The sequence below is a fragment of the Venturia canescens genome, chromosome 11, assembly GCF_019457755.1.
Source record: "Venturia canescens isolate UGA chromosome 11, ASM1945775v1, whole genome shotgun sequence".
Lineage (NCBI taxonomy): Eukaryota > Metazoa > Arthropoda > Insecta > Hymenoptera > Ichneumonidae > Venturia > Venturia canescens.
The window spans coordinates 9,369,721-9,491,616 of NC_057431.1; the positions used below are offsets into that span (position 1 = coordinate 9,369,721).

Here is a 121,896-nt window from a genome sequence, read left to right on the forward strand (position 1 = left end):
AGATTGATGAATTTTTAATATAACGACAGCAGTTGAAATACTTTCGTAGTAAAACCGTCAAGCAAATGTGACAACAACCATTTTCTATTTATATGCGTATGCATATCTGTACTTTAAACCAGCTTGCTCGTGGTGTTGTCAAACCTTCCACTACTTATGTCGTTATTACTCTTTAACCTCAAATAAATGTTTTTCTTTTTCCATTCCCAAGTAATTTTCACCAGTAACAAGGCTTTCTCAAGACATCATTGATATCTAAAAACAAAAAAAATTTTCCTATTCTTGTTTTTGACTCTCCAAAGTTGGGAGGATCCTATTTCATTAAATGCAAATCGTCGCACAAGAAGTGTGCCTGCCATAAGAGCCTATGTATAACCCTTAAAAAATGTGATTTTTGTTAATTCTTTTCTCGACAACTAGAAAGTAAATCCTATAATAATTCTAGGAATAGATGCACGCTGTATATTTTTAGCATATTTCCAAATTTCAACTCTTAAAATTGGAATTAGATTTCTATTAGATTCGCGTGATCTCCCTTAAGGTATTCCTTCCGCATGAGCGTATTTTTTGGTGACGCAAATTGGGGCACTCGAAATTTGGACTGGTTCCTAATCTCTGAGAACTCGCGGTTTTATGGGAAAAGTTTCTGCTTCTGCCATTTTTCCAACTTCTATCGTTAAGGAGGGTGGATCACGAAATCAAAATAATCAGGATTTGATCAAATTTGGTGATAACATTCTTTGGCATCAAGTATACAAATACTATTTTTTTCAAATTTTTTTACCACATGGTTATTGAATAATTGAGCGTTAAATCGAACTTCTTATGCACGAGATGTATAACTGTATATATGAAAACTCTGTGCTTGTCCACGTGAACTTTAGTGTTCGATTACTCGAGAGCTATGGGTAGAAAAATTTTTTAAAATTTATATTTTTTTATATCCTTTTAAAGAATACATTTACCAAATTTTATTAAATTCTTATCATTTTGAAATTTTAAATATATTTAACATGCTTTAATGTATTTAACACCCTCCTTAATATCTCTTTTAAGGATTCGGTAACCCTTTATTTTTATCGTCGCTATGGATTCCTTACATTTTTTTCCATCTGTGAGAGAGTTTGTATCAGAAATTTATAATTATTTAGTATATGAATTATTGAATAGAAATTTGCTGATGATAGAATCTCCATAAGCTCCCATATAAATTTTACGATTTTTCGAGTTTTCATTAATTATTAAACGTTTGATAAGCCGACCTGAAATTTCGCCAATCTATTTGCATGCACTTTTATACTTTGCTGTTATTGAAAATCAGTTATTTATAGAATATTCGGGTTCGTGGATGCAATACCTTAAAAATTCGTGGATTTTTTTATCATTTTGAAACTCTTTGAAAATATAAATATGGGAAAAAATTAAAAAAAAAAATAAAAAAAAGAAAACATGAAACCTGGTAAATTTTGCGAAGAGTCCGAGCGATATTTGGATAATGGTAAAGGAAAATAAGTTGAGAGGTAAAAATGATGGAGTGGAGTGGATACACGATGTCTATTGGGTTGGAATCGTTGGTTGTAGTGTCCATCTGGCTTTGTGGAAGCATTCTCGCTGACGAGGGTAAATACATGGCTCCTCGATCGTTTGTAGCGGCGAGCGAGGAGCCTTCCTGTTACAGCAGCTCCGATCGTTTCAGGGCTATTTGATTTGTCCGGAAACTAGTTACACGACACACGAGCAAATATGCGTTTCAACCCCGAACTGTCCAAAGTTCAAGCTCGCGGTGTACACATATATTTGGAAACTAAGTAAACGGGCGTTTCGGTATTTTAAATTGGTTGGGAGAGTGCCGAGACTGGAAATAAAATCGCTGGGCTTTTGGTTCGAGTTTGGACAAATTTTTCCTCGAATTTGTCCCAATTTTCGAGACCTTTTAGCCTCAATTTGTTTTATGCATCCGAACGTGCGTTCGGGATAGAAAAAAAATAGAAAAAAATATAGAAAAATTCATCGCGGAAGCTTCGACTAGGCACACTGCGATTTACAACGATCCTCGCGAACCTTTCGACTCCCGATTTTTTTGACGATTTTCCATTCACTTTGCTGATAGAATAACAGCCACGAAAATCAGTGAAAGTACTCCTCGAACCAAATCGACGGAAACCCCATCAATTTTTCATTAATTCCATTCCCATGGAACAAAAAAAGTAAATCAATTTACTCGTCGAAAGAAACCTGCGGAAAATTCCTATCGGATCGCGATCTTCACCGAGCTTTCAATGCTACAGCTAAAGCTCACGGAAAAATAAACTGATCGGTCCATCGATAAATATTTTCACTTTATTTTTATTCGCTTCGTTCCATTTTAACCACGAAAGGAAATTTCGATGCTGCAATATTTCCTAACGCGAAATTTTTTTATTTTTTTTTTTTTTATTTTTTTTTTAATTCTCCGTGCATTATTTTTCTTCGTTAGACCCAAAATATTTCGTGTTTTAGAACTCGACTCTCCATAAATATTCGGTTTTGTATCGTATCGGTTTACTATCCACATGATTGCGTGTCGAGGCTTGCAACATTTGTCGAGTCGCCCTCGCACTCGTAACGCTATCGAACTCGTGTTTTACCATGCATTTGTTTCTCTGTTTGTTCTCTTCTGCTTTCCCTTGTTCGCTTCTTTCGCTTCACGTTTCTACGGTCAATCATTCGCCCCTTCACACTGCCCATTATGGTGCACTCGCTCCCGTCTGCACGTGTGTATTCGACGCTTTTCTTTCGTGGTAAACCTCCTTTATGCGGGGAAAATTCGTCAACTTCTGTGAACGTCTTCGAAGCACTTTCGTTGCAAGTTTTTCGGTCGATGGAAATTAATATTTTTCATTATTTTTGTAGTACATTTTTTCAAATGAATTTACGAAAATGTGTGCAAGTGGAAATGAAAAAATGAACATTTTAGGGGACTCGAAACCTCGTTTTAGGGGAGTTTTTTTCAGCTGTTCCAGAACAAATTTGAACAGTCCGGCTTGAGTTTTTGTTCAATAATTCGGAATGAAAATTCAACCGGAAATTGAATTATTCAATAAAAATCTCGTGAAAACGGAATCGAATGTTTGTTCAAAAGCTTTATTGAGCTTATTGGAGGATTGATTTCAAAATTTGGGCTCGAGCTTTTCTCTAGAGGTTTTAAAATCGCGTGCAAATTGTCGGAGCTTTTTCATAATGTCTTTTTGAGCTTTTTCGGTGATGAATTCATAAAAATTTGAAGTTTTACTCAGATGTTTCAAAAATTGGGCGTGCGATTGCGATCTATTTAACTTGACACTTCGTGAAGACACTTTTGAGCTTTTTTGAGGGACAAATTTCAAAAATTCGGTTCGCATTTTCCTTCGGAAAGTTTGTTCGATCGCCCCCACTTTTGTCAACTTTTCTTTAAAAGCTTCTCCCAAATAGTTAACCGGCGTACGATCGACGTTGCAGTTTTACACGTGCAGCGCGTCGTTGATTGGGAACTGATAATTAATTTAGCGAGCAGGCAACGTGGCCACCGGCATTTTTACTTGTCTCAGAAGCTTGATGAACGACGCGACCGAGAAAGCCTGACAACAATTTTCATGGGGTCGAATTTTCCCTTGTTTCTTAAGGCGCCGAATATCGAAACCGGATTTCCCTTAAGGAGGATTTCCTTACGGGGAGCAAGCGATCGGACCAAAATATTTTGACTCGTCGACAAGGAAAATCGTGTGGGAGCCGGGAAAATTGAGGGAGAATTCGAGGTCACCGATTTGAGGAGAAATCCTGAAAAGATGTAGAATAAATCGTCGCGATAAAGAACCAAAAAATCCTGAGCGAGTTTCGCCATTTGCTGATCGAATTCCCGACCAATTTCGACGTCCGATTTGCTGGAAAAGCTCAAAAAGTATTCTCGCTGGAGACCTACCTGAAAATCCATTCGGAGTAATCACAAGCGAAGTTGAGAAATCGGCGTCGTCGAAGCCGCCAAATTTTCCTTTCACAATTTGAAGAAATGATTTTCCTCTGCAGCCCCGACCTCGACTGATCGCATTTTCAAAACAATCAAACAACTCAACGAAAATCACTAAGCACCAAAATTCGTTGGTTCGTAAAATGAGGAAAAAATCGTCGCCATTTCATCCCCCGCGATATTCAAACGTCCCAAAAGTTGACGGAATGTGAAAAAAAACCTCGTGCTTCCGACGTGCTAATCAGGAGCACCACGGACGCCGACCGGGAACCGCGTATCTCCGAGATACGTTCGTGGGCGTCGCGGCCCTAACTGCAGCGGCGTCGCGGCGCACCCGCCCTTATAGAGAGCATCGTGTTGCGCTCCCGCTATCATTTCTCTCTTCCCTCGCTCTCTTTCCCTCCGAGTTTCGCGTCACCCCTCTTTGGCCAACTTTCAACCCCACCGCGAACTCGAGTGGAGCATGCGTCGCTTATATTCTTCCCGATATCTGTGTATTTTCGATTCTCCACCTAGAGTCACATTCTTCGAGTCGAAACGTTCAAATTAGCGCCAAAATTCGACGAAGTTTTCAAAAAACTGGATTCATCGATTCTCCATTAATTGGTGAACAAATTTCTCTATTTTTCAAGCCAAAAACGAACTTGACATTTGAGTGAACTTGATAATGAAATAAAAATTTCAATTTTTAAATAAAATTTTATATTCAGATTTGAATGAAATTTAAATTGGAATTAGAAAAAAAGTTAAAATTATCATTCAAATTCAAATTCAAATGGGAATTATCAGAGTAAATAAAAAGTTGGAATTAGAATTTAAACTGATAAGAATAATTGGAATTCCAATGAGCAATGAAACAGAATTTGAAATAAAAACTCAAGTTGCAATCATCGTCGGATTTACAACTAAATCAACATTTTTTTTTTTTATTTTGAAAGTGAACTTGAAAAGAAAAATAAAAATTTGATTTTTGAAATAAATTTAACAATAAGATAAAAAATTTAATTAAAAAAAAAGAATTTCAATTCACATTTGAAAGAAATTAAAATTGGAATTAGAAATAAAGTTGAAATCAGAATCAAAATTCAAATTCAAATTGGAATGAAAAAAAAATTAAAATCCGGTGAAGGAATTTTATTTGTCAACTGTGAGAAAGCATCAAGAAATTTTTGGAAGTAAACTTTTTATAAGGAATTTTATAATTATAATAAATCCACGAAATTCTATATCGAAATCCACATTCTGAATATTTTTTCTCGATTCTTTTGTTCTTAGTTAGTATTTTGCCTGAATTTTTATTATTATTTTTCATTTTTGAAGAAAAATCAGAATTTTTTTTTAAATTTGCATTCAACAATCTCATGGTTACGATAATTTGATTAAGTTTTAGCAGCAAAGAATAATTTCGTCTGACGATGAAAAGTAAATGAAATAATCTTTCATGGAGATGAGATATTCATAGAAAAATGTACAAATCGAGTGTCACGGGTTCATTCGGAAAATTAAAGTTCGAAAGCGAACCTCGAGTGGAGGAGTCTCATAGTAATTTTTTAATCCAATCTCCTTGCCGTCGATTATAAATTATAAAGGTTGTTGGATTATGAAAGTTTTAGAACGTGTGCTGTCAAACGGTTAGAAAAGAGGTGAAAATACACGTGGAAGAAATTATGTGTCGCGTCAAATTTATAATGGAAATTTCATCAACGTCACTCTTTCATTTTCAATTATTTTCTTCCAGCATTGGTATTTGAAACGGATGGCAAACTCGCTCGACTGTGCCTCCCGAAAACAGAGTTTTTCGGATCGCTCTCACGGCTGAAGTATTGAAGATAACGAAATATTGATAAGGACCATTTTTGTTAGAAATTAAACGCTCTACAAAAATGGTCTATTGCACTTTTCTCCTATTTTCGATCGTTCTCACAGTACACGCAATAAAAGTTATCAATTGCATTTTTCACATCAGCAATCAGGATTTCAACAAAAAATAATTTAAAAAAATAGCGAAATTGCTTGTTTTCTCACAGACTTTGAATTTTCCTAATACAAAGTCAAAAATGGACTTTACTTACCTGCACGATTTTTCGGGGGTTTCAAAATCCCGAAACTGTGGAAGAGAGGACACGGGAGAAAGTAAATTCGGCACAAGTCGTAAGAAATATTTCGTTTAATCGATAACAAACGGGGCTCTTGCGAGCCCCGAAGGCTCCAAACCATACCCGCCATATACACAGTTGGAGTAAAAAAAATTTTCCTCATACCAAAAAAGCAGAGACAAAAAACGTCCCAATTCCGATTGTCACTGAAAGCTGCGCGATTTTCTTTTTTTCTCTCTATATTCTCAATTCACATTTTCTTAGATTTTTACTTTTAAATGACACGCACATTCGTTCGAAAACATTTTTGACGAAGCGCCACTAAAAAAGCACCTTTCCAAATTCAATCAAAAACAATTGTGGATGTAAAATGTCCAAATGGAAAAAAAAATCGAAAACTCAAACAAGCAGTTTGAACTATTTTGCGCGAAGTTTTATCAAATAAATTGCAATCACCGGTTCGTGAAAATTGTATTTTTTTGCCCAGTATAAAAGTGGATGGCATTTTTTTTTTTTTTTTTCATTAAAAACTTAAAAAGTTATTTTTTATTTTTTTTTTTTCATTCGTTTTCTGTCAAATTTTTTGTCAACATTTCAAAAACTTTTTTCCCATATCCGATGGATTTATGTGTGAACCGATTAATCGTGAAAAAATGTTTGTGCTCAACAGTTGGAAGATTTTTTGTCGCTCGACAGTTGCAGCGGAAGTTACCACTTTCGATTGTTTCCTTGGATCGAATATGTTTTCTCTCCTCAATGATGATTTAAGGAGGGTGAATCACAACGATACAATTTTGCCATGCTAAACCATGTTAAAAATATTAAGAATTTCAAAATGATGAGAATTTAATAAAATTTGGTAAATGTATTATTTAAAAATGTATAAGACAATAGAAATTTTTTTAGATTTTTCTACCACCTAGCTCTCGAGTAATCGAACACTAAAGTTCACGTGGACAAGCACAGAGTTTTCATATATACAGTTATACATCTCGTGCATAAGAAGTTCGATTTAAAGCTCAATTATTCGATAACCATGTGGTAAAAAATTTTGAGAAAAATAGTATTTGTACACTTGATGCCAAATAATGTTATCACCAAATTTGATCAAATTCTGATTATTTTGATTTCGTGATCCACCCTCCTTAGAAGAAGAAATATGAAAATTCGCTAATTTGAGAGTACAAAAAATCCTTGTGGGTTTTCAAGTCGTTGATTGATGGATTCTCGAAAAATTGCTTCCTAATTTCCGGTTTCCATGGTGATCGCTCAAAAAGCCCTCGATCCTGGGGCTGTTCGCGTTATATTATGGAATAATCCTCGAGCAGAGCCTCACCGAAATGAGTGACCACGTAGTCGTGGTAGTAGACCATTATACAAAGGGGTTGACCGATAATCAAACTGGACCATACGACGATGTTACCCCAGCGCGAGCCAAAGTTTCGTTCTACCACTTTGCTGACCATTGATAGTGGAATCTGTCGATAAGATTGAAGCGGAAATGATCGTTCGAGGTTATAAATGAACGATTTATTCGAGTGAATTTATCATCACGAATGATGAGAAAAAAATATTTATTGCCACTAAAAATGGAGAAGGGAAAGAATCAGGTTGAAATTTCGTGCGGAGAATGAATTCGATTTTCCAAATAATCGATGTCAGTTGAGGATGAAAACAATGAGAAATTTTCAATATATTCACCGGAAAGAGCTCATCCGCGTCGTTTTATTCGTGGGGAAATAAAACTAGCCAATCTCGTTGCCTTGACTTGATGAAAAATAAAAAAAAAAAAAAAATGAAATCCTTTTTTTTTTTTAATTCGTCTCACCTGACCCATCATGCCGAGGAACGCCCAAACCTTGAATGTCTTCAGCGGTACACTGACAAGATACTCGTGGAAAAATGCGCTGATGAAAAATACCGTGACGCTCGCTGTATTTTTACCGTAGCCCATTTCAACTATCGGGATGTAAAGATGTCTGCGGTTTTGACGAAGAGCAAAAAAAAAACACAATTTCAACATTACAAATTCTTGACGACAAAAGAAAAACAATTTCGAAACGAATCTTTTACGAAAAAAGTACAAAAAAAAAAAAACCAAAAATATGAAAGAAACTGAAAAAAGTGCCCCGAAAAAAAAAAGTAAAATAAAAACATTTTCGTCCTTCCGTCACAGGCAAAAAAGTATTTACGATTTTCCACTCTTTCGTTTAATGATTAAATTATGTATTCATAGCGATATATACAGATATTTGACAAAAAAAAAACAATTTCGAAACGAACCTTTTACTCGAAAAGTACGAGAAAAACCGAAAATAGAGAAGTAATTGAAGAGAGTGTAAAAAAAAAACGAAAAAAGTAAAAAAAAATCACTTTTGTCTTTCCTTCGTGGGCAAAAAAGTATTCACGATTTTCCAGTCTTCGATTTAATGATTCAATAATTTATTCATAACGATATATACGAATATTTGTCGTCTTACAGCGTCATTAAGGACGAGGGATGAGGAATAAACAGGCTCAAGTATAGCAATACGATGCGTATCTCCATTTTTCCATTAGAAAAAGTTGAAAGGGTGCCCATAACACTCGCTAACGCCCCTGCATATACATACGTATATCATCAAGCCATGTAGAGGCAGGGAAGGAACAGAGTGAGGAGGGGGGGGGGGGGGGGAATGAAAAAAAGAGAGAAAGTGTCGTCTGGCTCTCGCACCTCGTTTGCATCTCTGCATTTTCTCGTCCCTTTCCCTTTTTCTCTATTTCCATACGTATATAATAATAGGCGTCTCTATATTTGTGTTTGCGTATGTAAAAAAAAAGAATAATTTAAAAAAAAGTATAAATATATAGATATATTTTTTTCTATCTCTCGTTATCCGTTTTCATTTTCATCCTGGGCGGTGAGTCGTCACTTTCACAGCAACATGGCTCGATGCCAGTTGCAAGGGCCACGGGGCTCTTCCGCTTCCGGGCTAGAGAGGATTTTGGCGGAGGACGAAAAAGAGGGAGGGCGGGCGGAGGGGGGGGGGGGGGGGAAGAGTGATAAAGAGCCGGTCTCGTGAAACGTACTGAAAATGAGGAAAAGTGTTGGCAAAATGCATGCAAAGGCGATAGGGAGAGAAAAATGTGCATGGTACAATGATTGGCAAATTGACAGTCTTTCGGCCATTCGGTAAGTCGAATAGCCTCGGAAAGCACGAGAATTGAGGGAATAACAGCGCTGTGCTCTGTCTGCCAATGACTCAACCAAAATTTCAAGCGAAGGCCACTTTTAGTATTACAGAAGGAAACACAGTTATAACGCAGTGTCGAAAGGCTAGAAAGACAGCTTGATAAAACGAGAGCTCGAACGAGAAACGTTTAAGAGCCTCCGTTCTCACACGTACACTCGCGATAAGCATTATCACCGTGATTATTAGTTCAGTCAGCAATTCTTACTCCACCCCCTTAAACCGAAGTACCCATCCAGTAACTCGGTTTGAGCTAATTGATATGGGATTAATTTAATGAACGCTGCCAACTCAATGGAAATAAGCTGTTATTAATTCGTCACTGAATTGTCCAGGAATCTGCAACGATCTCATTCGTTCTAAGCTTTTTTAAACAGTAGAATGCACAGTTTTTCGAAAGGCGGTTTGAAAATCATTGCAATCGTTAGATCACGAAATTCAGTACAAAATAGTCCCCCGACATTTTCCGATCCGATCAACCGTTCGGGAGATATTGAAGATTTAAGAAACTGACCAATTCGACGACTTCGGCGGGGCGGAGCCTCCCCCGCTCCACGCTACATTTCAACAGAGCCAAGGATTGGTTCTCACCAGATCCTTGATATCTCGAGAACGGTGAATAAGAGAGGAAAACGCTCAAGGACTTTTCGCTTTGGAATTTCGAGGTCCATATATCGAAATCTTTGTAAAAGTACGCGAGTCAAAATTAAGGGGGTAAACCGCAAAAAATTTGAGACTTGCGTCAAACTTCTTAACACGTTTGCTCGTTTCGCTGATTTTTCTCAAAATTAACGTTCACAGAAGCGCAGAATGAAGAATGAAGAGATTCCGAGGTCTTGCAATTTATTGAAGTGTCCAAAAAAGTATTAGAAAAAGCGTGTAGCAGGGAAACCGGGGTTGAGAGTTCGTCGGTATTCTAAGGAAGCGAGGGTTGCAACGAAGGCCACGATCCCCTCAAACACATTATTCGGAGGGTAACTTTTCGTTGGATTTTGCTTTTTTTTTTTGCGTGGGTTTTCAGCTCACGCTTTGGCGCACCCATTCATGGTTACACGAGCTAAAAGGATGGTGGCAACATAGTCCCGTTGTAAGCGCCGTGCTGCTGGTGCTCTCGAGGCTTGATGGCGAGAGTCTCGTGAAAAATGTAATTAAATCCCCTTAAAGCGGGCACACGCTAACGAAGTTTGGATGGCGCGAGAACGTTAAAGTGGTGGTACTCGTAGGGAATTGGTAAGAAAGAGATTACGGAATGAGGAGCAAGAAGGGGGGGGGGGGGGGGGAGCTCGAAAAGAGAACGATTTCAAGGACCGTAGGAGGAGAAAAAAACGCACAGAGTCAAAAGACAAGAAAAGGAGGGCGGCAAGCAGGAGAAAAATACGATGACGTTGACCCTTCAATATGTCAAAATCCAACGAACGAATTTGAATGAAAAACCAAAAATAAATATTTTAGAATATATTTAAAATTTTTTTTTTTTTTTTTTTAATTATGACAAAAGCTAAAAATGGAAGGGGGACCGAAAAAAAGAGAGCTGAAAGGGTTTTTTGACTTCGATCAAAGGCTTTCATGAATCAAAACGTGTCGGCAGTGAAATCCGGAGCTTTTGCTTCTGCAGCATGCTCGTTTTCTTCTCTTTCGATGCACCATGTCTTGTCTGGCAATGACGAGAGACGAGGAAGAGGAGAAAAGGATGAGAAAAAAGTTTGAATGCAAGGCGAGGAGGCATTGAGGGAAAGACTTTTCTGCAGGATCCTCTTTGCTTGTTCATTCTCTTCGTTTCTGCTTCCATCTCAGAAGATTTTTTCTTTCTCGTTTCTATTTTGTCACGCGGCCGGGCCCGCGTAAAAGAGTCTTTCGGTTTGCAACAATTGCACGCGTATATACGACGAGGCTAAATACCAGCGGAGAGGAGGCGAGAAAAATATATAGAACACGTGAGCTAGTTGGGGGAGGAAAAAGGAGACGAAAAATGGCGATTTTCTCACTTAAAATGAGGGAATTAAGAAAGCTCTTTCCCACGAGGTATAATTCCTTTGAAAAAAACGGAGCAAAAAAACACGCGTCAACCACCAAATGAAGGAATAAAAGGAATAAGAATTTCGAATGAGGTTTTTCTTGGTCTGTGTGCGTGTGAACGAAATAAAAAAAAAAACAGTATTTTTCTTCTGAAAGGAACGACGAAATGGTGAAAAATACACCGATGGATTGCACGTCAGTGTGCACTAATATTTATACCTGTGTGTACATACAGAATACGGTGGAAAGAAATTGAAGGAAACATATTTTCTCGAGTGAAAGGAAACGCCAGTAACGAATTCTTGCAGTTTCCGAAACGTTCGAGAAATTGAATTTGTTGCTGGTGGAGCAGGGAACGGGGGTGGGGAGAAGAAAAATAAACAATTGGAACAAAAAGTGGCAAAAGCCTAGAAATATCTGTCTGACGCGACTATTAATATGAACAAATCATTTTTAGAATTGAGTTATTAAGGAGTCTACCCCAAATAAAATTTTCAAAAAAAAAACTATTTTTTTTATTGCATTTTTCGAAAATATACATATTTGAAAGTATCATATTAAAATTTTATAAAGATCTGAGCAGTCCAAATGTACTTTTGAGCGACGTTTACTTGGTTGTCCGAGCGCGCTGATACGCACCGTTTTAAACGCGTTTTTCTCAAAATTACGTTTTTCAACGGCTCGTTGATAAAATCTCCGAAACTATTCGACCGATCCTTGCCAAAATTTTACAGCATATTCTTTATGATTACAGCTATAGCGCGTATCATACAAATTTTGAAAATATGAGCGGAACTATTTCTTTTTTTGCAAAAAACGATGAAAAAAACGTGCGTTTTCGTAATTTTTGGAAAAACGGCCGCCATTTTGGAATTTTTGAAAAAATCGTATGATATGCGCTACAGCCATTTACCTATTGAATCTAAAACCACTTTTTTTTCTCCGATCATCCATTCCAGGGATTTTATCAACAGCGCACACCCATATTTTTATTGGACTTGTCTTCTCCCCGATTTTTTTGTACGAAAATTGAGTAAAATGAAAATAAATAAAACAAAATTGTGTATTTTAAGAGCGTATTTTTTAGGCCCAACACTTTTTATATCCACATTTATAATTTATACCGGTGAACAAAAATTCGTGAAAAGAGCCTTTTTTTGTCAGTCTAATTAGAGTAAACCCCTTAAGCGAAATGTTAGTGAGAACGATGTCAAATGAAAATGGATAGAATGAAAAAATGTTTTTCGTTTTTTGTTACCTGACAGCCCATCGATGTACGGGAGTGTTCCACGTGCGCCAAAACGTGTCAATGTTATTTGCGTTCCACCAGTCTTGGTAGAAATTCCGATCAGCAAAGTGCAAAAGTTCACCCATGAGATTAAAGTACGAATGGAAAGTGAGGTAGAAGAAACAGAGCCACATCAGGTGATTGGGAATCTAAGAAAGATCGAAGTAAACAGAAGAAATGTTAGAACGAGAAGTGAGGAGTGGGGGAGAATGAAAAATGCTGCTTTTCGGGATAAAAATGAAACTGGGGAGGAGCAATTGCAGAGTCAATTAATTTGCATCGGTTGTAGGCAAAGCAGAAGATTTCCGGGGTAGTCTGGTGTCCGTTTCTCGAAGTAATTATTACAAAAGGGAAGAAGGGGATGAAGTGTCTTTCCGAGGGTGGGTAAACGTAATTTTAAGGGTGTTTTAGGAAAGGGAGATTTTTCTTTGAGCTTTAACTCCGAGAATACGCTGTAGAATAGTGGAATAAAAAAAACAAAAAGAGAGAGCGAGAGAGATACAGGTAGCGAAAAGGGGTGGGGGAGGGTAGGGGGTGAGAGGATGAGAGAGGAAAACAAGCGAAGAAAGGGAAAGCGCAGGGAAGTGAAGCGAGACTTCCGTTTTGTAAAGGAGAAGAGAAAGGGGAGCGAAACATCCGGTGCGGAAAGAACTCGTTGGGGGCAGGGGCTTGGGGCTGGATACAAGGGGATGAGGATGAGTTCGCTCGAGTGAGGTCGAAAAAAAAACGAAGGGGAAGTGAGATGGAGAATGAGCGAGAATTGTGGACCAAAATAAAGATGGAAAAGAGAGAGAAAGAAACAGCGTATCACCGGACCGTGAAAAGAAGAAAGGGTAGTTACCACTAGGATGAGAGAATAAGGGAGAAAAGGGAGAGAGAACAAACTCTGTCTCCTCTTGCTCTTACGTCAAGAATTTGGAAGTTATTTCGTTTCAGTTTGCTCGTCCGGCCAACGGATGCCTTTCACCTTCTCTCTTTGCGCTTCCTCGCCTTTTCGTACCTTTCCCCACTGATCTCTTTTCCTTTCTCTCTCTCTTTCTCTATTTGTTACTTCGGAGCTGACGTTCGTACAATTCTGGACGACGAAAACGATAGAGAAAGCATAGCATTCTCATCCTTTAGAACGGACTTCTCATGCCGTCACTTTCCTTTGCTACTACCCCCTTAACCCCACCCCATGCCTCTTGCTACGTGCTCCCTGCAAAGGACTTAATAATGTTGCAAACACAAAGGTTGTGGTCAAGTCTCTACGCCTCAAGGCATTTTCTTCTCGTTGCATTGCATTCTACGAATTCGAAGCAAACCTACTTTTCAAAGGTTTTTACTTCGGTCTGCGCCTATATGTACCTTTTCTCATACTCTTTTCCTTCTCGAACCCTCCTGACTCGCTCCCCTGAATTACTGAACCGGTCGCTTATTGATCTTCAGCAATTCACAATCGACAACAAGCCTGAGAACTCCATGTGAACGTCAACAATGCCAATAAACTGTCGATAACGTGAGCAAACCCCTTAATATCACTCTGGAATCACTCGAGACACGTAGATCTCAAGATTCTGAGGAAATAAGTCCTTCTCCATTTTTCTCCACGATCTCCGGTTCCCGAGATATTCACAAATTAGTCGATAGCCAATCGCGTATCTCGATAATAATGGGCGGAGCTTCCCCACTCCTTTTTCAACTAGCCACGCTATTGGCAGTCACTGATTCATCGATATCTCACGAGGCGTGCGTCGTAGAGAAAAACGGCTGAGAACTTTTCGCTCCGAAATCGCACGGACTATTCACCTCGAGAATCTCAGCTCCGTATTTCCTTTCCTTTCGCATTTACGACCGTGTTTTTACACCCCCGAAGGAACAATTTCAAGCAATCGGACTCGTCACACGACAACCGCAAGTTCTCGAGTACTCCGAGGCGAAATTCAACTTGGATAAAATTTATCAGTGTCGTGCCGTTACCGAGAAAACAATGGAATGGGAAGAAAAAGACGCAGGAAGCTCTGCTGACAATTTTCTCAAAACGCGTTTACCACACACGACAAAAAATGAGAATCCCTCGTAAAAGACTTTCCACCGTGACTCGGATTCTCTTGTTTCACGTACTGCTTTTCGTCGCGACGAGATAAAAACGAGAATTTCGATGACCAGCTCCAAGCTGATATTTTGAAACTTCTCACCCGATTGATAATTTGATCTGAAAGTTTAAAAACAAGTCTAGACCCAGGATTAGACGAGTCTGGTGATTGCACCAATTTCACTAAATTTCTATCTCTCACAAAACCGTTAATCAAACAGTCCATCTATTATTTTTCAATCTCACGTGAACATTCAAATTCGTGAAATATCTCGAATCTCCCGTTGGCATATTCTTCTCGTGAATATACACCGAGCATGTCTCTCGTCCGTCTGCGTGCTGATAATGCAATATTCATAAATCCAATATGGCTCATCTGTTCGGATTATTGATCGAATTGGACGGGCCACTATAAATCGACAGCTAAACTCTCTTGGAGAAGAAGGTAGAAGAGCGTCATTTAGTATGGAAAGGAAATCGATATCAAGTTCTTTTGAATCTGAGTGTCAAGTTTTTCCCTCACTGCAGAAACACGGACATGTTCGACGTGGACCGGGACACGCGTGCTGTATTAATCTGAAGCCATACGGTCCGCCTGACGCACATTTTGAGTTTATTCTCAAAAAATGAGTTTTAAGACGTCAGAATAATGCTTATTAAGGTCTTAGATAAGTTTTAAATTTTCGAAAAATCGATTTTTTTTACAGATTATTATTCTCTATTGTTTTAAGCATATTTCTGTGAAAGTCGATTGTAAATATTTCCTATAGATCGAAAGTTATTATAAAAAAAAAAGTCGTTTTTCTTAAAACTGCATTTTCTGACAAGGTCGCATGATAAATCATACAGTTTTTAATATTTTTTAATGCTTTTTTTTCAAACATTCGAAATAGTTTTCTCTGTAGTCTGTCGAGTCGGATTTTTTATATCGTGATTAAAAAATTTTATAAATGTAATTAAAGTGTGACATTTATGATAAAAAACGCACATTTTTTTTAAACTCCCGTAAATTGTTGAATTTTTCGAATTTCAAAAATCCGGCTTGACAGACTAGCTACAACTTTATTTTACAAGAATTTTTTCACCTTTTGCAGATCTATCAACACTTCAAGAAGAAATTATGCAGACCGTGGAGTAACTTTTTTTTCGTAGTGCTTCGAGAACGGTGATTTTTTATGTTGTAATTTTTGAAAAAAAAATGAAATAAATTTTTTTACAAACTTTAAATACTAATAAACAATATGTAAAAAATATTTTTATTAATTTCCATTGCTATCTCTTCTAAAAACAGTTTTTCTTTTAGCGCCTTTTAAGCACTGCAGGACACAGGTAAGGCGTTAAGGGTTTAAAAAAATTCGAGTTCGACAGCTCGCCTTTTTCCACAATTTCATGAAAATAAAAACGTTCGTTTATGATTGCAATTCCAGGCTTTTTCTCTCGCGCTATTCGATTGCCAAGAAAACATTTGTCCTCGCGGCGAGGTAGAATTCGAATGAGAAAATTCGATTCTCCGAACGACTCTGCGAGAGCTCATCAGAACTCTCTTTGCACCGTAAAGGAGAAAACTTTTGCTTTTTCCCCGAGAGTGAGAGAGAGAGAGAGAGAGGGGGGAAAAAATCTCATAATTCACGGAGCAAGAGAAAAGTTGGCGATAGAAAGAAAATAACTGCGTGGGTCCGAGCGAGTTGGCGTTTCACGCTGTAGGAAAAATTCAAAGTTCCGCGAGGGATCAGAATTGATTACGCGTTCAAGCGGCCCTTCTACGACGAGATTTCTCACTCCGTAAATTACATTATTTTCGAAATAAAAAAAATGTCAGTAAATAAAAATCATGGTAATAAAAATAATTTACGTACCAAATGCCCAAGCTCGACCGGGGGGGGGGGGGGGGGGGGGAGAGAAGAGAGAAAAAAACTTGTAAACGAAACGAGAGAAAACTTACAGCGAGTTTGAGGAGACGTTCCAAGGCCTTTGCGACGTCCATATTCTGAAACACAAACACACACCGACACCGTTGAAATTTATTAATTCGCAGAGTAAACGCATGTTTCATGGGGTTGGAGAAACAAAGATGTCTTTAAGGGGGTCGCGAAGAGACGCAGGTGCAAAAAAATTAGTCGTCGGAGAGGCAGATTTGAGGGAGTCGGAGAAGCAAGACGCTCAAGTTTCTTCGCGTGGTGGTGCGAGGTTGCCGGTGCGCGCGCCGCCTGGCGGTGGCGTCCCTGAACCAGTGGACTCGTCGCCCACGAGGGATGGCCGCGTACGAGTAAGTGAGAAAGCGAGAGAATTTCTGTGTTCCGAGAAGCTTTGCCAACGAGACCGGCAGATATAAACGAAACTTTGTAATTGGGCAAAATGTACTTTTGAATTCAACGCCGGGGGTAATTTGTGAGAGGGGCGGCGGGGGGGGGGGATCGAGGATGAAAAATGTACTTCAGCGTGGAAAATGAGGACACGGAGATGCGAAAAAAAAGGTTTTTGTTTTCTTTCGAGACGTCGCGCGATGGTTCAGGTTGAAAAAATAATAGAAAAAACGGAGGGCGGAGGGGGGGAGTGGAGAAAACGGTGGTGGGAAAATGGCGGGTTACAGTTAGCACGAAATACAAAGGCATCAGCCGCGTGGGAAAATACACGCGGTGCGTTTCGCGGAAAGGAATCGCGAGAGGATTAAACGTACTGGAGAGGAAAAAAAAACAACGGAAGGGATAGAAGCGAGGAAAAAAGATGGAAAAAGCTCGTTCTATGATGCTCGTGCATCAAGAAAGGGAAACCAACAAGAGAATGCTCTAAAAGAAAAAGTCAGAGAGCCGAATTTAGCCTGTTTTTTTTCCCCCATACGCCTGTTAACCTTCGATCTCGAGAGTGCATCGCTTTCTTTTTTTTACCCCCCCCCCCCCTCCCTCCCGCCCCGCGCCGCAATCGCCGGTATTCTCATAAGACTTTTATCTCCTGGGTTCGATGTGCTGATTCGCTAGACGATTGCTCCTTCAAAAGCAGATTTTTGTGGGAATCGAGAAAAAGACTTGTTTCGTAGGAAAGCTCTTTCGATCGAATTTTCCTTTCAAATATTATTGTACAAATTTTCTCAGGCTGTTGGTAAAACTACGTGGAGAAAATGCATTCTCGGAATCCAATGAAATCGGACGAGAGAATGACGTAAAATTTAGCTCAAAACAAATGAATATAATTCGAGGATTAAGGTAGTTTATGTGGGAACGATTTTCTTAAGAAAGTCTTGAAATTTACTCAGAGTTTAAATGGGTAGCTGACACACATATCAAACTTTAAAGGGCTCGTTTTATTGGTTATTGAGATAAACGTGTTTAAAAATGAAGGGACTATGCGTAAAAAATCGTTCATCTTTTCATACGACGAATGAACGCTTCTTACGAAGTTTATGAAAAACGTAAACAGTAACAATGAAGTACATAATAAAGGTCTGGGAAAAAATTCGAGACCATTGTCTTACAAGTGATAAAGATAATAAGCTACCTTAAAGATTGAACGAAATTGGTAATGAGCACTCGTGTAACCTCACATTTGCTTATTTCAGCATTTTGTTTCTTCTTGTTTGGGCCCATTCCTGTCATAATCTTCTGTCTTTTTAATAATACTTTTTTATTTATTTCTTGTTGTGTCTTCCCTTTGCGCTCTCCAATGCGATTTTTTACATAAAAAACTATAGTATTTTCGCCAGGGACGAATGAAATTTGGGATTCAGTCAGTGATGGATCCCCGTTTAATTAGTGGCTTGTTATTTCATTCGCCAAAAGATAAGTTGAAAAAATTTATTTACAATTTCGAATGAATAACTCTGACATTAATTTAAAGTGATAATATTTTGAAAAATCTACGCATTTTAAACACCCATAAAATACGATCCTACTAATAATAAAAATAATAATAAAAATTGTTTAGGAACGTTCCGAGAAATAAAATCAAATTATTTTGAAAAATTATTTGCTCACGATCGTGTTTGAAAAATAAACGAGTAATAGGTACAAAAAACGATGCGTGGATTACAATATTGTATAACGATATTGAATTGAATTTAATTTCAAATGCAAAGAGGTAAAAACGAACGAGGGAAAAAAAATATTTAAAAAAACGTTGCCTAATCCGAGGATTCTCTTTTTGATATGCTCTGTCAACATGCTTTGTCCCCAGTGTTGAAAAAAACGCCCCCAGGCGTACGCTGACGAAGGACAGCCGAGGGAATAAAGGGAGGAGGATGAAAAGAGAGAAGAATTTCATCGAAAACAAGAATTGTATTGTCGTGTTACACGAAAAGAGGGGAAAAAATGGGGGGGGGGGGGGGTGATTCGAGTCCGAGTATGTGACACGATAATCCAAGCCTGTGACCTTTTCATTCTTACATGCGGAATTCACAATGCTCCATATTTTTGTATTCCTTTATCCTTCGAGCTTTTCCCTGAAATTTTTTCTTCATCCCCAGCGAGCTTTCCAGCGCTATTTGTTTCTTGTTCGATGTGCTTTTTATGGCTCGTCGTCGGAATACAATAAAATATTTAAAGGAGCAATGCAAATGAGACCAGAATATGAGGGATTTCTGGTACGTGAGTTTTCAGGTGTTTTCTACGAGCTTAAAGAATCAACGAATGCGAAAGCACCCTTAACATTTCAGCTTGCGGATGTTCCAAGTCCCTGTAAACTTGCTGGTTAATAACAAAGTCACTTTTTCAAACTCTTGCCCAGCACTTCTATCTCGTATTTTCTTCATTTTATCTTCAGTTACAGAAAAATAATAATGAAGGAGAAATTTTTTTTTATCGTACACTCGGAGGAAAAAACACTCTCATGCGAAACTCCCGCGAGGCTGTTTTTACTTTCTACTCTTACTTACAAATGTACTTTTTACAGGAACAGTCAGCGAACGAGCACGAGAGAAAAATGAAAAGAAAACTCAGGATATAGTTGAAAAACATTTCAAGAGTTCGTATCAAGTCCAGATGCGCCTGGGACACGAAATAGAAAAGGATGCATGCATGTTAAACGTGCGCTTCGCTCCTCCGATTTTATCATCTAACTTGGGCTACCATGGAGCTTGTATTTTTTGTCAAAAATTCGAAATATTTTTATCATTCAAATAAATTTCAAAAGAGCTGGAGAATGCTTGAAAAAATGGTAAAAAACAAGATTTTTGAAATTTTTGAATTGAAATTTGAAAAACCGTGAGCAATGCTCCCCTGTCTTATGGAGCTTTAAGGTAGTTCATGAACGAAACGATTTTCTTAAGAAAATCTTGAAATTCACTCAGAGCTTAAATGGGTAGTCGACCGATACGCATATCAAATTTTAAAGGGTTCGTCTTATTGGTTATTCACATAAACGTGCTTAAATATGCGTAAGAAATCGTTTACCTTTCCATATAATAAATAAACGCTTATTATGAAGTTTACGAAAAAGTACACAATAACAATGAAGTATGTAATGAAGGTTTGGGAAAAAATTCGAGACCATTTTCTTACTAGCAATAAAGATAATAAGCTACCTTAAAAATTGAACGAAATTTATAATGAGCACTCGTGTAATCTCGCATTTGCTTATTTCGGCATTTTGTTTCTTCTTGGCTTGGCCCATTCCCTGTCATAGTCTTCTGTTTTTTTAATAACACTTTTTTCTTTATCCATTTCTTGTTGTGTTTTCCCTTTGCACTCTCCAATGCGATTTTTTACATAAAAAACTATAGTATTTTTGCGAGGGACGAATGAAATTTGGGGTTCAGTTGGAACTGTGGCATTAATGTTAAGTGATTATATGTTTAATTAGGATGTAAAAATCGATCCAGTTTAGACACCCTTGAAATACGATCCTACGGGCATGATCTACCTTAAAGAAAAACAAATAATCGAGACACCTTCGCAAATCCAGTATTTCGGCCCATGTGTTTGTCGAGGTTACTTTTTTGCCCTTGCCCGAAATATCAACGTCAGAGGTCGTCAAAGTTTCTGTAGCTAATAGCCAAGAGGGATTTGGACATAGGGCTTAGGGATACGAATAAAATCGAGTAACCGTAGCACAAACTTTCTTTTTTTATTATTTTTTTTTCTTCTCTTATATACGTCTCCGGGCTATACTTGAATTTGGCTTTTGACCCTTTCGCCTTCGGCTCTCTGACGTTTTACCCAGAATTACGAGATTACGAGAGAGAGTCTAGACCCAAAAAGCATCGTGTTTAGAGGGTGTCCTCGGTGTGGGTGTTGAGGTCGTGGGCTCGAACGGGGGATGAAATTTCGAGTGGAAAAGTCCTTAGGCGTTTTGCAATACGACCAATTCCTGACGAGTTATGTGCGAGCTAATTTCGTCCAATGAGAGGCTCGCGAAGCGTGGCGTCTTTTTCCCCCACTCCGAGGCCCACTGACGCTGAGCCACTGCGAATTTGATTGGTGCCAAACTTCAACTTGGAACGACTCTTAAACGGTTGGTCGGACAAAAAAATTTCTAAGGACGCATCGACTCGAAATTTTATTGTCTGTCCAAGTCCGTTGTAAAAAATGATTTTTTTAAGGTTGCACAGGTAAGCCGAGTGATTTGAAGTGACGAGGGGAATCCTTTTTCGGCGAAACGGTGACGAATCGATCGGGTCTCTGGCGCGGTTGTGTCAATAGTGGTTAGCCTTCGAGGCAAGAGCCTTTTGAGCCCACAAAGGGTTGATAATAATAAGTCACTGCTGTGAAAGACGATGTATATATGCTCGAGGGCATTTTCGTCACTTAGTGTACAGGGTGTCCCAACAGTAATGTGAAACCTTCGAATACTGAACTCGAGCATATTTCCCAATTCATATTATTTTCCTATTGACATTTGGAGGATTTTTTTTATTCTCAGAAATTTTAATACGACGTAACCTGACTTGGAAGCTTTTAGTGTATCATTCGAAAGAGCCTGGTACCAGGAATTTGTGAAAAAAGCTTTCGTGGCGAGTAGCAAAGATAAATAAAATTAAAAGGCACTCGGAAAGCCTGCGGGGATAGGAGAGGTGAAAGGGCTTCGAGAATTTCAGGCTTGACTTGACGAGGAGAAAACGAGGTAGAGGTATATAAAAAAACAGGAAGAAAAAAACTAAAAATACGAGAAAATAAAACGAGAGAAGATTTCAGCTTGAGATAGTTCGCACAGGGCCATCGAGTGCACGACTTCTTGTCAAGTCAGCTCGCAATGCTTTTTTTATTTAGTGATTATAAAAGGTATGCCACTTTGCTTAAACCCTTTTTTTCACTTCCACGTGTTTTATCGACAAACTGTAAAATTGTTCTCCCAACTTGACGAAAGTTTGAGAATAGAATTTTTGCAATATTCGTTGAAGTTGATTATTGCACGTTCTCTAATTTCATGTGCATCCTTGAAATAAGAAATATTCGTGAGAAAAAGTGAACGACGTTGTCAGAGGGTGGAGGAAAAATCCATTACGTGGATCCAAAGCGTTATTGTCGTTTTTTTTCTTCACATTACGTCATTAAGGATGTAAAGTAAAAATGTAATATCGTGGATGCACTCGTACTTTGAAGTCACTGTTACATCGGATGCAATGAGAACGACGAAGGTTCGCAAGCTTTAAAAAACGAATTTGTATTTTTTTTTTAATTTTTTCTTTTTCGAGGCTGTTACAAAGGACTGGTCAATGTAATAACAGAGAAAATTGACGAAGAGTCTCTGTCGGGGACAAGAGATGAGTCATCAAGAGCTATGAGTCTCGGCAACCGTGTCGGTCGGTTCGGTTTTTTTCACTGGATTCTTTTTTCGGTTTTTTTGAATTCGTTTCTTCTTTTTTTTTCTAAATGTGAAACAACTGATGGGCATGGGCCATGAAAGAGGGTCAATAAAAGGAAAAAAGAGGGAAGCTGTTACACGAGAGAAAGATCGAAACGCTCGCGGGGCAACCGAGTGAAATAAAATGAAGAGGAGAGTACAGAAAAAAAAGACGAGTAGAGGCGATGATAATAAATCGATAAAGTCGTAGCTTTTTCTCTCCTCTTTTCACCTCATGAGATCGTGAGCTTTTCCTCTTGGCTTGCTTTACTTTTTCTTTAATTTTTTCGCTTCGCTTCGTTTTCTACTCGGCCTGGTTTTTTTTTCAACGTTTGCGTTGGAAAAAATCTGGAAATACGAAAAACGAATATGGGAGGAATTCTCATTTTTTTCATGAGTCATGAGCACACGTCCGGCAGTGACGAAGGATTATCGGCTACCAATGGGAAATCGATACTATATTTCATCAATTTTTCAACATGAGAAGAAATCCCTGCGATTTTTTTTCATCCCAACAGTCGAAGGATTATATATAAACATGGGGAAATCGTCGACATAAATTTCAACGAGCCTCATAACCGGTGGACCACTGAATGAAAGAAAGCTTCGAATTTTTTTTGGGTTTTTGAGGTCTGTGGGGGGTTGCTGGAGGTTTTGAGGTTCATTGAACCTTCCTTAAACGGTTTTGAGGTCCATTGACGGTTTCAGGGCCCTCCTTAAAGTTCTATCGGGAATTTTGAGCTTGGAAAGAGTCGCGTGAGCTTATTGAAGTTTACCCTTAGAAGTTGCTACAGTTTTTTGGGGTTCATCGAAGCTTTTTATGATTGCCGGAGAGTTTTTCGAGCTCATTGAAAATCAACGGGTTTTAAGGGGATTTTTCGGTTTCCATTAGAGATTTTGGAAGGTTTGGAACGTTCGTCGAGTTTTTTGGGTGCGATGGAGAGTTGTGAGATTCCGTCGGCTCGTCGGAGGGCGCACCACGCTCCTTAAGGTACGTTCCACCCTCCCTTGGGCTCGCGAACTCTTAAGGGGGTTTTCTCCCCGTTTCCACCGATTTTTTCACCTTCGACAAGCACTTTTTGCATGACTTCGTAAGAAACTGTCTTTAAAGTATGGAAATTGCTGGGAAAAATGGGCTTTGCGAGGAAAGAGAAAGTGCAACAAGCCCGAAAGTCTGCTCGGGCAGGAGGACGAGGGCGGAAAGTTTCTCGTGTCAACCTGCTGTACCCTGCGCGATAAGCCAACGCTCCCTCCAGATTATTCACTTCCTTCCTCTCCGCGCAATCCCCCTCGGAATCCTGCTTCGCTGGCTCTCCCTCCTTTATAATCTGCAGTCTATATTCGGATTTGGGATCTTTCCGCATGGCTCGATCGGCCGATTAGCACGTTTCACGTGTACCCTGTGCATCGGGAAGTCAGTTACTTCGAATCGCTGATGGTTTCGCGAGAAGCCATTCGAGTGCGAAGGGGCCAAATAGCAAGAGAGAGAGAGAAAACGAAACTGCACTGAACTTTGGAGCTGTCAGCGCCAAAACACGCCGACGTTTTGACGCTAATCGAATCGAAAAAGGACACTGCAAGCTTTCCCCAACACTCCAACATTCGATAGTCAAATATCGTTTTAAACCTTGTTCGACGACCTTCGGGGCTCTCCACACAAACTGATAAGGAGCCTTCCACTTCTCTGACTTGCCCACTCACAAAATTCTAGTTTTCAACACCTCTCGAAAATATTCAAATTCCATGTTACGGAGGCTGAACATCGCGAAAGCTGACCTCGGTTTCCACATCCAAATTTTGGCCCCCGAGATCAGTTTCGAGTGGAGAAAATATCGATAAATTCTCAGAGGAAAATTTCACTTTTCCCAAAACATTGCAGCAGTCGAATCGCGTATTTTTGCCATTTAAGGTAGCTCCTGTACTGCAAGTTCAACGTACCGATTAAACTTATTGTTTAATCAAAGAATCGTCTCTATTTTTTAACCGATTATATTACACCAAGTCTCATTTTGTCCTTCAACTAATTCTCTATGAATTCACCACGTAGATTCTTTTCCAAATTCAAACCTTCAGAAATTATTAATGAAAAAGTTTTTTCGCCCAATGAACAATTAGCTGCAACAATGAAACGATCAAGTTAAAAAAACAATTACATGGTGAATTCGTAGAGGACCAGTTGAGCAACAAAATCAGACTTGTTGCAATGAAATCGATGAAAAAACGCAGATAATTTTTTGAAAAATATCACACTGAGAGAAAAAATTATTGAATTTTAGAACATGTATTTACTTATTAAATCAAAGTATTGTTTCGATTATTTATTTGTTGAAACAAGCGAATCACTACTGATTTGAAAACATATTTTCATGGATCTATTACTTCATTATATTAAACTCTGATTTAATAGTATCAATTATATGCATGATAGATTTGATTGAATTTTTATTGATTGGATTAATTACATTTATCGCATAAAAACATTAGATTATTTGAATCTACAAAATGACTTCAATACGAAATTGCTTTTTTCGAACAAATTATTTTCTTGCAATAAATTCATCATTATTTTTTTTCTAAAAATATTTTTATTAAAATAGATTTGATTGAATTTTTTTTGCTTGGATTAATTACATTTATCGCATCAAAAATATAAGATTATTTGAATTTACAAAACGACTTCAATACGAAATTGCTTTTTTCGAACAAATTATTTTCTTGCAATAAATTCATCATTATTTTGTTTCTAAAAATATTTTTATTAAAATAGATTTGATTGAATTTTTTTTGCTTGGATTAATTACATTTATCGCATCAAAAACATGAGATTATTTGAATCTACAAAACGACTTCAATACGAAATTGCTTTTTTCGAACAAATTATTTTCTTGCAATAAATTCATCATTATTTTGTTTCTAAAAATATTTTTATTAAAATGAGTAATCTAATTGTTACTATTAAATAAGAGTTTAATATAATGAAGTGATAGATCCGTGAAAATATGTTTTCAAATTAACAGTGATTGTCATGGTTCAACAAATGAATAATCGAAATAATACTTTTCGCAACTTATACAATTCTTTTTCAGTTTATATCTAACAATGTCGTGGTAGTCCAGTGGATAGCGTGCGTACTTAAAAAGATGTCGGTAGGCAGGTAGGTAGGTAGATCGGTATCGAATCCCCATGCAGGTAGGAATTTTTCTTCGATTAAAATGGTTTCAGAGATGTACCATAAACTGTGATGACCATCACGGGCAGTGAAAAATAATTTTGCAATTGATAACATAATATAGTTAAAATACGTAAACAATATAATATAGTTAAAATCATGGTTTGTAAAAAGAATAAGTGCTTCCTTCAAAAACATGCATGTTTTGAATCATAAAATGTGTTATTTATTCAAACTACATATTACATATAATTGATAAAAAATTGTTAGATTGAAGCAACTACTGTGACTGAAAGAAAAATTTATGAAATTGACTGAAATAAATTAACCAAGTAATTATATGAGGAAACTAATCTAATATGTTTTGGTGAATAATGAAATAAATGATTTTTTCGCTTCAAAACTACATTTTATTGGTTCTAGTAATATTTTCTCTCAGTGCAGTGAAAACGTGTCATCGTAGAGATTTGTATTTATCAGTCGACGCTTCTGCAAAACTATAGTTTTTCATATTTTAACCTATTTTACATATTTTCATGAATTCGAGTCCCGAGTAGCCTCCAGCGACTCCAGCTCGATTTCTCATCTCCAAAAATCCCTTCGTAACTCGAGTGGCAAGTCGAAAACTATAAATTTTCCCCCTTCCTCATGAGAGTTGACAAAAGAGTGAAAAATATTTCGACAAATGCTTCGGACTCGTGGATAATTAAAGTCACTTATTTATTTATATCGAAATAAAATATGGAAGGCAATAGCTGCGAGGGAACGTAGAGTGATGCGCACGAAGCTCCCGTCCCCAACTTTTGCTATTCACGATTAACCTCACTCCGGAAACTATAACCCACCGCTTTCCCCTTTCGTCCCTCCGCAGCGACTTGCTCCTTTCGTTGTGAAGCTCACGTAACGACGCTGCTAGCCGAGGAGAGAATTCGATTGCGTACCCATTTACCACCCCAGTCTCGCGACCCTTTTGCGTCTCCATTTACCCCAAGCATAGCCAACCCCCCACGTCGTGCTTTAGTTCTCGACCCTCGTACCATTCCAGTTATTTCCCTCCATGCACTATTCACCCGGAGCTCCAACTACACTCGTATAAACCACAAGCTCCTAAACGCTTCTCCCTCGGTCTTCCCTGCGCTCGAGGCTGGGCCTCCTTAATTACGTACAATCGACATCTCGAGTGTTACAAAAATGACTTGAGTTCATTGACTTCGAGCTTTTTCAGGCCAATTTCCACATTTTTCAATTTAACAACGCACTTTTTCAGGCCTATTTCGAGTTTCTCAGGTTCGTTCGCAGCTTTTCACGTGATTTTCGGAGCTTTCGAACGGATGCGAGCCTTGCCGGATTAATTTCGAGTTTTGGTCAATTTTGAGCTTTCGGATGATTTTCGAGCTTTTTCGAATGAATTTCAAAATTTTCGGGATAACTTGAGTCAGTTTCACGTCAATATTGAGCTTTCGAGCTTTTTCGAGTTGTATCGAGAATTTTGGGTGAGTTTCAACCTCTTTAAGGTCGTTGATTGAGGAACTATCAGAAATTATATTTCGCGAGATTTCACGAGGATACGCTTACACTGAAAGGAATGAGCGAGTTCTTCACGGACGGGATCATCCACTGTTGAATGAGCGACATCACCACTTGGCAGCCGATGAAAACCTCGATAATACGTTTCATGAGGAACCTGCAATACGGAAAACAAATTTCAATCAATGTTGTTTCATCGATAGAGAATGAGAAATGATTTTTTCAGAGGAACAGAGAGGAACCTTCGAACATGAAACCAAGTTTCAGAAGCCAGAGATCCTCAAAAATGTTCACGAAAAAAATGAGAAAATGTGGCAAAGCAAATAAGTCGTAAAGGCCAAAAATTCTTATTTTCATTATTTCTTGCTTTCAACATTAATAAAAATGCTGCAAATTAAAATTTGCAAATTGCTTCCTCTTGATGGCCAAGATGCACGATGCTTAAAGCTTACTCTATGAGGTGCTACATTTTTCATTCTGGCTTCATTCTTCATCTTGACCATCTTGGGGAAGCAATTTGCAAATTTTAATTTGCGACACTTTTTTTGTATACAAGGAAATAATGTATTTTCTCTACCTTCTTTTACGAACTTTAATTTATCTCTTTGTTTAAATTCATTAAAAAAAACTAAATGACGAGCCACAGAAAAAACAGTTTGCAACTTTCAATTTTCATCGTTTTTCTGTTTACATTGAAATTAAATAATTTAGACAACTTTGCTGAAAAGTATAGAGCAAGTTCAGACTTATAAACAATATTTTACAAAATTTCCAAAAATTCAAGCGGTTAGACGATTTTTTGGAAAACTCATATTTTCGTAAAATTTAAAATGTCATAAAATTTAAACCGCTCAACCGATATTCCCCAAATTCAATACCAACCTTCCTATTATGATAGTCTATTTGTAAAAAAAAAAATTATTAATAAATCTTGAAATTTTCGAAGGTTAGAGCGTAGACACCCGTTTTATGAAAATTTTAAAAAGTCGTCAGATTCGTAATTTGTTAGAAATTCTGACAAAATTATCAGAGAATGAAGAGCTTGTATAGATTAACATCTGTGCAAAACGGCAGCCCTGTGTCTCAAACCGTTTCCGAGTTATAAGCGTTTTAATTTTGCAGTGCCATAACACACGCACGCACACATCCGGACATTTTTTCTAGATATGATTTTCCGATGTTTTGGAACATTTTGAGCACATTGACATTGAAAACTGGAAAAAAAATTACCATCTTCACAAAGCTTCCTTGATGAGGAAGCAAAAAATCAGAAAATCCACAACTTCCTCGATATATCCAAATAAAAAATTTTTCATCCATCAAAAGGATCAAAAAGCTCCGAGAATATTCCCCCCCCCCCCCCCAATTTTTGACTAATCCACCAAATTTATTGTTTTCTCGAACCTTTCCCAAGAACTTTAGATTCTGTCAGTATTCTCGGACATTTTTAATAAAAATAAGACAGAAAAACTGTTTTTTCCCCCACCATTTTTGTTCGCTGCCCCAAAAACATTGTTTATCCCCCCAAATGTTGTTCCTGCCACAACAACGATGGTAAATCTACACGAAAAGAAGAACATTTTCAGAAAAGCAGGAGGGTCGGGGGGCTTGAAGTGGAACATATGAGAAGGCTGAGCTCGTGAAGATTTAACGATAAAATGGGAGGTTTCGGCTCGGGATGAGGATGAAGAAGAGGACAAAAGTGGTTCGAGCCACTTTCGTTTTGATTCTCGTGTAGTTCCCTGGGCTGGCTGGAGCTCCTGTTTTGTTTTAGTTGTTCCTCCCCCGTCTCGGTCCCTCTTTTCTCTTCCCGCGGTTGTACATCCCCGTCCGCCTCTCCAAGGTAAAGACAGTAAGCGCGCAGTTTCTTCCTGATTTCCTAGAGACGGAGTTTGTGTCTGAAGGAGGGTTTAGAATTGCGGCTCTTGGAGGGGGGCGGAAAGGAGCCGGGGCGAGACTGCTCCGAAGCCAGCGGAAGTGCGGGCCTGAGGAAAACGGAAGCGCAACGGGAATACATCACTCCGGAGCTTCCTCTGATCTCCAAGCAGGGCCGGGGAAACCGAGAGACTCGGAGGGGGAGAAACTCAGGGGAGGAACACATTTTCGCCTCCGCGCGCTCCTCCACCTACTCGTCACGGATTACCAACATAAGACGACCAACAATGGCCTTGCACTCGAATCTAATTCACCGAGTACCAACCCTCTGTACGCTCTCGCCTCTCCTAAGGCACTACACGTATTCAGACACCGAAACGATCGTTAGGAAACGGCTAAAAGCGTAAAACCTTTTATCAAACCTTCGACTACGATCTTAGATACGAATTTCTGTAAAGAGCGTCAAGCATTTTTCTGGTTCCTGCTCCCATTGGAGACTTCTCGTTCGAATTCTTTCTTTCTTTTTTAATGGAAGTTTGGAATGTTTTTTTTTTTTCAAAATTTTGTTTCCTTATAGATGGAATTTTTTTTTTCTAGTTTTCAATGTCAATGTGCTGAAAATGTCGAAAAACGTCAAAAAATCATATCTAGAAAAAATGTCCGAATGTGTGCGTGCGTGTGCGTGTGCGTGTGTGTGTGTGTGTGTGTGTGTGTGTGTGTGTGTGTGTGTGTGTGTGTGTGTGTGTGCGTGCGTGTGTGTGTGTGTTATGGGACTGCAAAATTCAAACGCTTATAACTCGAAAACGATTTGAGATTCAGGGCTACCGTTTTGCATAGATGGTAATCTGAACAAGCTCTTCATTCTCTGATAATTTTGTCAGAATTTGTGAAAAATACGAATCCTATGACGTTTTGAAATTTTTAAAAAATGGGTGTCGACGCTCTAACTTGCAGAAATTTTAAGATTTATTATTAATTTTTTTGTTTATAAACAGATTATCATAATAAGAAGGTTGGCATTGAATTTGGGAAATATCGGTTGAGCGGTTTAAATTTTATGATTTTTTGAATTTTACGAAAATATGAGTTTTTCGAAAAATCCGGTTTAATTTTTGGAAATTAATTTTTAACTTATTTGTCCACTTTTTTAAAAGTGGACAATTAAATTGAAATTTTATTTAAAAAAAAATTAAAAGTTACAAATTGCTTTCTCAAGCTTTTAGAACAATGCTTAAAGCTTCCTCTATGAGGAAGCCAAAATGAGAAATACTATAGCACCTCATAGAGTAAGCTTTGAGCATCGTGCATTCTGAGCACCGTGCATCTCGACCATCTTGAGGAAGCAATTTGCAAATTTCGATTTCCAGCATTTTTTTAAGTTGTACTATTGGGTTGGAGAAAAATAAGGGATTCAAAATTCTTATTTCCGATCGACTGTTCAGCAGATTACGTGTTTAATCGAATATTCCTTTTTTGAATTCGTATTTACTCGAAAATATATATTTCGATAGTTTTCATTTCGCATGCAATTCAAACAGACCATACGAATGTCAAAAGTTCATATTTTCGAATTCAAAATAGAGAGCAGTTGTTTTATAGACAGACCAGAACATAGAGTAGCAAAAAATCGAAAGTGAATTTTTCGAGCCTATGAAACTTGGATCTGCAAAATAGCGATGACTCGAAAAAGCGAAATTCAAAATGGCGATATTCGAATTTGGGGATCTCCAGTCTGAGTAAGTGAGTGAGACGCGTGTATTTTGAGCATTCATTTATTTTGATTGCTCGACTTTCTAACGTTTCGCCATTTTGACCGTTTTTGGTGTTTCAGTATTTCAACCTCAGTAATATTCAAAGCTCTAGTCGAATCGATCTGTCTCCATATTACCATTGGAAGTCTATAAACTGGAGATTTTAGCCGTTCAAAATTTTAGTCATTCTAACATTTTATCCTCACCCAAAATTTCAATTTTTTGGTGACAGTGATTTTATCAATTTTATTAATCATTCAGTGGAATTGATGGAATAAAAATTTTTTAAGAAAAATTCTAAGTCGTTGATGAAAGAAAGGTGAAGGACGAAATACGATTTCTTTTTGGTTTTTCACTCTTGAAAATTTGAATTTTATGAAATTTATTTTAGTGATAACGAAATTGGTTAATTTATGGATAGAAGAACGAGTGTAGTGTTGGAATTTTTTAACGGAATTTCGGATAATAATTTTATTGATTTTATTATCTGTGAGATGAAATTTGTAAAATTTTTTCAAAATATTACAATTTCTGTCGACAGGAAACAAAAATAATTTGGCCCAAGCCATTTTTCCAATGATTCTAAAATGTTTAATAATTTTTTCAACCACATTTATTATGAGTGAAATGAAACTGATAAAATTTGAATTTTTTGTTAAATAAAAAATTTCCATTGCCAAAAACCAACAAGAATTAGAACCACGAAGTTAAAAATCCAAAGGAATTAAGAAATGTGTAAAAAAAACGTTAATTTCAGTGCGAATTTCGCGTTCGTCCTTTGAGGTCAATTGAGGACCGTTCCGAGGTTTAATAATCCTCGAAAACGAATGGGAAAATCGGACGAGTTGCGAGTAAGATAAATAAGCGTTTGAGAATAAGCAGAGAAAACAGGTGTGCAGCCGGAGGGTTGAAGCAGCGCATGGACGACACGGATTTGGAGTCGCGTCGGGGTTGAACGGGCGAGATTGTAATCAAAGTCCGCAGGAGTGAACGGCGTCGATGCGGGTGAGCGCGGCGCGTTGTTGTTGCGAGGATCGTTGCTCACTGGGTTTCGTGTCGATTGCAAGAGTTTAAAACCAAAATTGTGGTACGTTCACTCTTTGAGGGAATTTAGAAAAAAAATTGTACGATTTTTATAGAAGCATGAATAAAAATTACGGTGGCAATGAAATTTCGAAAAATTTACAAAAAAGTCATTCTCGATGGAGTCTTCTGATGTAAGAAGCGCAGAAACGTTCACGAGGTTTCGAAATCGATGGAAAAAATTAAATGAAACTTTTTGTCAGGATTGATTAATGATTTTTCATGAAAAAAACGAAGACAAAAGCATGAGAAAAGCACTCCAAAACAACGCTGCTCCAAACAGCCTTACTCTCAAATTTGCAAAATCAATACAATGCAATAAGTCTCCACTTTCGTCATTAATAATCGGTGTTACCCACCTAGGCGTGTTGAAGGGTAGAGACACGTTATTCATGCATGAAATAAAAGTCGTTAGAGTGGAAATGTTGTCGAGTAGATTTAGAGGAGTCGAGTTATGTTGCAGCAAGTCAAAAATTCTACTCAGTAAATGTATTCAACACCAGTTCTATAAATACATGTTTAAGGAGGGTGGATGACGAAATCAAAATAATCAGAATTTGATCAAATTTGGTAATAACATTCTGTGGTATCTTGTGTACAAATACAATTTGTTTCAAATTTTTTTACCACATGGTTATCGCATAATTGAGCCTTGAATCGAAGTTCTTATGCACGAGATGTATAACTGTATTCATGTAAACTCTATGCTTATACAAGTGTACTTTAGCGTTCAATTTCTCGAGAGCTATGTGGTAGAAAAATGTAAAAAAATTTATATTGTCTTATATATTTTTAAAGAATGCATTTACCAAATTTTATGAAATCCTTATCATTTTAACGTAGTTCGATAGCTAAGTGCCGCATAAAAAATAAGGTGCAGCCCCCTTTCTGTGTGAACATTATTCGTTGTGAAACATGTCCCAAAAATCCTTCAAAATATCGTTAATTATTAGTAAAAAAATATATGCTTACGATATTTTACTAAAATTTCATAATTGCTCGTGATTTTGGAATTTTTACATTTTTTTCTTTTGCGTACGCTCCTGCTAGAATACATCTTCGTGCCGTATGCACATATTGAAATTGTCCCACTCAGATTCTCATACGATTTTTATTACAATAATTTTTTTCTCAAAAACTAGACGGTAGATCATGTTTTTTTTTTTTTTAATTTTTTCTTCAGAAGATACTCTAGCACTGTGTTTTTTAAAATCAAAATCGTCAGAACCGTTTTCGAGTTAATTCGGTTCACATTTTTTGTTTAGAACTTTAACTAGCAATATCTGAAAAACTAAACGGTAGAACTACTTTTTTTTTTTAATCGATTCGTTGGATTTTTCTGCGCGACATATATTTTTTTTTAAATTTTCGTCAGAAATCGGGTTTTGTTATTGAACAACATTAAATTCTTAATATTTTTAACATGGCTTAGCATGGCAACATTGTATCGTCGCGATCCATCCTCCTTAAGGTAGTTCAGCCGTTCGATAAAGTACGCGTGAAGGTTCACTTTTTTTGTGGTAAATGATAGTTTAAGGTCCCCAAATAAGCACAGCTTCGGGTCCTCTTACGGGGCAAAATTTGGAATTATTTCATTTACAATTTTGAGTTTTTAATACGGTATCCTATGGGAGAACTCACAATAATATTAAGTGTGAAAAAATTGTACGGTGTTGGAGCTTCGGAAAAGTTTATATCGTGAAGAAAATTTAATACAGATTTCGTTCGTTTAAAAAAGAAACATTACCTTACGGGACGAGAAAGAAAACATGAAAAAACTTCAGTTTTTGACGCGTCGAAAACGGGTCATTACGTTGGACTGCTGATTGAACTTCCGATAAATTATTATTTTTGAGACTGACTGACATGCTTTCATTCGTCTGGTAGCTTCGTTTTTTTTCATTAATTGACCGTTTATTTTGCACAATAAAAATGTTCTCTAGGTTATGTGTATTTCAAGTGTCACCGGTATCGACTCAATTATTAATTAGTCAAGTTGAAGTTGAATTTGATCTTTTGTGATATTTTTCAAGCATTTCATTGCATTCTTATGATAAAAATATTCTCAATTTAAGTATTTATTAATTTTATTAATTATTTAGACTTGAATTTAATCAACATGAAGTAGTTGCAAACTTGACCAGTCGTGGAACTGCCGAACTACTTTAAGGTATTCCTTTCGCAAGAGCGTATTTTTTTGGTGGCGCAAATTGGGGCACTCGAAATTTGGATTGGTTCCTAATCTCTGAGAAGTCACGGTTTTATGGAAAAAGCTTCTGCTTCTGCCATTTTTCCAACTTCTATTGTTAATATTTCCTTTAAGGATTCGGTAACCCTTTATTTTTATCGTCGCTGTGGATTTCTTACATTTATTCCCAACTGTGAGACAGTTTGTATCAGGAATTTATAATGATTTAGTTTATGAATTATTGAATATAAATTTTACGATTTTTCATATTTTAATTCTTTATTAAATGTTCGGTAACCTGATCTGAAATTTGGCCAATCTATTCGCACGCACTTTTACTTTACTGTTATTTAAAATCAGTTATTTGTAGAATATTCGGGTTCGTGAGAGGAATACCTTAAAGAGTAGAATTGTTATCGAGTAGAGCTATGATGAGTATCACAATGTGGGAATGTGGGAACGGAACATGAAAGAGAAGACGTATTCGAAATGCGATATATTCGCATTGTAAAAAGCAATCATAAAAAGAACAATTTTTTTTTTTTTTAAATAATTGAAAGTAAAGAAAAATAAAATATCAAAAGAAGTGACAGTTTTATTCGTCAATCTCCTCCTTAATAACTGCGGTTTTACGTTGAGAACGTCTACCCTCCTCAACCCGTAGACACCACACTCCCTTTTTGGTCACACACTCACCACAATGTTGCAAATTTGCACTTTGACTTTTCAAAGCTTTTTATTTCATCCGTGAACGTATGGAATGAATCTTGCAACGAGACTTTTTAGGGGTAACAATTTCTTAGTAATCGATTACAATAACTAAAAAAATTGAAAAATCGAGTTTTATGATTTTATGATTCTAGGCACTTGAAATTTTCGTGGGTGCAAATTTGCACCAGTGTCGTGTCTACGAGATTAAAGACGATGGATTATTCGTGAGTAGACGTAGAGTTGTTATGAATTTCGGAGTTAAGATTTAAGAAGCAGAGTTGTATTCGAGTAGAGGCGTAAACAGGGTAGTTATTATTCTGCCGCAGAGAAAAAACATTTTTTACCTTTTTCGAATCCTCTCAGTGCGAGGAAAATTGAGCTCGTAGCAGAGCGTTGGGGCGAGAATGAAGTAGTAAAGATCCCCGAGTCTGAGATTGTCCGGATATTGGACCAAGCTGCTGATCGTACCCTCTTTATCGTGGTGTTGCTCGTCATCGTAGTTCTCCCCGTTTTTGTGTTGGACGTTTGATGCTGTTAACAGATCCATTTGTATACTATGAGTTTCTCGTTGATGAGATAAATTATGAGAAATGATATTTGAATGGGTTTGCTGGGGTGGAAGTAGCAGGCTTGGCAGCAGCTTTCGTTCGAAGAATTTTTATTTCGTAATTCGATGATAGGGTCGAACGAGCTCTGTGTAAATACTTGGGGCTTGTACGAAAAGCAGGATTTTTGTCACGTGTAAATAAACGTTGAAGGGTTGAATTTTAAAGTCGAGGCTTGTGACTTTAGAGCTGAAATATAGAGGGAGTCTCGAATCTACCGCCTTAAAGTACACACACGAATACACGTAGAAAAAAGGGCGAGAGAGAGAGAGAAAGCAAGAGGGGTGAGTGGAATCTGGAGGGAGTTTGAGGGAAAGAGAGAAAAGGGGCAGTGATGGCGGGTGGGCGGGGGGGAGGGGGGGGGGTGGAAAGAGAAGAGGGTTTAGGGAGGATGTGATCGGTAGAGAAAACGGAAAGTGCGAGAACACCGAGATCTACACTCGGATATCTTGCTCTCCTCGTAGGTCTGATAAAGCTTGTGCCTGGAAAGCTTTCCAGCGCCAAGGGTTACTGATAGAATTCCTTCAATTATCCAAATCCGATAGATAATCCAATCTGGAATTCAAATAAGCCCTGGCTTCGTGTGCCGGCTGTGCCTCACGCGAATCTCTCCTGCTTTCCCGCACTGTCTCATCTCGTGCTCCATCTCACATTCTCCATTTCTATTTTATCCTTGTCCCCGAGCTTGTTCGCTATCTTGCCCTGCGATTTTCCTTTTCCTTGCTTGCCATTCGAAGGCCTCTCGATATACACACGTTTCGATCGGATCGTCGGGCGCGATCTCGATCCTGATTCAAGTTCCGCTCGAACTAAGTTTCACCCTCCATCGCTGCGTGCTTAAATACACACATTCACGTTCGTTTCCGTTCGCGGATACAGCTCTGTGCAAAAGTTATGGTGGGAAAAGGCAGAGGATGCGAAACCGAGGAGAAAAGTCCTTGGAATTATTCCTCTGCGATGCATCGTTCCGGAGATATTCAATGATCGGTGACGAGCCAATGAGGATACTGCGATAAGGCGCGGGGGCGTGGCCCACGAAGGGCAGGGCATTGGTCGCCGCTTAATTGTTGAATATTCTATGAACGGTTCGTCCTAGACGAAAATAACTAAGGACTTTTTTATTCAGAAACTCTAGATTTATCCACCTGCCAAACCCGCGATCCCACTTTTACCAAGTCTGTGGATTTTTGGCCTGTTTTTATCGTTTTTCAGCTCCGTCTAAAAGTTAGGGTGGGAAGAGGTAGAAGATGCGAAACCGAGGAGAAAAGTCCTCGGAATTATTCCTCTGTGATGCACCGTTCCGGAGATACTCAATGATTAGTTACGAGCCAATGAGAATACTGCGATAAGGCGTGGAGGCGTGGCCCGCGAAGCGCAGGACATTGGTCGCCGCTTAATTGTTGAATATCTCACGAACGGTTCGTCCTAGGCGGAAGTGACTGAGGACTTTTTTGTTCAGAAACTTCAGATTTATCTACCTGCCGGACTCACTTTTGCCAAGTCTGTGGATTCTTGGCCTGTTTTTATCGTTTTTCGAGCTTGCAAAAGGGGAGGGAAGAATCGCGAGAATAGTGGGGTTGAACAACCGGATACACGGTATACTTTCGAAATAAGGACGTTTGAACGACATTGGGAAAGGCCACGAATATGTACGACGCCTCCCGACCTCTTTTCCCACCGTCTAATCGTCTCTTCACCCCTCCCCATCCCATGTCTACATTCAGCAAAATGCCAAAGTCCTTATCCTCGAGCTTTATAGACGGGTCGCTTCTCTTTTACCGCTCGTATCCCGTAACGAGTGCAAAGAATTTCACAAAATGAAATTCCACGTGTTTTATTTATCACGCATTTGCTCGTTGTCTCTTCGCTCGCTCCTCGACACTTGTACGTTCGATATCGTTGTGCAATTGCTTTAAGGGCTTTCCACCGAAGCGCGGTGAGCAGCTCTTGTTGCTCCGTGACGTTCCTACGGCCGAGAACTGACCTACTTGTAACTTTAAGGTGGTGGAAATGAATGAAATGTCAGATTGCAGCTGAATTATTGTTAAGCTCTCAAAGGACTGTTTGATATTATCAAAATTAGGCCATTCCTTGTCGGTTAATAAATAACTAGACGGAGATTTCGAAAGACTTCCTATTCTGGGGGATGAAAAAGAAGGTGTTTTTACAGCTGAAGGATTCCTTAGGACCTCGATAATCAGATTGGAAGACGATACTCCCCGAGGCTGACTTCAGTACGCGTGCATGACATCGTGATTATTTTCATTCGACGACATGAACCAAAGGTCATTGGAGCGTCAAGCGAATCTTTGCCAACTATTTTATGGACGAGATTACAAGAGCGAAGAGAAGAGCCGGAGAACGAAAGGAAGCTCTGCGAGTCTGTCGTGGAATAACGAGAAAAAAAAACGAGCTTTCGGAGAGTAATGTTTAAATCAGCATAGATTGAACGAGGAAAAGTTAATCGCATTACGATAAGGAAAGAGGAAGTCGATGTCGTTCGAGAAACGGATAAAAAATGTATGCGAAGCGCGCGCGCTCGCGGGCTCACCGAAAGGGAAGAACGCTCGGAAGTGGTTCGCATTGTTGATGAGCCACTTTATTGCCTTTTCCCAATGGCGTTGTTAACGTTCACCGGAAAACTAGAGACACCGATAGCGAAATAAAGCCCCGAGAAGGAGACAGGGAGCTTCACGCTATTTGACATCCATACAAACCTCCCAGACACCAGGACATCACTTTTTTTATCTTTTCCTACCAGAGAACAATTGTTGAATGCTGTGAACAACGTTACAGGTTCTCTCAAAAGTAAGGAAGCTCCTTCCATGATAGCAACGTTTGATTTTAGTGCACAAACCACTTTTTTTTGTCTTCAGTATTTTAATTTTTTTGATCGATACAAAAAAATATTTTTTGCATTTTCAATTTAACAGAGTCTTGGCGAATTTAAGGCGCCTTTTTATTGAAAAATTTAAATAAAATCAAAAATTCATTCATGGCCTTACATACGTCCAAAATTTTCAGAAAATCGATTTTTTTTTGTTTACTGATTATTAGTCTGTATAGTTTTAGGCGTATTTCTGTGAAAGTCGATCATAAAAATTCCCTATATATCGAAAGTTATTATAGAAAATGTAACTGCCCAACGAAAGGGGCTGAAGCACACTTCACTGAGTGAGAGAAAAAATTATTGAATTTTAGAACATGTATTTATTTATTAAATCAAAGTATTGTTTCGATTATTTATTTGTTGTACCAAGACAATCACTGTTGATTTGAAAACATATTTTCATGGATCTATTACTTCATTATATTAAACTCTTATTTAATAGTATCAATTAGATGGATGATAAATTTGATTGAATTTTTATTGATTGGATTAATTACATTTATCGCATCAAAAACATTAGATTATTTGAATCTACAAAATGACTTCAATACGAAATTGCTTTTTTCGAAAAAATTATTTTCTTGCAATGAATTCATCATTATTTTATTTCTAAAAATATTTCTATTAAAATAATTAATCTAATTGTTACTATTAAATAAGAGTTTAAAATAATGAATAAAATAAAATTTTTAATTTGCCATTCAATTTCTGTTTTAATTGTATTTATAGTTTATTTTTAGTGAAGTTTATTACTATTTTCGTAAGTTCAGTCGATCCATCGATCAAATAAACTTATTCTTGCATGCATTTTGTTTTCGTAAGCACGATTTTTTCGAGTTATCGTTAACTGACCGAAACTGGGTGTTCAATCATAACTTGTACGAGGATGAACTCATTAACCGAAACGTACAAGAGAAGAATAATTTTTTAAACGCTTTCATACGAGTTGGGAATAGAAATTCAATTAACGAACTGTAAAAAACTAGATAAAAAAAAGTACTTTCGAAAATAAATAAATGGAAGAAGTAGATTGAAAGAGACGTGTGAGAGGCCAAAGGAGGAGGATCAAATAATTGTAGCATCATCAACGTAGATTTTCATGGAAAATCGATCATAAAATCCTGAAAATATATCCCCCCCCCCCCCCTCGCCGACCTTCATTGATACACTTTTTCACATTTTTCCACATTATACTTTGGAAATCTCCTTCAATGGTTTGTTAAATAATGTTGAATCATAAAAAACAAGAATTTAAGGTACTCCTCGTAAAAATTTGAGGTCGCATTTCGCAAAAAGTCATCAAATAATGGGGCTTCGATTAAAATTCATGTGGCCAAAGTTTTTATCGTGTTATTGGAAATGAATTCTGATAATAAAAATGATGTAAACAGGAAGCAATGAGATTAAAAAGTAGAAAAGGAAAAAAACCTCGTCCAATTATTTTCCATTAGCGATCTTTTCCCGGATTGTATTGAATTTCTTAATGACCGATTAACGATGAGATTTCAATTGCAACGAAGTTCAGGCTCTGAAATAACTTTTATTATTTTTCTCTTGAAACGGTGAGGAGAATTGGAGAAAGTTAAAACTGATAGCGACGAGTTGGCCGGCTGTGGTAGGATCTGGGATCCGGATCGTCGCTTCGTGGGTTAATTCGAACTCGTGTGTGATAATTTTGTATGCAATACCGAAGGAAATGAACGGAAATAGTGAGTGCAGTATTATCTTGATGAAAATAATGGAAATCTTGGCCTTTAAGGGCTGGAAGAATCGAAACGTCACAAGATTCACAAAATTTAATTCGTTCAGGGGTTCTTACAGGGGGGATACTCGATCGTGAAACAGTCGGAGGAAAAGGCTCGTAGCAGGAGTTAGGAGAGTGAAATTAGGCCAGTTTCGATAGTACGCAGCGAGTTGGGACTCGCGCGCAGCGACGAAGGTAACAATTCTCGTGTTTCTTGTGTGCTGCTAGTTGCGGCGGAGCCGAAGAATTGGCGCACTTTGTCGAGTCGTACAGAAGAATTTAGAGACTCTCGGGAATTGCTGCGATGAAAATTGCCGACGGTCGTTTCCGAAGAAAGCTCGAGGCCGTGTTGCGGCTGAGTTAATTTGTGAGATTTTCTCTCTTCGTTTCTCGAGGCTCTTACACACGGGACAGCCAATGGAACGAGAACTTTGCGCGCTTCTCCTACGTTTTTTTCTTTCTTAAACTCTGGCTTTTTGTCCTCTACGAGTTACACAGAAACGTGGACACATTAACACACTCACCGGGGAACAGGAGCGAGAAGCGTCGTAGCTCAGGAGAACCGCAGCCACACAATGCTTATTCTCTTTTCTCTTCCCTTTTTTTATCTTCTCGTTTCGTTCATTTGCAGCACTTCCAAGAACCTTCTCCATTGGAAATATATGAAGCCAACTGGGAAAAGAGAGGCCAGAGGCTAAGCACCTCCGGCACACACACACACACACACACACGCTTGCCACCTCCCGTTCTCGACACCTCGATCTCTCGCTTTTACGAAAGATGAAATTACTCAGGGTCGTCAGCCTCTACGAGCAGCCCTCGGGGGTGTCATTGAAAAAAGGAAAAATTATGTTTTGCTCGTGCACACGCAGACATAACCTTGCCAGGGAACGATAGAGCGAGGGGCTGATGTGTTAAAAGGGTGAATCAACTGAGAGATTTGCCTCCGTCGCTAGAGTCGCGAATTTTTTCTTTGCCTGGTGCGAAATATTTGAGAATTTCAACTGTGGGCTTCGGGAGCTTCGAGATTATGGAATTATGAAGAGAAAAGTCCTTTGGCATTTTTTCGTAGGACCAACTGGTGAGGAAATACCGATGAATTCGTTGCAGCCAATGCGCGGAGTGCAGGGCGGAGCCTACACTGACCCGCCCACTTCGTATCAACGCAGCGGATTGGTCTTCGCTGTATACTCGAATATTTTCCGGACGGTGCGTCGGAGAGAAAAATTTCTAAGGACTTTTGTCTTCGGAATCGACTCATCTAGCCGGATGCGAGTAGAGATCGATCGAATTTCGTGTCCTTTCACGGATTTTTGAGCGAATAGCAAAAAAAATGTATAAAATACGATTTCTAAGGGCTTCTGGGCACAGCCTGGGCACATGGAAAAATCAGCTCGGTCTCTTTCTATCTACCTGTTTGCTCGTGCACTCGAGTCCATCCGAAGCATTCAGCAAACGTTCCTAGAGGAACGAAACAAACACTCGTAAAAAAGCTGCTTCGAAGAGGTCACAGTGTCGCCGGGGCTTTGATTTTTTGCACTCTTCACGCTTCAGGCGAAAAAACGAAAACGTTGAAGCGAGCATTTTGATCCGAAAGCTGTTGGTAGTGAGAGAAATACGTTTTATGAGAAAACTCATCAATTATTAAGCCTACGAAATTATTCATTTGACCCAGTTTAAAGTCCCAGAAAAAAGTGGCATTTCGTAAGGGCTTTTCGAGAGCTCTGTCCCGGCGACTTACATCCTCCAATTCTCTCTCCCCCAGGGGTTCGCTTCTTAACAGCACGCAACGCAAGCAAAAGCACGTTAAGTCCATGATAAAACGGAAGCGTACTTGCACACTATACACGTTGAGAATAGGGCGCTGCCGTAACCGCGAGGTAAGTAGAAATGGCCTGTCGGCTTTTAGAACGAAACAGGGGAATAAAGGGAACAAGGAACTGGCTGATGGTGCAATGTACAATACAATCCGCCTCCTTCTCCTCGTCCTCGTCCTCCCCGCCCCTCCCCTCCCACCGCACCCCGGTATGAGTTAGAGCGGTACCGAATGAATGTGTGTAGATCTACGAGACGTTTTCAGAAGCTCATCGGACAGTAGAACGACGTCGAGGCACGCGACGTCAACCTAAAAACGAGACGCGAAGATGAAGGATGAGGTAAGAAAACCCAGCAGGAATGAGCCAAGGAAATATCGCTGGAGTCTTATGACCCTCCGAGCCTGTTTGCATTGGAACTTCCGTAAATTTATATTCACTCATTCTATAGGTTTTTGCAAAAAAAGTCAAAAACTGAAAATTGTGCATCGATGAAATGAAAATATTGATATTTTTTGTTTTTTTTTTGTTTTTTTCTTTAAATTCATTCTTTTTCGGGAATCATTCAGTATCGAAAAATCGTTTGTCAAAAATTTTATCGATATCCTAAGAATCGAAAAGATTGCACGAGCCAAGTGAGATTTTTTGAGCTCCTCATTTTAGCTTGTGTCTTGAAACAGCCTGTACGGGGGTATGAATAATCTTGTTCCTTTTGACTGCCAGTTGTGGGATCGAAACACGAGGCAGACGTTTCGTGCCTCGTGGAATCGTCGTACCGGAATATATTGCGATTGCAGATGTTAAGTGAGTTTCAAACGAAAAGCAATAAAAACACAAAAAAAAAGGATAAACAGCAACAAATAAGACTTTGACGAGCAGCGGCGGATAAAGCGAGGGACAGAAGCAGTACGAGGAAGACGTAAAAAGCCAAACACGAGTCCAGGAAGGCATTAATTATGGACGACGAAATTGAAAAACTTGCGTGTCCCTCGGTTGGGTATCCGAAAATTGTTGGACGTTGGAAATTTCGTAAACCGAAGTTTCAAAGTGAAGCTTTTATAGAAATAATGAGTTTATCGATAATGGCATTAACCAGGTTTCTGCTTCTGATGTAACCCACGTCGATGGGTTCGATCGGAATGACAAAGTGACACGAGATCGCAGCGCTATTTTCCAATATTTTTTTGTGTGTCCACTGCTCCGTGTCAATTAATCGAATGAGTCGCACGGTTCATCGGGGATTACTACAAGAAATAAATCACATTGCTGTAAATACAGAACAAACGAAATTGTCAGGAAGCTAATATTGGATAAGGTACCAGGGCAAAAGGTAATCGGACGCAAGGGTAACAACTGGTCCACCTGCGGAAGGAGACGGTGCACGAGATCGACCAGGAGTTTATTGGGAAAAGGCCGATCGTAATTTGACTTTGCAAGGCAGCTTGAATAATCGATAACGAAACCTGGTGTACCGTCGACGGAAATAGAGCTGGGGCAGAACGGGAGCTTAAATTGGGTGGAAATTATTCCCCCGACCATGCTCTGGGTTCTTCTTCGTGCATGTTCTCTCTCTCTCTCGCTCTCATCTTTTTATATTTATATATGGAAAGATCCACCATGCATCGACGTTGGATGTGCCGGTTGATAATGCACGTTTTTCTAAATATCGAGTCGAAACTACGCGGGATCGCTGGGTCTTGAAATTATAAAGATAAAAGTCTTCGAGTGTTCTGCTCTCCGATGCATTGTTCCCAAGATATTGAATAATTCAAGCCCAGCCAATCCGAGCGCCGGAATAGGGACGCGCTGCGTCCCCCACTCCGCGCTCGCTCCGGATCGCCGCTGATAGGCCTACAGAATTTTATGATCCACTCGTTCCGACCCGAATGTATTCTGAATTTTTTTCAATGAGAACCAAACGATAACAATTACGACTATTTGAAGATGATCGATCCTGTTATATTCCTTTGACGGACCTAAACGCTCTACAAATAATTGATTTTCATTTACGACTGCATAAAAGTACATGCGAATGGACTAGAAAAATTCAAAGCCACCTTTCCGAACGTTTATTATAGAATATCAATTCTGCATAACGTAATATTTCCAGACTAAAAAAATGTCGTCCATCAAATAAACAATGAACGGAAATATTGTGAACTTTTTCTGATTTTGTTGAAAATACTTTAGCATTTGGCATTTTTTTAAATTATAGTAAAATTCATCATTTTTTAATACAAACAGATTTTGACTGAAGAAAAAAATCTTTTTCTGAGCATAACTGGTGAAAAAATGTGAATAATTAGTAAAAATGAAAGACCTTAAGGGAGTAAGAGACGTATTTTCATTTGCTGAAGTGTTTTTCAGGTTCATGCAAAAGGATACACTCAAATTAGGAATATTTACGTTCGTTTGTACTTACATAAAAGATTATTGTACGACATCGATTGCCTTCGCATTCGGCCCTGGGATGTTGAGCTTCTTTTGTTGGCGATGCGGCACCACATGTTCACCTGCACGTACGACCACAGCTTCAGAAAAAGAATGGCGTAGAGCATGCATACGTACATCGCACCAACTGCAACGTATGAAGCGAGAGAGTACGTGAGTCGATATAGCCTTAAGATAAATATACATATGCAGGGTGTTTCACTGGTAAAAATTGGAAGGACGAAGGGATAACTTGTTTGAGAATTCAGCAGTGAAACATCGGCATAAATCTACGGGACACCCGCTATATATTTCACATGCAGTACCATACCACGTAAATATGCACCCTACGTACACACATGTGTACATATTTATTGGCTTCGGGGAAAGACTTGCTGGGCGACAAAAGCTCGAGCCATGCGTCATGCAAATTGTTACTTGGAAAGTTCCACGAACGAGTCTCCTGCACTGGTACCCATGAAAAAAAGCAATACGTTTTATTTTTCAAGTTTAAAATGAAGTCCACGTGCGAAAAGAGTATGTTGGCTGCGTGACGAATCAAGAAATCTAATTTGTATGTGATCCGAATGACAGGAAAGGAGTAATCATGAAAAGTTCGTAAATTCATGCTTCCAACCCCTTAAATTCTCAGAATGCGAACTTCAAGCTTGAAGCACATGTGGGCCATTGAATTCTGAAGGGAAAAGTCCTTTTGCACTTTTTTCTACGAAGCACTGCTTCGGAGGTATTGAGTAATTAGTAGCAGCCAATCAAGCGAAGGCGAACGCTTAGCTCGGAGTGGGGGAGTCGCATCGGATTGGCTGTTACTGATTGTCTGATATCTCGAAAACGCTCAACCTGAAGAAAAAATGGAAGAGAACTTTTTTCATCAGATTTGTATGGTCTGTCAATATTTCCTGGTTCGGAGCGTGACATTCGCAACTTCCGTGTACACGGGTGCTTATAAATGCAGCAAACGCAGCGATTACGTCGAGTACTTCGGAGTGAAAAAACAGCGTCGAAAAAGAGCCGCTTGAGAGTGCTTTATTCATACAAATAGTCGCGAAACTATATGGTGTCATGTTCATGGATTCGTGTGACCACGGAAATGTGGTCTAATTGCGCAATGTCGTGCGACGACGCAAAAGCAAATGCAACAAGGCAAAGCCAACTTGGACAAATCTATCCCGAAGCTGCTCTCTCTCTCTCTCTCTCTCTCTCTCTCTCTTGGAATTGTGAATGTGTCAGGTTTTATCTCGAGCAATCGGCGAAAAACAAAGTAGGATTACAGAGACTCGTGCAAACCTCTGATGTTTTTATCCACTTGTGGCACAAGTCACGACCCCGAGATATTACAAATAGCTGGCATTTTCCAAGTTAAAATCACCACCGACCTTTTGAAAGCGTGCTCAACTTTCATGTCGTACAAATTTACAAAACGTTCGAGCATTTACTTGCAATTATTAAGTAGCGTTGAAATAAAAAATTTACGAATGTTTCTCCAAATTTATCTTTTCATACGTTCATTTATATCGCAGGCAGTCCTTCTAATTTCTTTATGCAATTTGAGGTGAGGACCGACATACGGTCAAACTGTCGGATAATGTTATTCCTGTAGCCTGACATTTATTTCACAGTTTTTTCGAGCCCTCTTTCCAGCTTCGTAAGAAACCTCTATTTGCTTTTACGCTTTTTTTATCAACAAAACAGAGAAGCGAGTGAATACAGTCTGCGTCAGAATTCGTCCAAAATCGTGACGGATCCGTGGATCATGAATTTTGAAAAAATTCATTTTTGAACCCTTCTCTAGCGCCCAGAGCCTCGAAAATGTTCGCTAATCGGTAGCAACCAATCCGCAACGAGTTGAGGGGCGTGGCCAAGTTTCCCCACCCAGCACCCCTTCTCCACACTCCACCGGATTGGTCCTCGCTGGTCAATCGATATCTCGTCAACGGTGGGTCGTGGAATAAAATTTCTACTGACTTTTGTCTTCAGAATTGAACGATCTATAGACTGAGAAAGGCTCCGATGACTTTTGAGACTTTCTGTATACTATTGTATCATCCTGTACCGGATCGCACTCTTTTTCCACGATATCAGACTGCGACGATCGCAAACTATATTACGCTGTGGGGTGGCAGGCAGAAGGGTGGATGACAATGCTCTTCATACCTGGAACATCAATTTCAACGCTCTCCCGAGCAGATTTTCTTTTCTTACTTCCATCTGCTCACTACTCGACGAAGGCCCCTCCCTCTTCGGTTTCTCTTCTCTCACAACATTGATGGATTTTTCGATCGAGATATCGCTCAAGAAAATTGAAAACAGTATAAATTCTATGGGACACTTTATATTCTTTGAAAAAAAATGCTCATCGTTGATGTAGGTTTACGCTTTTTATTGATTATTATTTTTCTATTTTCAATGTTTACTCTCAAAACTCGAGACTTTCAGATTCTACTTTACCAGCCTATAATCCTCGTTGGTTTTATGATAAAAAAATAATATCCACCACAGCCAGGAAAGCTTGAAGCTCGAATAAAAATATATTTGAGAATTAATTTATCATTTAAAACCCCACCACAGACGTACGCTCGTGACTGACAGTAAGGTAATTCCTAATTCATGAAACCACAAACGGCGCAAATATGAGAATATAAATTTATTTCCTTATTTTATTGCATTCGAACCTTCGTTAGTTACATTCATATCCGACTGATGCATGTCAACTAACCTGTCTCAATTACGACCCCGTATTTCTGAGAACCGAATTAATTTGAAATGCGATTTATTTTCGACCGGGCTCATAAGCGAGGAAAAATAATAAACATTCGGTTCGAATGGAGGTACTGAAAGTACTTCGAATAGCGAGAATATCCATGAAACAATTTCCAAATTCTTGCAGTCGAAGAATAATTATAATTTCGAAGGAATAGTCAGAAGATATAATTAGAAAATAAGTGGATTCGGATTTCGAGGTTATACATTTTCAGTCGTTTGAATTTCAAGGTATTTTATCCCAGCTTTGTACAAACATCAGGAATCCGGATAATTTTGATAATTCTACGATTAAAGATGAAGAGATTCCAAAAACATGGAGCGCTAATTCGCGTGGAGTGGGCGTGACGACGATCCAACAAAACGTTCCCAAAGAGGGTGGCTCTAGAGACTAGAATCTCGCTTTGGTCGCGTGCTCGACACTGTGTCACGTGACAGTTGAATGGTTTGCTAGCCTTAAGCGGTTCCGAGTTCCACTGGACTCTTGCCTAAGCTCTAACAGCCTCCGTCATAGAAATCTCGAGTACGATGCACGGAAAACGGATGTTGCACGTTGGGGATTCGGTTAGTCTCTAAATCAAGTTTTTCAACCACAAGAATTAAGGTAGTCATGCCCGAAGGATCGTATTTTACGGGTGTCTAAATTGGATCGATTTTTACTCCCTGATTAAACATACAATCACTTTAAATTAATGTCAGAGTTATTAATTCGCAATTGTGAATAATTTTGAACTGAACCCCAAATTTTATTCGTTCCTGGCCAAAATACTATAGTTTTTCGTGTAAAAAATCACATTGGAGAGCGCAAAGGGAAACACAACAAGAAATGGATAAAGAAAAAATTATTAATAAAAAAAACAGAAGACTATGACAGGAATGGGCCAAACCATGAAGAAACAAAATGCCGAAATGAACAAACGTGTATTGTTCATTGTTATTGTGTACTTTTTCGTGAAATTCGTAAGAAGCGTTTATTTGTTATATGGAAAGGTAACCACGTTTGTCTCAATAACGAATAAGACGAGCCCTTTAAAATTTGGTATGCGTGTCAGTCGACTGCCTGTTTAAACTCTGTATAAATTTCAAGACTTTCTTAAGAAAATCGTTTCGTGCGTGAACTACCTTAAGGAGAATGCGAAAAAAATATTTTTTTCCATTGTAACAGTGTTATTTCAAGCAGATTTCAATAAATGATGGTATTAAATAAATTTTTTTCAAATTCATTTCGCGATGTTTCATTTTTATAAAATTTATTCCGATAGAAAGTTGGAAAAACTGAAATCATTTATTGTTGTTGGGTATTATGACAATTTCCGAAGGTTACATCTGCGGCGAGTGATAAGAAAATATGAGAGAGAAAAGGCATCGCGTGAACAGACAGAGCGAGCCCTGATGTAATGCTTGTTTCATTATTATTCCGGGAAGTGAAGAGCACAACGCCGTTCAAATGGCCCTCTTAACCGGCGTGATCCAATGCTGCCATTTATTTCGAGTCTCCTTGCAAAACAGCGATAAAAGTATAATGCCCTAGTGGAAAGAAGCGGCTTTGTGTACAGGCCGAGCCAAAAGTTGTCTTTTAGATTCGGCAGTTAGTTTAGGCGTGTAATTCTGAAGAGAAAAGTCCTATGCCATTTATTTTTCTGATTTACCGTTCTCGAGATATGAAAGAATAAGGGATGAGCCAATCCGGCACGGCGGGAACAGGATGCCGCGGAGTGGGAGAGTCGCAGCGGATTGGCTGTCGTCAGTTTGTTGATATCTTTTGAACGGTGCGTCGTAGACGAAAACGGTTGAGGACTTTTCTTCTCAGAATTGTCCATTCTATTCGTTGAAAAGCTTTACTGATGAGTTTTTTCAGATTTTTTGTAATTCTTGAGACAAACAACGCATGATATGAAAATTCGTCAAAGAGTGGAGACAAAAGGCTTCAATGTCCGTGCAGTGGGGGAGGGAAATACAAATATAAAGAGCGATACTTCGTAGGGAAAGCAAAGAATGGTAAAACACGTATGAACAGCCTCCGTAAATAATACTTCCGTGAGGAATTCAAGCCCTTGCTTCCTCATAGTGGGACAATTCAACAGCAAAGTTTTTCACGAGGGTAGTGAGTTTTCGGGGCAATCCTGGCACCGTTTCCAGCTGGCACTGTGGTGTAATCACCGCGGATCCCCGTTATAACCGCGCTCCTTCCTCGTAAGCCATGCCATCGAGATTGTACATAAAACCCGGATTTCGCAACGGCGATTCTTCCGACTTTTCGTGTCCCCGTTTTTTGGCAGGAGACGACACACACATCATTCGTACGGATGATTCTCCGCGTCGAGAAACTCTTTTCCTCCTCCATTCGAACGTGGTTTTACGTTGTACTGGCCAGCAAATAAGAGGGAAAGACTCCATAAAGACGTCGAGGGTGGAAACCCCAGACAAGGATTATAATTCTTGTGGGATCTTTTCGGTGTCTCTTCAAGTGAAAGCTTTTTCCACACCGAGATCATTGAACCCCTCCTCGAGGTTACAATTTAAAATAATTCTGACCCCAGCATCGTCGAGATGTTCACTTTGTAATTAAAAAAAAAAAAAAAAAAAAAAATCTCAATTGAGTAAAATAAGTTTTTGTGGGAAATCATCGATTTTTTATGGTTTTCTCGAGAGTCAGACCCGCTTGAAGCTTTCAATGTTTCAATCGTGAATCTACGAATCGATTTTACAGAATCGTCAAGTAGTAGAAAGTTGTCAAGGAGCTAGAGGGAGTGTGGAGGAAGGAAGCGTCAAAAGCGGGGCCTCCGAAGGGATGAATACTTTCGGAGCTCATGGTTGCTCCTGGTGGGGAACCCGGGGACCTCATCCAGGTAGTGGGTTTCGGGGGCGTCTACGTCTTAACCGGCGAATTGGCGCTGCATCCTGAATTCATTGGATGTTAGAGGGTGGAGGCTTTGTGGCAGGCACGTGTGGCACGATCTCGGCGTCGGCTCTCCGCTGTAACTTAATCCCCTTGTCTAAGAACGTGGAGAGCCGCGCAAATTGTTTGCCGAGGTTTCTGAATGTTAAATCAGATTCTCCGGGTCAGCGGTAACAGTGGGAGATATTTGAGGCATCCCTGGAAGCGAATTCGCACTTGAGGGAATGGACGGATTTCGAGGGGTCGTTGTGGGGTGTGACATGTCCGGGTCGTTAGGATCGGGGTGAGCCGTGCACGCACCGAGTCTTTTATTCAATCGATTGATCCGATTAAAAGGAAACCTCGTTCGAAAGACTCTCGTCTACGTGCTGTTTCTGAGCTGTCTATCATCCACGAAGATTTATCAAACTCTGCAGCTGAAACCAGTTTCGTCTTCCTTCCTCGCAAGCTCGTAGACTTGGACAAAAAGAGAGTTGGACTCGGTCTACCTGCACGTCAACGCATCGCCTGGCATGACTCGCATGCAAATAAGCTCAGGTATAGTAATAAGTCACATTTACATACGTGTGTCACGACACAACTGGCCTCCAGGAGATCCTAACCGAGAGAGAAATCTCGTCGCATGCCCGGAGCACATAAAAGGAATGTCTGGTATAAACTAAGCCCGTGGAAACTTGATAAAAGGTGGAAAGATGAAAATGCGAGTGGAGAGAGACACAAGTCTCTTTTCCGCTGTCATGAAGCCGTTTATTCGGCTCTGGAGTTTATGCTCCTCCATATCCAGGAGTTTGTTTGCTGCCTGAATTTTTAATTGTGGTGTAGCTTTTGCATGGACTATTCGAATGACCTTCAACTTTCTTGACAACTTGAAGCCTCGAAAAATGCACTTTTGAACCCCCACCACGTGTTGCACTCTCACTCAGATTTCCCTTTGTTCTGGATTCGACGTTTGAGCTTGGAACAATGACTTCCAGCATCACGGTTACATCAATCTGGTGTAAAATCGTCTTGTAGACCGGAAGCGATGATTTTTGTGTCATCGGGACTGTCCCCGATGCACTTTTATACCCGATGCTGCACTCATGGCTTCGCGACACTTGACCTATTTCGTAAGAAGCAATTTTGTCGAGCTAATTTGTACGGAATTGTTTGGACAAAAGAACGAAAAGGAAGATCGCAGATGAAGATCGTACGTGTATTAGCTGACGAAGCCATTGGTCGCGCAAGAGCTAACGTAGAGTGTCTCGTTGAAGAGCCAGAGGAAGGTAGTACGTGGAGGAGGTGTGCTAGCTGGAACGAGCTAGTTAGCCTAACGGGCCTGGCGAGGCTCCAGACTCTTGGAGCTTGCCCAGCATCCTCTCACCGAGCTTTCCTCTCCTCGACGCATTCGTTGCATATGTAAATACATTCTTATCGTGACTTTCCTCGCTCACACTCCGTGCCGCATTCAAACCGTGTATTAAGGTACGTGGGAGCAGTACGAGGAAACATCTACACGCCTCGAAGCTTGTCGTGTATGGATAAAAATCCAGGCGGATCGCAAGACCTTCGGGGAGTACTTTTGCACCGGCTCTTTGTGCGCCTTACAATGCCAATACCGTTCAACGAGGACGTACAAGTTGGAAGGCTTCTTCTTGGAAAAGGAACAACCTTGGATACAGGCAAACTTAAAAAAAAACGTTTCCATTTGTAGAGGATCAGTTAGAGGTCTCAATTCCGAGGAGAAAAGTTATTTTGCACTTTCTTCTACGATGCACCGTTCCTGAGATATGCCGCTTTCAGTTGTGAGCCAATTGCTGCTCTCTCCCCTCTCCAGAATTCGAGCCCAGGGTGCGCTGATTGGCTGACAATAACTTTTCGATATCTCGTCAACGGTACGTCGGAGAAAAAATTGCCAAAGGACTTTTCGTCTTAGAATTTCGTGATTTAAACGCTCGAGAATTTTCGAACGACATTTTCGAAACAATGTGTAACTCCGACTCCTGTCACGCTGTGTACAAACGTGTATATCTACTTGCAGCAACGCTCTCGTTCTCACAACACTCTTCGGAGCATCTACGCGCCTTTTTCCTCTAAGCCCAACCGCTCTCGCGCGACATTTCACGCTACGATGAGTTCGTACTCGTTTGAAGTCGCGAGAATTGGCTCCTACTCTCCGGTTAGTTTTTTATGTTATTTTATTTTATGCTTCTCGTTCTTCTGGCGCAAGGAGCCGTTTTTTGCCGCCGTTCGCAGGAGAGTCTAGCCAGGAGGATTCTTTTTTTCCTGCTCCCTTTTCTCTGCTTTTTAATACCCGATGTTTTTTTTGTTGCTCCATTTGTGCATCTCAAAAGAAAAACGGGAGCCTACTCTCTCCGCTTTAAGGAGGAAATTGAAGGCGGAGACAGCCAGAATCGAGTTTTTTTCTTTGTTCTTCGCGCAAACCTACCGTCATACCGTTGCTCTTGCAGTCTCCTTCGTACAAATTTGTCTCCTTTTCTTGTCAGCATAGTACTTAAACCTCTTTTTTTTATGATTTTCCACAAGCAAAGGCAGAATGCGAGTGATGCGGTCAAAAGTTTTCAACGTAAGCGGTGTAACCTTTGGGAATAAAGGTAAATGAGATAAATGCTGGAAACGGAGACCCATCGGTCGATGTTCAAGCACAAAGATGAAGCTGTGAGGTCCCGAACAAGAGCCCGGAGTTATCTCTCGCTGCTGCGGATTAATATCCTTGTTAAAGATCGAATAACTCGGGCGCTCTCGGTTCCTTGAACATCGTATACCGAAACGCGGGGGTTAAGGTCTCGCCTGGAATTCCGGACAGCTCACCCTGGAAAAGAGAAAGCTCTCGGAAATATGTGCGAACATTATTCAGGAAGGATTTTCCACAGAAAACCCTCACACAGCTCCGACACGAAGAGCTTTCCTAGAATATGGTTACGAAGCGAGCAGCCAAAGAGAATAGCCACGAGAAAGCTTTGATGCTTTGGCACGAAAGCACGTGCAAGTGCACTCGCAACTTGAATCTAAATACAGGAAATCCTCGGTTAAATGGTCAATAGTGTAACTTTTCATCGAGAATTTATTCATTTCGTGACGAAGACGTCGAGCTTTTTTTCGACCATATGCTCTATGCAAATTCTTTAAGGGGGAATGGCCAGTGAAAATTCGCAGATTCGTTCTGCCCCAGCGCTTAGAAACGCTCTGCACTTTCATATATCGAAATTTGGTTTTGAGCTTGAGTTTACTCGATTAATTATTCAACTGGGACTCTCCTGTGGACTTAGGACTCACCAGATTTTCCAACATATTGATATATGCATTTAGGTATGAAGGGTAGGTGCGAGTATGATCCCATTTTCTCATGATCCTTAACTCGTTTCTGCGGTGAGTTGAGCTCCTTCGGACTAGAATTTCCAGAGGTCGATGACGAAACTCGTGAATGCAGTCTCGTTAGAAGATTTATGTATAGCACTGCGAACGAGAGAGCGAGAGAGAGGGACATTCCCTTTAACAGCACGGCCCTGTCTCTCGGATTTTAGTATGCTCTGTGGCACGGTTAGGTTTGTTCATAGTGGCGAAAGTTGGAGTAACAGAGGGATCAGCATGAAACGAGAATATAACATAACGTCATTGTCCTTGGAATCTGGCGGGTGGTTTAAAGAGTCCTGAAAACTCATCCAAGAAAATAATCGATCGTCGAGCGGGCACGAACAATTTATAACAGAAGGGACGAGAGAGAAACTTATCGCGAGCAGGTTAAACTTTTCTAACTAAAGCGTAAAAGTAGTGCTTGAGGGCTCGTTGAAGAAAAGTGGTTTCCTGAGTATAATAGTGCCGAAGCCTTTTACGTTCTTATCATTAATGAAGATTTATGTCACTCGCAGAAGTTCTATCGTTGCTGCTTCCGCAGTTTGTGCGATTTATAATTATTCCATTACAAAAGGAGACAAGTTCACGTCGCACGTTCATTTCGTGGGGATTGTTCTTCGCCGAAAAGCAAAATTCATCACTGCGAGCCAGAGAATCGAGCTTTTTCACACGTGATTAAAGGGAGATAAAAATTGATGGAGAAAAGGTGAGCCAAGAGCTTTGAAGAGCCGTGAAACGTAGGCGCCTCTGGCTCAGAATATGCTTCGGGAATTGGAGCGCTTCGTGAAAACCCGCACCAAAACCACAGTGATTGTGATAAGAGCAAAGTGAATGAGGGCGAGTATACACTTCGAGATCGTTTTGAGCTCTCCCTCTTTCCCCTGCGGAAAGGTTCTCACGAAAGCTCGTTCACGAGTAGGATTCTGCTAATACGGGAAATCATGAACGCTCGACCGCTAGAAAGTGGTGTATATAGATAAAGAAGAGAAGGGTCCCTACAGATGAGGCAGCCGATGAGATGGGGCAGTCAACCGTAGCTTTCTCTTCATCTGAATTGTGATTAAATTCTCGACCCCGTTGAGCAGGCAAGGCTCAGAAACAAACGACGTGAAACTTAGCCGAAGGTAGATGAGCGACGATGCAAAGAGTGTCCGGGAGTTGATGCTTCAAATTTTCAGAGCGTAAGCGTCATGAAATTCTGAAGAGAAAAGTCTTTAACGAAATTTTTCTATGGTGTACGAGTCGCGAGATATCGACGAAAATACGTGGATTGGCTGGAGCGTTATCGCGCTGCGCTAGCCACGCCCCTCGCTTCTTATCTACGCGTCCCACTGGCCATCACTTTCTCGGCTAATAACTCACGAACGATTCGTCGTAGAGGGAAACGCCTGAGGACTTTTCTCTCCAGAATTTCATTCTCCATCGTTTCTCACCCGAAGCTACAATTTTCCACGCAGCCTGTACAGGATTACGGCTACCCCATAGATACCCCATAGAGGCACGTCTACTTTCTCACTCGGCCATTCCCTTGATAATCTATATTCATGGCGATGTTACTATACGCATAACTTTTTGTTGTCCATGGGCCTTTATTCTCTACGAAAAGCTCCTCTCCAAATCCCTCTGTTTTTGCAGTTCCACGTACACACCCCAAGCTCGCTCGTTTATGTACACACGCATACACCTCTGACCTGAGCATAACATTACAGAATACAAAATACTCTGAGCACTGTTGGCTCCAGAAAAGCGAGAAAGGGCAAAAGCTTCTCTCTATTTCTTCCTCCATCGCTAGTCCGCTAGTCCGCTAGTCCGTGGTATATTCAATTTTCGAAAGCCACAGGGTCAAAATGAGTTTTACGTAATATTATCCACGGCGCATACATCCCTTCTCAAAACGTGGACCACCTACCATTGCTTTCACTTCCTCTTGACCGTGCTTGCTATGTTTACGACTCGCCCTTTTCCTCTCTATGCGGTTCGATCCCTTATGAAGATTCTGAAGTACTGCGAGTGTTTTGGGATCCAGTGATTTCACTTTTAACCACGGGAATTCGAGTGTTATCACACATAGACACACACGTAAGCCCGGATTGCAATTTACGGCGGTTTCCTCACCAGCACGGGTCTTTATGACCCAGGAGACTTTGCGGGCTCGTAACTCACGAAGGAATTCATATTTTTCGATACATTTTTTTTTAAAACAGTAGGAAAATGGCTGACTAAGTGAATGGTACAAGTCTCGATATTAAAAAACACTCTCTTTCATTGCAGTCGACTATAATCTTAAAAAATGCTCAAGTTTTTTAAATTAAGGGCATTTTCACCCTTTTTCTCGTCTCTATCAACAGAGGGGTGACAACGCAGAGTGCTCACATGCCTACAACTTCACGTATCGCTGATAATAGAGGACTTGTACGAAGCTCGCGCTTACGGTGATGTTAATAACGAAAGCTCGACTTTACATGAATACAGACAAATGAAGAAGCCACTTGACCAAACTCTTCCTCTTCCTCTCCCCCTCTCTTTCTTGTTTTCTCGCGGATGCCAACATCATTCCGACTATCATTTTAAAGCCTCGGGTATTTGAGATACGCACAGCGCGAGTCTCTCAAAAACTTTTAATTGGACTTTGAGTGTCGTCCGTCTGTTTTGTCTCGTCGATTCTCTCGTGTTTGTTCCGCACGCGTATATAGGGGCGAGGCGGGAAGGAAACTCCTCTAATTAAGAATACGCTGAAGCTTTTTGGCTGATGCGACAACAAACAACTCCGGGGTTAATGCCCATATGAAATTCTCCAGGAGAGACCCAAGTTCCGGGGGCTGAGAGCTTTCGAGAGTCTCTTTCGATGCAAAGCTCTTCACACCGCGAAACGTCGTGGCGAAGCAAAAAGGTAGCAAGTTCACTCGAGCCCCTTTTCATACGTGACGCAATTCCACTGGAAACGAAGGAATGACGTGTGTCTGTTTTGTCCGCCAGAACGAACACGCCGTCAAGAGCAACAATATGATACCCGAGTGGCCACTCGTCCCACCAGGACAAACACACTCGTCTCCCCTTTTATTGCATTTCCCACAACGAGACCCTCGCTTCGAACATACCACCCTCGCCTCTTTGACACATTCGACATTCTCCTGCTTCTTACTAACGTCCCAAACAATTATTTTCCATGAAAACTATCACTTATTTCTTGTATTATTGCCGAGAAAATATACTTTTATAACAACATCATCCGTTTCACACGATAAAACATGAGAACATAAGAAAAACATTAACACTTTTCAAAAAATTCTTACAGAGGGTTTTCTGAATGAATTTCTTCAGATTCGAACCACTCGATGCGGCCAAAATATAAATAGTGAGAAACATTAATTCAGGAAATTGTATGATTAATCCTCAAACCACACAATATTGCGAATTCAGACCAGAGAAATTTACATTACAGAAGAATATTCGGAATCACTGTTTTTAAACGAATTTTTCTCGCCAGTTTACCATCGACGATAAATTTAATTATTACAAGATGATTGGGCAGGAAATTGCACCCCGGAATCACCTACTCATGTCTGCAATTTCTACTGTATTTTCATCTTGAAAAGGAGAGCTTAAACCACGAGACTCTAATTCGCATCTGTATACGATTTAAAGGTGCTGCAGTAAGTAAACCGTTTAATAACTGATACGTTTTCATGGGATTCACGTTTGTTTTTTAATTATCGTAAAATATTCGAGATTTTGATACTAAATCACAGAAGACGACGGATTTGATTAAGAATCATTTTTGTTTGTAACTAATTGAGGTTTTAAAAAATTCATAAGAAAAATATAAATAAAAAAATATATGAATTTAAAAACGTGAATTAGCTGTGAATACGATGATAATTTTCATCTACAACGTGAAAACTAGCAAGGACTCCACGATGAACTGCTACATCCGTAAAAAAATTTGGTATCAATGTGTAGTGAACCCTCGAATGATAGTCGACAAGATCGGTCAGTGGTTTCAATAAAGAGGGTAATAAATGTTCCGGGCATTAGGGAGCGAGTTGGCATCTATGAGGGGAAAAAAGAGGGTGAGAAAATGTTATCGGAAGGATGATATCAATGTTCTTTCCTTGAAGAAACTTTGTGAGTTCGAAACAGATCTAATATTGATATGGACTTTGATATGATTATTTATTGAGTTTTTTTCACTTGTTGATTTCGTGTAGGAAGCAAATGTTAGTTTACGTGGCGTAATGTAATCATTTCGCGTCTCGTACCAGATCATTTCGAATTTAGATGAGAGAAATTTACCCAAGCTCAGGCTCGTATGCATTCTTGAATGCCATTAAATATTTAGCTGCCAACGGTCTTGGGAGAAACATGGAGAAAGAGAGACGGCGAGAGAAGGAGAGAGGCGAACTGTGCCAGTGAAACTGCGCATCGCACTGCACTACGTTACGTGTGCATTCTTCGTCATTTTCTGAAAGTTTTTTGTGCAAAAGAATAAAAAATCGAGGAGCATACTCTAAACTTTTTGTTATCCTTTCACTTTTTCTCTTTTGCTTTCCTTTCACCTCTTTCTCACTCTAGCGTTTAACGTTCGGCGCAGCGCTACTGCCCCCTTTGATGTTGAGTCACGCAGCAACTGATGAAAAACTTCTTGTCGCAGTAGCAAAAAGTGTTACAAAGGTGAAAAAATCTGATGCTGTTTCATGCGAAGTTCAACAAGGATAGAGAATAGTGAAAAAACGTTACCAGTTCGTATAATTTTGGAAAAATGATATTTTTTAGTCATTTTTTGGATTGACGAATTCGACATTGCATAGATCGCGACATTCCGAAGCGAAAAGTCCTTAGCGATTTTTCTGTACGAGCCACGGTTCTTGAGCTATCAGCCGATTAGTCACAGCCAATACGCGGTGTTAGAGATATCGTGCTCGCCACTCCCACTTCTTATCAGTGCACCGGATTGGCCACCACCTCAATTCTTGAATATCTCGGGAACGGTGCTTCGTATGGAAAAATGGTAAAGAACTAAACGCTTCGAAAATTCCTAAACCGTCGATTGCCTACAGTTTGAAAATCAATTTCCACGATTCGTTTTTCACGATAAATGAGATCGATGGGAATATACGAAGCGATATTCCTGACACTTTTAATGGAGTCTTCAACGTCGCTTTCGAATCGTTTATCCAAGTTAACGTTTTATCACGTCACAATATTTTAACTTGGAGCTCGTACTATAACTTTCAACGTTAGAAAATACTGCTCTCCCCGATCGTCCATCGACTCCGGATGTACACAACCGGATGTGACGCTGTCTTCTCAAGTATATATGCATCACAGTTGATAGGATGTCGTGTAAGAGAGGTAAGAGCAGTTTTATGTCGCGAAGCCATCATTGCAAAGCCCACTCAGAGGACATGCATGTAAAGATAGTCATAATATGGAAGTGGGTATGGGCGTGCGATAAGTTTTGCAAGGAAAAGTGCATGCGGAAAGATATAGAGCTTTAAGTAGTCTCGCAGCTCGAAGGGAACGTTCCAGCTGCCAATGCGAGGAACGAGCCGAGCTCGTACTTACATGTAAGCATATTCATTTCTGAATATACTTTGATGTTCAATAAAATTGATGTTTATCAAGAACGATTCACTGGAAGCTACCAAGTGCATTTCAATTTCATCAGCATAATGCTTAACTCGATAAACCGGAAGCTAAGACGAGCGGAGCGACGAGAATTCCGAGAAATCCGGCTGACTCAATTCACCTGAGAAAATGACGGACAGATTGATGGCTGACGATAACAGCACAAGACGTTTCGAGTTTCAGTTCTTTGTTTAACATTCACGAGATAGAGAACGAGATATCGCGAACAATGGAGATGAGAAAATAGCCAATCAAGCTTCACAACCGACAAGTCTTACTTCGAAATTGGAGGGAAACTATTGGAAACGTAATGAAATAAGCACGGAAATTTGAATAAATATAAAAATTGTGAAAATTCAACATTTTTTCAATTCGACTGAATTAATCATTTAATCAAATGAATAATTATATAACCAAGGATTGTTTGTGTTCTTGAAAATAATAACATTCTAACGAAATTTAAATTCGAAATGAACACGAATGCAGAATAAGAAAAGCTGAAAATGACATAACCTAATGTACATAGTACATGATGAGAAGTTGCAGGAAAGGAACTGAGTGGAAATGTACTGGAGTGTTTTCCAGGAGCATCTCAAACTCTCAGTCTTTCACTCTTCGTTTTTTTGTGTACTTCACTTTTATTTTCCCTCCAGATCGTACAGTAGCTATTCCCAAAGTGAATGTACACTGACTCGCTCTATGCCCTGCTGATCTCCTCACGCGCTGTGCTCTGCTTTTCCTCACGAAGATTTCAAAACTTTTAGGCACTACAGACTCCACACAGATGTACGTATATATTTATGTGTGTGTCGTACAAAAGTGCCCGGGTGCATTATTGCAGGAGCATGAGGGCGTTTACTTACACAGATGTCAGTGTCAGTATCAAGGAAAAAAACTCCTGAAAGTAATTCTTGGTTTTATGTGGCCCATGCGTTGTATGGATATACATGCACGCTTCGGTCTACAGGTTGCCTCAAAAACCGCATTAAAAAACGCGGGAGTATAAAAAAATGAAATTGATCGCGAGACGGTTTGTGGGAGATGATAGAGGAAGAAATTCTGAGGAGAAGTGTCCTTGGAATATTTTTTCCCCGATGCACGGTTGATGAGATATTCGTGAAATTAAAACTCAGCCAATCGCCGGTGGCGATGATGATCGCGTGACTAGCACGCACACGCGTGCGGACGAGCCTTCCTTCTCATTGGCCTGCACTTTTTTATTCGATAACTCATCAACCGTACGTCTGAGAGAAAAATGCTTGGAGACTTTTCCTTTCAGAATTTCATGCTCTATCCGCTCGGACCCATTAAGTGTGGAGACCAGTGAAGAAATTTTATGGTTTATTGTTTCTTACGATAATCGAGGGGAATTATTGCGGTGTTATATTTCCAAGAGAATTAGAAATAATCTTAATAAACGTTATTCCTTAATAGGGGCCGTTTTAAAAGAGACCTCAATTACCGGATTACGAGTCACCACCGAAATTTCATGAGTTATTGTTCCTCAGACTATTATTGTAGTGTAAAGTTCCGGGAAAGGAGTTGCAGGTCGATTAGCCAGCCTCTTAAATCGACCCGCTCCAGCCAACTAACTGAATCTTTTATTACCCTTCGACAGATACTTAATGATCGCAGGTGTGCAACAATAAAATATGTTTGCATGTAGCCCCCCACCCGAAATCTATTTGAAGGGCAATGAAAATCATATCTTACGTTCTCTCTGTCTATTAAAATCGTTATTGGCCAGTAAAATCCCCTGAGGCTCACGGGTTCTCTATTTTAGTGCAACCCCTATCGATTACGTGGAATCTCAAGCGTGTAGAGGTAAGGAAAGAACGATGTTACGAAGAAGCAACGAATGAGCGATCGTTTTTTTTATTTATTTTCATGCTAAAATATTCTCATCTATAAAATGAATGATGAATAAAAAAATCTCGTGAGTAAATGATCTAATTGGACTTGCCTTTTATTGATTAGTCTTTCCAAAGAGCTGTTTAAATTCGTAATAAACTCTAAACATCCACGATCATTCGCGCCTTTCTGGCAGCTGCATTGGGTCTCGGGGACCCGAAGAACTTAGCTAGCTCATAATTCTCCATCTCCAGAAGGTATTTGCTCACAAATTTTTTGTCTAGCAACCAAATAGCTTTAGCCTCGCTCCATGACACGAGCTTGATCGTTGCACGGGTCAAATTGACCCAGCAACCAAAAAAGTCATTCGCCAATTCCAGTGTGAATTCGGACTGCATAAAAACCGAAAGTGTCGTTGTCCAAAAAGGTTGCATGTGAGCCTGTAGAAAAAAACTGACTCCAAACACGTGTCGACGTGGATTTATTTGAAGGGCAGAGGCACTTCCGGGGTACGGAGACTTCCGCCAAGTCGGGGCCGAGCACCGCACACCTACGATTATGGATTCACATATTTATCGTGAGTTATACCGAAACACAGTGAGAGCAAAGCTCGAAAATCGTGAGCAAGAGAGAGCCCATGAATGAGCACTCGCAATAGAGATTCACAGCGAAAGAGGGGCGACGGGGGGGCGGGGAGAGAATGCTTTTCATTTCTCTTGCGAAACTCGGGACGACGTGTGCGCGTCGCTCGATCATTCTCCAGCGAGGAAATTCGCTGGTGCGAATGGTCCACAGCAGGATCAGAGAGCTTTCGTCGTTGAGGTAAAGCTCGCTCGCGCGACGTTACCTCCGGCTGCATCCATTTGCTATTCCTGCTCTTCTCTCCCTCCGCGCTCCGGCGGCGGCGGCCCTCTCTTAGCGAGATCTAAATGTACATATATATAAATGACCGAGAATTGTGAACGGACGCGACAGAGTATAGAACGAAGCAGCCCAGGCACACCAAAGTAATTGCATTTGCATGTAAACGCGCGAGTGACACATTCGGAGTATACGCGCATTCGAATGTGTGTGCACACGTTCGTCGAGCAGGGAAAGAGAGAGAGTTACACCCCCGTCGGTTCGCGAGCGTTCCTCCACTCTGGTTGCGCCCCTGCGAATGCCATGGAGCGCGGAAAACGTCGGAGTATGTGGGAAATCGCGTCGCGGACGCGTAAACGTCCCGGACGGGTGAGACCGACTTCCATCTCGCTCTCGGTCTCTCTGTCGGTGGGCCAACGGAGCGAGGGACTCGCGAAACTGCACTAAATTTACGGGCATATATAGATCGTTATGCTCCTGAAAGGTTCTCGGCTCGAGAATCCAAATTCCCGAGGCCTGGTAGCCACGAATCCAAAAATTCGCCTCGGATTCATTCCGGATTCATACCGGATTCGCTCGCTCCCATGATCCCCCCCCTTAAAATCCACTTTTCCAATCATTTTCCCAATACGTTGGTGGCCCGTTCCAGTTACACTGGAGCAACTCCGAACAGGTGCTTCCTACCGTTCATAATCAACTGACTGACGTAACCCAGCCTCTCCAATTCCCTTTCGGAGCACTCGGACCGGAAACCGACACCGGAATAACCGGGAATGCAATTTCGCTTCGGCAAAGTCTTCGGCGTTGTGGAGAAATTTCGATTCCGATCTCCTTAAGAGACTGAGAAAATGAATCACGAAATTTCGCGAAAAAGCGTCACTTTTTTCCATTCATTTCCAGAGACGACGAGGAAGAGAGAGAAAAACATTTTAAAATGGATTCAACGAATGAGAAAATGGAAAAAACATAAAAATTATGAAAAAATACATTTTTTTTATCATTCCATAAGATCATTCAAAAATTGGCGCTTAATTTGTTTTCGGTGAATGAATTCGTACGAGCTCGAGTTGCCTCTGCTAAATAATTGTAGAGAATTAAATTTTATGCTCTCAAAACGTACGTTGCGATGTCCAAATTCATCAACTTTCGTTTCGCAACGTTGAAACTTGGAGCGTCGAATGCATTTCTGGAATCATATTATTATCAAACGAACGTAAAACCGTTTTAAAAGTTTTTCCAAAAGAGTTTAATGAAATGGCAGGAAATTTAGACATAAAATCGTCTACCGTTGTCTACATTTTGGATTTAAATTCACCTTAAAAACCTGAATTGAAGTGCTCAAATTCCAATTCGCACCCGTGTAAGTTAGAAAATGCTCAGCTTAATGTACAGTTGGAAGGTTAAAAAAGGCAGCACTCTCAAGCAAAGGCATTGGACATGAAAACTTATTTGAAAATCGATAACACAAGGCTGTTACCTAATTGATATAGTCCGGTAGATCCGGTGGTCAAGATTAGAGCGAAGCTTCTGAATTATGCAAATTTGCGAGGGAGCTTACGTCCATCAAAGGGGATGCAAGCTCGTGCATGTGCCAGTGTGTATGCGTGTATGATCGTGTTTACATATGTATAGAATATAGTTGGCACAGAGGCGGAGTAAATTTCGGACACGATAGCAAACGACACGTTAAACTAGACGATATGCTTACTCAGGCTGAATCCCGAATCTTTGACGTGTATGACCACCATCGGCATCAGCACCATAACGATAAGGTTTACGACATGAAACACCATTCCCGGTTCATGAGCTATGATATCCTGCGAACATAACATACAAGTGCTCGTAATATAGTGTTGAATGTATAAGATACGTCTGTAATAATAAATTTTGATGGGTGAACGTACCAAAGGAGAGTCCAAGGTTTGTGGGATGAAAAGATGGTGAATTTCTGAAGATAAAAGTTCTTAGAAGTTTGTCTCTACGATCAATAGTTCACGAGATACAAGTGATTTCAGGTGGGAGCCAATCGGCTAGAGCGCGTCGACGGAGCGGGGGGTGGGGGGAGCGCGAGGGTGGAGCGAGTGGCGCTGCGGTCGCGATACGAGGATCCGGGACGCCGCAGCCGATTGGTCGGTTCCTAAATTTCTTTGTATCTCGTGAACCGTCGATCGGGGAGAAAAATGGCTGAGGACTTTTTTTTTCAGAACGACGCGTTCGATCAATCGGTCAGGGTCAAGCGGCATTTTTATTGGTTTCTGTACAGCAAACGCTTATTTTACTAATACAACGTCACAAGTTCGATTCCACGAGAGAATCCACTTGGACGAACGTGTCCATTGTGCAGGCAAGTTTGGATGCTCCCTTCACGACTTCCGGTCGCGATAAAACGCTAAGAACCTGCCAAGACGTTTTTCCTCGGGTTTTATGATTTTTATTGCTTAGCAGCAGTATATTTGAACGAACGACTGAGGCTTCTCGAGAGTAAAAAATTTTGGAAATATTCCAGTCGACACCTCGGTTATTTATGTGGGGCTTTTAAATCAATAGGTAATGGGGCACGAAAAATGTTCTTTTTCACCTCTCACACTGCAGCGAATACGGAAACAGAGGCTAAAGACAGAGGCTCTTGAAAAATAGTAGGAAGCTACTTTTTGTGTCTCACTGAAAAGCCCCTCCTGGGCTCGTTACGCGTTGAAATAGACAGTATGTTTTGAGGCAGGGTGCAATCGTCGTTGGTAACAAAAAACGGTGAGTTGTGTCGAGCTCTGTGGCTGGTAGACGATTGCTCTTCTTCCGCAGGCTCTTTCACTTTCCCCATTTTCCTTCTCGCAGCCTCTCGCCCACTGCTCGGGATATCTTTCTGTGTGTTCGTTTCGTTTGCTCGTTTTTGTTGGAAGCCCGGAGCTGGGGCAGTGTGGACAAGCCACAAAGGTACTCTCTCGAAGCGTCGATAACTTGGATGGTACACACAATGTGGAAGGGTATGCAAGGGTAAAAAAAAGGGTGGGGGGAGAGGCGAGCTGGCTCATGGCGTTGCTGCTGGCTGGACCAATCGAACAAAACTTCGTTCTCGCACACGTATGAAAACGAAACGAAGGATGAAAGTGACGCATGAGAGAACAACAAGGCCCGGAGGACGAGGATGCCACTGGCTTCGGTTTCCCTCGCTGCTGAAGGACCATGTGACAGTACCCACGAGCATGTTTCTCTACCGTTCAACGTCCCCTGAAGTTCGTGAACAAACCCCCCGCGTATGCGCGTATTCCACCAACGCGTTCTCCTTCTCGTGACGGATCAAATATTTACGCAAAGCTTGACCCAATTACGAAGTGACGTTGGGGCGCTGGGTGACAATAGGACATCCTCGATCGACTCGACGCGCATACGCGATGGCAGCAAACAGCTGGAGAACACGGTCGCTCCAAACTCTATATCGCGTTCGGTTTTAAACATTCACAAGCAAAATTGAAAGCTCTCACTCCGCTTCTCTCCCTTCAAACGTTTTATGACTTTCTACTGACCTTGCTGACAGGGCAATGCTTTTGATGATGAAATTCAAATACTGCTGTGAATCTGGACCGGTTAGCAGGACCTTAACAGAGTAGAGAGCCTGTCAGGCAAGTAAACATTTCATTGTGGACAAGCTTTTCTCATTTCTAACAAAGATTTTTATGACAAAGGGATTTGCAGACCTGCTGTCAATGAGTTTAGCTCTCGGCGTTGTGTAGTTTCGACGCAGAAGCCTGAAGGACCGGCTCCAAACGTTCTATTTTATCTCCCTTTGTGTGTCGATGCTAAAAAAATACTTCAAACCGAATGTTTCGAAGCGAGAATAACGTTTTCATCGAATTTTTACGCATTAAAATATTTCAATAGAGTATAAAACTCGAGGTAACACAATGGCATCGAATTTGAATGAACTTTCGAAATGAATTGTTTTCTCCGTGTTCCCCACTGTGTATTCATACCATGTACAATGGATACATTTCGCATTGTAGAATAATCCGATATGCACCAGCACCAAGCCACCAAGGGATATCTACTTCCGATTCGAAAGCAGTCAGCCAAACATCTGATGCGCGTACAGGCTGCGTCAAAATTTAAGCTCGAGCTTCACGGGACACAACATGGGATGGAAATTCTGAGGGGAAAAGTTCTTTAAAATTTTTTTCTAAGATGCAGCGTTTTCGAAATACGAGCTGATCAATTGTTGACGAATCGGCGGTGCGGCTGGGACGAGGGAGGCGGGGCTTCCCCCACTCGGCGCTCGCTCAACAGCGCTCGCGATTGGATGGAAGTGAATTTGTCTGTAACTCGAGAACGGTGGGTCGTAGGAAAAAAAATTGAAAAACTTTTTTCTTCAGAATTTTATTTTCGTTTGAAGTTTTGTCTTTCGTGAAGAATTTTTTGAAAATATCAATACGAATTTTGGAAAAGTCTGTAGATATGGTTCACCTTTGGATTGAGATGGGATAGGAAACTCTTCGGAAGCTCGTCGCGAGAACGGGAGGAAAAGAGACGCGAGCCAATCGCTTCGAAAACGAGGCTAAAGTGTTCACTTTAATTCGGGTTTGTACGTGTGGCAAAAGAGTCCACTCGAGGTGAGTAACTTGAGTGAAATACTCACCGCGCAATCTAGAGAGACGAAGACGCCTGGATGCAGGATACAATACGCAGGAAGGAAAAACTGCCGGAGCTAAAGCTGAAACTCCACGTTTAAGGGAGTTTCACAGATATAGATCGGGTTAAGGGCCTTGGATCTCTGTCTATATAGATGACGAGAAGCTCGCAATACGGTCACGGAAACCGTTGCACAAAGTGGCGAAGAGAGTAAGTAATCGAGCGAGAGAGAGAGAGAGAGAGAGAGAGAGAGAGAGAGAGACTTTCGAAGTTTCCTACGACTACGGTCCAAATCCTCAACAATTTTCAACATCGGCTCTACATAACTATGTTTCCAACAAATACTTCCCGCGAATACTATAAACAGGGTTATTCAAAATGGCTGCAACACTAACCGTTATTCCGATACTATTTTCTCTTTCTTTTCAACACGAAGCTGAATTATAACGAAATTCAATTTTTTTCAAATCGATGGAAATGATTGATTTTTTAAAATATTTTAATCCAACGTTCAATTCATTGCCGAGTTTTTTGTAATTCTTTTTCAATCATGTAATTAGAAATTCCTTTTGATTATAAAAAAACTGAATTAAGGGGGTCCACTCTAATCCGAATTTTCAAAACATCGATTTTTTTTTTATTGCATTTTTCGAAAGTATACATATTTAAAAGTGTCATACTAAAATTTTATAAAGATCTGAGCAGTTCAAATGAACTTTTGAGCTGTCTGTTTACTTGGCTGTCTGAGCGCGCTGATGGCAGCGCGCTACCGCGTACCTGCCTTTGTTTAAACGCGTTTTTCTCAACATTACGTTTTTCGACAGCTCGTTGATAAAACCTCCGAAACTATTAAACTGATCCTTACCAAAATTTTACCACATGTTTTTTATGACTATAGCTATAGCGCATATCATTCGAATTTTAAAAATGTGAGCGAAACTATTTTTTTTTGCAAAAAATGATGAAAAAAGTGTGTTTTTTCGAAGTTTTTGGAAAAACGGCTGCCATTTCTTTACGAAAACTGAGTAAAATAAATATAAAAACAAATCATTGTGTATTTTAAGAGTGTATTGTTTAGGCCTAACACTTTTTATATCGATATTTATAATTTGTACCAGCCAAAAAAATGGCGAAAATAGTATTTTTTTCTCGTCTAATTAGAGTTAATGACCCTTAATGAAAAATTTTACAAAAATAAAAAAAATATTTAATACACGGGTGACAAATCCTTCACGTTTCTGTCGTCGTTGTTGTAGTTGTTTTTTTGTGTGCAGTCGTTTCTCTTGCATACGACGACGCTAATTGAGCGAGAGAAACTTGAGTGCGAGTTCAAGGCAGTGGCAAATTGATTTCGAAAACTTTTTCTCTATCTGTGAAGTTTTTAAACGACATAAAAAAGTTTCGCTTGAAAAAAAAAAAACAACGAAATTTGTTGTTTATTGACACTAACAAAGCGGGGTTCTTCCGTTTTCCCAGGCGCTCGGAAGAATTATTATTCCCGTTGATACTTTGATCGTGATCCGAGCTCTCGTTTTACGATACCTGATAAAACGACGTAGTTACATACGCGGAGAAATAAAAAGGGTGGAGCGTAAAAAGCTCAGGATGAAAAGCGCAAAATCGTGAAAACGAGCGCAAGTCTGGGACGAGACTATGGTCGAGACGTTTTCTCGCCCTCGCCTCGCGAGGGGACGATAATTCGCAATGGGTGGATGGGGACTCGGGCGATTTCCGGTGGAACAAACCCCGATTATCGCTACGTTTCTCTCTTTCCTGTTTCACCATTCAACTCTTTCTTTGTTTTCGTTTTTTTCTCTCTCTCTCTTTTTTTATTCTCTTTTCTTTTTTCTTTTCATACTTGCTCTCGCTCGCTCGTTTTCTTTCTTTCTTTCACCATCACCCTATTTAACGATTGGCTACATCGACAGCGATACGGGAATCGTAAACCGGAAGTCGTTCCCTGTCGTTTGCAGGTCCCATAAATAGGGCGCCATAATCGTTACTGTAATATTTATTGATGGAGCTGCAGATACTTTGAATAACAAAAAAATGAGTGCTCCAAGCCCCAACAGCTTTGTACACACGTAAATAAATGCCCATATGACCCATTCCACGGACTATTTCATTTTGCTCGTTGGAAAATTTTCTTTTTTTAGTTCAGTGAAATTCAAGAACTTTTGATTTTTCGAGAGGGAATCCAGTTTACGAGCAACATCGATACACCTATTTCCTTCGTTTTCGATCGCACTTTTATGAAAAGTTTAAAAAAGGATTTTTAATTTTCTACCATTTTAAGGCTTCTCGACATTTTTTTTGGCACATGGAGTAATAAAGTTCTATATTATTTTATAATCGGGGTTAAGAGTTTCGAAAATTAATTGCGAGTTCGTGTTACAATGGGAAAAATCGATAGAGGGAATGAGGAATCATGTTCTCTGAAAAATTTCCCTAAAATACGTGAATTTGTTAGAAGGAATGTTGAATTATATTTTGTTAATAACTCACCGCCGAAAGACCCTTTTCGATGAGAAGACAAAGGACCACAGGAACCGTAGAATCTGCAGAAAGAAAAACGAGTGAAAAACACATTTTTATTCCATATTAATATGACTAATTTCGTGGTTTACGTTATTTAATTAATTTTTTTCGCAATGGGGAAAAATTCCATTTTCACGGAGCAGTTTCATCAGCCGTGTATTCACGATTCATGGATATGAAAATATTTTTGTCGGAAGTTGAGAATACAGGAAATTTGAGCTTTTTAATTTCGAGGTTTGCTCTTTTTTTTTCTTTTGCATGTTCCTGAGTACGATTCTACGCGTTGGGGAAATCAATTCTCAATAATAGTTCGATTACTTCATTTCATTTCAGACTAGCGTATATTGACAAAAAATCGAGTTGGAGTGTACGAAAAATGATGTGAATTAAAAAGAAGAGATCCAACGAATGACGAGGCACGATGTTGGTCGGTTGAGGGGAGCCGAACATTAAAAGTCGTGAGTCAAAAATTGGATATTGTGGACTAGGTGGGAACGGATTTGAAACGATGATTGAAAAAAAAAAGTAAAAATGCTGATGAAATTCATGAACGAAAAAAATGATAATTTTATCTCAATCGAGAGGTACTCGAGGTCCGTTTGAAAACGTAAATAAATTAACTCAAAAGCTCTTCATGGTCGACAAAACAGTGGGCGAATGAAGGGAAGTATTGAAAAAAAAAAATCCATTTCAAAATTTCTGTCGCCAAAAACAATTAACAAACACACCAAAGTGGAATTCGTCCTTTGTGCCTTTATTTTCTTCCGCTCTCGTGCTCTCCGAATCGAGAAATATTGTCATTCGTGCATGCTGTTCATTGCCTCTCTCTGCATTCGTGTAAATAAAACAACGGACAAATACATCCTCCGGTTGCGATAAAAAGAATTTAGGAAAAAAAGATTTTGTACGGTTACCACATGCGGAACTGTTGAAAAAATCATTCGGAATCGAAAACACGCGGTTCGGGCGTACGCATTGTTACCAAATCGTTTTATTGGTACAGATCGTACCAAAAATTTTCCAAGAGATTCTCTACGTAGAAATCCCCTCACTCAATCACCCACCCACTCACTTACTCACTCACTCACTTACTCACTCACTCACTCACTCACTCACTCACTCACTCACTCACTCACTCACTCACTCAATTTACTCTCGCTCAACTCACTCAACTCAGCTCACTCACCCATCCACCCACTCACTCAACTTAACTCACTCACTCATCCACCCACTCACTCAATCGCTCACTCAACTTAACTCACTCACTCATCCACCCACTCACGCACATACTCACTTACTCAGTCGCTCAACTTACTCGCTCAACTCACTCACTCACGAACATACTCACTTACTCAACTTACTCACTCACTCACTTACTCAATCACTCATCTAACTCGCTCAACTCACTCAATCACCCACGAAAACTGATCTCACAAAGAAAATAAAAAATCGATATTCCAGTGTGCTTAAAAGTGCATATAATATTTGTGAATCTCGAAAACGGTATAGCTGTTGTAAAATTGGATTGCACAAAAGTCGAATCCATCAGCGGAGGGTCTGTTCCGTGAAAAAAGGGATAAAATAATCCGTTCATCCGCTTTGTCCGCCATTGTTCAATCAACAAATGACATGGTCAGTCTGTAATTGACACGAAGCACGCAATGGTCTGACCGTGGAGTTCGACGGTCAAAGGCCGTTCCCCGCCACTACGGTGCTTTTTTTTTGGACATACGTTTTTTGTTGTTGTCGAAAGAATTGAATGTTCGGAAATCCCTGGCGCAGAAAATCGTTTGATCACTGGTGAGATATGGGCATGAAACAAACCGTTTTCAATTTCAGGGTGTCAGGATAAATTGAGCATTAAAAAATGGGAGTTTGCGTTATTGAATAAGAAAAAAAAATATTACCAACACCCTTTTCATTGTTTATTTGTCCTCGAGGCCAAATAATATTCGACGATATAAATGAAGAGAAAAAAATAAAAATAACGATAACAAAGGAAAGTACTTCGATCGGTCTTGCTCATCAATAAATTTTCACCTCGCCAGTACTGTGTTCGTTGTAGATAGGATTTTTTTCGAATCGTTTCCGGCAGAGGCACTCCGATACAATAGAAAAACGTCGAATTAATCACGGTACGAAAATTCGTCACGTCATTCAATTAAACGCACTGATAAAATCGTTGAAAAATTCCAATAAATAAACGTCCGTGTACTACCTTTATTTATGGTCATATAATGATAAAAAGAAAAGAGAGAGAGAGAGCTTTAAAGTACGGAGGAGAAATGTATTTCCGACGGATCAGTAATCCCAATTATTCACGAACGAAGCAAAACGAAATGGGAATATTTTGTACGTGTACACATGCCAAATTGGGGATAATGGAAACAAATGCGCGTATTTGAATGAAAATTCGACTTTTCGACTCTGATAGGAGGTTTAAATAATTCCCACAATCCGGATAGCACGAATGAGACAGGGAGAGAGAGAGAGAGAGAGAGAGTGAGGGAGATAAAGAGATAAAGAGAAAGAGGAAGAATGGACCACGAATAATGGAGAAAAGATAGGAATGAAAATGTCCGACACAGACAGCAAAAAAATCACGAGATTTTACACACCGCGAAAAATGTAATGGAAACGAATGAAGCACTGGACCATTTTTGGCTTCTGTGGAGCATAAACTCACGTTTCTACTAAATACTTTCTACATTTGTTTTCTTGAAAAACGTTTTTCAGTACGTGTAGACCAGCGACGTAGATTTTTTGATGATTTTAAAAATCGCTAAGTAAAAAGCTGCAAAATTTCAAAACCTTTATTCAAAATATAATGTGCGTTTTCAGCCCTCAACCAAATTTTATTCAAAAGTCTGTTTAAATAAACGAATCGACCCTTTTCCTCTCCAGAGCAGAAGGAAAAATTCCTCTCGAGCTTCTATCGTCGTCTTGAATGAACGAAAAAGTTTTCTTTATTAGCGAATTCCGGCGAGTAATTAAAAGATTTATCCACGGATTATTCCTACCGAATGGAATAGCCCGCCAGAATGTTACATTAATCAAGGAATGCTCGTACGAGTCGGCTTGGTCACAGAGATTTTAAAGACCCGAGTATGAATGTTGAGTAGAGATAAACGAACATCAAGCCTGACGACCTATAGATAACAATTACCACAAGAAAATCCTGAGAAAACAATTTTCTTAGCATATTATGTGCCTGGTCGGGCCTAGAACCCCCTTAATGATAACTTCAGCTAGTGAGTCATGTAGAGCACTGCATTCTGAACAAAAAAGTTCTGAGTCATTTTTCTCTGAGATCAACCGTTGAAACGATATCTCATAATTCAGTTGTGACCAATGAACGCTTCGTGGCACGAGATCGAGAAGTGGGGGAACCGACGCCACCGGTGTTCTAGCGCTCTGATTGGTTGTTATTGATTATTTGATATCTTGAGATCGGTACATCGGAGAGGGAAATAGTTTAAAACATTTATAATCATACGTGAAAATGTTGTTTGTTTTTTTTCATGAAAAATGACGAATAAGAGGTAAAAATATTAATTTCTCAAATACTGAAGTGGAAGAAATTCTTGGCAATAAGCAGAATTAAGAGTAATCGCTTTTCAGCCTCTTCCTTCCTCTTCTCGATCTTTATGGTCTGGAATTCATGGCCTCACTCCTGATTCTTCAACTTCCTGAGTCTATATATTTCCGCCTGGCATTTGCTAATTAAGAGACTTCGTTTTTTTTTCCTCATTAGGTAGCTCTTATCGCCGCAATGGAAAAAGAAGAGCTGATGATTCCCGAAGAGGGTAAAAAGAATTCGAAAGAATGCCCTGAAAAGGGCAAAAAAAGAAGCTTAGGAAATGTCGGATGCGATAAGTTTTCGAGTGGTGAGCTCGGATTTGAAAGGAAACTCTGGAAGGTGTTAGGGTTGTTAATCCTAGCGCTGAAGTCTTTCCCTGCAGTTGTGAGTCACATTGAAGATAAAGTAAATTGTAAAGTGTGACGAACAACATATTACTTCTAGGTCGATGTATTTTTCTCACGAATACGCGAATGAATTTACATTTTTAAATATTATATTTCATAGAATTTCGATTTGGCAACAGCTAGTCGACACAATTCTGATGAAAAAAGTTCTGAGCAGTTTTTCTGTGCGACAAACGGTTGGGACAATATGAGCGATTGTAGAAATGAGCCAATCCCAAACGCTGAAACAATGGAGGGCGTGTTCTCCCCACTCTAACCTCCTTGTAAGAGCGCAACTGATTGGTTACTTTAATTTCTTTGATATTTCATGAACGATGAGTGGGACAAAAAAATGACAAAAGAATTTTTTCCTTAGAATTTGGCAACCTACTCATTCGATCAGATTTTAAAACTGTTAAGGAGATAAACTGAATAATATTTTGAATAAAATCTCGTTGACAGAGGAAAAGGCCTGGTAATCCATTCTGGTGGTAAATATGACATAAAATATAAGTGCACGAGTTAGAAGAAGAGAGTGAACACGAAACCAGATGCATAAGAGAGTCATTACGAAGGAAGTGAGTAAATGAATGAATGCGGAAAAACCCCGCGCCATAGAAGAGCCTCCGAGCGCAAAGACGAGATGCAATTATGAGTAATTACGAGCTGCTAATTAAGGTGGTTTCCTCGTCAAGGAGAAAAACCACCAAGTGAAATCATGAGTGACTACGGATCGTTGGTGACAGCTGGACCGTTTGTAGGTTGATCGTCCGATGAATGTGTGTGGGTGTGTGTGTGCATTACACGCCTGGATCGTTAAGGGGGTAACAAGTCATTCAACACCACTTTACGCACGAAGGAAAATCAAGTCTTCCGAAAATGATCGAAGAGCTAATCATCAATGAGAAAAAAATCAGTGCGAAACAATGCTCGATGCCAATAAAAAAAGAGTTTTGTTATAAATAACTCAGTTTGATGGACAATTGAAAAATTCCGATCATTCAAAACTTGTGAATAAATTTATTAAAGATTCTTTAGATTAGAAAAAATGCAATATCAAATCAGAATGACATAGAGGAAACGCGGAAGTCAGATATTATCGATTAACTGTAGAATTCACGATGCATAGGTGCGCGCGAGCCCTGTATGAATGCTGTTGAATGTCAAGAGATAAAAAAAGAGGAGGCAAGAGAGAAGACTGAGGGTCATAAAAAAACCACCATTACAATCTTTTCATCTTCGTCCTTCCTGCCATGTTCTCCTGAAAAGCAATATCTGTCAGGTATTCTATGACAAACCTCTGGAATTCTCTCCACACGTTTGTTTTGATTAATTAAAAAAACGTACGTGATGAAATTGTCAAAATATTGAGTAACCGAAAAGCCTGCTCTGGCGATCCGTACTTCTCAAGAGTGTTATGAATACGAGCATCAGAAGTGGCTTCGCTCTTTCCAATATCTTATGTTTGTGTGGTCCGAAGAGCACTCGAAAAGTCGTATCGGGGAAAAAAGTGAAAAAGCATCCAGTGAACAAGAGAAAGCCCTTAATATACAGGCTGTCCGGAAAATCGATATGATCGCCTTAATTTTACAAGGATATAATGATTTCGAGTCGAAAGTTCCTTGGGCGTTTTTCGATAGGAATATTTGCCGATGAGTTACGACTAATCGTAATTTAGCCAATGGGTCGCCCTCAGCGACTTGGCGTCGGTAGGCGGAGCGTCCCGCGCTCGCTCTCGATTGGTTGTACTTGAATGGCCCATAACTCAAGAAAAAATGATCCTACAAAAAAACGCCTGAGGAATGTTTTGCTCAGAATTCAATGCCGGATCGAAGTCCGTTCGAAAAAACATAGTTTTCGGTACACCTTGTAGAATAGCGTTGAGTGAAAGGTATAGAATCCGCGTCGAAACGTTTTTCCCATAAAATGACGAGTGGGAGCCTCTCGATCCCTCGCATTCTCTCCCGTTCGTTGCCCAATTCAGCCACGCTCGAGTATCACCAAATGCGTTCGTACCGTAAAGTGCGAAATTAACGTTTCGCCTGTGCGTTCAGTTTCCCCGCGCTCCTCTCCGCGCTACTCTTTCGATCTACTATTGCTTGTACTCTGTCCAAGCTCGGACGTAAAAAAAAAGAAAAAAAATAAATTTTCCGCTTTGGAATGGAGGCTCGATTACTCCCTGGCTTTCCTCTTCTTTTGTTTACTCCCCCCTCCTTCTGGCCCCATCACTTCCTGTATTTTTGGCCGTAGAATTTTTTGCCTATTGCCTATCGCGAATATGGTTCAACATCAAGAGGTACGAATACGCGAGTTCACAAAAAAGGTTAGAAAAACACATTAGACGAGCCTTAAAGTTTAGAAATTCAACGTTGTGTACGCTTGGTTCCAGTACCACCGGCCCCAGAAATAATCTCGATTCAAACTGGTCCAGAGCAAGAGAGAAAGGGAGAGAAGCAAAGAGACAAAGACAACACAAATAAAAATGAAATGTTAACGGTTCGGGCTAAAGGGTAGAGCATCCAATATCGTCGATCGGGCTGCTCCAAATGCCGGTTAGTTACCTGTTAGAGCCTCCAGTTCTCTTTGCTTTCTACCCTTCCTCCTTCCCCGTTATTCTCCCTTTTTTTTATTTCCTCTCTAGCGCCCTCTGTGTCTGTCTCTCGTTAGTAAAAAAAAAAAATAAAAAAAAAATAAAAACTTTACCCTCTGACTGTAACTACTTCGCTCGGGTATATATAATTCGCGCAGTAGTTACAGCCAGTATCGTTAGTTCCGCTATCCTGGTAACATAGTAGTCCCTCCACGTATGAAAGAGACTAAAGGTTACAAAATTGAGATGGAACAGGGCGCAGAATGAATAAAAAAAAATATATAAATAAAAATAAAGTACAGTATGTTCGACAAACGAATTCGTGAAAAACCTTACAGATCAGAGCAAAAAGTTTGAAATAGGAATCTAGAATCGAACGATACAATGGTCGAAGCGAACTTTTTGCGCCTATTTTCTGCACAGATTCGTTCATGATAGATAGTTCGCTTTTTCGATAACACTATATTTCGATGGATCGATTTTTCCTTAACTTGATGGTTCGTGGTTTGTAATACGACGATAAATTAATAGGTCGCTAGTTCGACAATTCCACGATAGATCAATTGTTAAAGTCTTTGAAATTTCGATATATAGATGTTTCGATAGATCGATACACATCGATGGTTGAGATTTTCAATACCTCGATCGATTGATATTTCGATATATCGATAGATCGATTGTTCAAATGTCTAATATTTCGATATATCAATACATCAATTGGTCAAATGTCGAATAATTCGATAGATCGACTGCTTAAATGTCTAATATATCGATAGATCGATTGATTAAATGTCTAATATTTCGATGTATCGATACATCGATTGTTCAAATGTCTAATATATCGATAGATCGATACATTGATTCCTAAATAGTCAATATTTTGATGCCTGGATGAAAACTTGAACTTTTAATTCGATAATTTGGCAATTCGACATCGATATTTTAATACCGTGCTATGTAAATTATTCTCTATACAACCTTATGATGCTTCGCCGTTGTTATATTTCGATATTCCCCAAACGTGAATAATCTCATGAAAAAAAGTTTTTTACGGTTTTCTACTGAGGCTGTTTCGCCTCCGGGAGAAAAATCTACACCCTGTAAATATTATACCTCAAACAATAAAGTATGCACAAGGAAGATAGGGTGAACTTTGGGGGTTATAAGGCACACGAGGGTAAGTAAAAAAAGAGGTTCTAAAATATGACGGCTATTAAGCGTAGTTCATGCGTGAACGTTCTAAGCTCTTCGGGTATGAATAAAAAAAATAATCTGTATATAGACATACATTTGGCTGTATTATTATGATTATGTCGAAAAAAAAATAAATGGGAGGGTGAGGAAATATTTCGCTGGTCTAACTCGCTCGTGAATCACCCTCCCGGGTAATCTGTGGCCCTGTGTCAGGGATAAAAGATTATATATAAATCGATGACCGAACGATGAAATTTATTAGGGATAACAAGCCCATTATTTACCATGAGAATTAACATTTTACGAAGTATTTTTCGAAAAATCAATTTTTATTATTCTGATAAAATTGACTGTGATTTTGATTGGTTAAAAAAGGGATTCAATCGAATAACAAATAAAATTAGCAAAAAAAAATTGTTGTAACAAATAAATGGATAATCGATTATTCGTATTTGGAGGAAAAAACGAAAAAAATGTTCTGTTTCAGGCAAATGGGAGCCCACTAAATTCATGTCTTTCTATCAAATTACTCTCACGCTTCTCCCTCGGAAAAATAAATATCAAAACAATTCTTTTCCACCCTGCTCATTCCCTTACATAACTCGGGACAGAAAAACAGTGCGTTTCTTTTTTTTTTTTTTTTTTATTGAATCACGAAAGCTGGCTTCGAGTGCTCCTTGAAGAGGGAATTCGATACATTTTATTTTCAGGGGTGCTGGAAATTCGGGCGCGTTTGTTTCTCGTTATTTCGTTCACATTTGCCTCGTGTCTGTATCCGAGAACGCAGATTTTCTCTCTTTTCTACGGGATTCTATTTCGCTCTTGAAAAAAATATGGAAAAAGTAAAAAAAAATGTACATTTTTTGAATCTTTCTGTGAATGTGATTTTTCTTTTGAATTTAATAAAATTATTGATGAAAACGAAACTCACAGACGATCAAAATGATCGAAGGATATTCTTTGCCTCCATCGTTTTTGCCACTGAGGACGGTGAACCACTGAATGGGATCGACCCGAATTCCGTACCTAAAACACACAAAAATTAAAATCAATAAAAAGAGGCATTCGTGGAATGTTTTAAGGAGGAACATCAACTTGAGAAAAGTGGTGATAGCTTAATGAAACTTTTAGAATACATTTTTTGATATATTTTCTATAGCCTCTCCAATTTTTAATCCATTTCATTCAGCCATTTTTTAGTAAATCATTTCCAAACTTGGAATATTTAACACCTACGCATAGGAAATAACTCCACAGAGCCCATCTTTTCAAACTCAAAAACAAATAAAAAAGGTGATAGTTTAGAAAAAAAAGTACTATTCCACAGTTTGAACTGTAAAGAACATGCGTGCAAAATTCGAGGTCGTTCAATTCTGCCATTTTTTAATATATCACATAAATTCCACCCAAAAATGACGTATTTTTGGGAGTTAATCCCCTATAAATAAAGCAAACAGGGTTTACATAACCCAGATAATTTAGATAAAAACAATGAAATTCGTATTTACATAACCTCACTTTACGTGAAGCTGATGTTCCTCCTTAAGGTTGTTCAATACCAAAACCCGATTTCTGACGAAAATTTTGAAAAAAATATATGTAAAAAAAAGTAGTTCTACCGTTTAGTTTTTCAGATATTGCAAGTTAAAGTTCTGTGGTTTCCCCATCTGAACACATGGTAATCGTCAAACGAAAAATGTGAACCGAAATAACTCGAGGACGGTTCTTACGATTTTGATTTTAAAAAACACAGTGTTAGAGTATCTTCCGAAGAAAAAATTAAAAAAAAAAAAAAAACACGATCTACCGTCTAGTTTTTGAGAAAAAAATTATTGTAATAAAAATTGTATGAGAATTTGAGTGGGAAAATTTCAAGGTTCGCAACAGGGCAACGCTGTCGAGTGAGACGGGCAATGATAATCACTATACTTTAGTACGCTGTGCTCATCTCAAACAGTTGCCTGTGTACAATGTTGTCACGATTGACGCGCTTCTGAGCGTTCATTTGTATGCTCGTATATGTGCATACGGCATGAAGATGTATTCTAGCAGGGGCGTACGCAAAAGAAAAAAATGTAAAAATTCCAAAATCACGAGCAATTATGAAATTTTAGTAAAATATCGTAAGCATATATTTTTTTACTAGTAATTAACGATAATTTGAAGGATTTTTCGGACATATTTCACAACGAATAATGTTCACACAGAAAGGGGGCGACACCCTATTTTTTATGCGGCACTTAGCTATCGAACTACGTTAAGGGGGATCCTGCATTAGAAAGCCAAAAAAATCGATTGTTTTCGGGAATGTTTCGGAAAAAGAATATCACATTGAAGTGATATTCTTTTTCTTTAGAAGCGTTTTTTTTTTAAACTCAATAAAAATATAGAATTTCTCAATTTTTTTCGAGTTTTTATACTTTCATGTAGAAGGAAAATATATGAAAATGGAAAAAAACTGGACTTTTCGTTTCTGCCAACAATTACGATTCGACAATTTCGACAATGCGCATAAACCATGTGCAAATGACTATTTCTCACATTAAAAAAATGTTTTTGTACATTCGAAATATCCTTGTACCTAACCGAAAAGTTCGCTACGGTGAGTTATTTCCGTCTATCTTAAAAACATTCCCGAAAACAATCGATTTTTCTGTCCCCCTAAAGGAGGACCCCCTTAAAGAAAAATTCTTCACAAAATCGTCTTTTTCCGGTGCCGTTGGGGGGAGGGGTTGAAAAATCAAAATTTTTGTGATGCAGAAAAAACGAGCGAATAGCTATGAAAAATTATTGAACAAAAAGTATCTCCGAAGCAGCCCCGTATTTGTCAGTTATTTTCTGACATCGAAATTCCCTCGAGGCTGGAATAGATCCCGTAGGAGGTAGCCGGAGGGTTCAGGAGGGGAGTTTCAATGCATGAGGAGGCGTGGAGAGAAGGATAAGCGTGAGGCTATTAACGTCCGGCTTCGGGACGTCGAGGCAGGGAGAGAAAAATATAAAAAAACAAAGCAAGAGAGAGAGAGAGGGAGAAAAAAATTTAGAAAATGGAAAAAATTTGAAAAAAAAAGAAACATTAAGCACGTTTCACGCTTCCCTATTCCTGTCCTTCCTCGGCCTCTTATTGTTCTTCGCCCTTATACTCTCTCCCCCTCGTCTCCTACTTCGGTAAATAATAAACGTCACTCCACGCGAGTGAGTGAGTCTCGAAACGTTGGGTCATAAAACGAAGGAAAAAGAAGAGAAAGAGAGAGAGAGAGAGAGAAAAAAAAGAAAAAATGTCGTGAGCTGGGCTAGCGTGAAGAGATCCTCTCTCGTCGTCACGAAACTCTTCAGGTTTGTACCCTCAGTACAGAGACTCTGAGTCTCTCGAGAGCACAGAGAAAAAAAAGAGACCAGGAAAGAGCGGGAGGGGAGGGGAGGGAGAAGGAAACTCTTAAGATGAGCAAAGAGAGAGAGAGAGAGAGAGCTCGACAGAGTTACGTAGAACTGCCGCGACGCCCCGTGAATAATGGTCAGACACGGTTGACGTCTGTAAGTAGTAACGTGACGACATGGTCAGACGAGGCACTTTCCTTCCTTCCTTCCTTTTTTTAGCGACATTCCTGCTTATTTTTTCATCTCATTAATACTTTATCGCACGACTGACGACGAATATTTCGTATCTCGGTCTAGTCCATTTGAATACGTTATGCAATTTTGGAGAAAAAAAATAATAAAAAAAAATACACGATCGAAATGATGAAAATTTGACATTCTGTAATGCTATCTCCAACAATGCATTTACGCCTCGTTGCGGTTGCGTTCGTTTCCATTTTATTCATTTAAGCCACCACTCGTTTGGATTGAAATGTATTTTGACGAGTGGTCACATGCCTTTTGTTTGAGTTTTTACAATGGAAATAGGCATTTCATTATCATAAAGGAACGCACTTAATATAATTAATATGTAACTCCATTCCAATGTTTTATTAAATAATGTTTACTTATAGAATTTGACATGGAAAAATAATTCCAATTGGAGAGAATATTATTTTTTAGTTATAAACCATCGTGAACCGCAGATTCCAGGCATTGGTAAATAACAAAATGGATAAAACTCGGTTGAAATTTTTTTTTAAGAAGTCTACTCTAATTAAACGGGTAAAAAAAAAGACTATTTTCACGATTTTTTTTGAAGGGTATAATGTATAAATAAAAATAAAAAATGTACTCTGAAAATCTACAAAAAAATGTTTTTTATATTTATTTTACCCAGTTTTTGTACAGGAAAATGGCAGAGAAAACAGGTCCAAAAAAAAGATGGGGGTGCACTGTTGATAAAATGTCTGGAATGGACGATCGGAGAAAAAAGTGGTTTTACATTCAATAAATAAATGGCTACAACGCATATCATACGATTTTTGATTTTTCCAAAAAACTTCGAAAAAACACATTTTTTCATCGTTTTTTGCAAAAAAAAAAATAGTCCCACTGAAAATTTCAAAATTCAAAATGTAGTAAAATTTTGGTGAGGATCGGTTCAATAGTTTCGGAGGTTTTTGGACGGAGCTGTCCAAAAATGTAATTTTGAGAAAAACGTTGCTCTAAAGTTCACCAGGACTGCTCAGATTTTTATAAAATTTTAGTATGACACTTTTAAATATGTATACTTTCGAAAAATGCAATAAAAAAAAATCGATGTTTTGAAAATTCGGATTAGAGTGGACCCCCTTAATTCAGTTTTTTCTAATCAAAATGAATTTCTAAACACATGATTGAAAAAAAAAAAATACAAAAAGCACGCCTTTTTCAAACCCATCTTTGAACTGTTTTTTAAGCTTAATACAAACGTTTCGCATTTCCGGTACGAATACAATGTTTTTCGAAGTGGAAAAAATATCGGCCAAGAATTCTTTAGAACGGTAGAGATTCTTTAACGAAATTGATAAATTGACGTGCGTCCAGGACATATGGAAATCCGTACTCGAGCGACGAGTTTTGTCTGCTTGCATTAATCTCGTCGAGTAGAAGGGGAGTTTCCAGACCGAGTGAATTAACTCCTCAAAGAGGAAATGTGGAAAAACTTCACAATAAATTAGAGTTAGCGAATAGGAGAGTAAAAAAAGGCAAGTGAAGAGCTTAATACGGGGCGTGTGAAATCGGACGAAAAATCTTGGAGTATTTCAATGGGCGAGGGAGGAAAAATTGTTGAGTGGAATGTGCAGGCCAGTGCATAAATTATGACTACATGACGAAACTCAGCTCCACGGTTGCTGGTTCCCTTGCACTTCGCAGCGATCGGGACCGTTCGGAAAAAGTTTTTCCGATGAGGGAGAAAGGGAAAATCGGTGTGAGCGACGCGCCCCGGAAAACTTTTCATCCCTTGCCCCCTCCCTGCCCTTGGAACACCCTATCGACTGTCCTTTCGTGCGGACGACAGACTTTACCGTTGCGACTAACTTTTTTGTCAGTCCTCCGATTAATCGAAGCCTTCTCTCCCTCCCTTTTTCTCAGCCTACAAAACTATTTCTCCCCCCCCCCGCCCCTTTTTTTATCCATTCACCCTCCTATTTTTCTTGCATTGTCGATCCAAAATGTTCCGGACTTTCTTACGGTTGCTTCCTCTCAAGAAAAGCTCGATCAGCTATTAAATCCTCCATATTTTTGTGCTGAAAATAACGAGCTGGGGTAATATGGACCCCTGGAAAAATTCTCGGTTTCTCTCCGGAACCTTAAACTCGATATTCCAGTCATAAAATTGTAGAGAAATTCATTTTTTTCATTTTCTTTTGTTACATTAACGAAAGACCTTTTTAGCCGGAAGCTTGGGCACGAAAGATTCGAGTTTACAGGCGAAAAGATGAACGTGATATCCTCTGCGTTAACGAGCACGTTTCATGGAACTTGAAACAAAAAATTTCGGATTCTTACGTTCGATTTTCATTTGGTAACTTCGCCAAATCATGCGAATGTGAATAAAAACGATTTTTTTTCAACCAAATGGGTTTATTCAAAGAATTATGGATTCACACATTCGTTTCCGATCCCCCAACATCTCGAGTCTCAAATTTCACTCCTCAGAGTCCGGAATGAAAGTAAAAATGGAGGGTGAAGTGGCTGATAAAAATATTGAAAGTTTCGTGTGAGAAAAAATGGGAGGGAACGTAAGCAAAGTACTGAGAAAAATAGTGGGCGATTCGAAATCGCGAAATTGCGTTGCAGAATGGAGAGTTTTGTTAGGGGTCCATTTTGCCCCACTTTTTAAAAATTATCGTATTTCTATCTGTATATACATTTATACGTATTGAGATATCGTTTTCTACTGCATTTGGGGATATCACATAACGGGGAAGCGGAAAGCTGAGAGAGAGAGAGAGAGAGAGCACGTGAATTCGCCAATCCCGAGAGTTACGCTCGATTAATCCTCGATAGCGAGCAAATTCCTTTACGAGATGGCACTTTTATCTCTCTTTTCTCTCATATCCGGTAATCCCGTCTACTTTTCGACGTTTCCACGTCCCGATTTTAGCCCCTCCGGCCCCTGGACGACCTCGGGAGTGTCGTTCGTGTCATCCTCAACCCTTTGCAGGCGCCCCTTAACGGGGTAAGGGGAAAAGGGGGGGGGGCTGGAAAATTCAGTCACGTTCGACATAGACTGGCGCCGATTAATTATATTTGATCGATCGTTTCTCGTCGGTGGCATGAGTGAAAAATAGACGCTTCGTATGAGATCGAGCCCCAAGTATATCTTCGAATTGTCCTACGTGTTTGTCTACAGGGTGTCTGAAAATCGACCTCGAAATCGTCGCTTCAAACTCATTAAGAAACTCATAGTAATAAAAAAAAAAAGGAAAAAACAAAAATCGACTTTATCGTTGTTCTTTAACAGTTTATTTTATCTCTTCTGACACCCTAACGGCGCGCAACTTTAAGCAGCCATTTTGTAATGACCGGAAATAAAAAAAAAAAAAAAAAGTGTAGGTTGCTCGTGGCACGCGCCTAGGATCGCTCTTACAGGAGCGTCGACGGCGAAGAACGTCGGCAATTACCGGACGCTCGGGGGAGAGACCCCCCCCCCCCCCCCCCCCCCCCCCCCGGCCCCGCCGCTGCCGCTCTTTTATGCCGACCGGTGAAACTTTTACCCTTACTTAACGAGCTCGATAAATTTTTGTTACACTCCCAACGGGAGAGATTCATCGGGGAAAGAACGGGACGAAAGACGCTGGAGAGAGAGAGAGAGAGAAGTGGGCTTTATATAGAGGTAGAAAAAAATCTCGTTGAAAATTATTCATGATCCAGGAGTGCGCTGGAGAGGAACGAGAAGCGTCAGAGATGCGAAAGAGAGCAAAGAGCATGCACGACTTAGGGGGAAAAGGCGCGAGGGTGAAAAAAGGCGGTTCAGAATTACTCATGTAGAGGGTGTCCGATTTGACATAGAGCCTTAAATCGACTTGGGTTAGACAGGTCGAACGATTCTGAGAAGAAAAGTCTTTGGCCATTTTTCTCTACGACGATTTGTTCGGGAAAGAAGAGTTAATTTGCAATAGCCAATCAGCTGCGTCGAGGAGAAGTGGGCGTGGCCAGCGTATCGCGGAGATTGTAAGATTCTGAGAAGAAAAGTTCTCAATATTTTTTTCCTCCGATGTACCGTTCGCGAGATATCAATCAAATGGCTATGGCCAATCCGAAGCACTGACGAAACGGAGGCGTGGCCAGCATAGAGTGGGGAGAGGCTCCGGATTCGCTGGGATCAATCGATCAATATCTCACGAACGGTACGTCGGAGAGAAAAATAACTGAGGACTTTTCTTTTCAGAATTACACGATCTACTCGATGACGTATTTTCGAAGGTGGATTCGCGGACCCACTGTACATTGGCACAGATATTTAAAAAAAAATACCGAGGGATCGAAGTTCGTTCAGACATTGAGGGGCGTCAGATTTCTCTAAATAATTCACGAGACAGACATAACTTGCATCAAACATTTCGCCTTCAAACCCGTCCGCAATCACGGCTTGATTTCATTTGCATCGATGTATGAGCGGCAGTGAAAACGAATGAAAAATTAAGGGACTCCCCACGAAATAATATCGAGTATTTGTGTTGCTTGATTTTGTCGACAGGAAATTTCGCTTAATCCAATTCATTCGGGAACTCCAACTTTACCGAATTAATTAAACCCAATCATATTAATTTCTGACGGTAAACATGGCCGGCAGCTGAACAGATGAACAGCGATTTTTTAAATGAATAAACAAAAAATTAAGGATCAGAAGAACTGACGAGTATCTTCCCACCAGAAGATGAGCCACGATTTTTCCAATTTTTAACAACCGCACTACAAACGAAAGAATTACTTAGTTGACGACTCGTCAGATACAAAAATCCTCATCGAATTGGTAACGTGCAAAGTTTTTCTAGTCCCATGAATTTTTATGCTCTTTTCCTCGTCCCTTTTTGTTTGAGCGATTAACTTTTTTTTTAATCTCTGCTTTATTCACTTATTTAATTAATTTCTATCTGCATTCAGTTTACCGGACGTAATTATGGTTTTTTTGTTTTGTTTTTTTTTTTTGCTTTCGTTTCCACTGCTTCTTTTTTTCATCTGTTAGACCACAAGCACGTTTGCTACAAAACGCAATTAGGCTATGAGAAAATAGTCCAGTATGCGTGACCCAAGCACGTACTCCGGTCTTTTCTCATTTTCCTCGCTTTCCCTCAGGGAATAAAGCTCAGCCCGGTTGCCGGTAATCGAGAAAAACCCCTGTGCGTCTCAAATTGACCTCAATCACACGCTCGACGATTTCTCTCGCTCTCTCTCTCTCTCTCTCTCCTACTCTCCAAACATCACAGGCCGCCAGGCAAAAATGAAGGAATAAGCCAATGGAGTGAAGACAAAAAATGAAGACAATAAAACTAAGCGCCACCGATGCATAACCGATCTCTTGATTGAAATCGGCAAACTTGTCATCCGGGAATCCCCCAAAAAATTTTCTTCTCCAACTCGAGTCTCGTTGTTGCCTTTTCAATTCAACAAAATATTTAAAAAACACTGTGACGAGTGCAGTTTTTACCAGTAATTTAACAACAATAATAATAAAATCATTTTTTTCTTCACCGTGCACGAAATTATTCAATTTTTAAAAAATTTTTCATTCAACAATTTGCCTGATTTTCGTACCCTTCCCATTTTTTAATTCAACAGTCGAGTAAACCTTCGAAAAGCCAATTAAAGCTTTCATTTTATTATTTGGATAATCGAGTTTCATTCTCATTTTCAAAGTTTACTTACTTAATAAAATTCTCAAGGAGAAGCCGAAAACCACCGAGACCGAGGAGGAGGAAACCCCAGTTTACGAAGCCTGTGAAGTTGGCGAATCCAGAACTCCACGAGAAAAGACTGTCTCGCGGTCGATGGCATCTGGAAATGAAGAAAAATATTATTCTGGTAAGTTGTTTTGTGAAGCTCAATAATCGATTGCGAAATAACGAATTTTTAAAGTGAATTGAACATGTTGGTTTCGAGATGACCTTTCCCATGAAAAAAAAAAAAAAAAAAAAAAAAAAAAAAAAATGGACATCACAAAAAGCTTTGATCATGAAATGAAGAATAAAAAATGAAAAAAAAAGGTTTATTTGGATATGCACATTTTGTTTCAACGTGATGTGTAAAGTCGTAATTATAAAGAGCGGAGATGAAAGTAAATTCTCCGTGAGCTCGAGGCAAAGTATTCATTTTGTAAAGTTTTCGCGTGTCTCGAGAGAAATCTTCGAATGGAGGAAAATATACGTGCGTGGAAAATACAAAGAGCAAAGAAGAGAACGGCTGAAGTACAACATCGAGACAAAGGGGGAAAGAGTTACTTCCCCGACGTACACTAATTGCCGAATATTTTGTTTCTCTCACTTTTTTCCTGTAATTTTTTATGTTGAAAAACTTGAAGTGAAAATGAAATTTTCCGAGGTTTTTTTTCCATAAACATAGAAATAAAAATTGTTCGAAAATATTTTACAGTTTATAGATCTTCTAGGCAAATAATAGGGTATTTTACACCGTGTAAAAAAATATATAAAAATGCATGTTTATGATAGATTTCGTAAAAAGTAAACGAGAAACGTCAACATTTATTCATAAAAATGCAATGTAAATTTTATAATTCAATTTTTAAAATAGTCCTTTTTCATCTGTTTTTCAAATGTCTAAAACGCAATCCGCCATATTGGATTCCAACGTGACGTCAGTCCAATAGTAAACAATCTAGATTCTATCGTGCGCTCTGTGTTATTTTGAAATTTTACAAGTTATTATAACTCATTTTATTCACAAATCTTGTTACTTGGTCTTTCGCAATCGTATTGTTTACTAACGGAGTGAAGTCACAAACCGAAACAACATGGCGGCTAGCGTTTCCGTGTGAAAATTGAAAATTATAAATAAAAAATAGTTTTTAAGACACTTTTCGGTCTTATAAAATTTTAATAAAAATTCCACTGGTTTATTACGACCTCAGGATTATTTTGAAACAATTTTCAAAAAAAGGTGTACATCTATTATTTGTTACATCATATAGTTTGAAATGAATTGTCGAATGAACCGAACGTAGTAGAGATTTTCATTCTGGCCAGCTCAAAGGAAGGAGTGAAAATATTCTAGCTCAGATATTTTACACAGCCCCGGGGAACTTCCGTACTCCGAACTGACGAAATATGGAAAATTTATGAGGGTCGAAGATTCACAGGACTTTTGTGATCCAGGTTCTATTTGCGCAGCAACCCTTTGCGAACATTTGCCTTTTGACGAAATTGTGAAACTTCCTTTCAGAGTAAAGAAGCTCGCGATACACATGGGGAGGAATCGTCATCGTCGTTTTCCTTATCGTCTTCGTCTTTGACGCTTCGGGCTAAATTTCTCAAGTATCTGCTAAACGAGAAAGAGAATCTCGTAAATAGGAAACGATCTCGACGATAAGCAATACTGCTGAACTTTCAAAAACTTCAAATACAGTTTCGGAGTATTCATTCGTACAGAGTGTCTCAAGCAATGTGATAAAATTATCATCATCCCAGGATACAAGCATTTTATGAAAAAAAATTTCAAACAAAAGTTGTTCAATTTTAGTCGTATGAAAAGACGGAAATTGTCGTTTGACCTTGGGGATACTGACCAAGGACATACGAAAGTCATCTTAATATTTCTGAAAGAGACCCCCTTTTTTTATTAGGTCATCTTACAACGAGGATCGAGTGCTTTCCAAAACACTACGATTAAATGTTTTTCAATTAATTACTTTTCGAGCTATAGCGTCTCAAAGTTATGACAAATTTGCTTCGGATAATTCCAACTATTGAGTTTTTCGGTTACTATAATTGAATTTATTTTTTTCGCAAGTTATTTATTTAGCATTCCCTCGTATAATTATTGATATGAAATAAGTTTTTAATAAAAAGTACAACTAAGTGAAGGTTTGCATGAGAAAAAGTGAAAAAAATTCAATTTCCTTGCAAAATTGTAACCGCTGTTGAACAGATCATGAATTTTGAAGACTTGGAGTCAAGGGTAATTCACCTCGACATGAAATGCTTCATACATATTACATCAGCACGAGTTGTATGAATATTGAGTGAACCGGGACTGGAACCCTTTAATTCCGTCTGTCTTGTTTACACGGATACTCTCGTTCCTGTAATTGCTCGTGGTGAACTCTGGCGTGCCAAGCTCTTACGAAATTCCGTCAATATATGCTGCAACCTCGCAACGAATACTTAAAACATGTGGAAGCTATGAAATTTTTGAAAAGCAATTCGAATCAAGCCCAGAATTTTGAATGTCCTTAATCAAAATTCAATTGAAATTGGTTTTTTTTATTCCATCGTATTTCAACTGGAATTACATTTTTATCCGCAAGTCTTCGGTGATGGATATTTATTTATATCGACATTGAGTAAAGCACGATATTTTTTGACAGTAGCTATTAAAATTTGGGTTCCGCATCGTTTCATTTAAAACAGCATAGGAGAAAAGCGTGAGTTGTGTGATGAGCCTTGTACATAAGAGCGAAAACTTTTATTGCCGGCAGCTAAATCGCATTATTATCTGTTGCATGTTGAGCTTTTGATACAAATTAAACAACGTGTACGAGCTTTTTCGTGAGCGCAGAATTTAACATGGTGCCATTAAAACCGGTACGAAATTCCGAGACGAAAAGTCTTCGGGCGTTTTTCCATGCAATAATTCCCTCTCGAGTTACAGTCATTTTTAAAGACGAGCCAATGGCAAGTGCCCCGAGAGATAGCGTCGGTAGGCGGAGTCAGCAGAAGCTCCGCCCTTCGCTTCCAGTTGGACGATCTTCGGTGAGTGATAACTCCTCAGGAAATGATCCTATTGAAAAACGCCTAAGGACTTTTCCTCCTCTAATACTGTCCTCAATCTAAATTTACCATGGTGAACTCCGATTTTGAAACAACCTGTGCTCCAACGATACAAATCGCGTTCTACGCTCGCGTTCTCACGATGTTTCGGGACGGAAGCCGCGGGGTAAACGATCTTGTACTATCGCTCGAAATTTATGACAGATCCGAGGTAATTAATAGAACAGACATTGGTTCGAGTGAGACCGAAAATTTTGCCTGGTGTTCTCCGCCCCCACAACCACAAGTTTTATTCACTCCTCACCCCTCGCTCGTTCTCTCTCTCTCTTTCTCTCTCGGACCAAACCATTTTACCGTCATTTCTAGCATGAGCGAGATACGGTTAGACGTCTAATATCGCGGTTTCAGTGACGGCCATTTCCACTTCGACCCCCTCTAGCCCAACCCTAGTATACCGGATGCAAACGCGTCATCGAGATACTCTCGAATATGCATGAGTTGCGGAATTCTATACACGCTCTGTAGTTTGAAAATACCGTGCATCTTCGCGATCTACGGGACTTTCAAGATGGCATCAACTTCTGGTTACGAATTTTGAATTAAGGTAGATCGTGCCCGTAGGATCTTATTTTATGGTTGTCTGAACTGGGTCGATTTTTACTTCCGAATTAAAGATATTATAACTCTAAATTAACGTCAGAATTATTAATTCGAAATTGTAAATAATTTTTTTTAACTTATCTTTTGGCGAATGAAATTACAAGCCATTAATTCAACGGGGATCCATCACTGACTGAATCCCAAATTTCATTCGTCCCTGGCCAAAATATACTGTAGTTTTTTAAGGAGGGAGGATCACGAAATCAAAATAATCAGAATTTGATCAAATTTGGTGATAACATTCTTTGGCATCAAGTACCCCAAATTTCATTCGTCCCTGGTTAAAATACTAATTTATGTTTTTTTAAGTTTTTTATGTAAAAAATCGCTTTAAGAGAGCACAAAGGGAAAACACAACGGGAAATGGATCAATAAAAAAGTATTAATAGAAAAACAGAAGGCTATAACGGCGATGAGCCAAGGCAAGAAGAAACAAAATGACGAAATAAGCAACTGTGGGGTTACGAGTGCTCATTTTACCAATTTCGTTAAATCTTTAACGTAATATATTTTTATTACTAGTAGGACAATCGTCTCGAATTTTTTCCCAGACCTTCATTATAAACTTTATTGTTATTGTGTACTTTTTCATAAACTTCGTAAGAAGTGTTCATTCGTTATATGGAAAGATAAACGATTTTTTACGCACAGTCCCTATACCTGTGTGTGTGTTTTTTTTCATATTTAAGCACGTTTATCTTAATAGCGAATAAGACGAATCTTTTAAAATGTAATACGCGTGTCAATCGACTACCGAATCCAACTCTGTGTAAATTTCAAGACTTCCTTAAGAAAATCTTTTCGTGCATGAACTACCTTAACTGATAAAAAAGTGCGAAATTATTGAATTCTCTCCAATTTTTCAATTCAGCAATTAAAAATGATCACAAAACTCAATTTTCGATCGACCCAACTGCCCGAAAGCATGAAATATTTCACCCAATTTCTCGTACCAACAAATTCAATTACACAAAGTACATTCCGAATAAATATCGATTTGAGAATTACATTTGCTGCATTCCCAAATGCTTTCGATATTTATTTTCAGATAAATTTATTTCAAGGGTTTTAAATTATTCAAGAGTTTGGAAAACTGTCGAAAAATCGTAAGAAATCGAGGTGGAAATTCGAGGTCCAAACTTGTTTAGGCTGAAGGCAAAAATGGAGATGCATATTCGCTCCATGAACGAAAAGCTCCGAGTTTTCAGGTGCTAAATTCCATTTATTCACGGAAATTCGCCGTGAAACAGTAGCACGAAATTTTACACTGTGTCTCAAAAGAGTAAAGAAAAAGAAAAAAGAAAAAAAAATTGCAAAACGTGGTGTTTTATGCACAAGTTCCGCGGAGCCCTTCGCGTCACATTTTACCTCGTACAAAGAGGCTATAAAAGGATGAAACTGTGGATCATACGCGAGAGTTCCAGGATTTTTGACCAAAAAGTGTCAATTTTTCTTTTCTTCCTCGTCACTCCGCTCGTTTTATTATTATCATGATTTTTTGTAATCCGCGTTGACAAAGAGGAGAGAAAGTCTGAAAAAAATTGCACTTTCATATCTATATTTCCGTGTGTATCGCGTGGACAATACGAGACTAGGATTAACGGAGAGAACCGCTGAAAATATGTATCAGAAATTCTACGTCGAATTCCCAGAATCCGGATGCCATTTTTAACGATTTATTTACACTTTTTTCTTTATTTCAATCCTTCCCGACTCTGAAAAACGTCAAAATATTTTTTATGCTTGTGCAATGTTCAAATAATTATTATTTAAAAAATGTACAAAAATAATTAAAATTTTTTGCTTGTTTTTTGGTTCTTTTTTCATGGAATCATTCGCAAAAGATTATGAAACTTTTTGAAAATTCATTATTCCCAATAGATTTAGAATTAAAATATTTTTTTTTTCTCTAGCACGTATTTCCTCGATTATGTTTGAAAAAATGGGAAATCGAAGGTTCCTGCAAATTTATTAGCGACGCGGAAAAATGTTTATCCTGTAGAGGCTTGGAATATGAATTTTTCATGGAATTTGAGGTGATTTTTTTTTTTTTTTTTTTTTTTTTAAGTGGACACAGTTCTGAATGCCCCATACAAATAGCATAATGCTGCAGTCTTGTTTTTACGAAAAATCAACAATGACGTTGAAATATTGGAGATTTTGAGAATATAGAAACAACGATAAATAAAAATTGGAGGATAAAAAAGCTCGGATATTTTGACAGGAAAATAATATATTATTGTGGAGGCTTTAAAAACGTTGGACATTTATTTATGGAAAAATATTCGATGGAGAAAGGGGCCCTCGCTCGAAGTATAATCCTTTCGAGCATCGAGAAAGGTGATGGGTGCGTGGGCACCGAAAAAAAAGAAGGGTCATTGGAATAACTGGACGCTGATCATTACAACGGGAAGAGGCTATGCATTTTCAATTGAAATTCCACGAATTTCCTTTCTCGTTTGGTGGTATTGGAAAAATAAAGAATATCGGTAAACCGTGCTGGAAAATTTCGGCATGCTTAACTAAATACTTTTGAAATTGAAAATAATTTCAGTTCGCAGTAAATATTCGATGGAACATGTACGAATTTAACAAAAAGAATTTTTTTTTTCAATTTTCAATCACAATTCAACATAATTTCAATACCAATTTCATAAATTCAACATAAATTTCAAATGAATGAGTGGATAAAAATATAAATTTGTCAAGTTTTTGATGAAAAAATTAATGGGTAAATTTTAGAATAATATAAATAATATAAAATAAAAAATTAAAAAATTTTGATTTTTATAAAATTAAAAATACAAGGATGTAAATTAGAAAAATCTCGTAGATTGCAGATGTCGCTGGATGATCCAAGAATTATTTTCCTTCAAATGTTGTTTCAACTATTAAAATTTACAAAAAGTAAAAAAAGTTCGAATAAAAATACGAAATTCTAGACTTGGACAGAAATCTGACTGCATTTGGTTGTATTTGAGAGGTCTACCCTATAATTAGACGGGCAAAAAAAAAGACCATATTCCCTATTTTTTTAAGCAGTATAAATTATAAATTATGGATATAAAAAGTATTAGTCTTAAAAAATACGCTCTTAAAATACACAAAAAATTTTTTTTCATTTTTATTTTACTCAGTTTTCGTAAAGACAAATAGAGAAGATGACAAGTCTGAAAAAAAAGATGGGTGTGCACTGTTGATAAAATCTTTGGAATGGATGATCGGAGAAAAAAAAGAGTAGTTTTACATTCAATAGGTAAACGGCTATAACGCATATCATACGATTTTTTATTTTTTCAAAAATCACAAAATGTCAGCCATTTTTCCAAAAACTGCGAAAAAGCACGTTTTTTTCATCGTTTTTTTGCAAAAAAAAAGTTCTCCTCAAAATTTCAAAACTCGTATGACACTCGCTGTAGCTATAGTCATAAAGAACACGTGGTAATATTTCGGTAAGGAGCGGTCGCGCGCTCAGGCAGCCAAGTAAACGTCGCTCAAAAGTACACTTGGACTGCTCAAATTTTAATAAAATTTTAGTATTATACTTTTAAATATGTATACTTTCGAAAAATGCAATAAAAAAAGTCGATTTTTTGAAAATTCTAATTAGGTGCCCCTTGACAGCTGGGCACTGCTTTTTATCACTAACCTACTGAGATATATATTTCCACGTCGAGGCGCAACGCGATTGATAAGCAAAAATTCAGAGCATGCTCTCAAGTTTTCTCCTTTAAACGGGGTGTAAAAAAGGTCAACAAGGTAGAAAAAGGCTTGGATCTTCAGTTTTTTTACATTTTTTTTCTCTCCTTTTATTCTCCGCACACCGCCCTCCCCTCGCGCGCTTAAAACCAAATATCTTTTATGACTTACGTTTTTGGTGGAAGATCTTCTTTCTCGTTCGAGAGGGCCCCCCTGAGAATATAGGTATAAAGGTGAGGTTTGCAAAATCCTCTTCTTCGGAGATGCTCCACTCAAAGGAGCGAGCGAGAGAGAGAAAAAAAAAGGAAAAAAAAAGAACGAAAGGGAGAGGGAAAAAGGGATGCAGAGTCTCTCAAAATCTCGAGAGGGTGCGACCCAGGCGCTCGGGTCTTTGCATATATAAGAGAGCTCGAGAAGGCACAAGGGCGATTCTCATGCCTGTTCGCAAAGATAGTAATGTATACAACGGGGGAAAAAAATAAATAAAAAAATGTAATCGTGAGGATAAAAAAAATACTCTCGCGAAGCGAGCCAGCAAAAAATGCCTCCCTCGAGAATTTTCTAAATTTAATTTCCACCCTTTTTCATTTCACCTCCTTTTTTTCTAACAGTAGCTCCTTTTGTTTACGTAAAAACATAAAATTTATTGAGACTTTCATCACTCTCGAGTGGCGATTAAATTTTCTTTTATTCACAACTTCAGTTCTGTCGAAAATTCGATTCTCTTGATTGCTGCGCTTTCCATTTTTTCTCGAAAATAATCCTCATCGGGGAAACTAATGGACGATAAAAAAATCAGGTGGAAACTCAATTCGGCGACGAGATGCCAGTTGAATTTTCAAAATCCGAGGAAACCTAAAAAAAACTCTAAATGCAGTTGACCATTTTCAACAACCAAGAAACTCGTTAGCTGACGAATTTTAAAAAATTGAAATTCCAAAACAAATCGTTGCCAAAAACAGAAATTAACATTTTTTAAACTCAACGTAACACAGAAAACGAATTTTTACGAAAAATATTGAATCCTCGTCATCGACGAGCCACTGAAAAAAAAAAAAAAAAAAAAACATCGAAACGTGCAAAAGTTATTGAGCCTTGCAACGTCGTTCGAAAGTGTCCAAAAAATCGACTAAAATTCGACACGAAATACGAAACACGACCAACAAGGCTACTGAAAAATTGTGCTGCAAACGTAAAAAAAAAAAAAAAACGTTGGACTTGTAGAGAAAACAAATCGAAACTGCTGAGAGTGCAATCGAACAAAAGCTGCAACCATGCAAAAAGTTCCCAAAGCGATTTTTTTGTTAATTTTATTTTTTTTTTCCTTTCAAGATATTTGGAAATAAATCGGTGGTTCGGTTTCGTTGACAACAGATGAAGGTATTTCGCACAGCTTTCCAAAACTAGTCGGCGTTAATTTTAAGGACTATTTTTGCAATATTTTTACAGTGCGAAGAAAATAATGAAAATGAGTGGGTGACACTTAATCATACGAGAAAATATGTGGCGATATATATACAGTTAATATTTCGTATGGAGGTTGGAGAAGATTAAAAAGTTTTTGTCGTTGTGGGAATGAGAAATGGGGAGAGAGAGAGAGAGAGAGAGGGAGAAAAAGGAGAAAAAAAATGTATTGCAAAGCTCATGGACGAGAGCAGGCTGAAGGAAGAAAAAAAAACATTCGGCAGAGTGCAGTGGCAGGATCGAGCTTCGGTTTCTCAACTTTTTTTCTCTTTTTTTTTCCTCCCTTCCTTCCTCACCTTTTCTACTGCTCCGAATGGTATATACGTAAAATGTGTGGTTTTTGCTGAGACGCGCCATGGCCGAGAAAATAGAAGGACTAATTAAAATCGGCGAACGAAATCACGCGGGAATTGCTACCGAATAGAGGTCGAGAGAATAAAAATGGTAAGGATTCTCGAAATTTTTAACATACAAGTGCACATCCGTGTCTTAATTTCACTCTAACATTATCTTTTTCCCTTTTTTTATAATCATCAAATCAAATTATGTTTTGAGAGTTATCAAATTTTTTTTTCTTTTGGTACTTTCGATTTTTTTTTCTGTTTCACTGATATTTGCCTATACCCGGGTGCTTAAATTTTCACCAAGTTTCCGATGGCATCAACCAGCGAAGACTCGAATTATTTTGACCTTTTTAAAGTTTCTTCAGTTTTTTTTTTTTTTCATTTTTGATTAATTCTATTTTGATTTTTCATTGCGGAGTTTTTGAGGTGAAACTCAAAACGGTTGTCGACGCACGATCCAGTGCACAGGTGAACGGTCACCCATCCGAGTATTGTGCTCAAAATGGCTTTTTGGGGCTTAAGGAAGATTTTTTGTGAACATTTTTTTTTTTTTTTGGTGTTATCAAGTTTATTTTTTATTAGTGTGTAAGCTCGACGAATGTAAAGATTTGTGAAAAACTCTTGGACTGGAAGGTCCCATGAGGGAGGGGGGGGGGGGGGGCGGTGCCTCGGGCTCGCTTTCTATCGATGTGCGAGCGATTATTTTCCAGCTCATAGTCAACGAAAGGGGGAACGTGTAAGAGCGGTGTAACGGTGATTATTATTATTATGATTATGAGAAAAATCGGATGGTAGAAATAAAATAGGGAGAATATTAAAAAAAAATAAAAAAAAAAACCAAAAGTTTTTTCAAACGCCGAGGAAGTTTGGAGGCTGAGCTTTATTGGCAAACGATGATGTGACTGGTCGAACGAGCCTGCATTGTGCCAGAGGATATTCCATATTTCTACATGAGAAGTTACCAACGTCCATTATGGAGAAGTTTTTGCGCTCATTAAGAAGGTAAAAAAAAGATCATGCCTGTAGGATCGTATTTGAGTGGTGTCTAAATTGGGTCGATTTTTACTCCCCAATTAAATATATTATCACTCTAAATTAATGTCAGAGTTATTAATTCGAAATTGTAAATAAATTTTTTTAACTCATCTTTTGGCGAATGAAATTACAAGCCATTAATTAAACGATAATCCATCACTGATTGAACCCCAAATTTCATTCGTCCCTGGCTAAAATACTGTAGTTTTTTAATGTAAAAAATCGCTTTAGGGAGCGCAAAGGGAAAACACTAAGGGAAATGGATCAATAAAAAAGTATTAATAAAAAGACAGAAGGCCATTACAGGAATGGGCCACGCCAAGAAGAAATAAAATGTCGAAATAAGCAACTGTGGGGTGACGAGTGCTCATTTCACCAATTTCGTTAAATTTTCAAGGTAATATTTTTTTATTTCTAGTAAGACAATCGTTTCCAATTTTTTTTCCAGACCTTCATTCTTCATTGTTATTGTGTACTTTTTCATAAACTTTGTAAGAAGCGTTCACTCGTTGTATGGGGAGATAAACGATTTTTTACGCATAGTCCTTTATACCTTTATGTATTTTTTTTTCATATTTAAGTTAATACGTCCAGAATTTTCAAAAAATCGATTTTTTTTTACGGATTATCTTTTACAGATTCTCTATTGTTTAAGGCGTATTTCTATGAAAGCCGATTGAAAATATCCCCATAGATAGAAAGTTATTGCAGAAAACGTGACTGCCCAACGAGAGGACCTGAGGCGCACTTGAAACTTTGAATGCGTTTTTCCCAAAACCACTTTTTCTGGCACGGTCGGCATGATAACTCATACAGTTTTTATTATTTTGAGATGATTTTTTTTTTAATATTCGAAATTATTTTCTCCGTAGTCGGTCGACTCGGATTATTCATATTTTCATTTAAAAATTTTATAAACATAATTAAAGTGTCACACAATTAAAAATCATACAAAATGCACACTTTCAACATTTCAAGAAAAAATTATGCAGACCGTGGAGCAACTTTTTTTTATAGTGCTTCGGGAAAAGTGACTTTCATGTTGTATTAAAAAAAAAAAATAAAAATAATAATCAATGTATAAAATTGTTTTTTAATTTCTATTGCTATCTCTTCTAAAAACAGTTTTTCTTTTAGTGCGTTTTAGGCACTGCTGAACGTATATAAAGCGTTAATTTCTATCATCAACTTTTTTCATAAAGTTCTTAAGAAGTGTTTATTCATTATATGGAAAGATAAATGATTTTTTACGCATAGTCCCTATACCCCTGTGTATTTTTTTCATATTTAAATACATTTGTCTCAATTACCAAGAAGACAAACCCTTCGAAATTTGATATACGTGTCAGTCGACTACCTATTTAAAGTCTGTGTAAATTTAAAGACTTTCTTAAGAAAATCGTTTCGTGCATGAACTACCTTAACAACGAGATCAGGAAAAAAAAGTCGGACGCGAAGGCAGCAAAATTTCGTCGGTTCTTTAGCGCCTAATTTTCCAACGATTTTTTCTCTTTCTTTCTTTCTATTCACCCGTCGAAGGCTCATTAAAAATTTATCGATAAAAAGTTGGGGACAGAAAAATGTTTTGGAGACTAAAAAATGGTGCTTAACTCGGTAGCCAAAAATATTCGGGGGTTTTAGTGATCGACTAATTACCCTCGGTTTCGGCCTCTCGATTATTGCAATTCTTCATTTTGTTCTTTCTCCATGAAAATGCATTTCATGAGAATTTTTTTGCTTAACAACCGCGAGCTCCGGCTACGGAATAGTTGAAAAAGGATTCACGCCGCCGTCTCACTCTCGCTTCTAATTGCAAAGTTGGGGGAAAACAAGGAGTGCTCGGCAAACACTTGACGCGAGAGTAAATATAATGTTCATTCGTTAAGGAGAGAAAGGGGAAGCTTTGCCAGACGTTAGAGCTCGATCTACGTTGCAAGAGAACAAAGGAAATCGACTTTCGGCCGCTGGATTCGAAGAAAAGCGAAATGAAAAATTATTTTTCTTTCGAATTCAATATCAGCGATGAGGTCGTTCATGTCGTTGGCTGCTTCGATGCAGCAACCGATTTTTTCGCAGGAAACTTGAGCCTTTGAATCCATTTTTCTCACCGTCAAATGTTCACTTTTTTTTTTAACTTTTGAATTTTTTTCGATCCTCAATTTCAAGAGAATCTTTCGAAGCCTAAAAATAAATAAATAAAAGAATAGCGAACACTCGTAAATATGAGCTCGGGCGCTGCTGAACTCCCCTACGACTCTTCCAACAACGTGACTCTCCCAGCATTACAAAGACGAAAGAAATATCTTCGCAGTGTTTGCAAATCATTACGGCATGTTGGAGGTTCAGCTTTGTTACCATTTCGAGTCTCGATCTCAAAGAGTTTCTTTCCTTTTCCTTTCAGATTGTAAAAGCTTTACATTTATTTCCACCCGCTTTTTTTTCATTCTTAGTAGAGCAAGCTGCTGAGTCTTGGATTTTAGAAAAGTACAAAAATATTCGGTATTTTTTAAAATCAAATTCAAATTTCGGACGCAAAAATTAAAACTGAATTGAAAAAAAAAAAATTAATCAAAGTTTGCGATGCTAAAATGGCAAAAAAAAAAATTTGAAATTCTAAAATTTATTAAATTCGATACAATTCCGCACCTGTCCAAGGTGCTCTGATGAGTGTACACTTCGAGATACGATCCCAAGAATCAGCGTCATTAGAAATAATAATAATAATAATAATTCGAGTCGGGGTTCCAGCTTAAAACAGTTAAAATTTTCAGAATAATACGTTTTATGAATCAGTAATGATGCAGGATGGAATATTATGCTTCCGAACTGGAGCCCCGGTTGAAAGAAAAAACCGACGATAAGCAGATTTATGTAGTGGAAAGAAGAAATTTTTCATGATTTCCCAGAAAGTACCTTAAAAGGAGTAAAAGCGAAAGGGTGTAAAAAATGATATAACCAGTGATAAACGTTAGAAATTCCCCTAGAGAAAAAAAGGTTAGGACAAGTACATTGATGGTCTCTTGTTTCCTGATCATATCACGAAAAATGTAAAACACTTCCATAAAAAAAAATGATGAAGCTAATAGTAAATAATTTCAGCACAACAAATCGAAAAAAAATTCACAAATCATGAAAAAATATTATATTAAAAAATACAAATCTGTAATTATTTTGTAGAATGAAAAAAAGAAATCAAATAAAACGTAAGAAATAAAAAAAAAAAACCAAAAAATCGCGAAACATTTTGGAAACCGATGCCCCACTCCTCTTATCTTATTTTAACAACTAAACCAATTGAAAAAAATGTCCATACAAGTTAAGTGCAGCATTAAAATGTATGATATCAGTTCAAAGCCAAGTATTTAATGGTAATTCGGAATATTCATTCTTACAGGTAGCACCAGGAACTTGAGAAAGTTCTACTTAATCAAAAAAGTTACCATTTGGGTTACGTGTAGCACTAAAATTTATGATATCAACCGAACTACAAGTGTTTTATTAGTAGCTCCGAATTTTAACATTATGAAATTGTTCTAAGAAGCTTTTAAATAAAAAAAAATCACATCATAGATTCTTATAAGACTTATACGAATCAAGTCTCAGACTTTCAGGATCCCCTCGTAGTATTCACAAAATTTGACGTCGATTGGATCGATAGAAATTATATTTAAGTACGTGTTAAAAGTACTCGTCCGGCCATCACTTTCTATTTGAATTGCTCATTCAAATAAAAATCAGGGCTCTTGTAGAACCGATGTATCGCTTACAGAGAAAATTGAGAAAATTACCTTCAAGTAATTTTAACTTAAGGTAGTTCATGCCCGAAGGATCGTATTTTATGGGTGTCTAAATGATGCTGAAGTTTCCAAAGTTGGAGTCCAACGAAATGATCTAAAAAAACTCTCAAATAATTCCAGTAAATCTCCAATCTTGTTCCCTGCCGAATTTCCAATTCGTAATTTTTCAAGCCACATCAATAATTCGTGAAATAAAAAAATAATGAATTATAAATCTTTTTTTCGTTCATTCCGTTGAACTCTAACGTTGCAAACTTCAGCGTCGTGTGTCTAAATTGGCTCGATTTTTACTTCCTAATTAAAGATATCACCACTCTAAATTAATGTCAGAGTTATTAATTCGAAATCGTAAATAAATTTTTTCCACTTATCTTTTGGCGAATGAAATTACAAGACATTTATTGAACGGGGATCCATCACTGAATGAACCCAAAATTTCATTCGTCCCTGGCCAAAATACTATAGTTTTTTAAGGAGGGTGGATCACGAAATCAAAATAATAATCAGAATTTGATCAAATTTGGTGATAACATTCTTTGGTATCAAGTATACAAATACTATTTTTTCAAATTTTTTTACCACATGGTTATCGCATAATTGAGCGTTAACGTAGTTCGATAGCTAAGTGCCGCATAAAAAATAGGGTGTCGCCCCCTTTCTGTGTGAACATTATTCGTTGTGAAATATGTCCGAAAAATCCTTCAAATTATCGTTAATTACTAGTAAAAAAATATATGCTTACGATTTTTTACTAAAATTTCATAATTGCTCGTGATTTTGGAATTTTTACATTTTTTTCTTTTGCGTACGCCCCTGCTAGAATACATCTTCATGACGTATGCACATATACGAGCATACAAATGAACGCTCAGAAGCGCGTCAATCGTGACAACATTGTACACAGGCAACTGTTTGAGACGAGCGCAGCGTACTAAAGTATAGTGATCATCATTGCCCGTCTCACTCGACAGCGTTGCCCTGTCGCGAACCTTGAAATTTTCCCACTCAAATTCTCATACAATTTTTATTACAATAATTTTTTCTCAAAAACTAGACGGTAGATCGTGTTTTTTTTTTTTTTTTTTTAAATTTTTTCTTCGGAAGATACTCTAACACAGTGTTTTTTTAAATCAACAAATCGTAAGAACCGTTCTCGAGTTATTTCGGTTCACATTTTTCGTTTGACGATTACCATGTGTTCAGATGGGGAATAAACCACAGAACTTTAACTTTCTTATACATGTGAACTTTAGTGTTCAATTACTCGAGAGCTGTGTGGTAGAAAAATCTAAAAAAATGTATATTGTCTTATATATTTTTAAAGAAAACATTTACCAAATTTTATGAAATTCTCATTACTATTTTAAAATTCTTAATATTTTTAAGATAGTTTAGCATAGTAACATTGTATCGTCGCGATCCACCCTCCTTAAGATGATGGATCAGTCGGTAATCACAACCGTGAGTGCGAGAGAGATAGCTGCAAATTTTGAAAAGGAATTTTTTCCACATCGTTCGTCTGATCGAAAAAATAAAAATGTCATCGGATTTTTGCGATCGTGCTGCGTACGATGACATTTTTATTATTTTAATCGGACGAACGTTGTCAAAGAGTTTCAATGTCAAAAATTCGAGGTGTGATTACCGACTGATCCATCGTCTTAGTGTAAAAAATCGCTTTAGAGAGGGCAAAAAGAAAAAACAACGGTAAATGTATCAATAAAAAAGTGTTAATAAAAAAACAGAAGGCTGTGACAGGAATGGGCCAAGCCAAGAAGAAACAAAATGGTGAAATAAGCAAATGTGAGGTTACGAGTGCTCATTACCAATTTCTTTCAATCTTCAACGTAATATATCTGTATTAGCAGTATCGTCTCGAATTTTTTCCTAAGCCTTCATTACATACTTCACTGTCGCTGTGTACATTTTTCATAAACTTCGTAAGAAGCGTTCATTCGTAATATGGAACGATAAACGATTTCTTGTGCGTTTTTCTTCATATTTAAACACGTTTATCTATCTAAATAACCAATGAGAGGAACCCCTTAAAATTTGATACGCGTGTCAGTCGACTACTCCTTAAAACTCTGTGTAAATTCAAAGACTTGCTTAAAAAACTAGTCTCGTCCATGAACTACCTTAATTGCATTAATTTAAAAAAATTGTGTTAAAAAATGATGTAACCAGTGATATATTGACGATCGGATTTCTGTTGGAGTTTAGGCTTTTCTAAATAGAGGCTCGAGTCAACAGAAAGGAGGTAGCAAAGCCAATTCAACAACTCAAACCTGTACATAAGGTGTATGCTTGTGCAGTTTGTATATAAAGACATAAAGCTATACGTAGAGTTTACTCGGTTGCTTGCCACTGAGTGTTTTGATGGTTAATTAAGAGAGTACTGTGAAGAGGGGATAGCTGAAGTACCGAGATCAAGCTAAGCCGGACTTTGTTAGCCACTGCGGTTCATATAGGTACACACGTCTATATACAGAGATATATAAATATAGATATAGCAAGTTGTGGCTTTTAGATTGGCTGACTCGGCGTCCGGTCTTTGGCCGAGTGTTCGCCAAGTCAAACCTCCTCGAGCCGCCTGCTCCTATCTCGTTGTGTACATGTCCAGAGTGTGTTTGCAAAACCGCGATTCACCCGACGCGTTTTCGACTCTCAACTCTATGTACGTATGTATACATGCACAGGTTTTACAGAGAGAATTCAAAATGAAGCTGCGGAGCCCCGGGAGACTAAAGATTGTGAAATATCGAGTGAAAATGTATTTTACCATTTTTCTATACGACTCACCGTTCTAAAGATATTTCATTTTTTGTTCCAACCAATCACGGGCCAGGGGGACCCGTCGCCGGGGACAAAGAATTTCGGGTGGCTCCACGGTTTCTGCGAAAATTGGGCTCGATGCCCATTCCACTGACGAATTTAACGATTCTGACACCTCGAATCCTTTTTTCATAATCACAGTTCTCAGTTGTCTGTCAAAGTCCTAAAAGTGTCAATGAGGACTTTTTTGTATAATTTGGAGGTTAGTTTACGATTTTTATCTCTGGAAGATCTACTTTTTAGACACTGAAGACGTTCCCGAAGGTGCCACTAAATTCTCAAAGTACCAATAACAGTTCCGAGCCCCCCTGCTTATTGTGCTCGTGCAAACTTGGAAAGAAATTCCATAAAAAGTTGGTGGAAAATCAGAATCATAATTGACGTTCTTTCGAATGATTCATCTAGATTAAAAAATGTGTGAAGAATCCAAAGAAAAACAATGAAAAACGAAATCTCACTGAATTTCCGACAAAATTTTCAACATTGAAGGAAAAAACTTTTGCTTGATTTATTTGACACTTGCAAGATTTGAAAGGGAAAAATTTCACTCAACACTGACAAAAAAACGATGGACGGCGATAAAGATTCTCTAACGTTTTCTCGGCATCAAGAAAAACTGGGAACGAGTCGAAGGTGAGAAAACCCGATTGCGAGGTTATCAGCAAACGGTAAAGTGGGAACGGAACTTCGTGGGTTGACCACGACGATAATCGATCGCAGCGCGAAACAGTGTTGTGCGTAGCGAAAGGCGAGTGTGCAGAGAGAGAGAGAGAGAGTGAGAGAGAGCGTGAGTAAAGCGAGTCCGTCCAGCTGGACGAGGCGGTTTCCCCCACCGCGAAGTATTTTGATAATCGAATGCTTCGTGTCTCGAGAGACCGCGTGCATGGTGTAGTTCGACAAACGACGACAATAGAGACGGGACGAGAATGAGAAGAAAAAAGCAGCGAGTTCTCTGCGAGCACGGAGCACTCCCGCGCCGGCGCAGTTGACAAAACGTTACTTTTCTCCTCTCCAGATTCCTCGGTCGAGCACGTCTTCGTCCCGGAGATCGAATAAAATAAAAAGGCTCGCGATTACAAAATGAATTTGGAAACCTCACTCGACTCTCCGAGCATCAGAACGTCATAATTTAACTGTTTTCTCAAAGTAAATGAGAGACTAAAACTCTCAACGGACTGGCCAAGGTCCGAGCTCGCTGGGAGCTCGCCTCGTGTGAAAATATTTCGTAAAAAAAGTGTGCTGCACGAAGTTGCGTGTGTCGAGTGTCTCCGCGTCCGAAGTCGAAAACTCTCGTATTTTCGTACTTAGAATTATCGCCACGAAATATTTCGAGCATAGAATCGAACGATGACATGCAATTGACTCACGGTTTATCAGGCTGTGATTTTCGAACCATGAGATCAGCGCGTTGTATTTCCTCGGCCCTTGTGACGCTCTTGGTGCGTCGCAGCCTGACTCGACTCTCGTTATTTTCGTGATCTCTCATCTTCTTCGTAAATGCACGTGGGCAATAAGTGTCCTTCTCTTCCGGTGGTTTTATCCACCGACCACCAGTCCCACTTGTCACTCGATATCACACCACTTTTTAAACTTTCCAACAGATTATCGTATACCACTTTTTTCCCATTGATTTTTTCCACAATATCCAAAACGAACGGGGCGACTCGTGGCTTTCGATCGGCCCTGAATCCACGACGAGATGACACAAGAACGAGAGTTGCGCGGACGCCGGCTTCTCTCGATCCTTCTCACACCCCGGCCTATCGCACCTTCACTCTTTTCCTTTCCGCTTTATCACCGACACATATTGCCACCAATTATTCTCAACTCCAAATTATCAATGACGAGCTATCATTCGTGATAATTCACTGAGAATTTTTTCCATTTACATTTCCTTTTGTCATTCTTCTGTAAAGGATTATCGATTTTTTTTTCAGTCATCCACGATTGGAATGATTTATTAATCATTTTTATTCGGTATTATTAATCGATATTTTCATTATTATTTATTATTTATATTCTCGTTTTTTTTTACCCAAAAATTTGGTTTTCTTGTTTTTCACACTTTTACTCAAGTCTCGATATTCTTGGCAACTTCATCGTTTTACGATGCATGTTCTCGACGATTTTTGTGACTCTTACACAAATTCAATAAAAATTTACTCTCGAGGGACTCGTAAGTTATTTTTTATTCACGCGTGACAGTTTAGAGATTTTATTATTTCGATAACTATTTTGAATGTTTTTTTTGTAATTGCGAGTATCGCACATTCGAACAGATTTTTCGTGTGTTTCGGGTCATTGAAATTGGGCGACGAAGTATTTTTGATGGGACGGTTGTTTTTTTGAAACTCAATAATTTTGGAGGCCCGATTGAACCGGATTATTTATCCGTTTGAGAAAATGACGCTGAAGTTTGCAACGTTGGAGTCCAACGAAATGCTCTGAAAAACCCCTCAAATAATTCCAGTGAATCTCCAATTGTTTTCTACGCCGAATTTGCAATTTGTAGTTTTTCAACCTGCACCAATGATTTGTGAAATAAAAAATTGGTCAGTCGCAAATTTTTTTTCGTTCGTTCCGTTCGAGTCCAACGTTGCAAACTTCAGCCTCGTTTTGAGAAAAGTTATTGGTGCAAACTGCGACGAATGAGTTTTGTACACAAATCAGCCGGAAACCATGGACCAATGTTACTCGAGATTCAATTCAATAAATTAGCGTGTTTACAAATGAGAACGCATTGCTGTTCAGAGAACGACTGTTAACCAAACGCTAAAACCGAGGAATAAATAAACAAAATGGAATGGGGAGTAATTAAATTTGAAATTTAGGAGAAATCTACCATCAGACAAAACTCTGATGAACGGAATTGGATCGTGCTTTAATGCAGACGAAATGAGGACGATGGTTGGACTCGAAATAGCCAAATTTCAATCAGTTTTTTTATTAATCGAATAAGCAAAACAAAGTTTTATTAGCTACCATTCGAGATACATTCCCTCAGCTTTATCGAGCTTTATGAAACATGGCTCAATTATATTTTCATAAGAGCTCGGAATCTATGGCGAGTGTCGATGAAAATTTGAAGATCAAATATTCACATTCGAATTGGGAAAATGAATAGATAAAATTCGAAATAATTAATAAATTAATAAATCATAAATTCATTTAAACGAAATTCACTAAAACATGTATTGAACAATTCAATTTATGGAATTAATAATTGTTTATTACGAAATGTTTTAATTTTGTTTGGAAAATTTAATGAATTTGAAAATTCTTTATCCGAGCTTGTTTTTCGAAATTTTTCATTCAATGATATTTGAATTTGAAATTTGAATGAGAAATTTGCAAATTTGTGATATCAATTCTCGCTGATTTCGTAAAAGGAGGGAAAATTAAATCGGTTTTCATAAATCAAGTAATCAAGTAGTGACTCCTGGAAATGATTGGATCGAAAAATTTCGTTGAATTTGAAATTTTCGATTTTTTAATACCAATTTTTAGATCGAAATATGTCTAATTTCGAAATTTCTAAAAAAATCTTTTATTGGATGAAGAATTTTCAAGTGAAACAATTCATGAAAATTCGCTACAACCCGAAGGATGGAACGAGGTATTTTTGACTTAAATTGAAATAATCGTTGGAGATAACAAGAAAACTGATAACAAGCAACAGATTAAATATCAATTGAGCATTGTCCTCGTGAATTTACCACGGTCGTTTATCCCACGCGAAGCTCATTCAAAAATCAATTATTGTAGAGCGACACTCGAAACCGATGTTTACAATGGTGCACCAGTCCATTTATTGTTCGACAACGTTGTACACGAGGGCTGAAGAGCTCCAAATGTACAAAATCAAAAATTCAACGAGCGTCAGAGAAAGAGGAAAATACACGTGTTATGTAAATAGCAGGGACTCGAAGTCGGGGGAACCTCATGGCGTCGAGTGGACCGATCAAGAGTCAAGTGGATTCAGCGAGCAGTGTAGTATTCCACACAGGAAACTCTGCCCTTCTATAAATACATGAAAAGTCGAAACAGCTTACGCGAATAAATGACGAAAATAAGCGCGAATAAAAAAGTCGAAAAGGTGGAACGTTTCTTGATGAATTTTAAAAAATCATTCATCACTCAATCGATTATTGCTGATGTGAAAGTTGTTCGAGAATGAAAAACAAATTTGTGATTACCTTGTAGATAAATGTGTGAAAGATTGAATAAAAATTATCAAGATTGGCAGTGTGCTTTATATTGACGCAATGATTAAATGTTGATTGCACTTGATTGAAACGATTGAAAAAATATCGTATCACGGTTATGCGAGTGACGAATCATTGGAGTGGAATGAAAAATAAAAAATAAAAATAGTCGACAGAACCGGCGGAGACGATGAACTACCGCTAACTGATGAATTTAGTCATCTACATTCGAATACGAACGTCGAGTCATTCGTCGTGACTTTTTTGTAATGCTTTGGCTCGCGACCGGAGCGTCCGGAGATTATGAAGCGTCAGGCGCGACGTGATAAGCGGCGCCGACCGATTGCGCGTCGCATACAAAGTGTCCGAAAAATCATTTTCGAAAATACTGATTTTGAAGAGCTTAAGCGATTCCGAAGAGAAAAGTCTTTGGGCATTTTTCTCTCCGATGCGCCGTTGATGAGTTATCAAGCGATTAGTGCAGAGGAATGCGCGTCGAGAACAGAGACTCTCGTCGCGGTGAGCGATAGGCCGGAGCAGTCACGTGACGCTGGCCACGCCCCCCTGGCGGCGCGCCTCATTGGCCGACGCCCACGTTTCGATATCTCGGCAACGGCGCTTCGGACAAAATTGTGCCCGAGGACTTTTCGCTTTGGATTTTCACGGGCCGTTTATTGGCGTGGCTTAAAAATCATTTCCCAGACACCCGGTGGACTTGGGAATCGAAATATCGTCGACGATGTTTTTTCTTCGTCTTCGACTATGCTCGAATGGACAAATATTGACTGAAGGTGTGAGATAAGTCGAGGATCATCTGTTGGGAAAATATTAGCCGAGTTATTTGTGGCTATTGAATTTTCGAGAATGATATTTTGAAGGTTTTCAAAGGTGGGGAATGAATAACGGATAAAATGGAAGAATAATTAAGTTTTCTCGTTGCTCCGAACAAAAATCTCATCAGACCAAAAGAAATCTAATTGCGAGAATATATTTTTCTTACTCGCCCCTCTGCTCTTGCAACTTCCGACGTCCCGCACCGTTGCAACCCTTCGTTCCCTCCAATTATAACTTTCTCGTTAAACGTTATCTGAATCTTCTTTCTGTCTCTTTTTTTTCTCCCTCTCATCCAAGAAAATTTTTCACTGCCACGCTCTCTGTGTGTATCTTCGTTCCATGTTTTTTTTCTCCCTCCCAAACCCACTCGATCCCACTCGCACTCGGGCCAAATCTCTCTGCACTTTCTTCCACTCTTCGTATATAAGACATGCCGAAAAAGATTATCTCAGCCACCAGCAAAGTTTGCCTTTGGTATCGTCGTCAAGTCTTCTTCAACGTTTCACCGACCAAAACCACAAACCACCAACTCTGATTCACTTGGAGGATGCCAGAAACCCACGGGGGATTCAAGAGGCCCTGATTTATCTGACAAAACACCTCGAGTCAGCCACTTCAGCTTTTTTCACCTGTCAAATACTGTGGCTGATTTATAACTATTTTCTTCGTCGGGTTTTGATAATTTCATTTAGAAACCCAATAATTTTTCAAAAATATGAAATTTTGAAAACATTTTTATTATTTTTATCAATAAATGTTGCCATAAATATTTTTTTTGTCGTAGAGACTTTCTCTGACGCCATTCAACATCCATTTCTATAAACGAGCGAGCCGCTAATTCATTTTTTCTTCAGGTCATTCATTTCACCAACGTGTTGCTCTTAGTCGATATCGAACGTTCCTCAGGCCACAAATTTCACGCTTTTTGTAGCGATACGAGAACGAGAGAGTCCGTATGCATGTATGTGGTAAATAAGATAAATGTGCAGGAGACCAAGTGTTGCCAAGTGTTATCGAAATCGATAACAAACCGATCGATCCTTGCCTTCTGGACGTACCTCTGGAGCGCATAAAGTTATATTCCCGTGTATGGATAGATGGGTGATAAAAATTATAGCTCAGCAAGAGTGAGATTTATGTAGTCGCAAAAGTCATATTCCCTTTTTAACTCTCCCAACGCCTCTGATAAGGAAAAGCATAGAAATGTGAAGAGACGAAAGTCTACGATCACACATAAATGCGTGAATCTACAGAGTGATGCAAAATTACTCTTTGAAAATTTGAGAGCGAATGGGTGACACAATTATGAAGAAAAAAGTCCTTGGCCATTTTTTGATCGGAAGCACCGTTCTCGAGAAATCATTTCATTAGTAAAAGCCAATGCGGCGCTTGGTCGGGGGAGTGGGGGAAGCCACGCGTGCAGGCCCGAGCGTTATCACGCGCTGCACGCCACGCCCACTCTGTACAAGCATGCCGGATTGGTCATTCACTATTGTCACTGTATCTCAGGAACGAGGCATCGGAGAAAAAAATTTTCAAGGACTTTTCTTCTCAGAATTTGAAAAACTATACTCCGGAGCTCGACGAAAACTTCTGAGACGGTCTGTAGCTATGAATATGTATATAAAAGAGTAAGGAAGTGATAACGACTGGAGGAACGATTTTTTTCAACTGGACACTTGGTTGGAAAATCGTATTTAAAATTCCACCGTACGTTCGCCGAGATTTGTGATAAGTTTTTTTATAACCGTATGTGCAAACCTATTCCGCCTCCGGTTTTACGACTGCCTACGAGTTTAACGGCGGTTTAATATCGTTCGACTGGAGTCCGAAAAATATCTTGCAGCTCTGGAAATATTGAACTCGATAAAAATCGTGATTCATCTCATTTTTTCTCCACGACGGTCAACTGTCTAATTGTTCGAATATTTTTTTCCATTTATTCATGCGAGCAAATACCTCAATGATTTGGCACAAAAATTTCTGTACACACGAAACTACCGGGAAGAGAAATAACAAAGAAACCCTGCGGGCTCGTTTTTCTCGTCAACATTCACGACATTCGAACGCGTTTCTCCACCTTTTACGATTTCACAGTACAATCGCCCGCATGCCCGTTATTTTAATAGCTGCTCGGCTAAAACTATTAAGAGGAATTAATTCGTCACGACAATTAAAGACCGACGTTAAAAGATACGTATGCGTTTTACTCAACTATAAACCAAAAATCCTTTTACTGCGGTTACACACTTTTTATTGTCCAACCTCGTTTTTTCTTCAACTTTAAAAAATGTTATTAAAACTCTTATAAATTCAACAAAAATAATTGAGAGCCCGAAAGGATTCGAGGGAAAAATGAACTTTATGAAATCGACTGTGAAAAAAGGGTCTAAACGAACTAAATTTTATTCTTCAAAAAATTTTTCTATTTTGCAAACTTGTTCTTTCAAATATTTAAGGTAGATTATGTCCGAAGAGTCGTATTTTATGGGTGTCTGAATTGGGTCAGTTTTTGCTTCCTAATTAAAGATATTATCACTTTAAATTAATGTCAAAGTTATTTATTCGTATAAATTTCGTTCGTCCCTGGCTCAAATATTTTTATTTTTTGTAAAAAAGTTTTTTATGTAAAAAATAATTTTAGAAAGCCCAAGGAGAAATGAATCAAGAAAAAAGTGCTAAAGAAAGTTATGACAAGAATGGCCTAAGCCAAGAAGACACAAAATGCTAAAATAAGCGAATGTGATGTTACGAGTGCTCATTTACCAATTTCGTTCAGTTTTTAAGGTATTATATCGTTATTACTCGTAAAATAATCGTCTCAAATTTTTTTCCAGACCTTCGTTATATACTTAAAGCCTTGCATACGTCCAGAATTTTCAAAAAACCGATTTTTTTAAAAAGATTATTATTCTTTTTTAAGCGTATTTCTGTGAAAGTCGATTGTAAAAATTCCCTATAAATCGAAAGTTATTACAGAAAACGTGACTACCCACCGAGGAACTTGATGCGGATTCGAAACTTTAAATGCGTTTTTCTCAAAACTACGTTTTCTGGCGCGGTCTGCATGATAAATCATATAGTTTTTTATATTTTTTAATGCTTTTTTTAAATATTCGAAATTGTTTTCTCTGTATTCTGACGAGTCGTATTTTTGATATTGTGATTAAAAAATTTTATGAACATCATTAAAGTGTTCGTGACACAAAATGCACACTTTTTTTAAAACTGCCGTAAACTGCTAAATTTTTCGAATTTCAAATATCCCGCTCGACAGACTATAACTACAATTTTATTTTACAAATATTTTTTTACGTTTTGCAGATCTATCCACATTTCACAAAGAAATGATGCAGACCGTGGAGCAACTTTTTTTTCATAGTGCTTCAGGAAACGTGACTTTTATATTGTAATTTAAAAAAAAAAAACAATAAAAAAAATTTTTTTTTTATTAATTTCTATTGCTATCTTTTTTAAAAACAGTTTTTATTTTAGCGCGTTTTAAGCATTGCTGGAGGCGTTAATTTCTATTGTGAACTTTTTTCATAAACTTCGCAAGAAGCATTTACTCGTTATATGGGAAGATAAACGATTTTTTACGCAGTCCCTATACCCTTGTATATTTTTCTTCATATTTAAAGACGTTTATCTCAATAGCCAATAAGACAAACCCTTTAAAATTTGACATGCGTGTCAGTCGACTGTCCTTTTGAACTCTGTGTAAATTTCAAGACTTCCTTAAGAAAATCGTTTCGTGCATGAACTACCTTAATAACAAGATCGGAAAAATACGACCATGGGATTATCTACCGATCAACGTTTTGGAGCTGTGCAGAAAAAAATAAGTATTGTGCGTTGCCACAAAGGGAAAACGATTAATAAGAGGCTCGATTCCGAGGCATCAGTAGTAACGGTCAGTATTTGGTCAGACATCCCTATCCTCGGGATATTTTTTGCTGTATTTTTTGCCTCGATTCTTCGGTCCCGTATTTTCCTTCGTCTCCTATCCATTCTGTAAGGTTCTTCATTCTTGCTCGAAGACGAAAAGTCGCAGGTCACTGAGGGACCAGAGAATAAAAAAGGAAGTGGGGGTCGTGAGAGAAAGAGGAACGATCGAGAAACTCTCAAAGTCCGATGTAACGGTCGAGAGTCACGCGCGTCGGTCAACGACCAAAACTTTCGCAATATTGGTTCCTCTTCGAGAGCTCGGTGAATGAAGAAGCATCTTCGAGAAGAACAAGCGTCGTCGAAGGTTCGACAGAAGGGGGAAAAAGAAGGAGAAAACAAGAAAAAAGCAGCAACGGGGGAAAAAAATCCAACAGAAATTCTCGCGAGAGATGGAAAAGTCTTGGAAACTTTTGTCTTCGTTTTTTTATTTCTTTCTATCTTTCTTCACGGATTATTTCTCCCTCAGCGAAAGGGTGGATTTTCCGTATTCCAGACTGTCTCTCTCTCTCTCTCTCTTTCTCCACCAACGAGAAAAGTTATAGCGAATAAAAATCCAAAGCGAGAACAAGTCGTCCCATCCATCCAATTTCCGCGGCTCGTCATTTTTTTTTCCATACAAATTTTATTTCTACCGTCACGAAACAATGAGAGAAAAATCATTTGAAAAAATCTTTTTTTCGAGTGAAAATCATTTTTTAAGTGCAGTCTCGTCCCAACGTTTCTGGAAACTCGAAAACTCCTTTTGGATGTCAGGAGTGAAATTTTTTTCGAAAAATCGTAATTCACGAAAAGTTTCGCCGGTGAAACTGACCCTTAACGATCATTTCTGCCAGACGTCTGCAACAGAAGCTATTGTATGCCGGTTAGTTTAACCGACACACAGACATTCTTATACACACGGTTCCAACACACGAAGACCATTTATCGCGTACGGAGGAGAGTAAAATACAATTTTCCGGTGGTCCAGGGCTCCACCGTCCAAGTCTTTTTCTCCTTTCCCTCTGTTCCTTCCTCTCCCTCGTCCAATTGTTCTCCGGGGCTTGCGCAAATTGATATTTCTTACAGCGATTACTAAACCGTAAAAAAAACGAGGGGGAACGAGGTCAGTGCTCTCGAGAATCCAAGAAAACTTGGCAAAGTTGAGAATTCGATCGGGATGGAAGAGCTTCTCTAGAAAATAATTTTTTCGACGAATTTAAGTGAGAAAATTCTAAAAACAAAAATTTTCTAAATAAAAGCGATCATTGCTGTGAAAATCATTCGGGAAAATCGACCCTTCGAGTGCACCCTCGTCCGAGGACGTTCGAACCGCTCACAGCAGCGAATTGGAACTTCACGATTTCAACTCACGTTTTCGAGGTGAAAATGAAATTCAAAATGGAGACATGAGTAGTTGATTTAGGGGTAAAATTTTCTGCCCGATCATTTGGTCATAATTAAATGAACCTTCGACGATAAAGTGTCGAGAAAAATCCATTCGAAAAAGGTCGTTTCGAATGTTGCTCCGTAATTTCCATTTCGCTGGTGGAAATTCGCACTGTTGTATAGTCGAAGGGTGAAGAAAAAGAAGATGTTGAAATTTTCATTTATTTCGAACTCCTCGAAATAACACACGAAACGTGTAAATAAAACACGAGTATCACATTTTTATCCATCGTGTACCATTCGTATTAGTGAAACGCCTGAGCATGGTTATTTTAATCCACGATGCGTGAAACTGTGTGAGGAGCCAAGCTGGAGCACCGGAGGCACGTGGAATTAATTTAGATTTCGTTGAGAAGCGAGAGGCGAGAGAGCGAGCATGGAATTGCGGAGAAAACCTCGTGTCTGTATATTTATATATGCAATGCGTGTGCAAAACACGTCTATGTACGTATGTGTGTGCATATATAAAAGGTGGAGACAGATAGCTCGGTATATAATTCTTGCTCGAGTGCTCGTCGTTCTGGGTGACTTGAATATAAGTCATTTCATCCGAAGGGGTACGACGATTGTTAGTAGAAAATGTTTGAAATTATTTGGAAGAATTGTAATGTTTAGGTGGAAAATAAACGGAGTTAAAAGAGGGATTTGTAAGATCGAGGGTGGAGGAAGGAGGTGAGAATAAAATTGGCCAAATTTTGGTGCTGAAAGGTTGAATGGCTCGTAGAATGGGGATAAAAGAGTTAAAAAGTAAAAACAGACAGACAGAGTCAGACGGGATCCCGCAATATGGGACAAAGGTGGGCGAAGCGGCTGAGGAGAGCGGCGGGGAAAAAGGCTGGACAGGAAAAAGGTGGATTCCGACGCGGTGGAGCCACGGGAGTGATATTTCAAAGGGTTGGAAAAGCCGTCGTCGATACAAGAGCTACGAACGTACCTGGTCATCGTTGGAGCCCTGGCAGTCGTTCGTTTTCAGCTGGCGTACACGCTTCCTCGTGGGGGCTTACTCGTCGAGCATGGTAACCAGTTAGAATGTACTGCGGCACCCCCCTCATCCCTCTTTTCTTCTGCTTCCTGATGGCTAAATAAATTAACGCCTCCCTGAGCCTGCGACGGTTTACAGGGTGCTCCAAAGCCTCTGGCCGAGCTGTGACGCACGGACCGAAAGATTCTGAAGAGAAAAGTTCTCAGGCGTTTTGCTCTACGACGCACCGGAGCCGAGATATGAGGTGGTTCGTTGCAACCAATCCGGTAGCAGGGGCGTGGCCACTGGCTTAGCCGATTGGTCAGAAGTCTTTTGATCGATATCTCGGGAACGGTGGGGCCTGGAGAAAAATTTTCGAGGACTTTTCTTCTTGGAATTTTATGATCTTCGTGAGAGAACTGGTTAATTAACCGGCATTTGAAGCGTTGGAGAAGAAAACTCGTGAAATATCATTCGGAGAGGGAAAAACTAGGCTGTCGTGTCGTATTAAAGCGATCTTCGACTTTGGTGTGTACACAGGCGAGCCCACGGATGAAACGCACCTCCAGAAATTCGTGTTTGCAAGCCCCTAGAGGATTATGGGCGAGTGAGAAGGTCGCGGAAGTGCAAGGTGGTCATCCACATACGAGAGGTTTACGTGCGGCTACGAGCTTCTGCGTGCCTGAGATCGGGGGATGCGGCGAGATCGGTGAAAGGGACTGGCAGCGGAGAGGCAAGGGGAACTGGTGAGCCAGGAGGTAGAGCTTGATCCACGTAAGCTGAGGCTAAGAGGCTATTAGTTAGCTCTCCTGGCTGGGACGTAGCCCCTTAAACTAACACGGTACTTACGTCACCAGGTATCCAAAGAGACAAAGACGGAGAGAATGGCAAGGACGCGAGCATGAGATCCAGTCCTTCCTCAACTCCTGGAACCTCCATTCCTTTCAACTTCCTTCTCTCACTCCCTCTATTCAACCTTAACTCTTAGGGCTCTCAACGTGCTTTACATAATCGCGACATGAGACGATTCGTGGTGTGGTCGGCTGGCACGTAGAGGCGACAAAACGACACTGACGAGGCAATCTCTCAGCATCTTTTTCTCTCTCCCCCTCCATTTCTTGTCCCTCTATATTTTCATCTCTCCCCCCCCCCCTCCTCTCCCTTTATCTCCTTTCTTCACTCCCCATAATCTTTCCTATCAACTGCTCATAAAACAAGAGTTACTAGAACGACGCAAAGTTACCACTAAACCGGTTCTTTTCTCGCTGACGTTAATACCTCGAGCACACTCCCAATCTTATTTGAAAAGCATGACACTAATCATGGAATTAACATAGGTCAGGAAGCCGAAGCTCTGCAACACGATTTTCAACTAAATTATTTTCGAATCCATCTTAGACGACTATCTTCAAGAGAATCAATGATAACGTTCCAGCTTCGAGTGTAATCCTCCTGACGGTTGCAGCTTCTTGAATCTCGTGAAGGCAGATAAGGAGAAGAGGCAAGAAGAGGATGGTCCATGAGAGCTCGGTCCACACTCCTGGAAATATTCCTCTCAAAATCGATTAGTATTCGGAGCACGTACGTTATTAGCTATTCTCTCGGACTTTCTATCCCCTACTTTTACAGCAGGCACCTCTAGAGCTTACCAAAATTTCATCTACAGGGTGTCTCGAACTCGTAAACGATTTTTTTTTCATTTTTATCTTCGACAGTTGAGATAATTAATGAACGAAGAGGAAGGATCGAGAGATCAATTGTAAAGTGAAAATTCTTGGTCGAGAAGTAACTCGGACTCGCCCCTTTGCGCAGTCCCGAGCAACGAATCCCATTGGTTGATCGATATCTCACGAACGATAGGTCGCAGCGACAATTGGCTCAGGACTTTTATTTCCAGAATGACACAAACTTTTCGTTCGCTCAGTTTCAGCAAGCACTTTTGGGACACCCTGTATACGGGAGCTCTCTTCACTCCGTGATTTCCTCGTAACGCTAAAATCAAACTTAGTGAGCTGATGCAGTTCCTACACAGCCACGTAGAAAACTCCAAACGACCTTCTAACCCGAACACAGAACACTAAAATCTCTTCGAGACATGGAAAAGGTCCAGGAACACGATCTACCACGTTTAGATCGAATACCCATCGAGAGAACACCTACGAATTTCTCTCCGCTCTCCAACCCTCTTTCTCTCTTTCCTTCTCTCTGTGGCTCTTTACCAACCTCCGAAAATATCCAGTCGGAACATTTTTCACGTAGCTCACATCAGCCCCCATTAGCAAGAGCATAAAATCAGGTTTGAGGACGACGATGAAAAGGAAACTGAGAGCACCTTTTTCTTTGCCTCAAAAACCATCAAAATCTTACCCTCGAGAGCTTCAAACCAGAATTATTGCCAGGTGCAAAAGTTTCATTTGGGTCTCCCTGGTCCACTCGATTCCCCAGTCCCAAATAGAACTCATTTCACTTCTTTTGGGCTCGCTCGTACGTTTTAAAAGTGTAATGAAATTCAATCGAATAACACAGAGTAGAATTTTTCTGATTCGAAAATTATTTGATGCTTGTTAAAATTGATACAAGAGCACCGAACAGGGTGGATATGAACATGGGGAAACAAGAAAAATCGCCAGATTCAAACAAATTACGATTGCATTGTGTACGTCGGCGAAATACAATGTTCCCTCGCATTTACGTAATTAACGTGATGTGCAGGATCGAATATCGGGAGAGTAACTCTGCTGTGTATCTCTCCTAACGTACTGGCGATTCGTAATTTTGACTGAAGCTTCACGTACCATAATTTCGACCACGAGCTCCAATTAATTAGATTCGTACATGTTTTAACGAAGGTATCATGTAGCTGTTAATTAATACTTTATCAAAACAAGAGCAAACGATGTAAAAATTGTTTCCCCTCCCCCTCCTCATTCTTCGAGAAGCTATTTTGGCAATGAAGCATTCAGAATGTAACCAAATTTTCATTGACGGTGTTAAATTTTTTAATTTAAACGAAAATCATCACATTCGCATCATCCCATCAATGAGAATGTTCGAGCTCGAGCTTTTGCTCGTTAGGGAAGCTTGAAAAGCAAAGCCGGAGCATGTATATGAAGCAATTGATCGTGCGAATATGAATAGAGTTGATTTTCACGAAATATATCGGTGCGTTAATGATGCCAATGTAGAGAATAAAGGGACAAAGCGAGCTGATCGGTAAGTGGATAGAAATATTATACCATTCGTTGAGACTAAATGGGTGGCAATGGGAGCAACGATAGCCAAGAGCAAAATAGCTCAGTGTTATTCTGCAAGGCGAGAGGGGGTTGGAGGATTGCACTGTGTGAGGCTTGAAAGGCAGATCGATCCCTCGATTTCACGCTCGTTCGATCGTCCTCTGAGCTTTCCACTTCTATTTCCACCGATGTATATGTACTAACGACGTCGTTTATCGGTGGTCCCGTGGCTTGTTTTCGCCCGTACACGGCAAGCGCAGCCCCTCGTGTACAGGGTGTCCCCAAAGTCGTTTTTTATTTTAACGTTTTTTCATTGATCACGCTATTCTGAGAGGAAAAGTCCTTAACTGATTTCTTCTAAGGGGCACCGTTAAGGTTGATCCTCTGCGACAGTCCCAACCAAAAGTTATGTACTGTCTGCATATTAAAAGGCTTGATAATTCGTTCGGATCGTAATCAATAACTTTGTAAAGACCCTATATACGTACTCGGTGCCAGCAGATATAGTACAAATATCATTTGCTTTCGTAAAATTTATTCTAAAAGTATTTTTGATCTGACATCGTGAGTAAATTTTTTGACGGAACTATCCGGGTTACGCTTCAACACACAGAAAAGGTTGTACATACAGACGACATTCGCTTGTTCGCTTGCAAAATATATCGTATGCAGCCTAAACCTTCGTACTTCTCGAGGCTATATCTGTCAAACTAGATGGTCAATCACCTTGATTTTTTTTCACAATATCTGTGATATCCTGTTCTAGCTCCTGCTCCTTTTTTATAAACTTCCTAATTTTAGTACTAGCGGTAGAATTAATAATGTACCGTTTGCCTATGCATGGTCCATATGTTACGTGTTAATTGAGTCAACTTCAATTACATATATTTCGGGATCGGAATGGTGAAACTTGTTAAAATTTTATAGAGGTGTTGTTCATATGTTGAACAATACGTATGCCAAATTTAAATAATTTCCTAATTTAACTGTCTCGTGGAGGAACCACCTTAAGGCTGAAGCTCGATCAGAGGCTGCGAAAATCATTTTTTTCCGTCTGCTGGAATCGAAGGATCAAATGGTCAAGAGGAGTATTTACGGAGGCTAATTGTAGATATTTTTGGAGATACGAAGCCAAGCGGGGGAGAGTCGAGCAATTTTTTTTAGAGGGAAATTTTCTTTAGACACGAGAAAAATTATGCTGCAACGAATTTTTCAGTATTTTATTATTCCGCTGATAAATATTTTCGATCGAACAATTAATTGGCTTTTCTTCGAAAATTCTGGACATACCGTGTCATTCCGTGTTTCATATTGAGAATATTTTTCAAACATATACGTGAAAACATCCCTCAATTATCACTGAACTCACGGTCCCATCCCCTTCGTAAAAAAATCCCCAAAAATACTGTTTCGAATGTTCTAATTGGGGCTCAGCTTTAAGGGGTTTTTATCGAAAATTTCGGATTCTTATTCAGGATATTTTTATCTATTGCACGACCGTGAAGATACCAGACGAATATTTTCATCGACACGATTACGTAATGCAAATATTTTTTTGCTCGATTAATATCGAAGCCAAAAACGGATAAAAAAGTGTGGCGTGTTGTTTTCAATGTTTGGCAATCTCGAAGTACCTGAAAATGAGCTTCCAAACAAATTGTTAAGGTTCGAAATATTTTACTGATTTAATAACTTCAGGGGCATGAGTAGAAGCCCCTTAAAGACTCGGATGGAGACGGTATGGATGTGTCTCGAGTTAAATGTTCACCGAGATCGTGTAGACAAACAATATACGAAGATTTAAGACAAGCGTTTCTTATGTATATGAGGACATGATTAAACGAAACTATGTCAGCGGAAAATATATTTCGCTCCAGTTAAGATCGCAAATGCTATTCGTTGAATTTATCGAGCTCTCTTCGTTCACCGCCTTAACTGAGGAGTTCGTGAAGGTGGAATAAGGACCCGGAGCGTAAGAATATTTGAATAAAATGCATGCATGAAAACAATGGGGGAAAATGGACCACCATAGAAATTCACGCTGATATAACAAGCCATAACAATGACTGTGAATTCTTGATTCATTCGCTCGTGCTATATCGTGGTCTGATTTAAACGTGGAATTTTTAGGTTTATAGATCCACGAGGATTCTGTCGACAAATCTTAAGAAACGTCAGTTCTTTTAACTTTTCACCTCCACTCGAAAAAAGTTTTTTTTTAGCTACCGGGTTAAGGGGGAGTATCAGTGTGAAAAAAGAGCTTGGGCGCAAAAGAGCTTGTGTATGGTCCAAGGATAGCAGACTAATCGGTAAGAGCTTATTTCATATTAATATTTAAGGTACATCATTCAATTTTATCCTCTCAAAACTTTAAACGGGTTTTTCTCAAAACCATGTTCCTCGAAATGGTTGACAGCACAACTCAGATTTTGTCAAATTTTGTCCAATCGACGCCATTCGAAAAGGATTTTCTTCAGGAAACTTGTCGCTATCGTCGAATCGTAGAGTTTTTTTAATTTTTTACTTTTTTTCATTAACAATTAAGTCCAAATTTTAATGTAAAATTCGATTTATTTAAATGGCCGCCATTTTTTTGTAATCAAAATTTTCAAATTTCCTACGATCCTGCGATAACTGTACGACTATAATTTAGTAATCTTGTTGAATTTTTGATTTCAGTTGCTTACTGTAACACTTGTGCTGTCAACCGTCCGGGGAGTCTTTTGTTGAGACGTCATTCTGCGAGTGCTCCTCTGCTTAATAAAATGTACTAAAAATTAAAAAAAAAAAAAAATTTCTTCGTGTACTTCATAACTTTAATAATTGGTACGAAAAAATTCAAATAATTTGATGGGGTCGGTTTTAAAAAAAAAATTCCCAAAAAATACCTCATTTTCAGCCTGCTACTCTGATATTCCCCCTCAAAACTTTTTTCACGATCGCTAATCCAGTTTTGAAATAAAATCGAAAAAAAAAACAGTTTCGCGATCTCAGGACCAAATAATCCCATGCCCTCGTTTATAGGGTGTCCGGAAAGTTATAACCAATTAATAGTTAGACGAGTAGATCACTCGATTCTGAAGATAAAAGTCCTTAGGCATTTTCGCATCCGATTTTCCCTTCACAAGATATAAAGCGAACAGAGAACAAAGGATCTACATGGTGTCCGAAAAGTGACATCTCAAAATGGGTATACGAGAGGATCAGGCACCTCTGGAGCATAGGTACCAAGTCGTTTATCTTCCCGATGCACAGTTTTTGAGAAATTCAACAATTAAGGGGTTCCGGCGCAGTATACTTGCGACGACGTGGACCTCTTATTACTGAATCACTGTACGGACTTTTTCTTACGATTTAATACCCCGTCTACGTTGCTACAAGAAGCTAAACGGCCAAGTATTTCCATTTCGTAATTTTTCAACCAATCAAGCAGAAATTTAGCCTTGGAAGGGGTACGGATGCGTGGGAAAATAATGGAAAACTAGTGAGCACCAAAAAAGGCGATGATTCCAACGAAGCAAAAGGTTGAAAGAGCTATTTTATAAACACTTATACTTATGCACGGAACACCGCGTTAAACGAGCTTTATGTTGGGCGTGTATACAAGCTCAGGATGGAAGAATTCAGGGTGAGGTAGGACAAATGGAAAAGACAAAGGAGAGCACAAAGGGAAAAGGGGGCGGGGAGTTATACTGACGTTTTGCCTGCCGGCTCAGGAGCGTGAGAGCAAAAAATGCGGGCAGAAAGCTCGCCGCGCGCGGCTACTGGCGAAAGACTCCGGAAGCAGCCCACTAAATATGAATCATAAAAGAAGCATAAAGATAATTGTATGCTAATGGGAGCGGGCGTATGCGCGGCGTCGCCTCCGATCTTTACCCGCCCTTGTTCAACCCCAACGCAAACTACCGACTCACCCCTCGCCTTAACGCCCCCTCGAAAGGGGAGGGGGATCTCTTATGGCAGCAGCTTCGCCTTCATATTGCCTATATAATACGAATATATAAACCTCCCTACATAAATACAACCTTAAAGGAAATTTCGTCTTTATACGCCTGAGAGCAATAACGTTCGGTTCTATTTCTCACATACCCGTAAATTTAATATTACTAATATCTCTTTACCTGCACACAACAAATTAAGGAAGTTCATTGAGCGAGTCGAGACAAAAAACCTTCAACCCTGGGATAGAGTCTTGGACACCAAAATTCAACGTCCCATTTCAAGACGAATTAAGGTAGTTCATGCACGAAACGAATTTCTTTAGAAAGTCTTGAAATTTACTCAGAATTTAAATGGGTAGTCGCCTGACACGCTTATCAAATTTTAAAAGGTTCGTCTTTTTAGTTATTTAGATAAATGTGTTTAAATATGAAGATAAATACACAAGGGTATGGACTATGCATAAAAAATTTGCTTATTTAGGCATTTTGTTTCTTCTTGTCTTGGCCCATTCCTGTCATAGCCATCCGTCTTTTTATTAACACTTTTTTCTTGATCCATTTCCCTTAGTGTCTTCCCTGCGCGCTCTCTAAAGCGATTTTTTACATAAAAAATTATAGTATTTTAGCCAGGGACGAATAAAAT

At 39.0% G+C, this 121,896-nt stretch overlaps 1 protein-coding gene across 2 annotated transcripts; it reads right to left on the minus strand.

Moving 5' to 3' along the window:
• Nucleotides 1-7,122: 7,122 nt before the first annotated feature.
• mdy (midway) lies at nt 7,123-107,119 on the minus strand. Of its 2 annotated transcripts, none has more exons than XM_043432051.1 (13): nt 106,903-107,119; nt 104,074-104,614; nt 85,796-85,924; nt 77,454-77,548; nt 68,740-68,792; nt 63,323-63,431; nt 44,236-44,391; nt 35,105-35,291; nt 27,201-27,309; nt 16,629-16,673; nt 12,583-12,761; nt 7,907-8,057; nt 7,123-7,556 (listed from the first exon to the last, which is right to left on the minus strand). In XM_043432051.1, the coding sequence occupies exons 2-13, from the start codon at nt 104,190-104,192 to the stop codon at nt 7,380-7,382; spliced, it is 1,509 nt and encodes a 502-aa protein (XP_043287986.1). In that variant the 5' UTR covers nt 104,193-104,614; nt 106,903-107,119; the 3' UTR covers nt 7,123-7,379. The 2 variants fall into 2 exon arrangements, with proteins under 2 accessions (XP_043287986.1, XP_043287985.1); XM_043432050.1 differs by having other exon boundaries at nt 104,074-104,843.
• Nucleotides 107,120-121,896: the final 14,777 nt, after the last annotated feature.

Bases quoted from the DNA above. Each gene is read 5' to 3' on its own strand.
- mdy (XM_043432051.1), bottom strand. From the start codon at position 104,192: ATGAGAGATCACGAAAATAACGAGAGTCGAGTCAGGCTGCGACGCACC. The intron at 35,292-44,235 runs GTAAGTACAAAC...ATCTGTTAACAG, and splicing joins GTCGTACAATAATCTTTTAT to CATCAAACGTCCAACACAAA. The intron at 12,762-16,628 runs GTAAGTTTTCTC...GATCTTTCTTAG, and splicing joins AACGTCTCCTCAAACTCGCT to ATTCCCAATCACCTGATGTG.